The sequence below is a fragment of the Lontra canadensis genome, unplaced genomic scaffold (genome assembly GCF_010015895.1).
Source record: "Lontra canadensis isolate GAN:19392208 unplaced genomic scaffold, GSC_riverotter_1.0 scaffold1, whole genome shotgun sequence".
Classification (NCBI taxonomy): Eukaryota; Metazoa; Chordata; class Mammalia; order Carnivora; family Mustelidae; genus Lontra; species Lontra canadensis.
The window spans coordinates 37,547,923-37,679,817 of record NW_022630995.1 but is presented as its reverse complement, the minus strand read 5'-3'; the positions used below and the strand labels follow the sequence as shown (position 1 = coordinate 37,679,817).

The following is a 131,895-nucleotide window of genomic DNA, read 5'->3' as shown; positions in this document are numbered from 1 at the left end:
TCCCCCTCTGTCTCTGCCGGCCTCTCTGTCTAATTGTGATCTCTCTCTGTCAAATAAATAAATAAAATCTTAAAAAAAGAGAGAGAGAGATCCATATATCCTGTTTCTCTGTCTAAAAAGGTAGTGTTCTCAGTTTCTTTAAAACGCATTTTTAAGAAAAGATATCTGCCATTTGATCATTCTCTATGTGTGAAATATGAAATACCATCTCAGTTATGCCAAACAGCAGGTGCACCGACCTTCAAAGATCTAACTCTCAAGTTTGCATTTCCTTCACTCCACATGGCTTCGGTAGCATCCTGTATAATGGTTTTGTATTTTTTCCTGTGGAAACTCTCATACCCACATTACTTCAACTTCAATCTGCTTTAGCAATCAGAATCCCTGGTGTCTGCTCAGTACATTTTACAAGCATATTAAGGAGACCGTGGCAGTCATGCTTGATTGAACTTTTCTTCTTTCACTTGTAAAGGAACTACTACTCATGCATTCAATCAGCCATGAATGCTTGGCTTTTTTTATTGTAGTTACTAGGACACTAAAAAAGGAGGTTTTTGTTTTTGTTTTTCATTCGTCTCCAGAAAATACAAGAAAATAAAACAGCACTGGAATCAGTCACTTGTCTTGATGCCCCAAGTAGGGACAATTTTTACTGAAGTTATAATTTTTTAAAAAGACACCAATTTAATTCATTAAGCTATCTTCCTAAAGAGCGGAGTACATTTTCAAGTAAAAAGTAAAACATTACCATCAGATGGGTAAACACTTTATTGAACCAGTTGAATTCAATAGACAATAATTAAATGTAAGGAACTTTAGTCTCTCTTTCATTGTCCCTTCCAAACTATGCTTTTTGGATTTACTCTACTCTTGACCATGAATGAGATATAGGACAGGTCCCTTAGATTTTCTGATCTGTGTCAATGAAAAGAAGAGTCTAATTTATCTATTTATTTATTTTTAAAAAGATTTTATTTATTTATTTGACAGACAGAGATCACAAGTAGGCAGAGAGGCAGGCAGGGGTGTGTGGGGGGGAAGTAGGCTCCCTGCTGAGCTTGGAGTCCTATGTGGGGCTTGATCCCAGGACCCTGAGATCATGACCTTAGCTGAAGGCAGAGGCTTAACCCACTGAGCCACCTAGGGGCCCCAAGAAGAGTCTAATTTATTTGATAAAAATGTCCAGTCTGATCTAGCATAACAGACTAACTCTAATATAGTTCATTCAATATATAACATACTGTCCTCAGTCACCACCCACTTTCCCACAGCCTGGTTCTGGTCCAGAATGCTTCCTTGGGGTGGTGGTGTGGGGGCGTGGTTAGATGACCAGCCTTATTTCTCTCAGTTGCTCACCTCTTCCCTCATTTGCTAGCTGCCAGATCAGACCCCTCAATGATCAGGTCAATCAGAAAAAGAGATTGAGAGGAGAGGTTGTCTCTGAAGTGATGGGTGCGGCTGTCGTTTTTCTGGCTTTTCTTCTCCTGGTTTCCCCAACTCTATCCTCACTCTACCACCACCCCCTCATAACCGCTGCTTAGGTTTCTCTCAAAAAACTTGCGTGCCTAATTCACACCCCTCATACAGTCCACAGTCTTCAGCAAGTTTTAAAATACACAGCTGACATTTACTACAGATGTATGGACTGCTGTCTTCCTTTTTTCAAAGCTGAGCCTCAAACTGCTGCTCCTACTACATTGAACATGGCTAAGAGTAATAGATAAGAGCCAGAGGACAAGTATATCACTTGATAGAGACAAGCTGTGAAAAGAACATGTTACTCCCTCGACAAGGCTGGGGTCTCACTGATGTAGGAGTGCTGGCATGTGTGCATGTGTGGGTGGTCATAGCTATTAAATACTACCCTTATTTATTGATGCTGGGGTCATCTTTATTAACTACCCACGCACAGGCCCAGTACATAAACCATCTCTCGTAATCCTCATACCAGCTCCATTAATTAGATTCTATTATTAGCCTCATTTTATAGATGAGGTTACTTAGAGGTTTAAGAGCTTAACTAACTTGCCCAAGGTCACATACCTTATAAATGGTAGAGCTGGAGCTCAAGCTTAGTACCACTGTCAGATGCATAGGTCTTGCTCAGTGCAATTACTACATCAAGCCACCTCCCCTTGGACCAGACTGTTATTAATTTAAGTAGGCGCTGGAGCTGGGGTATTTAAATGGATTCTTGCATCCATAGTCAAAGGTTTGTCCAGATAACAGACTTTAACTGCAACTTTCATCTCTGTGTTATTGATAGAAATCTTTCACTGAGTGAGGTGTTTCCTGGGTACAGGCCTACACATGACTGTAATCTTCCAGTTAAACAACACAAAACAATAACAAGACCCAAGTCTTCAAAGTCATCCACCCACCCCCTCACACATCTTCTTGAAAATTGCATCAGTAATACAGTCAACAATGTTCTGATTCCCATTTCTTCTAATAGTTCATGAAACTTAGAGTTTACCTAGTTATGATTTCTAGGACTCTAGTTATGCATTTAAAATTCTAGTTCACAAGTTCCTTGTGGCATCTTTGAATATTGAAAATAATCATATTACTCACAGTAGCTTGTGAGAAAAAACAAAAAAACAAAAAACATTATCAGGTAGGTCTTCCACAAGATCTTCCACAAGAACATTAACATCATGCTGAGTTCAGAGCAAGTAGATTTGCTTTATAGGCAAAGCAGCATATCAAAACCTTGAAAAATTAATGTCCTCGGCAATCAGACCCATAAGGTGCAGTGGCAAGGTTCAAAGGAAAAGAGAAAGCCAGAATCAGACCTGAGGAATGGTCATTATTTGACTTCATAGTCTAAAGGGGTTAAAGGAGCAAAGATAGATCCAAGAAAGCATTTGACTAATGACTTAACCTGATGGGATGGTTATGCCCACAGAGAACCCATGTAGTTCTCCAAATGATCATGTTTAAGCCAGTCATAAAATTAGCAATTCCAAACTAAGGTTTTGCATTAGGTCTACGTAATGCTTTATGAAAACTACAGCTACTTGATCAAGTTTGAAAATGCTTTCCTCAATACTCTTTCCTAAAGATTTATGACACATATTATCTTATTTAAGTCTTTACAGGAGTCCATAAAACAAAACAAAACAAAAAAAAAAACCAAAACCAAAAACCAAAAAAACAATGAGAAGCCTGTTTGATCTTGCTTCAGTTAATATTTCCTAGGTCTATTGGATCAGGAAACCATCTGTTTGTGTAACGCATTTAGTTTGCTGAACCACACTTTTAGAAAAGCTGATAGAGTTTAATTAGGGAACCACACATCCTATATGTAATGCTCAAAGATTATTGACTATTGTTTCTTATAGCAAAGCTACTGAGGATTTTTTGGTGAGCATGAGTTAAAGGAAATGATCTTTAAAATGCTTCTAAGCTGCAGCTTTTCTAGATGTCTATTCAAGGTCCAAAGACTTCAACCTGGAAACAAGGGTGACAAACCGGAATGAAAATTACAGATCCTCTAGTTTATAAGCCTCAATTGAAGGTGTGTCCACCACCTCTTCGTGGAAATGAAATAAGGTGTCCCTGGATGAAGTTGAGGTTTCTACTTAAAAATCAATTCTAGGGGCACCTGGGTGGCTCAGTGGGTTAAGCCACTGCCTTTGGTTCAGGTCATGATCTCAGAGTCCTGGGATCGAGCCCCACATTGGGCTCTCTGCTCAGCAGGGAGCCTGCTTCCCCCTCTCACTCTGCCTGCCTCTCTGCCTATTTGTGATCTCTCTCTGTCAAATAAATAAATAAAATCTTAAAAAATTAAAAAAAAATCAATTCTAAAATCCAACTCAACTCGCAGCCAAAAATGAAGATCACAAAGTTTATACTATAGAACAATATTTAACTTAGAAAATTTGTGAATGAATGATAACAAATCCTGCTATAAGCCCTAAGGAGCTCAATAAAGTACACTTGTGACATGTAACTAATTAACTAGTTTAATTTGTGAAATAACTTCCAAATAAACTCTTGAAACAGTTATTTGCCAAAAATAATCAGTATAACTAAATGGGTTGACATACTGGTCTAACAATAAGATGATAATATTTTTGAAGGCTTAATTTGTGTCAGTTATACAAGTGAGCACTTTGATGGATTAAGTATGTTTATCCTCATAGCAACCCACATTTCACTGAAGGGAAGGAAACCTGAGGATAAGAAACGTTAAGTAATTTGGTCACATTCATATTGGTAATACTTAGTTGAGTCAGAATTTCCCACTCTATTCTATATCCCATTATAGGACTTCTGTGTATTGGTATTTTATGCTACTTCTTGGGATGTGGGAACAAAGGTCAGAATAATAGTTCCCTAAATAATACAGAAGCTTATTCCTCTCTGAGTTCACATAAGCTCTTTATCAACGTGTGGAATTTATCTCATGGCCAGAGATAGGCGCTCTAGCTCTTGCCATCACATCCACACCCCAGCTGGTGAGAAGGGGAGAAGAAAATGCACAGTTTACTGTTTTATAGGACAGATCTAGAAATCGCTCACTATTTTTATCCTCAGCCTATGGCCTAAAATTTAAGGGAGGCTGAGAAATGAAATCCTTATGTTGGGCATCCATGTGCTCAGTTAAAATTCCAGGGTTCTCTTACTAAGTGAATGAGGAGAGAATGACTGTTTGGGGAAAACTAACAGTTTTTGTCACAGAGTCACTAGCTGTAAGGTATTGAATTATAGATCCCTACCAAAAATTGTTTTTTAGCTTTAGAATGGATTATGTTAAGCAATCTTTCTGCTAGAAATTGAATAGGAGAGCCACTTGGCTGGAATGGCATGAAGTCTGAGTCAACAAACCATTCTTTCTTCAGAAGGATGGGAGAGGGCGGATCTTTTTCTCATGATGGAAGTTACATCCAACATCTTCAAAAATATTACAAAATTGTTAGAAATTATTGTTGGATCAATCTAGAGATCAAAATACTTGCTATGTCTTTATGGTGCTATCAAGATATAAGTAGTGCTAAAGCATGAAGTTTCAACATTAGGCTTATGCAGACGAATCTGTGAATAGTATATGTCTATAAGGGTCAAGGAATTTTCATTTAAAGTATTAATAGTTTCATTTCTTTCAACTGGATTAAATGGATCATAAATTAAAAAACTAAATATGACTATCTGTGAGATTACCTTGGATAAGGTACGAGAGAAAAATCTACATTAGAGCAATCCATTCTAAAATCTGTGAGGATAGACTACATCAAAAAAATCTCATGGAAATTTCTACAAAGAAACATTTCTCCTGGGGGCCCTGGGTGGCTCAGTCAGATCAAATGTGTGCTTTTGGCTCACGTCATGATCTCAGGTCCTGGGATGGAGAGCCCCATGTGGGACTCCCTGCTCAGTGGGAAGTCTGCTTTTCCCTCTCCCTCTGCCCTTACCCCCAACTTGTGCACACTCTCTCTCTAATAAATAAATAAAATCTTAAAAAAAAAAAGAACCATTTTCCTTTGAAAAAAATATTTAAAAATCTTTGGAACCAAACAGAGATTATTGCAACTATCACAAGTAAATTGCTCAATGTTTAAAGACTAAAATTTTCCCAAATTTTGCTTATTTTGACTAACAGACACTAATGTATAGTGAATTTAACCACTTTGAAGGAAATACGGCCTTTTTTTTTTTTTTTTTTTTTTTTTTTTTTAGCAGACTCCACTCTCAATGTGGAGCCCAGCGAGGGGCCCAAACTCATGACCCTGAGATTAAGGCCTGAGCTGAGATTAAGAGTCAGATGTTTAACTGACTGAGCCACCCAGGTGCCCCTAAATAAGTCAGTTTTTTAAAATCCAGCCTTTATATATCTCCCACCTATATAGGGTTCTGCCTACTTTTAATTTTCTGTATTTTCATTTACTTTTCTATATTATCAAATATTTTTCCAGGTACTCACTTTTATTGAGAAGAGCACTGCAAATATCTACATGCCATTTTTGTTAGAAATCCGCAGCTCTCAAATCCCTTTCACATGCAATTTTCATATACTCCTTGGAACTAATGCATATGAATGCAAAGTACAATGTCTTATTAGAGATATCTGAAGCTCAATACATTTCTTAATTTTCTCTTGTTTACCTAGTGAAATCCAGGGGTTCTGATGTATGATCCTTTTAACTGATGGAAGTTTTTCTTGTACTCTGGGACCTCCAAAGTATTAAATGTCACTCCCCATCTTTTCTAAGTTCTTTGGACCTATAACTACTATTCCAAGGAACATAGGCTTTGTGTTTCCTAAGAGACCATGTACACACAACAATATTCTTCAACAAATAAAGGGCACACTTATTCTTTATTCAAGATTATAAACCTTGGGAGAAATTTTTATATTAAATCCTAAGAACCAGAGACCACATAATTTTTTTTTTTTTTTTTTTTTTTTTACATTTATAGTGGTGGCCTCAGCTTGAAAACTAGGTATTTTATCTTGGTAATTGGATAAGTTTGGGTTCACCTAGAGGCTCTATGCCAGTAGTTTTGAAAATCTTTTTGTAACAGAAGATTCCCTTGTTCAAATGAAATCTTCAGAGGAAATGAAAATGAAACTAATAAAATTGACGATAATCTAGTTGAAGTAGGGAAGACATGGGAGTGGAACATATTCCCCTCTTGTGAGTGTGGGTAATTCTAAGTAGTTCACTCTGTCAGTGACACGGATTGCCCTTCAGCTCAGCCCCATGACTCAGAACTCTGCCAGAGGGTAGCACTGGTAATAAAATAGAACTGTAAGTGAAAGCTGTGCCCTTCAAGTCTGAAAGATACTGAAAACCCAACAGAAAAGTCATAAGTAAAAGCTATAAAAGAAAGCAGTCCTGGGGAGTGGAAGTTATATTATGCTGGAAATTTTTGGAGCAAGGAGTGAGCAGTCCGTATAGCTGCAGAATTAGTAGAATGGATCACCATTTAGACCATCAAGGAAGACCTCACCTTTGATGCGTATCAGCAGGATCAGAGTTTCATAGCTTTCAGCAGGCTCTGGCAATAGACATCACAAAAAAACTGAAAGGTTGAGGAAAATCGCAGGTACCTCATTAGTAGCTGACATGACGTTCCTTGAGGATATCTAAGGAAAACCTTAAAAACAGTCCTAAATATTGGAGGAGAAGAAGGAGGCAGGGAAGATCTAAACCCCTCTTATTTGCTAGAAGCCATGTAATAATGAATTTATCAGACAGGTTCCAGACAGGAAAATAGAATTCACATTCAATGCTTTATCAAGAAAGACTGAACATAAAGAATGGTGACACAGGTGTTGGAGGCCTGCAAGAGGGAAGCCCAAGGGTAAACTCAGAGCTAATGAGAGTGAGCATGTACTGCCCCAAGAGCCAGCTATGGGAACAAAAGGCAAAAGAAGGAGGTTTCCAGAGTAGCAGTTTAGAGGAGGGGCTCACACCTCTGATCAGGGGGTGCTACCGGGCTGGTGCTGGTTTCTTTAAGGCAATTGAGCCTTGTTCTAGAATAAACAGTGATTTTGGAGTAGATTGCCACTACCAGGTGCTGCTGAGAAAAAAAAAAAAAAAAGAAAAGAAAGAGGAGGGAGGCACTTCCTGCCCTTTGTTTTCCCCTTCCCTCTGAACTCCTTGTAGTGACTCCTATTGGCAGAATGTAATAGGACATCAGCTATCAAAGAGGTACCACGCATAGGTTTGCAGAAAGAAAAATACATTTGGGGCATTTTGACTCTGTATCATTGAAAATTAAAGTTGAAAAGCATAAAAGAAAGAAGTATATTATAAAATTACTCTCAGAAAAAAAAACAGCTTGATATAAACTATGACAAAGCCTTTGTTTTTTTAAGATATTTTTCAACACTCAATTGATATATTAACACAATAAATATGTATTTATTTGTTTTTATTAAATATTTTATTTATTTATTTGTCAACAGAGATCACAAGTAGGCAGAGAGGCAGGCAGAGATAGAGGAGGAAGCAGGTTCTTTGCTGAGCAGAGAGCCCGATACGGGGCTCGATCCCAGGACCCTGAGATCATGACCTGAGCCGAAGGCAGAGGCCTTAACTCACTGAGCCACCCAGGTGCCCCTAAATAATTATTAAGTAATTAAATTAACTCCATTGAGTTTCTTGAAGATATATTTTATAGGCAATTATAGACACATGAAACATTTTTAGTATTAGAGGCTTGACTGAGAATGCCTGCTCTTAAAATTTTCTTGACTAAAATGTTATCCTCTGCTTTTTTAGGACACCCAAATCTGGAGTCTCGACCAGGTACATTTATAGGCTTTCATACCTATTTAGTTTCAGGGGGCAAAAATTTGGCCTCTTGCCTCACACATTGTGGGGTAGCTGGCTGAACTCTTATATGGGAAACAACCAGTGAAGGACTTTAACTTCAATAATTTATAGTCACATTTTCTTCTTGTGTATTTGGTATTTGAAACTAACAAATTATGCTCACTTGAATCCAAAACAAAGGGTATTGGACTCTGAAGACTGCGTACATCTTAATCCCTAGGGTAGGCCTAAATTGCCCATTCATTCAACGGATGTTTGCACTGTTACTCTATCAGTCAGGGTTCATGCAGGGGAGGAGAATCACTTCGTGTTCTGGGAAAAAGGATTTATGATAGGAATTAGACTTTACAATTGTGGGAGGAGCTGGAGGAGTGAAAGTCTAGAAGACAGAGTTTAGAAGATCAGAGTGTTTAGCGAACAGCCAATCTGAGAAGCCAAAAGCAGTCAGTTGCTAAATTAGAACCATAAAAAGGGATCCCATGGGAAGCTTTATGGAAGGTTGTTCTTTCTGAGGAAGCCAACTCTACGGTCCACAGTCAAGTGTTTGGAGGTATACATGAGGTCCCCGTTGATCATCAGGGCCAGTAGGCTGCAAAAGATGTATTGTGCGAACGGAGGAGAACTAGAACCTTCATGGAACCCACTGATCACAGCTTTGTCTCTCAATCACCCCGTCTTGCAGCAAAACAACTTGCTGAGAATAATGTTTGCTGCACCACTTCCAACTTTCAAATATCTTGCAAGTTCTTCTTTTGGCTAACTATAAGTAGGGGGACCATATAGATGAGGGTATTCTGGGAAACATGGTTCTCCATTTAAAGATGACATGATAGTCCACCATAGCCTGTCTATGCAAGAGACTTATTAAGTAATCTTCTGTAAAATGGGAGTAATAACAGGGTGTTTGTGAGGATGAAATGATATAATGCATGTGAAGGTTTTCGCAGCATCTGTCACATGATGAACACTCAAAAAGTGATTATTCTTATATATTAAATAAACAAAAATGGAAAGTAGTATAAATAATTCTGTTCGGGGTCAAGTAAGGCTATTACACGCATATTGCTATGGTGGGTCTGACGATGTGTCTCTTGGATCTCCGACTGCTCAGAGTACAAGTAATGCCGCCCTTTGGCTGCCAAGTGCTGGCCACGCCTTCCCCTGGCCTCCAGTCAATGACTGGGTGTGGCCAAGATCCTAAGGCAGGTCTGTTCCTGGGAGACTCAGGACTCCCTCTGGCAACAGAGCCTTTGGCTCAAGACCTCCCAGATTGTCACTGCTGTACTGAAATTTCCTTAAAATTTCAAGGCCTGCCTAGAATCAACCCTTCTTTTCTTCTTTCCTTCCTTCTTTTTTTCCTTCCTTCCCCCTCTCTCTCCTTCACCCAAGTTCAGGGCAAGGCCTCTCCCAGCTCCTTACCCTTGTCTCTCACTGGCAGTTCCCCTAATAAATTTCTAGCATGGTTAATCTGATACTGGAATTTGCTTCTTGGAGGACGTGGACTAACATGCATGCAAAAGAAAAATGTCAGTACCCTAAGAAAGTAAGGCCTGACACCAAAAAAGGAAAAAAGGGGGAAATTCATAAACTGATGATTAATTTAGAAAAACTGACCTTCATAATTTGATTACTCCACAACAAAAACTGTGTGTAGAGTTTATGTGGTTTACGTAACCTGCCCTCCCTCTCAGGAGCCAGGCTGTGACTACACAGTCCTATAGTTAGAAGGAGAAAATCCTGTTTTCCTGAGACCACACTGATGAAAACCCAGGGAAACCCCTCCCATTTCATGTCTCCTTATGGGGCCTTCGGCTGGAGTGAAGGCATCATGAGAAGAATATCTTGGGAAGAGTATCACTTTTCGCACCCAGTCCCAGGGAATTCAAGTAGGTGGAGCTATAGTTCATTCTGCTGTTTACAATACAATATTGAGTGAGCTGGCATCGATTCTAGCCTAAAGCATAGTTGTTATATTTGAACAAGACTGTAAGAAATGTTAAAAGATAAACTGAAGCACGTTAAAAATATTTTAAGGATTTATTTGAGCAAAAATATATTCAAATCATGGAGCATCTAACCCATGGTGGCCGGGAGCACTCCCCGATCAGGAGCCAGGGAAAAAAACTTATATGAAATACAGAAGCAAAAAAAGGGAATTATTTGATTGACTAGAGCTTAAAGCGTACTTGGCTTTTGGGATTGGTTTTCCTTACTCTTTTGATTGCATAATCTTGAGACATTTATAAACTTAGATTTTGGTTTATTTACATAGGCCCCCACAGAATTAGGGCCACATCAGTCTAATGGGTTCCTTGTTCAATTAATTTAAGAAGGTAAGCAAATCTTCATTTCTTTAATTGCTTCAAACTCTATTCTTGTTTCAATGGAGGTTATTATAATACACATATCTAAATTAATATTCTTTTGCCCTAAAGCAAAATTATTTTCCAGTAGTACCATGTAATGTTCAAATGGCTCCACTGGACTCCATATAAGAATTTGAAGAAATGTTGATGCTTTTTAAAAAGCTTCTTGTGGAGACCTTGTTCATTATTTTAGTGTCCTTTACGTATACATCTATATGCTGAAATGATCCAGAATGCAGTGCGAGAAAAGTTTTCCACCTCTTTTCATCTAAAAAGAAGACCAAAAAGGCTTCATCCTGTCATTGCCTGGATGAAAGGCAATGGAAGTTTCAATACTTATGATTTCACTCATGTGTAGAATTTAAGAAACAAAACAAATTAACAGAGGGAAAAAAAGAGAGAGAGAGAGAAACCAAGAAACAACCCTTAACTATAGAGAACAAATTGCTGGTTACTAGAGGAGACGGGGGTGGGGATGGGGGTGGGGGGATGGGTGAAATAGATGATGCGGATTCCGGAGGCCACTTGTGATGAGCACTGGGTGATGCATAGCGTTGTTGAATCACTACATTGTATCCCTGAAACTAACATAACACTGTATGCTAACTATACTGGAATTAAAAGAAAAGAAAAAAAAAAAAAAAAGGAATGAACTTACCTCCTTCCTGGTCATTTTTTTCCCCCCTTTTCCTTGTATGATTTCTGCTCTTTCTGGTTTTATTTGTAATGATCATATTGCTGATGAGTTTATTTTACGAATGCTAAAATATTTAGATTTGTTTTAGAAGGAAGAGGAATAAGAAAGCTATATAATTTTAAATAAACTATATACATAATTATAATGTAGGTTATCATATATATATGTGTATATATATACATATATATGTGTGTGTATATATATATATGATTATGTATCTATAAATGTTTCCTCAAATCATGATTACAAATTACTGGCCAAATTTTAGAAATAAATAATACTTAAAGGAGTTATGAGTAATTTAACAGTTCTAATTTAAGGAAGCGCATGGAGTTTACAATTCATGATTTTTTATTGAAAAGAACACATCTTTCCTGTCCAGGACTGAGCCAGGTACCAGAACTGGGAAATGAACTGGCAGGTAGCAGATGAGCTCCATAGTAACACCTCATACATGTGGCTCTTTCCTCAGTATCCATATCATAAAGTAAGAAGGTGGGACGAGGGCAAACTCAGATTTCCAGCTCTAGAATTGTATGATTCCTTTTAAGTTTAAGCTTATTGGATTTCAACATTCCAATACCTAATTACAAGAGAACATATACAGGAATGACAGAAAGAGGCGGCATTAGCAATACGGAGCGTCCAAAGTTGTACCTATTTACAAGACACACAGGAAATGGACGCTAGTGAAGCATGTCCTTTCAAGTTAGATTTGAATGTTATATTACATAATGAGCCTTTTGAAGTTCCAAGAACTCAAAATTCCATTCAGTGATCCGACATCATAAAAACGGACCTTTAACCAGTCAGAAGACCAAATTCATTATGGGGAAAACAATGATACTAAATATATCTGCAATTTCTTAGTCATTATAATGTTTTGTGAAGCTATAACCAGCTTAAAAACACATTTTTTTTGGTATAGTATCACGGCATAATATCATCAAAACAGATACTATGCTTGGCAACAAGGGAGAATAGTCTTCATAATTATTTTGAAATGGAGTGATCTGTTTCAAACATAACTGTTAACAATTACTTTATTCTAGCACTCAAGATAAATGAAACAATCAGTGCTGAAAGAATTTGGTATTAATTTTGTTGTGAAATATCAGATAACCTTTACACGCTGCAACAGGTTGCGAACTTTTTACCCATAGCACTAAGATAAACTCCCCAAAAAATACATAATGAAGGCAGAATACACCGCATTAGAAATAGTTTATCTAAGTCTATCTGAAGTAGTTAGCTAGTGAGCCTCTCTTGGCAGGCTGAACTACACAAACAGGATGTGTGTTTCACTTTACTATCAGCTCCATGAGGAAAGGGACTTGTGTACCCAGTGCCTAAAAGTATTTGACACATAGTAGACGCTTAGTAAACATTTGTAACAAGCGAACATATTTGTAGGTTATCTTGCTAAATTTAGGATTTATAACTGAAAGTTATTGGGACTCACCAAAAGAGATGGATTTTATTTCTCTACAACACCTGGAACACATTTTAGAATGTGTGTGTGAGTATACGCATATACTTCAAAGCCAGTCGTGTTTCTGGTATAGTATACAGCTGTTTGAAGGTGGTTGCTGTTGTTTTCTTGTAAATATTTAAAAAAGGAACTCCCTAGGTGTGGGAAATCCCTTGAGTCTGAGCTGACAAAGTGCTTTATTATAAAGCTCCATTTTATCTTGGTATTGAGGCTCTCCAAAGGATATACCATTCAAAATTCTAAGGAATCTGTATTTTATCTGGCAGATGCAATCAGCCATAGGACAAAAACAGCATTTTTCTGAAAGCATATGAGAGGGTCAAAAGTTTTGAATCTCAAGGGGATGAAAGTAATTATCTCATATTACATATTTCCATTGGTTTACCATTTTTATATCCTAGAAAATCATTTGAGAGTAAACATAGGAAAAAATGTCATGTTGACAATTAACACAGAGGAGGAGTAGAAATCCCAGGATCCCCTAGAGAAATAGCAGGTGTGAGAAAAACTGTTTCTTCCAGTGCCTTCCACACTGTGTCAGGAAAAAAGAAAAAAAAAAAAAAAAAAGCCAACCCTGACCCCCTCCAAAACCAAAAACCCACCATGCTTACATTTTCATTCAAACCCACACCCACAGAGTTATCTTTGGGCCTGCCAAATTCATTTATCTACCAGGCTAAGAGATTCCAGGATTCTAGCAGAAAAAAATTCATTATTAAACAAAAGTTGGTATATAACCCAGAGGATTTTTTTTTTCTTTTAGGTTTAAGATGTCAGCTGTGTCACAGTTCCTGTCCCCACGGAAACAGGATGTGCTTGGTCTACCTACATGATGAGTGGAATGATGTCGTGGTTGCTCTGCTGCATCCCTGGAGATGGCTTCATCCCCAGGTTCTCCTGACTGCTGTGCTCTTGGTTCATCTGTCGTTCCACTGCCCATTCTGCAAGTCAGGGACTTTGCCACAGGTTTGTAATTGCATTGAGGGTATCTACATTGATGTATATTGAGCCTCACTTGCTTGCCTGTGCTGTTAGGCCATTTCTTCCCTTTCCTTTCCTTGTCTAGTCTATGGCATTAATTCTTCTAAAACCCTGAATAACACATGGCTAGTTTGCTCTTTTGGTGTAAATTTTTGGTTTCCTCCGATTCTTATTAAATGCAGTGTTTGACTACTTCTGCTAGATTTTTAAGATCCACAAGGACAAGAACTATTTCTTCTAAGTCACATACAGGATCAGAAGAATACTCAGCACACAGTAAATATTCCCTGGCAGGCAAATATCTCACTTCAGGGCTCCCGTTCTCTGTAATATGTAGATGGGCAGGTCACTTGTCCTCATTTTTATTCGGCAGAGATTTGGTGATAAACACCTAGCTTTTCTCAAGTGGATTACGGATGATGATCTCATCTCACTGTCTGTGCTAGTCATGGCTCACGGGTGATGAGAAGTTGCCCCCAAATAGGCTGCAGTATCTATTATTGGCCCAAATCTCACAGCTAAACTGCAGAGAATCTATCACTGCTTTCACACTGTAACAGTTAACATTCTATGGAAGCTAGGCTGTATGCACATAGCCAACTTGCTCAAGAATTCACTTGCCTTATTATATTCTGCTTCTTTGTTTATTTTGTATCATACAAAAGCTCATTGCCACAGCTGCTGGATTAAGTAATGGCTCAAAATATCAGTCTACAAGGTCATGCAAACACACTGCTATTTCGTCCTTTGAACAAGGATAAGGTTTTCAACTGCTGCAAAAATCTTCAAAACACAGTTCTATACTCACATGAATAGCCCTCCCATGGATCACTTCTTCCTCTTGAAAATCATACTGAAAGTATTTTCTCACGCATGTGTGTGTGTGTGTTTTAATTCCTAACACATTCGCTGCTCTCTATACTAAGGTGCTCTACTTTCTGGGTTCTTAAGAATATTGAGATTCTGTTGGCAGGTATTAAGCTTAATGCTTGTTGCTGAAGGGAGAATAAATGAAGTAAAATAAAATATTTGAGAGTCTGGTACTTTTTTAAAATGTAGAATTTCTTACTGAGAATATTCTGAATGTGTTAAAAATGTATATTTAAAATCTTATAGCTTATCCCACAAGGTAAGCTGAAGGTTCCTTATACTACCAGTAGTTGAATTAGTAACTATCAATTCCTTCAAAAATGTTCCTTTTTACTTTTCTAAGCTATCATTAAAATTATGAAGATTTCATTAATGAAATTGTGGTTTTCAAAAGTACCCAAACAGAGGAGTCAGCCCTTTCCATGCATGAATGCATCCACTCTCTTATACATTTGGAATAAGAAAAGTCCTCTAGTATTGAACACACTGGCATATTTCTCCTGTGAACATTAGTCTCACGTAGGATATAAATGAGGCACAGAGGGGTTAAGTCTTTGAGAGCATAAGGAAGTTTCCCATATAGAGGCGTTGACTTACTGTCCTGTCCTGTATAATCAAATGAATTCATATGGCACCTATACTAAAATGCAGTTAAATAATTAATCCCGAAGCACCTAGCTTATTCTTTTCCAGGAATGATCTTAGACTTTAGAAAAATACAAACTCGTTTTAAATCAAGGAGGAATTACAACCACGTATTTGCAACAAAGGGAGTATGAAGGGAGGGTAGGGAAGACCAAGTGGACTAGACTATTTAAACTAGAATTTTCTTACTCCCACCCCTACCTGGACAAAGATTGCTTATAGCAATCACTTTCTATTGCTTTTAAAACAAAACTAATATTCTGAAGCAATCACAGTGTATTAGAAAAGCGTAGACCTGATTTTCAGACCTGATTTTCAAATAGTGCTCTTAGTTCCTTTGTAGGCAGCAGCCAAGAGTTAAAAACGACCCTCCTCTTGTGTTAGATAATACCACAGAGAGTACTTCTAACTTCAGCTTTAGCTTCTGTCTACTGGCTAGACCTACTTAAATTTCTGTAACCTGTTTAATGAGCTCCAAAAATAAATGTATATTATAGAGAAAACTGAAGCACACTCACTCTTTACAGAGAAATGACACGGAGGGCGTTTATGCAGTATGTGACCTAAATAACCCAAAACAGATTTAATTCACTATGGGAACCTGGGATTACAGTGGAGCTGTTATCTGGGTCTATTAGGAACCGTAAAAGCATCTTTAAAAGGTAGCACCATCTTGGATCGTCTGTGTCCTAACAAATATGAATCCTTCATGAGAACAGAAATTAATTTACTCTTGTTTTGGTTTTCAAAAATCAAATAAAGTTCCCCTACGATTGTATAGCTTAATTCTGAATGAAGAAATGAAACTTTAAAAACCATGCATTGCTAAATAACATTGTTCAAAAGGACAGAAAACAAAAATGTTCCTGATGATATCACTTCATGGTGTAGACCTAACACACAGACTGAGAGGTACTATTGCAAATTCATTCTTTAAAAAAAATAATTAATGCTAGTGAGGAAACTTACACACCTGCCAAGACTCTAGTGCAAATGGGTTTATCCAAGGGATTCTTGGCAGTTGATTCAAGGCAGCAAGAGAAGAAGAACAGGGAAGATACGCTGAAAGGGAGAGGCAAGAGGGAAATAGTTCCAGAAAGGAGATGCCAGTGATAATTTTGTAATATAAAAGCTTGACTGGGGCCAGTTATGGCCGTCTTCCTCCATTCATTGCCACTTGCTGAGATCCTAGGGTGGCCTGGAACCTGGAAATCAGAGCAATGAGAGGGGAAGTGACAGAAAAAGAAAAGATTGATAACATTTTCTGATATTGGACATGGTTCATATCTGTAGTGGATGTACATAATAGAAGACAGCAGTTGAATGCAGAAAATCAATGTGTCAAGATAACAGTTGTCTAAGGGGGGAGAAAGTTGTGGTTCTGAAGAACTTAATACTTTCTATTTATAATGAATTTTATTTCTAAACTATACAAAGTTGTTTGTATTTTTTATATTTTGTATAGTGTATTTCTAGGTATACAAACATACCTAGATTGAGGATTGAAGGGGTATAATATTGTTCTCCTGGTGAAGATGATGCTGTGGTGTTCTGAGGTGGTCTTAGCCTATCCATATTTAACTGGAAGAGCTCTATTATTTCTAAAAAGCAGCAAATAATGCATCCCTCAGCATCCTATCCTCACTTCAAAATCGAGTTTCCATGATATTAAGGGTGTGGTTCCCACTGAAGAATTTGTTTCTTGCAATTTTATTTTTGCTCTGTGATAAATAAGATGGTGATTCCACTTCCCAAGAGATGAGTCCTTATATGATATGTTTAAGAATAAGGTCTCTAAGAGATGACTTAGAGTACAGGTGAAGGGTCAGTTTGTGGAATTGACATCTAGGATAGCACAGTCATATTCTATCGGTAGATTATGTTATGACTGTCCAGAGGAAAGGAAGGAACCTGGAGGTGAACTTGGAGGACTATATAATTTATATTAGACCCTTCTTTTTTCTTCTTTCTAGATTCTCTTTCTTTCAGGTACTTCTTTCTCTTTGCTAGAACTACCCTCAAAACTCTAATTACACCCTTGAAGAAGTCAAGCCATGAGGAAGGTATAGAAACACGTTCTAAATACTGGGGCACCATGGGTACCTGGGTGACTCAGTGGGTTAAGCGTCTGCCTTGGGCTCAGGTCATGATCTCAGGGTTCTAGGATCAGGCTCCCTGCTCAGCGGGGAGTCCGTTTTTCCCTCTGCCTGCCACTCTCCCTGCTCATTCTCTCTCAAATAAATAAACAAAATCTTAAACAAAAATACTGGGAAAACATAAAGTACACAGTAGCAACGCATCTGGCATATCCTCATTTGAAAATGTGTCTCAGAAAACTTTGGCAGAGAGGAAAACTATCTCGTTTTTATTTCACATAAAAACTTACTTCATTGGTTTCATGTCAGCAGCCCATGACTGTACAAAGAGTCAGAATCCTTACAAACACATCAATGACTCAACAGAGAAGTGTTGCAAAGCTGTAATCTGAACCCTGGTATTAATTTCAGAGGCCATTAATACTGTTAAAAGAGGAGGTTTTGCTAACCAAATAATGAAATACCCTTAATTACTTCTCAATTCAACTATAGTCCCTGACAGTTTTACAGACCATTTTCTTTACATACTGACTATAGAACTTGCCAGTGGAGGACTTGCAGTATTAAATTCCCAGGTATGACAAGGCATCTCGAATTCTAATGACTGCAACTGAACGGTAAAAATTGACTATTTACATATAAAGGAATGTAGTTACCTCTGTAAATATGTCTGCTGTAGTTTTGTAAATCTGATGCCTTAGTTTAAATCAACCCTTACTTCTACTTCTCATCACATATAAAAATGGCAAAATGAAAGATAAGTTTCAAACCTATAATTAAATTGTTCTATCGTCATTTTTAAAAAGGATTTTATTTATTTATTTGACAGAGAGAGATCACAAGTAGACAGAGAGGCAGGAAGAGAGAGAGGAGGAAGCAGGCTCCCTGATGAACAGAGAGCACGATGTGGGGCTTGATCCCAGGACCCTGAGTTCAGGACCTGAGCTGAAGGCAGAGGCATAACCCACTGAGCCACCCAGGTGCCCCTCCATCACCATTATTATTGGCATTTTTTTCAGCGAGTTTATCCTTTTCTTTAATTCATATAAAAATCATTAACAGGGAATTAGTTGTCTATTTGAACTTTATTTGGAGCCTGATTTTTAAAACTTGTCTGATAAATAAGGTGTTTATGACTTTTCAAGGAACTTGAACCCTGGCCAAGTATTTGATAATATTAAGGAATTTTTAAAAATTAATTTATAAGGAACATAGTCTAATGACTTTTTTAAAAGGATGCATGGATTATTTATTACATCTCACCATTGTCTTAATCATCAAACATTTGTTGACCTTCTGCTATATCAAGAGCTCTGTGCTCCAGATGAAGTATTTGATATGAGGCCATTACCAGGTAGTAATTATTCCACCTCTGTTTGAGGATCCTGCCAAGTGCAACTGACTACTTTTAATTTAAGTTCGTTCTTGAACACCTGCCACTGAATTCCAAGCATTTCCAAATGAAAAAATACTCTTTATAAAGTCAGTAAGAATATATATCCATTGTTCTGAAGTAACCCACTTGATGTGGCTATGTTTTGCAACTGTAATATGAATGCAATATTTGGTGTTAGTTCTTTTTTAATATATGAATTTCGTTTGTATCAAAGTACTTCATGTATACAGTTCTTTAAGAATCAATAGCATGACAACTTTAAAGAAAATCAATAGCACTTGCTCCTTTCCCCCTCCCAGCTGAAGTACCGAAGTATCTGTCAATGCCCTATAGTCAAATGCCACCGAGAACACACCTGTCGTTGAATAGGTAGAGCTTATTACTCATTTCAGTAAAGGAGAACTCACACTGGGGAGCCATGGGATGTTTTAGTTAAACAGACTTATTATAGGGTTGGGCTTTGGTTGTGTGGTTTAGAGGTCGTTTCTTACTGTGGGTAAGAAGTTGTTTAGAAACGGGGACAAGTCTATAATAAATCTTATCTATAGGGAGGGAAGACTAGAGAAATACTAAAACTACCATTGGTAAGAAGTAGTCTTGAGCTGAAATGGGGAGATGTTTGGCATTTTGTGGCTAGGACAATGCTCATATCTAGTTTGTGTTTAGACATGATTATAGATAGAGTGGTTTTCATTTTGCCTTGATCTATTATAGTCACAGAATGTCCTTGTAGGATATGGATGTTCTATGAAATTTTTGTGTTCAGCAGGAGAATACCAGGGCCCAGTTGTGAGTGTCAGGCCAGTCCCTAACAACACCTGAACCCAGCAGGGAGTGACTAATCATTAGAGGTCTAGAGTTGCTTTCCTCTTTCCCACAATTTTCACCAGGGGCAAACACATTCTTTTTTTTTTTTTTTTTTTTTTTAGCAGTTTCTTCTGCTAAAAATTTCTTTAATATTAGTTTCCTTTTATTCTTAAATATTTGATTTATTTTTAAATATTTGACTTCCTGCTATAGAAATAAGCCTTTTGCTCTCATATCCATCTGATTATACTCATTCTTCCACATATATGTCTTCTGTACCCTCCTGGTAATGTACTAATATCACTGGTATTACTTAAGAGTAATTAGAGTTATTTTTGTTATTATGGCAGTACAAATAGTATCCATAGCAGGGATATACAGTGTACTATGATTATGTTTCCTTTCCTTTAGAATTTCATTTTTTAAAAGATTTTATTTATTTATTTGACAAAGAGAGAGAGATCATAAGTAGGCAGAGAGGCAGACAGAGAGAGCAGGGGGAAGCAGGCTCCCTGCTGAGCAGAGAGCCCAATGCAGGGCTCGATCCCATGACCCTGAGATCATGACCTGAGCCAAAGGCAGAGGCTTAACCCACTGAGCCACCCAGGCACCACTAGAATTTCATTTTATTAATTGCTTCATTTTATTTCATTTGCTCAGTTATATATAATTCTTCCCCCAAATTCTCCAATAGGATTGCAAAACTTCTCTTTGGTTGAAACTCAGACAGTTCTTTAGTTCCATTTACCCCTTGCAGACAGCCTTCTTGGATCCTCAGATGACGGCCGCACCCCGGACTGGGAGCTGTTGAGGGCCTTGACCCTGGACTTCATTTTGCATTTAATTCATTTGTCCCTCTCTTCACTGGCTTTTCTAGCTCCTGATTCCCAGGACTTTTTTTCTTCTATTAACTGTTGCTTTTTATGAGTACATCCCCTAGTACTTCCCAAGAAAATGTACATAGGAGGCAAATTTTTTGATATGTGTATACCTGAAAAATCCCTCCCCACCCAGCACCTGTTTTGTTTTGTTTTTTTTTTAAGCTTTTATTTATTTTACAGAGAGAGAGGGAGAACACAAGCAGGCAAAGGGCAGTCACAAGGAGAGGGAGAAGGAGACTCCCTGCTGGGCAGGGAGCCCCATGTTGGGGGGACCCTGGGGTCATGACCTGAGCTAAAGGCAGATAGATGCTTAACCAACTGAGCCACCAAGGTGCACCCAACCGCCCACACTTGAAAAAATATCTTCTCATTTTTTCCAGTTGTACTGAAATATAATTGATAGGAGGCTTCATTACGTAGGCATAATTGATGAAATCATTGGCCATTAGTAATTGATTCAGCCTCCACCCTCTCTTGCCTCCTTAGAGGGGAGACTTTGACAACCAGCCCTTTGACAACAGCAGGGACTGTCCAAAAGCCACTTCATTAACATAACAAAGGACACTACCTTGATTGCTGTCACTGCTAAGGAAATTCCAAGGGTTTTAGTAGCTCTGTTCCAGAAACAGGATCTAAAACCAAATTTGTATTTCTTAGGATAAATCACAATGTCACGTTACTGCAATATGATTATTACCATAGCGTTAGCCAATCCTTCTACCACATCATAGCAAATTTTCTTTTTTGTATCCCAGTATACTTGCATGACAGTTTGGGGGAAACAGAATTCTAAGTAAGAAAGAGGTTTCCCTCCGAATATTAAAGTCACAAGTTTGTTATTTTCTAGGTCTTAGTGTTGCTGTTGAGAAGTATGCCTTTTACTATAAAAGTGACCATTTTCCCTCTCCAGAGGCTATTAGGATCTTTGTTCTTGGAGTTTTGAATATTCCTTATGACATGACCAGTTATGATTTTCTTTTTGCATGTATTGTTCTGGGACCTTTCTATCCAGAATATGAAATTCTTCAGTTCTGGGAAACTTTCTTATATTACTTCTTTGATATTTTATTTCCTTCAATTTTCTCTTTCTAGGGTTCATATTAGTTGAACCATCAGGATTGAACCACCAATTTTTCTTAACCTCCTTTTTTTCCCTATTGTCTCTCTGACTTTTGTTTAACCTTCTGGAAGACTTCCTCAACTATTTATTTCTACCCATATACCAGTCTGAAAAATTTCTGTTGTCCTATTTGCATTTGTATGAGTTCTTTCTCATTGTCCAAATGTTCCTGTTTTTAGAAAGTCTCTTGCTTTGTTTGTTTTGTAGATGCATTATTTTCTCATATCCCAGGCTCCAAGGATGTTAATTATAACTTTGATATTTTCTCCTTTTCCCTGTGTTCACTGTATTTTTTCATGTTATTTATTCATGTTTGCTTAAGTGTCTAACATTATATTAGAGACTTTTTCCAATGCCTGACTCCCTAGTTCTGTTATTACATTCTTTTTTTTTTTTAAGATTTTTATTTATTTATTTGACAGACAGAGATTGCAAGTAGTCAGAGAGGCAGGCAGAGAGAGAGGAAGGGAAGCAGGCTTCCTGCTGAGCAGAGAGCCAGATGTGGGGTTCGATCCCAGGACCCTGAGATCATGACCTGAGCCAAAGGCAGAGACTTTAACCCACTGAGCCTCCCAGGCACCCCATGTTATTACATTCTTAAAATGAGGCATTAGAAGCATCTTTAGAAAACTTTATATACACAAAATAGGCCTTATGATGGGCCACCTGGATGCTTCATTGTTGATGACCTGGGGGCAGGGCAAACTTCTGGGGGTAGGGAGTAAGAGGACGGGCACTAACAGCTCCACTATTGATAGATTTTGCTCTTTGGGTGTTCAGTTATTCCAGAGAGGAAATCTCTAATCTGCCTGAGAGGTCATGCTTGCCGTCCTCGGTTCTTAGAACTGAGCAGAACAATAGAGTGGGACCTCGCTATGAACATTCACATTTTACTTAACCTTTGTCATCATCATAGCACCTCCTTCCATTTCTCGTCTCAGTCCAGGCCTCCTACCTCCCTGCTGCAGCTTCTTCATAAAGAAAATCTCTAGCTTCTGATATATAGGAGAGAGCGTTGTCTGGCTACTTGGGGCTGAGGAAGGGATTTGGGAATCTACCTCCTCCCAAAACTGAGTTTCAATTATACCTTGCTTGCTTATACTCCCCACTTTACTCTCAGAGTCAGTGATGCTGAAAGTCTCTAATTCCTGGGACCTTCTGAGATCCCATGGCGAGAACTGGCCTATTTTCTACCCTAGAGGTTCTCTCTTTGCTCAGTTAAGTCATTTAGCTTATCTATCTGATTTTGATCTTCCAAAAGATCAACAAATACAGATTTGTTGACATCTTTTGTCTATCATTGTAGCACCTGTTTTCTTTGTCCTTGAAGGTTTATGTATTATTTATCCTCTCCAGTGGCATTTTGGGAGAAAGCAGAGACAGAATATATATCTAACCTATATTGTTTAACTAGAAGTCTTAGCTTCGATTTTTACCACTTATTCTTTAAAAACTTTTAAAAATTGATAAGCACACTGAGAATTCTGTAACAAATTCCTGGGTGTAGCAAACACAAAATGTTTACTTTTCCTACTCCTTCCACACATCATGCAACTGTATGAGCTTGTCTGAAGCAGATAAAAAAATAAACAGAAATTCAACAAGAGTTTTCCAATGGGGCAAATGTAGTCTATGCTTATTGCACCAAAATTTCTGATATAGGCAACTGCAGGCACTGAAAGAAAGTAACAAAATCAGATAACAGGAGTTATAATATTAACTCATGGTACCTCAAGCATATGTAACTATTTTGCTTCCATCCGACTTATGAACCACTACTCACGGTAAGTTCCGTGGAAAGTGGCATACTCTATCATATCGCGGTTCAAACATTGTTTGGCTGGCATCAACAGATTCCTCATCTCTTGCAGAGTTCTCTTTAGTAAATCAGTGTAGTAAATCAGTGACGAACCTACTCAACTTGAATTTCATCTCTACTCACTGTGATGCTTTTAACGTTAGAACAGTTGCTTTTCAACCACATAATGTTTTGTATGCGTTCACGACTGTGTACGAGTTTTTTTCATGTCAGTGAAAGCAAAGAGTTCTCAGTAAAGAAAGTAAAATAAAGTCTTAGTAGTGATAATAACTAGTAGCCACAATGAAGATGTTAATCAAATGTCAAATCCATCAAGATGAATTTTCACAGTTAACGTCTGTAGGTGTCACAAATCTTGATGGCAAACGTCAGTTCGTTCCATGGTTAGTGACATCAGTTCATTGAAAACGAGAGGCAGGAACATGCAGATGCTTGTTTTAACAAGTAAAGGTAGCATGGCCCGTGGTAGGCCTGACTTTGCAAATATTATATGTCCTTGGGAAGCCAGACAGAGAGCAAGTTTGGACTTGAGGATAGCAAATGTCAATGAGGCTAAGGAGGATTGTTTTGGTGTTTTTAAATTCGTCTGCCCTGAGAAAGAATCTTCCCACATATCTAGAAGGGAAAAAAAAATGAGTATTGTTCCAGTGTTCATCATTTGACTATTAGTTCTATCCAACACTCAAAACATGAATGGTGTAAATCTCCCCTGATCTCTTCTACTTCCATGGATTCACCCATTGGCTGGCTGTTTGCTGATGACATTCAAATATGCAAAGATTTTTCTGACTTTTTTTCTTAATTTCTAGTACATTTCGAAGAACTGTCCTAAGCTATCTCAAACTCCACAAATCCCAAATTAATCCAATTTTCTACCCATCCAGTCTAATTTTTTCCCCTAAATTTCTTAATTCAATGAATTTTTTTTTACCACCTAGCCAGTCATCCAAACTGAAAATTTTAATCACATTCTACCACCAAGCACAGTTCTTGCACCGATGGCCAGTAAATATTTCTCAAATAAATGAATGAATAGATTCTCAATGCCTTTGCTTCTTGTCCCTCTAACTAATGATTTAGTAAGTTCCAGTCACTTGACTGCAAACCCCTTCTTGAGGCATCCCCTTCTCTTGGCTGCACTGTTGCTACTCCAACATGGGCCCTCAAGCCTCCTCCCTCTTGGGTCTCTACCATCTTGACCATCTGTAGTGCAGCTTTGGTCATATTTCAGCTTGGTTTTAAAATATTTAATGTCTCCCTATTGCCTACCAAACAAAATTCCAACTTTCTCTTCCTGATTCTCCTCAATTATCAGAGTCTTGTCACTTCCTCTGACTCCCTATTGAATCCTCCTCTAAAGCCGTGCTTTCCCATTTTTGATCACACTGGGTCATTTCATGCCTTTACACCTTTGATCGTGTGATAATTTCCTATGCTGGAATGTGCCTTTTCTCTATTGTCTAGCCTACTCAAATCCAGATCGTCCTTTAGCTCCTAATCCAGACACTTCCCAGGCCTCTAATTGGAATTATTTTGATACTCCTCAAAGCTTCCACGATCTTTTTATTTCTGCTTTTGCGCTACCTCACAGCACAGGCTGAGCTGCATTTTCATAGTATGTTATGTGTCTGCCTCTCTCCCAAGTCCTAAAAGACCCCATTCCCAGTCCACAGCTTATGGGCAGTAAATGCAGTAAATGCTCTCTTATCAGGAGAGAACAGTAAATGCTATAGAAATTTTTCAGAAATGACACTGATTTAAAGCCATTATATATACTAGTACCAAGAACCAAATACTTATTTCAGGAGTTAAAGGGAAAGGAAAGAAAACAAAAGTAAAGAAAATTGAACAAGAAAATGTTTAGTGTTGAGAAGAAGGTGTAAAATATTAAAGCAATGTGACCCATGATGTGGTATGAACTCGTATCTCCAAAAAAATCACCTTTTTGGTGAACAGGGGTTCACTGCGCCCCTACTTCTGCACAGACTTGGTACCTAGCTGCATACTTCTCCTTTACTTTCCTTGAAGGCTCTTCAAACCACAGGCAGCTGGGACAGTATTTAGGCCTGTGATATCATTCCTTATTTATTCACTGGGTTTTGCCTCCCTGTCTTATCTTCCAGGCATCAGGAGTGCAGCTCTAAGAATTCCCCTGTTAGATGAGATGATGCAATGGCTGTGGAAAGCAGCAGTCTGGCTCTGCTCTGGCAAGCTTTCACTTCACCTAGTACTTCTGAGAGAACATGAGTCTGTATGGAAGGTACTGCCCTGTCCCTTGGGTGCTGTGTTCTCTCTTATCAGGAGAGGGAAGTGGGACTGGATGGGAGGAAGCAGGCTGTCCTGGGTTCTCCCCACGGCACCTCCCCAAGGTTCTCCTGTATCAGGTCCTGTGTTGCAATGGCCTCATGCGTAATTGCCAACTGAAAGGCCAGTGGTAATGAGAACTTGTTGCATTTGATTTTTAATTATACAGGGTGCAGAGTCCTTGCTAGTTCAGAGAGAGTCACTCTTGGGGTTTGCTTTATTTTAGTGAAGGGGCATTTTATCTAATTAGAGAGAAAGTATCACAGAGTTAAGAGTCCAAGTACCTATCTCAATCATACTGCAGATTTGCCCTATAGGAAGGTACTAAATAGATCTTCCCCAACCGATACCAGTAGACTTGCCCCAGCAGAGAAATCTTTTCTTAACTCTTTATTATAAAAAAAATTATAAATATATGCTAATTAGAGAGACTTGTAAAGACCTTGCTTATAACCATGTCCAGCTTCAACAAGTAAGTAGCAACCCATCTTAATTCATCTGCACACCACTCCCGCTCTCCCAGATTGTTTGGAGGCAATTCAAATGTCATATGACTTCATTCTTAAGTATTTCGAAATATCACATAGGAATCTTGTTGGCAATATTGTTAAACAGTTTACCTTTGATTAATAAAGTTCTCATCCTGCCACAGAATCTTTATTTTGTTGCCTCCAAACTTGAAAGGCTTACAGGGCTTCCCATACATATATTGAATGTGTAATACTTACATGGCAAGTGGAATGGTGTGAGCTAGTTCTATCCCTGTGATTAATCTATTCTGTACACAGTGGCTCCCAGGGTGCGGGAACACCCCTCCTTGGTCACCTAGTAACTTTTCACTGGTCAACAAGAAGCTGAATAAACTATTATATTGCAAGAAAGTGCTTGGCTGGCTCACTTGGATCATCTCCTAGATCTGAAGCACTATCGCCAAGTTTGAATTTGCTAAACGTTTAGGCTTTGCTGGCAGAAAAGAAGCATTCCACTCCTAGAGCATACATGGATTCAGAGGACATGGGCTCAGGCAAACTAGGAAAAATGCTGAAGCAGATTTGGAGACAAAACCTGATGCTACAGCAGGCCCTCCTGAGTGAGAACCCTGGTGAAGGGTCTGGTGGGGCCACTTGGATAGCCACAGTGGTCTTTCTGGGTCAAGAGCTCAGTGTGGCCCTTCACCAACTCTTGGAGCACACTGCAGGCACTCTGCTCTCTACCTGCCAGCAGCTATATGTACTACTCGACAAGGAGAATCAATGTATCCGGAGACAAGGCAAGTATTTCTTTGATTTATTCTTTCTCTAAGAAATGTTGGTAGGGTAGTAACTTTGAGAAGTACAAAGGAGCATGCAAAGAAGGCTAAGATAGAGCCTTGTCCACAAAGGACCAACAATATATTAGGGGAAATAAGGTATTACACAATAATGCAAGGGACATTAAGGCCAGTCCCATTAAAGACATACAAAGGAAGCGCATTAAGACTTCACAAGCAGGCAAGATTCCATTTTCAGAGTGGGAAATAGGGAACCTTGCTAGACCAGATGTTGTATTTAAACTGAAGCTTAAGGAATGAATTGGATTTATGCAGCTGGAAATTAGGAATCTCGAAAGAGCATTCCAGGCATGGTTATTATTAACAGGATCCAAGATTAAAGATAGGAAAATATCCCTAGTTTGAGATAGAACAAGCAGTTTTTCTAGACTGGAATATGATATTCTATGTGTAGAATTACTTGAGTTTGAAACCATTATTGCAAAAACACTAGAAAGACTGGGCTGAGCTGAGCTATAGAATTGGATCTCCCTCCCACACATACAAAGAGGGGAGCAGATTCTTGGGAATAGTCCCCATTGGGTGCTATGGATGCTGAGAAGTATGGCAGGAAGAACATTGTGTCTGATAAATATGATCTCAGACAACCACAGTTACTCTAGATGAAAAGATGGGTGTTATCATGAAATCCAATTCTAAATAATACAGTGTCAAGGCAAGTGGGTAGGTCTCATCAATCAGGAATCCAGGGGATAATGTTAAGAAATTATCTAGGGGGCAATTGGTAGGCATCAGGGAAATTTGCCCAAAGGCAGCATGACCCAGACAACAGCATCTGGAGCTTGTAGCCAGGACTCCAGTCTCTGGAGAGAATTGAACAAGGTCCCAGGCAACATATTGAGACAAATACTTATTCATGGAAAATGACAAGGACACTGCTTCCAGAAGAGGAAATTAAAATAAAGACAGTCTTAGGTACAAGACAAAAAAAAAAAAAAAAAAAAAGGGAAAAAAAAAAAAAAAAAAGCACAAGTTGTCAGATTGGAGCCCAAAGATAAACCCAGACTCGTAAAAAGATGATTTAATGATGATTCTTAAAAGACTGACCTATGGGGCTATAAATTACATATTCCTTAGTTCAGAATTGAATTCTAAAGATTGGAGAGTTGCTAAGCCTGCAAGAAGTGATCAGATGACTTCAGCTGTGTAACCTCAGAGGAAGAATGGACAAAGAAGGCAGGGATGGAGTGAGAGACTATATCAGATCACATCATGGGGAGGGTCTACATCAGCATGAAGAGGTTTGACTTGGTTTAGCAGCCTTTGAGTAGCCAGTGCATGTTCTAATCAGAGAATCAGAACCTGTACAATTGGAGCTATTTTTTGGAAGGCCAATTTGAAAATCGTAAATGATCACAGGCTCAGCAGGAGGAATAGTGTAAACAGAACTTAATTCTTATAGCAGCCAACAAAGCACCTTATAAAATGTAACATCTATGCCAGTAGAAATAGTGTAGCTGTGGTATGCCGGCTACCTAAGTCTCATCCAAAGTGTTTTGCTAAATTTTATGCAAATAATTATAAATGGGTCATTGATAAATGATGTAGTACATTCAAAGGAGAAGAACAATTCTCAAAATCATACTAAATCATCAAGGAATTATTGAGAAAGATGTTAATTTCAATTGAAGAGTTTTATGGATGTGATGGGGTCATGGTGTCTGCCTTAAACATTCAAAGCATTTTTATGAGCAGGAGGGATTAGACTTACTCTTTGCCACTACAGTAAGAAGCAGTTTGTCCCCAATTCCTAAGTATGTTAAAAGAGTGACAGTTGTACAAATGACTTGTCTTTCAAGAGGGAGGTAGGCTTAAATGCCTGGTAAGGGTCTTGATAGGTGTCTAAGGTTATCCTGCCATACCTCATTAGATGTCAGTGGAGAAATAAAATTTGATTCAGTTTTGTATTTTGTTCTCTTTATGTATCTGTGTGTGTGCAGAAATCTCTACTTTCATAGACTGTCTCATGAAAATAAACGAATATTTGGGGAGCACTGCTACACTTCTAAAGAAAGAAGAAAAGGAGATGTGTAATTTATGCGGCATGCATGATGAATGTACCCCACTGCAGACAAAGTCCGCCATTCACGATATCAAAGCAGCAGACATTGCTGCAAGAGGGCAACAAAATGTCATAGAAACAGCTACTGTTTCTCCCACAAATGGAGAGCAGAGTCCTTATACAAACCAGGTCCAGTTAAAAAAAAATAAAGCACATATGAGTTCAGAATTAGTGGGGAAAAAAAACAATACCTCATTGAATGGAGATGTAACAGAGCAAGGGGAGTCACAGAACAAAATGTTCCCTGATAATGATGAAAATGAAGACGATGAACAAACAGTACACATGACTGTTGAGAACATAAATGGCAACAGGGAAGAGACGCATGACCTAATCCAGACAACAGAAAGAGATATTCAAGGGACCTCAGAGAGCCAAAGAGAAGAGATTACCACATCCTCAATAACACGTGATATCTCCAGCAAGTATCAGAATAATCTTCTTTCCAATGATTCAGAGACTCTAAAGCAAAAGAATAACATAATGGAAAAGGAGTAAGTAAATGTAAAGCAGAGGTACTTGTATATCCCTGGTGATAAGCATGTTTCTGTAGTTATTATACATAATATTTATATATGACGATTTTATGTTTCCATTTCAGATCTCCAAAATACATTGTAAGTCAATAATTCTGTTTAAATTATCCCCAGTAAAGTTATGTGACTGCTATTACCAATATTATTTAAAATTTTAGGAAGCAAACATTAAATGTTTCTTTAAAGGAAGAGGATTCCACTATAGAAGAGAGTCATTTAAATGAACAATTGTCCACAACATGAACGCTCTTCTAAATCACTACCCTTTCAATTATAATAAGAAAAAACTAGGAAGCTGTGGAGAGTTCAAATACTAGGAAAACATTTTCTAGCCTCGGATTTATTTTAGCTATATCCTCAAATAAATTCTCACGTTTATTTTATTTCTAAATTATCATAAATTCTTAACCTCTGTCTGTAGATTCTAGGGGGCATGAGTAAGCTTTAGGCAGTTTTTAAAACTGAGTGTATGGTTTCATATTTATTTTATTTCCTTAGAGATGATAGAGAGCCTTTACCAGATTCTCAAAGAGCCCCTGACTTAAAAAAAAAAAAAAAAGTTGAAATTGACAGATATACTTTATGAATTATCTCCCTTAAACAAGGGGATAATCATCCCTATTTGTCCAAATAAAATAAAATATTCACAACCATAGTTTTCCTGCAAAGATCACAGTCTTAGAAGACAATGGGGAGTAATGAAAAGAATCATTGCTTTGGGAATCAGATGGAGTTAAATTTTATCTCCTGGTTTGTTTTCTTTCTTTCTTTTTTTTTTTTTTTTACATGCTAGTTTTATGATCCTGCTCAACTTGCTTCATTTCTCAGTCCTATTTTCTTCTTTTCAGAAATAACATATACTTCCTGGGTATATTTGGTAGGGTCAAATGAGAAAGTCACATAAAGAGCCTAGCACCACACTCCTTTGCAGATGTTCACAGTGAGTGAATTGTGAATGTGTAATTGATTTCACTCTCAACAACCCTCAATTTCTCTACCTCCCACGTGCTTCCAACCTTCTCTTAACCCCTCTCTGCCATGACATATGACATATGATGCTCTTTTCAGGTGTACAGTACAATTTCCAGGACAACACCACAACCGAGTCTTCAATCTCAAGCAACTCATTTTGCTATTTTGACCTTATTTATCTCATCAATAAAACGAAGAGGTTGAGTTAGGTCAGCTGTGAGGTTCCTACAGGGCTGAGAATCTAATGAATTTTATAGATGTCATGGAAGTACATTCAGAGCTTGACAGACCCCATAGCTTTAAAGAATTACTGCCCCTACAAAACAGGTACTTAAATTAGTTAACATGTAGTTGCCCATATCACTTGAGAAAAAATTAACACTTCATATTCTCACATTCAGAAATGACTCAAAGCATCAGCTAATGAGTCACTGCTGAACCACTCCCTCTAACACCTCCCTTAGGTGTTCCCTCCTTGGTGATTTCCTCTTTGTAGCACCCAAACGGATTGTGCTTGGCTTGCGTATTTATAAAGATGACTAGTCCCTTCAATCCTTCAGGCTAGGAAGCCATCAGGCCACTTAAAATATGTGTATTATAAACAAAACCTGCTGGGAATCTGTTGTGATTCCTCCCTGGATAGCTTTCTGTAAGAAACCTATCTCGTCTAGTGTCCTTGTCCTAGTGTGTACAGACTTAAAGGAAAACAAGAGTAACATAAACCAATCTGATTACTTTAGCTGCGGGACTAGATCTCTTCAATTAAGGCTAGAGGAAACAGAAGTATTTACGGTTCTCTTTCCTCACCTCATCTGTCAGTCTTTTAGTGCAGATAGTTTCCAAGGCACGGAAGAAAATTATTTTTAAAATTATACAAGGCTGGGTCACTGTATTCTCTATTAAACAATTCAGATTTTTTTTCTCATTTTTTTGAAGTACCATCATTAGAGAATATACAAACAAACCAATGTACTGGGTAATTTTTCTTCCAACTTTACAGGTTCAGAATTATAAATACAAATAAATAAACTTCTCTGCAATTTCAACATTTTTAAAAAAAATATCTATGTTAGAGGGCGTTATAAAATTCAGTTCACTAAGAATTAAAAAATAGTTAAAACCTGATTATCCAACAAGTGGGTATTAGCACTCTATTTTGTATTGATCTTCTCATTGACATTGCCAATATTTTAGCCATTTCACTGACAAGAAATGAAAAGTAGAGAGAAGAGGAGAAACTCAAGCTGGTAATTTTAATATAGAGATGTAATTTATTGAGCATGAAATTTATGCTAACCCCCTATTATAAGAAGTTTAAATATTTTATCTCATTCCTTCTTCAGACTATTGTGAATTAGGTATTAGTTTCAGTTTGTAATGAATAAAGAAGCCAGTGGTTTGGAATGATTTGAGGATATTTTGTCAGAGTTTGGGCTTTTGTGCTAAATATAGATGAATTCAATTATTGATTCTATAGATCTACCATCAGTGTAATTTTCAACAAGTGAAATTTTCTAAGCCTCAGTTTCCCTATCTGTAAAAGGTGATGACAGTAGTACCTGTCTGACTCCCTAGTGAGGGTTAAATGAAACAATGTGGGGGCACCTGGCTGGCTCGCTCAGTAGAACATGCAAACCATGATCTGGGGGTTGCAAGTTTGAGCACCATGTCATGTAGAGAGATTACTGAAAAGTAACAAAATTAAAAAAAAAAAAAGAAACAATGCATAACCTAAAATCTGGTCCATAGAGAGAGCTAAAATATTGGCTATTTTCATAATAATTATTGATGTGTAAAGTCAAACAAATAATGACTGATCTCAAATTTCAATCAAATGTTTAAGACTCTAAAACCTTTGGCAAACGTGATGGTTATAAAAAGCAAGAGTACAAAAAATGGTCAAAATAAATTTTTGGATCAATTCTTTGAGGATTGTAAATATTTTGCTTCTAATTTTAATGGTTAATCATATATTCACAGTACTTTTGTACCTTTCTTGGGTTTTCTAAAAAACATAATAAGCGTCATTCGATATAATGCATTTGGATAGTTCCAATACCAGATATGTATTCACCACCTTTCCTCAAAATTTAGTTAATAATTCAGATATTAGTACTTGGTTTTTCAAGAAGCATTAACAATCTTCAGATTCATATTGTAAAATGAACAAAATGGAGAAATCAACCACCTAAATAATAATAGTAATGTCAATAGTAACAATAGTAATAGTAGCTCATATATATAATACCTACTATGTTTCAAGCATGGCTTTTTAATTACTTAACATATACTAGTTTATTTAATTCTCACAGCCTTCTTATGAGACAGGTATTACTTTATTATAATTTTGCAGTCGAATAAACTAAGACACAGAGAGGCTGAGTGTCTTGCTAAAGGTTGCACAGTCAGTAAGTGGAAAAGTTGGGATTCACAGGAAGACAATGGCTCTAGAGCTTCAACTTATTTATATATTTGTTTTATATTTTATTTCAATTTTTTAAAAATTTTTAATTTAAATAATAGTTAACATATAGGGTAATATTGGTTTCAGGACTAGAATTTAGTGACTCATCAGTTACTTAAAACACTCCGTGCTCATCACAAGTGCCCTTCTTAACACCCATCTCCCATTTAAGCCCACCCTCTGCTCACCTCTCTCCATTAATCTGTTTGTTCTCTACAATTATGAGTCTCTTATGGTTTGTTTCCTTCTTTTTTTGCATTTAGCCATATAATACATAAGTAATTGGAAAAATTGTTTATTTTTTTCCTGCAGGTATTTTGATTTGCTGAGTGATACCAGCCCCCAAGTGTCTTGTTACATTATGGCACCATCGTATATTCTACAACATCTAGAATGCCGGATAGTTAACAGCATGAGTTCTTTAATAGTGAGCGATAGTGAAGAGTTGGTCAGTAATGTCATCGCTGTTGAATGTTCAGATATGGAAAAAAAAATTCCATTTCCAATATGCATTGCAATTCCATTTACTGCACGTTACAGGGGAAATTACAGAGACATCATGGTGAAAATGTCTGACATAAACCTTCAATCAAGTTACCTAACCCCAAATTCACTGGAAGGAATGAGAGGAAGTTATAAGGTTGGTAAATCCTTGGCTACATCTACATTTGCTGTTTGACTCCTTTACTAAATATTACTCAGACTACCAGATTGTGAGTATCTATAATTATCCCATTAGTAAAAAATGGAAGGGTTAATTAGATTAATACCAGTGAGTCCACAAACTTTTTGCTATCTTTTTATCTTTATGGTCAAAAAGCAGAAATTGTTGGTCAAACTTAAGAATAAAGAACTTGGGTCTCGGACCCAGCAACTGTTGTATTTTCACCTGGGAAACAAAATCAAAATCATGGCTTAATTAGCTTCATGCCTTAGACTACCAATAGACTAACATTTAAATGTGATGGACTGTCTGTCTAAATTTAAGAATGTTGGAATCCCCAGATAATACTAGCTTTATTTTTTATCATTCATGAGTTGGAAAAATATGTTAAAAAAAAAAGATGAACAATTATGTGTGTGTGTGCCTTGAAATAGTTTTTAAGTCTATAAATTGTGTTTTGTTCATACACAGAAGACAGTATATGTGGTAGTTAGGATGTGGGTTGTGGAGGAAGATAAGCTGGGTTTGAAATCTGGTTCCTGTACTTCCGTGCTATGTTAGTGTGGGTAAATTATGTAACCTTTCCATGACTTAATTTCTTTATCTGAAAAATGAATACAATATTAGTTCCACCTGATAGGGTCATAGGGATTAAATGAATAAATGCACTTAGAGAGATAAAAGGAAGCCTATAAACATGTGTTAGTAGTTAATAAATTACCATTTTTCACGGTAAACTTATTGTAGTAACTCTGAGTTTCTCTATGGTCACAAATTCATATGTTTTGAAGACAGGCTATATAAGTTATTAAACTCAGCATAGAGTTGATGGGAACTAAGGTTAAAGATTCTTCTGTGGACCACTGAATTTATTTTTAAACAGAATATTTGACTTTTTAGCTTTATGAAAGTTGTTATTATTTGAAGACAATGGCAAGGAATAAATATTTAAAATTCCACTAAATAAGAAATGTTTTATAATATATCTCTTCTTCTTCTGATTTTTGTCTTTTCTGAGTTACAAACAAGGTTATACAATAGAATATGAAAGTGAACCCTATTCTAATTATTTATTCCAATTCATGTCACTAGCATATTTTATATTTAGTCCAGGAAGACTGTATGTCTAATAGTCTGGTCTGCATTGCCCTTGACTGTGGCTTTTTAATCTTAAGCAGTCTGTGTGACTGTCATTATAAAAGCAAAAATGGTTGACAGTGCCTGGGACTTTCACAAAATGGACAGCAAAATATTTTGTAAATGGATCATAAGAGCAAGAAGGAAAACAAAATAAGAGGACCATTGTCTACTGGAAAATATAAAAGCATATACTTTTTATAGTTTTCTAATGGCAGTTATCCCTATTTTTAGCTCAAAAATTTTTAAACTCTGGATTCCTTCCAAAATTTTGTGTGGTTCATAGGACATTTAAGAATTCTAATTCTGGAGTCAGATAAACAAACCATCATCAAAATTCTGTTCCTAACACTCCCCTGCTTAAAAACACTTCCGGTTCCCAGCATCTGCCAAGTAGGCTCTGAATGCACAACCCACTCTCAGTTCCGGGAAGACTTTTTTTCTTACCTCTCACCATTTTCCCTTCAGCCAATCAACTACATTCATCACGCCCTGAATTTTCCCAACGACGGAATCATAAAGTGATATTGTGAAATGTCTTCCTTAGTTTTCAAATGACAGATTATTCTCCATTGCTCCATTGTGACTATCCCTGAAACATGTGTGTGTGTGTGTGTGTGTGTGTGTGTGTGTGTGTGTGTGTGTGTGTCTGTCTGTCTGCATGATTATCCACTCAGGCTGGGGCGGAGCCGGGCTGGTGTTTGGGGAGACATGAATAGACCAAATGACTTTTAAATCTTCCTCTTCATTTTAAGCTTTGGTGAGTATATGAGTAGATAATTTTGTTTTCCTTTATGTACTCAGTTCCTTTTCTGTGTGATAAAAAAGCTTGAATACGTGCCTGCATATATGCATTACAAATTTAAATGTCACTATATAAAAATGAAACACAATACCTATTTTCAGTCATTTGTTCCACTGCATGGAGAGAAACAGAGAAAATGAATTTACTAAGAGACTGAATTGTTAGAAGGAAGAATTTGCTGACAGAACAGGTGCTCTAGCTTTTGCATAAACTACCCAAATGATGACGTTTGGGATTCCCTAAAAGTGTTGAATTTTCTAGATAAAGACCAATATTTAAAGTTTATTCTGGTAAAGGAAGAGAGGATTCCAAAAATAGTTAATATTTGTGAAAACACTGCTTGTGATTGTCCATTCACTATACATTTCGGGGGGGATTTAATTTGAATTTTAAAAATGTATTTAATTCTCTCTTTTCTGTCATGTAGTTCAAATTTGAGAAACTAATATCTACCTCTGCTTCATCTCATGAGATGACCATCCTTTGGAGTTAGTGGAATTTTTCCCAACTGTGGGAGATTACAGGATAGCAGATAGAGTACGTACAGCAGATACTCCTAGAACTGTGCTGTGTTAATGTACTTTCATGTCCTCAATCCATACAGGGGACCTGTGCTGAAGTGAAAGTGTACAAGTTGGGTATCTTTTCTGTTGTGTCTTGTTTAAAGAAAGAGTCCTTCACAGTAACAAAGAAAGGCCTTACTCTTAAGCCAAGCATGGATTCCCGAGTGTCGTTAAATTATCCTCCAGGGGTTTTCAGCTCACCAGTGCTGGTACAATTAAAGGTAAATATTAAAAACTGGTCAGTTTCGGGGTGCCTGGGTGGTTCAGTGGGTTAAGCCTCTGCCTTCGTCTCAGGACATGATCTCAGGGTTCTGGAATTGAGCCCCGAATCGGTCTCTCTGCTCAGCGGGGAGCCTGCTTCCTCCTCTCTCTCTCTACCTGCCTCTCTGCCTACTTGTGATCTCTGTCTGCCAAATAAATAAATAAAATCTTAAAAAAAAAAAAAACCAAAAAACTGGTCAGTTTCTTTTCATAGATTTTGTGGGTCAGTAAACATGATCCAAAAAGGCTAAAGAAGATACAGCTTTTTATTATACCAGTAAATGAATTCTTCTCTTACACTTCTAATGACCTAAAATACAGTGTTATTAGTGATAAAGTGATAATTTAGAGCATAGCAAATCTCATTCTAAAATAAATCCCTGCTGTATTTAAAACTTTCTTAGCTACTTTCGTGAGTGTTTGTGTGTCTCCTTAATGTTATTTATTGACAAAAACATATGTTGAGTATCTATGATAAAACTGATGCCAGACATTGGGACATTCATGAGTCAAGATTTGCATCTGAGAGGATGACAAACAGGAGGCTAATCAATGAAAATATTTATAATTATGAATATTTCATTATACTTAATTATAAAACAGCCCTTTTTTGAAATGAGGATTTAAAATATACAAACACTATTTGCAAGGTATACACAAGATGTAATGGAACGTGGTTGCACATTTTAGAAGATACACTTTCTCCATATTTCTTGTTCTTACAGCCTGACTCTTCCCCCTTGTTTGCCTGTTTCTCCCAGTTATTGTAAGTGGTTAGCAAGAAAGAAGAAGTAGGGAAAAAAAACATATTATGAACAATTTATTTGTAGGTATTTTCCATAAACTTGAAATTTTAGAATCATGCTAGCTATTTTTATTAGCCATTCTTATGTGAGAGGAAACAAATAAATATAGTCTTGTTTTTCTAGTTTCTGAAGATCACTTGATCTAACAACAGTTCTAATTAGAAATTATGTAAAATGTCTATTTTGTTTTCTAGGTCATTTTGTTGCCTACAATTAAGAGTGTTTCTCAGTTATTTATAACATAGGACAGGGAACCTAGATTTCAGAAAGACTTTGTAAAAAGGGGACCAAATGCTGTGTTTTTTATAAATTAATGCAGTGTTGATTCTATCAACAATGCACAAGGAAGTATATAAAACTAGGTTCTATCAAATTTTCAGAAAATTGGTTTAGTAATGTGTTGATACTTTGCATCTTTTGCTATTAAAATATATGAATATATGTATTATTTCCTTGTATAGGTTCAGCCAGTTGACCCATCCTTGGTGGCATATCTAAAAACACAGCAAGATACTTCTTACCCAGTAGTATCCACAAGCCCTCTGATCCATGTTAAGCACCCATCAATACATCCTTTCCAGAAGCCAGTCACTGTATTCCTACCTTGTGCTCCACACCCTGATAAAAAGACCCTTGGGTCTGAGATAGATCATAAAAGAACAGCTAGTGCCACGACCAATAGGATCATACCTTTATATCTCAACCGGTGAGTTAAATCTTACTATCTCTGACTTGATGGTAAACAAAAAAATGTAAATAATTGAAAAATGTAATTTTATGTCACATATTTAAATATCAGTATTAAAATATTATGAAACATTTTGAGGTGCCTGGATGGCTCAGTGGGTTAAGCCTCTGCCTCCGGCTTGGGTGGTGATCTCCGGGTCCTGGGATGGAGCCGCGCATCTGACTCTCTGCTCAACAGGGAACCTGCTTCCCCCCACCTCAGCTGCCTGCCTCTCTGCCTACTTGTGATCTCTCTCAGTCAAATAAATAAATACATAAAAATCTTGAAAAGAATAGGAAACATTTTAATATTAGAAATAAAATACTGTGGATTCATAAAAGGTAATAATTTTAGCTGTAACATGCCCAAATGTGTGCTATGTGATAAGGCTGATACAGAGGAAGTAAAATTAAATCTTGCTTTCAAAGAAATTATGATACGGTCTGTTATAAAGATGTGGTATATTGATTTTAATTTCTATATTTAAGAGTGTTCTGTAAATGTCAGAAAAGAATTAACCTGAACCTTTCCAAACCAAATTAAATTTGAGTCTGTTTTTCCCATATAGGTAGATTCTTTCCTAATTTTTATAATTAAAATCCCCACTGATAAGAAAAATACACATATTGAGTTACTAGCCAGAAATGAAATTCAAAAGGACAGGATAACAACAAATAGAGTACACACAGAATAATCCTGATCTTAATTCTTATCCTTTCATTTAATACTTATTTTCTTTTCCTAATGAAAAATGTAGAAGGGAATTTCCTATTCTTCAGTTCTGAAGGAAAAGGGTTTTGTTTTCCTCTGAAAAACTGGAAGAGGGAGAAACAACTTCAGACACTTAATTGAAATGCTAACTACTATTCATTAAGAAGCTTCTGTGTGCCAGGATTCCTGTGTATATCTTCTTATCCAATCTACCCACCATCTTATTTTCATTTTATTAGAGAGAAGATTGAAACTCAGTATGAGTAAGAACTTGTACAAGTATCTGTATCTACCAAGTGGTGTAATCTTGGATGCACCCTCATATCTCTAGATCTACTCATGACTCTGAGTAGCTATCATTTATTTAGTTTGAGGCTGCAAGGCTGGAAATTAAGAAGAGGATTATTTGTCCTTTCCCACCATGTTTACAATTTAGGGTACTAGCAATAGTAAAACATCAGGTTATGGCTGGGAGAAGAAATTAAACTTTCCCTGAGGGTAGATCAGTGAGAGAGGGCATAAAAATATATATGTGATCCAGTGATATGTACTTTTGCTACTTGAGAAATATATATATATGTAATATGGTTAATATATCTATATATAAATATAATTATTATATAATTATAATATAATAAATATAATAGTTAATAAATTTATGTAAATATAATATCATAATAAATATAATAGATAATAAATATAATTATTATATTTATATTCTATATATATGCATATACATATATACACACAGTTGTAGTTTAGTTAATCCACATTCCTGTGTATCATGGTAAAGTAAGATTTAAAACCAGAAATATCCTGGAGCTTCCAATTTAAAATGTACAGGCTAATAGATTAAGACATTCTCTTTTAGACATTCCCTGAAATACATATATATATATTCATAAAGACAAGAACTTAATTCTTAAAATGGATTTTACTAGTAACCTGTTGCTAGAATCTGGTATTTCTACTGTATATAGAGGATGGATGGCAAAGAATTGATAAAAAATAATTTGTGACTGATACGTACTTTCCATCATAAAACAAAACCGCTCCATTTGTAAGAAAGATGATAGAAAAATAATTTGTGTGTCCTTGGTTGTCTATTCCCATAGTTTGAGAAATATAAATTTATCTCTGTAATACACAGACAGTCATCTTTTGGAACTGATTACATCAGTGTTCCTTTGCTCTTCTTTTGCTATACTTCCACATCCCTCAAAAATGACAGAGTAGAATGCAGAGAGAAATTAGAGACAGCATTTTTCATTGTCCAAACTGAAATTCCCATAAGTATAGGAATAAGAATAGAGACAATAAGAGCCCTTGTAGAAATCATGCAGAGGGTGGCACATTTTCATACACTTAATTGATTCAAAACACTTAAAATCCAGTTATCCCAGGTAGGAAAAGATGACACATGGTAATCCAGATAAATGATAGTCAGTAAAAATGATTAGACACTTAAAATTGATTTCTAAATTATGCACATGGATCTGCTCTCCAGATCTAAATCTCTTAAAGAGATTCAAGTGGTTGCCAAACTGGAAGTGTGTGGATGAATATTTATTCAAGATTAAGGAAAAAAGCCCTACATGGTTTCTTAAGGGGGAGAAAAAAAACTTAATACCAATCAAAAAGATTCCAAAAACAGAACAAAACCACAAAAATCAAATTATAAAAATAGGGAAGGAGAACATCGTCCTGACATTTCACAGTAACTTGAATAATGAGAATCCCAGTTCCCTGGAGAGTATTATGGGAATCTATTTTGGAAACTTAGTAGTATCCAGTAAGCAAAATTTCTGAGAGGCAGAAAGCCATCAGGATACACCAGAGCAAGATGAGGACACAGGATGAGATACAAAGATAACAAGCAGAGATGAAAAGGGACCCAGGTATGATAAGGAATCATTTGAAGTGATGTCACCTAATAATTATGGGTACCATCAAAGGAACAACCAAAACAACCATAAAAGAAGCAATAATCAAAGGCACAGTTGAATTTAATTTCTTGATGTTGATTAAAGCCTTGAGTTAGAAAGTGCTGATTGATTACTAGACACAATTATGAAAAAGAAAAAAAGTAATAATGCTTATATAGGCATGACTTGGGAAATGGAAATGTATATTTAAAGGAAACAATTCTATAACACCCCATTCAGCAGAAACAGATTAAGTAAAAAAGAATAACATTAGTCTTGCCTCAGTCTCATTTATAAAAGCAAAAAGAAGAAAGGAAAAGTTGATATGGCAAAGGATAACCCAAAAAACCCAAACAAACAAGAAAACAGCATGGGGTTATTAAAGGAAAAAGATGATTAAATAAAATAAGCAGTTACATTAAATAGATATAAATGGGTTAAACATAATCTATACTGTTGTTCATCTTATACAAATCTCTAATACTTTTAACACCATCTATGCTGTATTTGAGGTGATTTCCTTAGATTTGTCATGTATTTTACCATTTTTTAAAATATTTTACTATTTTTTAAATCACTTGTTTCAACCATTCATCTCACTCATTGTAATATTCATTTTTTTTAAAGATTTTATTTATTTATTTGACAGAGATCACAAGTAGGCAGAGAGGCAGGCAGAGAGAGAGAGGAAGGGAAGCAGGCTCCCTGCTGAGCAGAGAGCCCAATGCGGGGCTCGATCCCAGGACCCTGAGACCATGACCTTAGCCGAAGGCAGAGGCTTTAATCCACTGAGCCACCCAGGCGCCCCTGTAATACTCATTTTTAAAAGGTTATTGCTATATTTTAAAAATCATTTTTTCCACGATGCTTTGTTTTTCATTAAGCTTTCCATTTCTTTCTTTATCCCCTTAATCATTGTAAACGCACTCATTTTATGGTTTCATTCAGATTATTCTATCACCTACCTATTAACATGTTTACTATTATCTATTAGCATGGTATAATCCAGAACATTATCTATAATGCTGGTTATCTCCTTAGAAATTCATTTCCAAGTATTGATTATGATTTTTCGTGAGAACAACTTTTCTTCTCCCCTTCCCTCCTGCCCAGAGCTGCTTTGCGTGTTTGTTGATTTCTTGAGCCCATGTTCTAAGAGAGTTTGGTTGTTTTTGTTGTTTCTCATTTCATGGCTACTGCTGCCCTTTTGGGATTCCAGTTTTATGACTGAGTTAGTTCCAGCTAATAGCTAGGGGCTGCATATAATGTGCCTGATAATATGTTCAGCTCCAGCCCCACACACCTGGTGTGAATGCATGGTTGGTGGGGCAGCGTGTGTGTATGGAGGAGACTGATGACAGTGGAAGTATCCGTAGAATCAATTGCTCATGTTCCCTAGGGAGAGAAGAGAATTCTAGCTTTTTGAGATTCTTTAAAAAGAGATTTTATTTATTTATTTGAGGGAGAGAGAGTGAGCATGAGTTGGGGGGTTGGGGAGTGGCAGAAGGAAATGCAGAAGCAGACTCACTGCTGAGCAGGGAGCCCTCTGGGGCTCTATCCCAGGACTTGGAGATCATAACTTGAGACAAAGGCAGCCGCTTAACCTACTGAGCCACCCAGTGCCCCTAGTTTTTTGAGATTTTGTTAATTTCCAGACGTAAGGGATTTCCTTTCTGGCTTTTGAGTTCCCCTACCTTGCTCTCTGTGTGTCTGTGTGTTTAAGAAAGAGAGATTTTTTGTCCAGCATTTCTGTGTAGCAGGAAGATGACCATTTGTCATCAATTCAATTGGCCAAAGTGCAGATTTCTCTTTTTTCTCTATTTCTTTGCTATAGTATATGCACTTTCTGCTAGAAAATCCTTTTTCTTTCCATTTTTACATGAAGAACTCTGGTTTATTCTGTAAGTGGTAGTTCAACTCTTTCCTTATCGGTCAAGACATTCTAAAATCTCCAAGAAGGACTGATTTTTTTCTCTCTTTGTGTCAGTCCCATTCTTTCTGCACATCCTGTATCATACCATTGTATTATTCAATTATCTTTTCCATTTAGCATCACTCAGCACAAGTACAACATATTAGGTGCTCAATAAATGTTGTGTGAGTTAAATAAATTAATGAATAAATTTGTGGAAATGTAAATAGTATTAGTAATCCTTCTTTATTTTAAACAATGTTAAATTAGTATTTTATAATAGGCTCTATTATATTAGCACTAGATATGGTAGATGCATTTTCTCTATCCAGTGGAGCATAAAACAATAAAATGGGGGTCAGCTTGGGTGGCTCAGTCATTAAGTGTCTGTCTTTGGCTAAGGTCATGATCTCAGGGTCCTGGGATTGAGCCTTGCATCGGACTCCCTGCTCAGCAGAGAAGCCTGCTTCTCCTTCTCCCACTCCCCCTGCTTGTATTCTGTCTCACTGTCTCTCTGCCAAATAAATAAATAAAATCTTAAACAACAACAACAACAACAACAATAAAATGGAACCCTATACCAGCTGTTTGTTTAACGTTCTTTCATCAAAGGGTGAAAATAGGTGGACATTTTCTGTGGAAATAGGAACACAATGAAGCTCTCCATACCTCATAAAATTAAAAAGATAAAAACTAGTTGAGGCCACAACATAATCTAAATAAAAAGAATTAAATGTTTTTATTACACCACATTCCTTTATGTCTGAATGATTTCTGGGAAAAAGTCATCTAATTATGAACCAGAAAAGATATCTTGACAGTAATGAAAGGTGACATTAACTTATTAAATAAAAGTTTATTCCATATTATATTAAAAACATTTTAGAGAGTCAAATATGAAAACATTTTTCTTCATGAAAAATGCTATTTCTGCATAATGTTGTTGATCTTGTTCAAATGTAACATATACAAGAGTCTTATACGAGAATATTTGTGAAATAGATATGTCATATTACATGAGAATAAAATAGACCAGTCAGTAAAACTACCATGTAACTTAAGAAATCAAAAAGAGATGATTCCCCAGAATAGCTGACACAGGAGAAGAACAGAGTTGGAAGAGGAGCACTACCTGATTTTGAGACTTACCTTATAGCTGTAGTGATCAACACAGTGTGGTACCGGGGAAAGAATAGGCGAATAGATCAACAGAACCCAATAGAGAGTCCAGAAATAGATCCACATATTTATATAGTTAACTCATATTTGACAAAGGAAAAAGGCAATGCAATGGAGAAGACAGTCTTCTGAAGAAACTGTGCTAGAATAAGTAGATGTCCACATGCAAAACACAATGAATCTAGACACAGACCTTACACTATTCACGAAAATTAACCCATCATGGATTATAGACGTAATAATAATTATAGACATAAATGTAAAATGCAAAACTATAAAACTCCTAGAAGATAACATAAGTGAAAACTTAGATGACCTTGGGTATGGCGATGACTTTTAGATACAACGTTAAAGGCATGATTCCTGATATAAATAAATTCATATGCTGGACTTCATGAAATTAAAAATTTCTGCTCTGGGAAAGAATATCAAGAAAATAAAATGAGTCACAGATTGGGAAAAAATATTTTCAAAAGACATGTGTGATAAAGGCTGTTTTCCAAAATATACAAAGAACCTTAAAACAACAATAAGAAACCAAAAACCTAATTAAAAAAGGGTCCAAAGACCTTAAGAAATACCTCAGCAAAGAAAATATATAGTTGGCAAATAAGAATCTGAAAAGATGCTTTATGTATGTCATCACTGAGATGCAAATTAAAGCAAAAATGATACATCAATACTCATCTTAATGGATGGCCAAAATCCAGAATACTGACAACCTTAAATACTGGTGAAGATGTGGAGCAGTAATCCTTATTCATTGCTGGTGGGAATTCAAAATAGTACAGCTGGAAAACTGTTGGTTTCTTACAAAACTAAACATACTCTTCTCCTAAGCACTTCTGGTTATTTATCCAGAAGAGTTGAAAACATGTCAACACAAACACCTGCATAATTTATTCATAATTTATTTATACATAATTGTCAAACCTGGAAGCCACCAAGATGTCCTTCAGTGAGTGAATGGATAGATAACATCCACAATAGAAAAAAACATCCACAAAAAGAAATGAGCTATGAAGCCAAAAAAGACATAGAGGAATGTTAAATGTATATTACTAAGTGAAAGAAGTCGGTCTGAAACGTCTACATGAAACATACTGTATGGCGTTTTGGAAAAGGCAAAACCGTGGAGACAGTAAAAAGATCAGCATTTGTCAGAGGTTGGAGTGAAAGAGGGACAAATAGGCAGAGTACAGAAGATTCTTAGGGAGGTGAAAATACTCAGCATGATAATATGATGATGGGTACATGTCATTCTACATTTGTTTGAACCTATAGAATATACAACACAAAGAGTGAACCCTGAGGTAGACTATGGACTTTGGATGACTATGCTGTGTAAGTGTAAGTGCATGAATTATAACAAAGGTGCCACTTTGATGGGGGATATTGATAGTATATTAGGTATGCATATGTGGGGGTAGGAGATAAATAGGGAATCTCCGTACTTTCCTCTCAATTTTGCTGTAAGCCTAAAACTGCTATAGAAAAAAGGGATTACAAAAAAAGAAGAAGAAACTATCCTTGAAAAGTTCCCAGCAGTGTCTATTTCTACTTGTGGGCCATTGGAACAGATCTTTTTTTTTTTTTTTTTTTTTTATCTTGGGAAAAATCTTCTGAGTATCTTTTAATTTTGTGGCATTAAGGCATTTATCTCAGAGCAATGTATTGGGAGCACTGTTAGACCTGAAAAGGGCAGTCTGGAGTGCACATCTGATGCTTTGTCCACCCAGACACTTTATTTTTTGGGCAATTGTATTACAAATTCTGGAAATTGTTCTTTCCATCTATGTGAACATAATGGGATTTTTTTTTTTAAAGATTTTATTTATTTATTTGACAGAGAGAGATCACAAGTAGATAGTGAGGCAGGCAGAGAGAGAGAGAGAGAGAGAGAGAAGCAGGCTCCCTGCTGAGCAGAGAGCCTGATGCGGGACTCTATCCCAGGACCCCGAGATCATGACCTGAGCCGAAGGCAGAGGCTTAACCCACTGAGCCACCCAGGCGCCCCATAATGGTATTTTTCATGTTTTTCTATGTCCCTGTGAATTATAATTGAACAATTGAACATAAATAGGCCAATTATAATTCCCTTAATGCCTGAAATTTTGATACAGAAAAGTCCTTAAGAAATAGCAAGGTCAATTATTCTTGAATAAACAAATTGATCTAATAAAGGTTGATTATGTTTTAAGGATCTCTTAATACATCAGAATGTCTCATGGAGAGTGAGCAGGTGCTATTCACTATTAGGCAATACTAGATATGAAAGTTTGCTAATAGCATATATACAAGGAAGGGTTTATTTGCACAGTTGTCAGGAACAGCTGGGATAAGCAAGGATGCTGTCAAATCGTTTAATTTCAAGATGAGGTATATGCATTATCACATTAAAGTCTGAATTTAAAGTGATGGATGTGTTAATTATATTTACTATAATAATCATTTTACAACGTATACATGTATTAAATCATCACATTGTACACCTTCTACAATATGTCAGTTACATCTCAATAAAGCTGGAAAAAATGAAATCTAATTTTGATCTTTATATCATTAAGGATGTTTTTATTTTTATTTTAAGTGTCAGAAAAGGAAACTCAAAATTTTAAGGAGAAAGAAATTCTCTGGTTCATGTAAATAAAGTCTGGGAATATGTTTATCTTTACACTTCCTCTTAAACCAGAAAGTACCTAGTCTCCCTCTGCTCTTTCTGCCTTTCTCTGTGCCAATTCCATTCTCTGACATTCTCCTGTTCTTCATGCTGGCGATAGCTACATCTTGATAATTCCATGCCCAGTGGAAATGGGGAAGCTTCCCCATGGATATGCATAAAGGCCCTGAGAATTATTCTTACTCTAAATCAATTACAAACCCATCCCTGAACAGATCACTGGGACCAGAAGGATGATGCACTATACAGGGCAGGCTAGGTTAGGTTATGGCATATTAACAAAAACCTGAATTCCCAAGGGCCGGTTATAATCTTTATATCTCACACATGCTGTGTTGTCATCAAAGGCAGCCTGCTCCTTGGTTATCCTTACTCTACGACTCTGGCTGAAAGGCAGCCACTTTCTGGCTGCTGTTAAGTAGCAGAAGAAAAAGCTTTGGATAGATTCACATGAGCAATTAAATGCTTGGTCTCCGAGTGACATTCACCGTTCATTAACCACAATCAGTCATATAGCCCCACTCAATCACAGGGGACAGGAAGTACAGTTCACTCTGGAAAATGGTATGGAGGGTCCTCAAAAAGTTGAAAATACAATTACACTATGACCCAGCAATTGCACTACTGGATATTTATCTGAAAGATACAAATGTAGTGATCCAAAGGGGCATCTGCACCCCAGTGTTTATAGTAACAGTGTCCACAATAGCCAAACCATGGAAAGAGCCCAGATGTCCTTTTACAGATGAATGGATAAAGAAGATGTGATATATATATATATGTATATATACATATATATATACATGTATGTATACATACATATACATATATATACATGTATATATATATAGAGAGAGAGACACACACACACACACACACACATATATACAATGGAATATTATGCAGCCCTCAAAAATGAAATCTTGCCATTTGCAACAACATGGATGGAACTACAGTGTATTATGCTAAGCGAAATAAGTCAATCAGAGAAAGACAATTATCATATGAGCTCACTGATATCTGGAATTGGATAAATAAGGCAGAGGATTATAGGGGAAGAGTGGAAAAAAATGAAACAGGATGAAACCAGAGATGCAGACAAACCATAAGAGACTCTTAATCATACGAAACAAACTGAGGGTACCTGGAGGGCTGTGGGGTGGAGTGTTGGGGTAACTGGGAGATGGACATCGGAGAGAGTATTTGTTATAATGGGCACTGGGTATTACATAAGACTGACGAATCACAGCCTAGCATCCCTGAAATGAATAAACAATGATATGTTAATTAATTGAATTTAAATTTAAAAATAATTTTAAAAAAGGAAGGGCAGTCCTATCATATGATCAGAATGGAGGAAAACTGGATTTTTTGCCAAACTGTATTAATGAATGCCAAATGCACTATTTAGCTCAGGTTTTACATCCACCTTGACCTGGGAGTAACACCATTTCCACTACAGCAAAGAATCTATAGGTCGGTAGAAAAAAAAGTAAGAATTGTCATAAGAAAAAGAAATCAATAATACATTTCTTTAAGCCAGTTTCTAGTAAATGGTCAAAGTTTTGGATTCACTTTGAGTGTATCTTCCTGTGTTAATAAATTATTAACTTCGAAGGATTACAAAATTCACTGTATTTGTAGTTTTAAACAAAACCCAAAAACTAAATGCTATTTCTTCACTATCTTCCTTATTTTAAACTAGTTGATTCCCTGAAGGTATCAGAAGAGTCTAAAATTTTCAGAGTGGACATTTTAAATAGGATTTAGTTCCTAATTTATGTCATAAGACAGCTCAACTTGTAACACTAAGGTAGATTTAAAGCCATAACTAATTCTTTTTTTTTTTTAAGGTTTTATTTATTTATTTGAGCGAGAGTGAGTGAGAGAGAGCATGAGAGCAGAGTAGGGACAGAGGGAGAAGCAGACTCCCCTCTGAGCAGGGAACCTCATGCAGGGCTCGATCCTGGGACTCTGGGATCATGACCTGAGCCGAAGTCAGATGCTTAACCGGCTGAGTCACCAGACACCCCCCACCGTAACTAATTTTATTCACAAATAAAGATGTGGGATTCACACTTGGGGCTTCATTCTTAGTAGCTAGCTAAAATGGTTCTGAAACCCTCATGAGTAGCAGCATCATCAGACCATTTTCCCCACTCCAAGATGGTCCGTATCAAGGACTTCTTCCTCAGTGAGTAATATAAACCCATTTAAGTGAATTCAGGAAAAGAAAAGTTTATTGTAAGACTATCCATTCCATCTCTAGGACTACATGAATTCTTTCATTGTGATTTTTCTTCTTTTCTCTTTTAGCATCTCCTCTATTTTTCCTTTCTTACTAATCTCTGTGCTTATTATTTTCATAATCCAGGGCAGTGCAGCTAAAAGACAACATGACAAGTTATAATCTCTGAGCCTCTTAGACAAATTCCGAAGAAAAAGGATAAAATTTTTTTCAGTGCTGAAAATTGGTCTACTGTGAGTCAGTCCAGCTCTGGCTGATGGAAGGAAGCACATGATACATACAACTGCTCCTTTTAGGGGATCTGAGTGGAGCAGGTTAAAAAGGAAGGAGCACTGTACAAGAAAGCTAATTTCTATGTCTGCTGTAGGAAGTAGGATGGGAATTTTTTTTTTTTAACTATGAGAATATTAATGGCATTAATGCTTAGTATAATTATAAGTGCTTTACAAATACTGATTTCATTCCATGATGTAGATACTGATGTTATTCTCATACTATGAATAAGGAAATGGTGATACAGAGAGAACAAATGTCTTGCCCATGGTTAGATAATTAATAAGATGAAGATTCACCCCGGATTTGAAAGTAAAAAGACTTGCTCCCAAGTCTGTGATCTTACCTATCAGGCATCTCTACTAATCTTGGCTCTCCTAAGGCATCTGTACTTACCAGCAAGTTTATTCATGTTTTGGGATTTTCCCTTAACTCTTTTGTCAGTAATAAAATGCTTCTCGTTCTCCAACGCTTATCACAAATATTAACCTTTCCACTTTGCAAGCTTCCCCGAGCCTTTCTTTCTGCTCTAAGCCATCCTGCACATTCCCTTAATTACCACACTGATCACCTTGTCCTGTGTTTGGATAATACTGTAATCCTGTGAGCTTCTGCAAAGCAAGGGCTGTATATTTCTTATCTTTGTATTCCTGGTGCCTGGCATAATTACCGGCCCATAGAATACCACAGTGTATTGTTACTGAATTATTCACTTAATGAAAGAATGAATGCCTTAAATAAGATTTATGCCACGCAAATTTTACCAGTCTTTCTTCTGCTACCATTATATAGGACAAAAAGCGCTTCCCTAAGAAAACCTGGGAACAATACCTGTGAACCTTTGAAACTACTGGGATTCAGAAGCCGAGATGGTGATTGGTTTAGTCTGGATGATGTGGTGGTGAGAAACATGCAGAGTGGCTTGGTAGCATTTGAATTGTGTGAACATTTAGAGAGGTAATACAATGGTAATCACTGAAAGTTGATGATACTATATCCTGATGATTTACAATTGATATTTATAGAAATGGAACTATAGGATTAATTTTTTTATTCTTCAAATAAGAGTATCAATAGTTCTTCAGAGTGTGCTTCAAACGTTGGCTGGGATTGATATGAATACGCTGTCTATAATTTCATTCATGAGAGTTTCATAAGTGCTTTTGGAAAGCCCTCATAACTTAGACGTATTGTTTAAGGTTTCTTTTAACTCCCAAATAGTTTTAAAATAGCACCTTTATTTATGAAATTCCATAAAGACAGTAATTTGCTGTTCCTACTATGCTCGTCTCATAACTGTGTATATGTAAACTGAATTCGTTATTTCTGTGTCCTCATTTTGCTTTCTCATTTCCATGTTTTCTAGACAGTTCATTAGGAAAAGGGTTTTAGACAGTTTTAAAGCTCATGAGGAGCAGACACTTGTAAAGAGAAGGCAATCCTATGGCTAAAGATAGCTTTTATTTTTAAATGGAATATCTCACATCTACAATTGTCTTGGGTCAGAAACGGAGTCCAAGATGAGAATTTATTGATTTATTGAGGGAGAACCCTTAGGTGAATCTTGTAAGGCAATGAAAGAAATAAGTAGGGCAAAGGAATAAGATCGGAAAACCTCTGATTTCAGTAGAAGTTTTACCTCAACCTGATACCTCAGGGAAGCTCTGGAGCATGAGGACCGAGAAAGATGGCTTTATACCCCTGCATCGGTCAGTCCTTGTCTGTGGGTGCAGGGATGTTCTGGCTGAGGGGTCTCCTGTAGGGTAATTCTCTGGAGAAAAGTCGGGGGGAATGTGTGAAAGGGCAGTAATCCAGCTCAGAAAAAGACGTATTTATTAGTCTGCCAGGCTGCCCTAATACAGTCCCACAAACTAGGTGGCTTTGACAACAGGAATGTATTGGCTCATCATTCTAGAGGCTAGAAGTCCAAGATCAAGTTGTTAGCAAGTTTCCTTCCTTCTGAGGACTGTGAGGAAGGATCTGTTCCAGGCCTCTTTCCTTGGTTTGTAGATGGCCATTGTCATGTTCACATGGCTTTCCCTGTGTATGCATATTTCTATGTCCAGATTTCCCCTTTTTATGATACCAGTCATATTGGGTTAGGATATATCTACTGACCTCACGTTAACTTGATTACCTCTGTCAAGACCCTACCTCCAAATAAAGTCACATTCTAAGGTACTGGGGGGTTAGGCCTCCAACATATGAATTTAGGTAGAGAGGATAAAATTCAACACACAACAGGATCCATTCATAACCATCCTTAACACAGAGAGAGATAAAATGTTTAATCCCCACTTAATTATGACCTGTATTCTTTGTCCCATTGGTAGTAAATGGATGATCTTGATTATCTTTCTCTTCTATAGTTTGAAGTAATACTCTTTGGTAATGCCAGTTAAATAATTTAGAATATGCTGCCATATTTAGAGCTGATCTGAGACTGGGCATTTGCTTCATCTATGAATATCTGTTTAGAACTTGGTTTGGTTTGAACAGTTCCCGGGCTGCCAAAAGTTGCATTAACGTCATTCACGAATCTAACTTTTGGGTTTTCAGCATGCTTGATTTCGAAGAATGTTGAATGGGATTGGCTCTTCCCTTGGGTGTTATTTGTTATGGGTATATCTTTGACGTAGCAGGTGGCCCTTACATCATGCATCTTTGCTCCCATGCAGGTTTGTTGTGCTTCATCTTTCTTCCAATGTGGAAAACAGCCATTTGGTTTCTTTTGTGAAAGCTCTGGAGGAAGCCATGCTCAGCACCACTGCCTGTGCTGTACTGTGCCACCAGAAAGACAACCCCAGGAGAATAGTTATCCTTGTGGTGCCCTCTAAAGATTTAAGCCAGGTGCTTTGGGGCTTGCGCTTGGAAGCGTTCAGTGGTCCCCCAGAGCCATCGCGTCCCTTCCAAGTAAAAGAAGGAGACCAGCTTCTTTTAAGATTTACTGGAAACATCTTTGCTTCAAGTAAGTATAAAGACACCTTGTTGTACTCTCTATGGGCTAACAGCTGCAAACTTCAGAAAGAATTTGTTAAACTTGTAGGACTAAGGATACTTCCAGAAAACTGAGAGGAGGCTTTTAAAAAGTGAGAAGAGGAAAACACTTATTTGCTTCTTCCTTTCCGGTCTCTTCTCTTATGAGGGGATGAATGATCCTTATAGACAGATTCTAAATTACATTCTTCTAGGAATAGTGTTCTTCAGGATTACTGAGTCCAAGCTAGAATCATCTCTCTCACACAACAGGGCAGTTACCTCCTAAATACTCCTCTGCTTCCACTATTAGTCACGTGAAATCTAATCCCACACAGGAACAATAGTAACCGTTTAGCACTATAAATCATACTTTATTGCCCCATCATTAAAACCTTACAGTTACCTCTTAATTTACTTAAAATAATAACTAAACTCTTTCTGATGTACTACGAAGAATCTAATCTCAGATCAGTGGCTTCCCAAGAGATGTGTGCATAGAACTATATTCCAGTATAATTATCTTATTTATACTTCCACTTACTTCATTTTATATATTTAAAAGACTACTCTGAGAAGCAATCAATAGGTTTCACCAAGTTCCAAAAGGGTCCATGGCACAAAAGTGGTTAAGAACCTCTCTGATCTGGATGACACCCTGCTTACCTCTCACCCTCATATTTATCTGGTGCTTTTTGCTTCCATTATAAATCTTACCACAACTTGAAATGATTTTATTTATTCACTTATTTTTCATTCATATACTTGTGTTTTTCACTGGAATGTAAATTTCATGAGGCTGATGACTATGTCTTCCCATGTACTCCTGAGCCTGGTACATTGAGAGTCTGGTACATCAAGAGCTTTCAATAGTTATGCAGTGAATGAGTGAATATATGAGAATACTAAAAAAAAAAAAAAAAAAAAAAAAAAAAAAACAGCACAAATGAATATGAGAGGTTGCAGGATAATGAGGGAGAAGTGAGGGAATAGATAAGAAAAAGAGGTAAAAACATAGACCAGTGGAACAGAGTAGAGAGCCCAGATATGAACCCTCAACTCTATGGTCAAATAATCTTCAACAAAGCAGGAAAAAATATACATTGGAAAAAGGACAGTCTTTTCAATAAATGGTGCTGGGAAAATTAGACAGCTATATGTAGAAGAATGAGACTCAACCATACACAACCATACTCTTACACCATACACAAAGATAAACTTGAAATGGATAAAAGACCTCAATGTGGTGCAGGAATCTATCAAAATCCTAGAGGAAAGTATAGGCAATAAGCTCTTTGACATCAGCCACAGCAACTTCTTTCAAGACATGTCTCCAAAGGCAACGGAAACAAAAGTGAAAATGAACTTTTGGGACTTCATCAAGATCAAAAGCTTCTGCACAGCAAAGGAAACAGTCAACAAAACAAAGAAGCAACCCACGGAAGGGGAGAAGATATTTGCAAAGGACACTATAGAACGAGGGCTGATATCCAAGATCTATAAAGAACTCCTCAAGCTCAACACACAAAAAACAGATAATCATGTCAAAAAATGGGCAGAAGACATGAACAGACACTTCTCCAAAGAAGACATACAAATGGCTAACAGGCACATGAAAAAATGTTCTTCATCGTTAGCCATCAGGGAGATTCATATCAAAACCACATTGAGATACCACCTTACACCAGTTAGAATGGCCAAAATTAACAAGACAGTAAAAAACAAGTGTTGGAGGGGATGTGGAGAAAGGGGAACCCTCTTACACTGTTGGTGGGAATGCAAGTTGGTGCAGCCACATTGGAAAACAGTGTGCAGATTCCTTAAGAAATTAAAAATAGAGCTACCCTGTGACCCTGCAATTGCACTACTGGGTATTTACCCCAAAGATACAGATGTAGTGAAAAGTAGGGGCACCTATACCCCAATGTTCAGTAGCAATGGCCACAGTTTCCAAACTGTGGGAAAGAACCAAGATTTCCTTCAATGGATGAATGGATAAAGAAGATATGGTCCATATATACAATGGAGTATTATGCCTCCATCAGAAAGGATGAATACCCAACTTTTATATCAACATAGATGGGACTGGAAGAGATTATGCTGAGTGAAATAAGTCAAGCAGAAAGAGTCAAGTATCATATGGTTTCACTTACTTGTGGAGCATAAGGAATAACATGGAGGACATAGGGAGATGGAGAGGAGAAGTGAGATGGGGAAAATCGGAGGGGGAGACAAACCATGAGAGACTGTGGACTCTGAGAAACAAACTGAGGGTTTTTGAGGGGAGGGGGATGGAGGATGGGTGAGCCTGGTGGTGAGTATTAAGGAGGGCATGGATTGCATGGGGAGCACTGGGTGTGGTGCATAAACAATGAATGCTAGAACACTGAAAAGAAATAAAATAAAATAAAATAAAATAAAATAAAATAATAAAATAAAATAGAATAAAAATAAATAAAATAAAATAAAATAAAAAGGGAAAAAAAAGAAGATGAAGAGAATGAGAAAAGGAAGAAAAAGGAGAACACAAAGAGAAAACAGCTATATGAGAGAAGAGATAAAAAGTTTTTTGGAGAAGTTGCCATCCCAGCAATTTCTTTTTACTAATTCAACCACTTCCCATCTGTAACTTCTCTCCTTGATGCGGAATAGAATCTAATAGGTCCGTTTGCAAAAGTGAGGGGTAAGGGAGAAGTCAGCCATGGGTTTTATGGGGATTTTGGGCCCAGGAATCTTGTGATAGACTCGAAGTAATATTTTCTGTTCACTTATAAATTGATACAGATCTCATTGATTTTTAATGATGCTTATTTTCTCTCTAATTCTGGAAATGAAGCCAAGCTCCATTGGCTCTTTGTTGTCACAAAAATGATGCAGCTTGAAGCCAAGGCTGCCCTTTCTCTGGCATCTCAGAAATAAGACCCAAAGTGTCCCAGCGCAAACTGTCTTTTCCACTTCCGCATTCGCTGTCCCAGCCATCTGAGTCAGCTGGCAGGAGCTAGTGAGTGAGTGACAGGGTATCAGAAAAAGGGAAAGGGAAGGGTGAGGAGGAGGAGGAAGGAACATAGAAGAGATACTTTTCTACTTGGCTTCCAAAACAGAAACCACAGTGTCTACCCTGAGACAATCTCTCTAAGAAGAGATAGTCAAAAACTGGAAGTGTCCCGCCCAAAGTAATGATGCCAGTGATTTTCCTGTAATACTTGGAAGAGCAGCTGTGTTTATCTAGTGCCCTAAACAGGAGTGAGTTACTATGCTTCTCATAAGCCGTGGTATTGAGTGTATCACTGTCTGTAATGGGGAGGGAGAACATAAGCTAAAATAAGAGTGCCTGGGGAAAGCCAGTGCCTAAGCAATTCCTCCATGTAAGGAATGGAGAAGAACTCATCTTCACTCGAGGGAAATGACTAGGGCAGGATGCCGGATTGTTTCTCTTTTGCCTTTCCTAGAGACCTCTGCTCAGATCTGTGGCCTCACTGGGTTCCTCTCCCTGTAAGAGGAGCAAGATTCCCAGGAAAGCTCTGATACCTCATCCTATCATTAGAGCCTGTGATCGTTTCTGTGAATCGCAAAGACATACAATCAGCTAATGTCTGCTTAGAGGGTTCTCCTCTCCACCCATCCACTCCACCCACTTCCAGTTACTTCCTCCTCCACTTTCATACCTCACCTTGATGGTCATGTTTAGAAGAGTGTTCCCACCTTTCCTGATATGTCAGTTCTTATCTTACTTTCTTTTTTTTTTTTAAGATTTTATTTATTTATTTGACAGAAAGAGATCACAAGTAGGCAGAGAGGCAGGCAGAGAGAGAGAGGAGGAACCAGGCTCCCCACCAAGCAGAGAGCCTGATGCAGAACTCGATCCCAGGACCCTGAGCTCATGACCTGAGCCTAAGGCAGAGGCTTAACCCACTGAGCCACCCAGGCACCCCAGTTCTTATCTTATTTTTTCAGATCTTTATGTACTTCTCTCTTGTGTACCTGGCCATAGATACAATCTTCATTTATTCATTTAGTTGTTGGATCAATGTCCTTTTCTCTGACTACAGTCCCTTGAGAGCTGGTCCTGTCCTGTTGGCGGGCACCATTCCATACCCAGTACCTAGTACAATGCCTGGCAGTTAGAAGGAGTATTTGTTGGAAGAATGGAAGATAAAAACTTAGGAAAGAATTTAACATTATAGAATTATGTAATTTAAAGTATTTAAAAGTTTAATTTTAAAAAATATTTAATTTTGGAAATTAAATATTTAAACTTTTAAATATTTTTAAAATTAAATATTTTTATTTAATTTTAATTTAAAAGTTTAGGTGACTGTCCTTTGAGAAATGTCAAAAATTTTATATTTATTTACATAGAATAAAGATGATTCCTTTTAATGAGATCATGGGCCATGTACTTTATTTCTCCTTCTAAGAGAAAATAAGATAAGTGCTCCCCTGGGTTTTTTTTATATTGGTCTTTGTCATCCTTCTGAATATATGTTTTCATTCTCCAGGTTACAGCTGTTAATTAAGCACTTAGACCTCCTATCACATGTCATCTAAACCCTCAATGCTCACAAAATCCAGAAAGTGCCAGGAAATGGGCAGACAAAATTTGATATAATTACACTTTAGCATGACCCATCACATCTAGTAATTCCTAAAGAGGTCTGTGTGTGTCAAAGTTGCCCTGAATGCTCTTTGGCCTGGGGAGGTGTCCTTCCCAGAAACATGTGTAGGATGTTAGAATGAGCACCTTTTTATTCACTCAACAAAAATTTCCTGCCCTTGTATATATTTTATTCTACTGGAAAGAGACAAAGAAGCAAATAAGTAAGTGAAATGTACAGTATGATGGGGGAGAGGTGCCTTATAGATGAATAAAGCAAGGAAAAGATATCAACAGTCTTAGAGGGAGTGCCAGAGTTGCAATTTTAAATCTACTAATGATGGAGGACCTTTTTGGGAAAGTGGCATTTAAGCAGAGACTTAAAGAAGGCAAGAAAGGAGCCATAATCCTATCTCAGGGGAGTTTGTCCCAGGCTGAGGGATTCTGAGTGCTACTGAACAGAGGCAGATGTGTGCCTGATCTGTTTGGGGAACAGCAAGGAGGCTGAAATGGGTGGATAAGAGGAAGTGAGAGGATAGTTCAGGATGGGAGGTGAGTACTAAGCATTCCTTGAAGGCCATAGCAAGGAGTTGGCCTTTTATTCCAAGTAAAATGGGGAGCCATCTTGTTAACAGAGGAGTCACATGATCTGAGTTGGATTATAGAATAGATTCCCAGCACAGTTGTAATCTCAGAGGCAAAAGAAGAATTGGGGAGATGGTAAATGAGCCATTGTAATAAACCAAGCAAGGGATGATGGTGGCATATGAGTAGAGGTGGTGGAGATGTGTTAGAACACAGAAAACCCCTGAGCCAGTGGTTCTTACAAAATTCTTCTGGTTCTTCATTTTGCTAGCCTTTAACTTACTCATCTGACTTCTCTAAGCAAAAGCATCAATTTCTACACTTGTACTTTCTATGTAATCTTTGAAAAATATCCCAATTCCCCTCACTGAGAAGAAAATATATTGCTATAAGATATATCTAGTAACGTAAAATATAAGTAAATTCCTTATTTCTTCATATGAAAAATATTTATTGAACAGCTACTATTCCAATGTCTTCTAGGAACTATATTACATAATATGTTGAGGAGAAAGCGGTTTTCAAAAGGTCAACTGATGGTTGATTTCATAATTTTGGAATGCAATAAGTGAATTTTGCTTTTACTTCTCTAAATATGACAATGTGGGAGAAAAAATAGAATAGTGAATTTTCTTTGTGTTGCTTGTCCTTTTTTAAAAAATTTCAAACATTTTTTCCCAAGGGGCATTCAAAATGCAGTGCCATATCTTGGCAGCAATGAAATTCCAACTAAAAAAAAAAAAACTATGCTTTCTATTTATAACATTAAGATCATGCTATTTACTCCTAGTAAATACTTAACAGTTTAATCTTTATTTCATATATAAACATGGCAGAGATTTATGTTACAGATCCTTATTTTAAAAAATTAACTGGCAATGAAAGGCAGACAAATTTAGGATGTAAATTGAACCAATGTAGCTATGCTACACCCTCAATCTTTTATATCCTGCAACTAAATTATTCCTTACGAGTAATTTAATACCTGGCAGGAAGTATCTTTCAAAGGATAGAAGGAGAGATTTATTAAGTTGTATTCTGTTGGGACAAAAGTAGCAGCTCTAGTAGCATGGAGTAGAGCTTTGTCAAGTGTTATACTTCAGTGATCTATAAATTCTAATTTACTTAATTTACGAGGTGACATTTTTAGTGACTCCAATTTTTTTTTTTCTTTTTTTACTGGAATGAAACTCTTTAAGAAGGCAAGCCCTGGCTTGTTATTCCTTTTCTAGGATGTCCTAGGAGTCATTCTATTCGAGTAGCCAAGTTCCCCCTAAAATATAAACTTTTGTGAAGAGACATTCTCCAACACCTTTCATAATCTGGAGTTCTTCAAATTCTGGATTTAACTGTGCTTTAGAGATTCACCAAAATGGCCTCTGGTAGTCCAACGGGGAGAAAAATATTGGTGTCATCTACATCTCTCACTGAACTCTTCTTTTATTAGGAAGGTTTTCCATGAGAGAGAGCGCTGAGTAGTCAACATTTAGTCTTCTAGGAATAGGAGGAAATTTCAACTTCTATATAAAGGCTTCATGTTGATATTAAAAAAAAAAAATTAAGTGCTGATCACTTTATCCATATTATTTCTTTTCATTCCCAGGGCAATCCTAGGAGGTAAGTTTTATTTCTCTTGCTTTAAAGATAAGGAAGTTAAGCCTCCAAGAAGTTCAGAGATGTGAAATGACTGGATGAGTATTGCAGTGTGGATAAATAGTTGGGCTGGACTTGTATTTAGCTCTCTAAGTTTGAAACATACTATCTTACTGTTACAATCTAGCTTACATTTACATTTTGAGAAGGGTAATGTAGACATGCCTTAAGGAAAATGGCAGTCTCTGTCTTGCTTTTGCAGTGACAACATAAAATTGTCCTGGTAAAACCTCCATGAGAGAAAAGTTATCTCCACCAAAGCTCTAGTATTTGCAATGAACAGTTGAAAAGATAGACTCTTATTTGGTGGAATTAATTAGGTTTCAATATAAATGTCAGTAACATAAGTCTAGTAACTCCTCCATTTTTTAAAATTTTGCTAAAATATCTCTATTTCTGTGATGGTAGAAATGTTTTGCATCTGCACTGCCAAATAAGGTAGCTACTAAACATAGGTTGCTATTGAATATTTGAAATGGGGCTGGAGTGATCAAGGAATTGATTTTCCATTTTATTTAATTTTAATTATTTTCACCTTTAATTTTAAAGCCACATGCTGCTGGTGGATACCATACATCTAGAATGCCTATAGTGAGGTCACGTTAGTGTTCCATATGCTATGAACATTTAGGGGAGAGAAAAAAGACAATTATTGAAAGGTAAAAATAATTTTCTAAATACAGAAAGAACTGAATATTTCCAATAGTTTTTTTGTTAGAGCAAAATGGAAGGGAAAAAGAAAATCAAAGATTTTTAGATCTAGAAACAGCCAGAGATGACCTGACCCAATTATAGATAAGAAACCCTTTTAGTCATCTGCAGTCTCAGACTATTGCTGCTTAAATTTTGGCAAAAAGTGATGATACCATAATAACTTCAATTATATAAAAAGTAAAATAATTATTTAGATTTAAAAAGTAAATAAGACAAAGTATTATATTTTAATAATAACAAATGCATTTTACTTCTTTTTAGGCAATGGGAAGGATTATGAAAAAGATTACAAGCTTATATTTCATTTACAAAGAAAACCCAGGCTGGAACTCCAGATCAAAGAGGTGGATGAATTTGGAAACTATAGCTGCCCTCATTATAAGGGCACCATTGTAATTTATAAAATACCTAAAGAAAAGATAGTCCACAACTTGGATCAATCTCTTATACTTGATGAAAAACATCATCATTTGCCAATTTGCAAATTACCATTGAAATTGCCAAAGGTAAGATATTTTACTTCCCTAATTACCTTATTTTGTTAATTCTTCTTAATTCTCTACCATAATCTATACTTCATGCATATGGATACTTAAGGTTAAAAAGAAAAGCAGGTCTAAAGTTGATAAAGAAGGAGTGTGTAGTTACAATTTTTTTAAAAGATTTTATTTATTTATTTGACAGAGAGAGATCACAAGTAGGCAGAGAGGCAGGCAGAGAGAGAGAGGGGGAAGCAGGCTTCCCACTGAGCATAGAGCCTGACATGGGGCTCGATCTCAGGACCCTGAGATCATGACCTGAGCTGAAGACAAAGGCTTAACCCACTGAGCCACCCAGGTGCCCAGGTAGCTACAATTTTAAAGTGGTGGAACACCTATTGGGATTTTCACTTTCTACCAGGAACAATTCAAGTTGATCTGATCTTGATGATGATTACGGAAATAATGGCATTCATTTTCTGTAACTGCATTGGAATAACTGGAAAGTTATTTATGAAAACACTGAATATATTTCAGAACACAACATATTTAGGAAAAGTCATGTGGTGAGCAGGAAAACAACTTCAAAACATTTTCATCAATATTTATCAAATCCTGCACACTTAAGGATGAGTTACTCTTACCTAAAATTCTTATTCTTATCAGGAAAGTAGGATTGAGTTGTTTCTCCAAATAGGTCAAACAAATGGTTTTATTGCTGTGCATACTATTTTCTTCAGTGATCCAGGACTTAGTATTTCTGAAGTATTTTCTTAATGAGAAATATAACTGAAAATTCATTTTATCACTCTAATGAGCAAACTTATTCTCTAAAGATGCTAAAATTATTTTTCCATGTTTTTGGTTTTTTGTGTTATGAATAACAGAAATATGTTTCCCCTACTGTTAGATTTCTATACTGATTTTAAGTTAATTAGTAAAGTAATTAATAAATTGACAAATTTTTTTTGAACTTCTGAAATAGGGTATGTGCTATGCTGGGCATTGTGAAAAATACAGAGATAGAGAGGATAATACATGCCCTAAAACAGTGTTGTCCCAAATGATAGCCACTATCCATATGTGTCTGTGGGATACTTGAAATATGGCTAGTCCAAATTGAGAGGTGCTGTAAGTGTAAAACACATACTAGATTTCAAAGATACAGTACAAAAAACACAAAGTAAGTCATTAATCATTTGTTTATATTGATTTTATAATAAATTATGTTATTTTGGTTATGGGTTAAATAAAATATATCATCAAAATATAATATAAATAATATAATAAAATACATTATCACTTAGCCCCAATAAAATTAATTTCACCTGTTTAAAAAAAATTTTTCTGTGGCTAACTTGAACGTTTCAAATTACTTATTTGTCTCAAACTATATTTCTATGGGGCAGTGTGGTTCTAAATGATTTGAAATCTAGAACAGTATGGAAAACATGTACAGTGGATCCTTGAACAACTCAGGGATTAGGGGTACCAAGCCCTGCATAGTAAAAAATCTGAGTATAACTTTGGACTCCCCCAAAACTTAACGCTTAATAGCTATATGTGACTGGAAGTCTTACTGGTAACATAAACTGTCTTTTGACCCATACTGTATGCTACATGTTGAATATATTGTATTCTTATAATAAATGAGAAAAGAATATTATTAAGAAAATCATAAGGAAAATACATTTACTGTAAATGTGCTGTACTTATTTTAAAAAATCAGTGTATAGGTTGACCCATGCATTTCAAACCTGTGTTCTTCAAAGGTCAACTATATACAAAATCACCTTCTAAGACAATAAATGATTAGACTAGTGGGATAAACTGTACTCATAGTTGTTCAGAGGAGGAAAAAAGCTTTTCTAGAAGCTGATGCTGGTAGAAATTTCATGGTGGGTATAGCATTTTATCTGAGTTTGTAAGTTGGTAGAAATTTGGCCAATGGAAATGAAGAAAAAAATATGTTACGGTGAAATAGAATTAGTTAGACTGGAGGTGGTAGGCATAACTTAACAAGGATTTGTTATTCATAGAGTAACCACTATAATAACTTCTAATGTCTCTCAAGTGCTTTACATATCCCATATTATTAAATCTGCACATGAGACATCACTGTTCTCATTTTACAGGAAACTGAGGCATAGAAATTTTCATCAACTTGCTCCTGGTCCCATAGCTAAGTAAGTGTCTGATTAGGACTCAAACCTAGAAAATCAGCTTCCCACATGAGCAACCGCTCTCTGCTCTTGTCTCTTTAGCAGATAAAATCAGGATTTGGATAAACTTAAGGGCATAAGATGTATATTTAGGACTTCCATGTTCACCCCTGAAGCTGTTGAATAATTTCATGAGTATTATGCTTTAGCATAAAGGTGATAGGAAAATTATATAACAAATGATATGACCTGGATTCTGGTCAAACTGAAAGCAGCCATTACAGCCAAGGTGCTGCGTTCTAGAGATATTAATTCCTTACTTCCTGGTTTGGAGGAGATTCTGAGGCTCCTGGAAGGCATAGGTAGGGTAGCAGAATCTATTAAACCACCTATACTTAAAAAATTATGTTTAAAAACAGTATAGCTGTGTAAGTGTATACCCACTATCAGTTTTCCCTCTGTGCATTTTCATCTCCATCTCAGGGCCTTTGCACTTGCTACTCACTATGCTTGAGGCTCGGATATAGCTGGTTCTTCATCCTTTGGGTTTCAGCTCACATATCACCCCCGACCATTATTCCCCTCATCTCCTTATCTACAGTCACTTCTTAACACTTGAGTCTTTTAAAATTTACTTCATAACTCTTACAATTAATTGAAACTATTAGATTTATTTATTTGTTCACATATTTTCCTTTTGACTTTGCCCCTTGAGAAAGCAAGCTCCATGAGTGAAAGACGTTGTTTCCTTATTCTGGTTGCACTGTCAGTGATTAGAACAGTGCCAGGCACAAAGTAGGTACTTTAAATATTTGCAACTGGATGAATGAGGGAGAGGTCTGTAGCGTTCCTTAGATTCTAAAAATTTAAGAACTATGGACTTCATGGAATACTCAAATTCTCTTGAACCAGTGGTTTACAGTCTCATTTACGAACACTTAGCTAGGGGGGTTGATGTTCATCTATGTGAAGCTTTGAGAGCAGAGGAAGGCAACATTGGGGACATTCTCCAGGTGGCTCAGTTTAGCATATAACTTCGTCAGCTTACTCTGTTGTTCTGCTGCTATAGTGACACTGGTGGGTTGACAGGTCAGGGGGTTGCTGGAATTCTCTGGCAGGAAGGAGTGAGGGCCTCACTGTGATGATGGCAAATGATGGAAAGGAGCCTCTAATGGAAGAAAGGACAGACTTGAGGTCCAGAATGCGACACAAATTCAACTTTCAGTTTTTAGTGTTTTCTCTGTGGCCTATCTGACTTTATGAATCAGTGAGCCAAAGTAGCCAAGCTAGATGGCCTAGGGCTTTATGTGGATTTTGCTCAGTGAAAGTCTATGTGAGTGACTGTCCAGGTCTTTTGCATAAGCCTTTCCTCTGACTTGATTCTAGCAAACCATTCAGCACCTGCATGCCTGAACACGTCCTACCAGTCACCCCTTATAGCTCTGGGGAGGTGTGACTTCTCCCAGGAAGCCTTCTTTGACTTCCCCTTTTGGTGTGCTTGGTGTGTGTTCCCCAACACCCTACACTTTCCCTATCACTGCAGTTATTGGATTTTATCATAATCACTTATTTCCCACGAGACAAATATTTCTCAATCTTTTTGTTTGTTTTTGCCCTCCAAATGAGTTTTTTTGAGACATTTTTCCCTCTAATCAACCCTCCCCCCATTAAATTTTAATATCACAGATATACAGTAGGGCAATTTATAAATTGAAAGTGTGAAGTCTTTTCAACTTGCCCTAGAGTGAATTTTCTCTCCGGGAGGGTGATGTTACCCTGGTCGGAAATACATGTGATTATAACCCAGGCACAGATATTATCCTGTTCAATTTGCGTTTCCAGTGCCAGGCATATAGTACATGCTCAATAATTATTTATGGACAATCAGATGAATGAGACAATTTCTTCAAACCTTAAGATTTGTTCAGTCCTGACACTGATAATCTTGAAACTATATTGGCATGTTTAAACATAGTATATTTTATGTGTCTGCTGACCTTCATGTATCAATCCACTGTTCATAGCTACTGTCCTTTCTTTTTCTTCTAGATAGGTTTGTATAGGACTTCCCAGATTTAGTCTCTCGGCTGTTTTTCATGCCTATTTACTAGAAGTTTTTTGGGTTGAGGAAAAAATGCTGTGGCTACAGAAAATTTTCCCCCTTTTCAACCTAATATACCTAAGTGGGAATTGAAACCATGACCCTTAGTTTGTAAGAACAGATTCCTTCTATAAAGTTCAGAATTTAAAAAAAAAAAAATTGACCTCAGCTTGACAGTATTAGAAGATGCTATTTTTCAGGAAATGAAAGTAAACCTATTATATGGAGGTTAGCATTAATGGACACTACAGTACGCACACATTTGTACATGTAGTGTAAATTAGGTGAAGGCATTTGTCAGATGTGCTTTTCACACAGAAGACACGCAGCAAATATTTATACATACATATATAGATGGAAACATGTACATTCACATACACATAATTCTAATGTTGGACCTTATGTACTGTCTGGTTTTCAAAGATGTGAAAACATATCATGCATTACCTCATGTTTGTGAGGAATAATGTGTCTCATTCCTCAGCTTCCATATTCTATTCATTCATGTATAAATCTATTCAACAAACACTTTTTGTATCCCATGGACCAGACATACAGTGGTGTTCTCTTATGTATCATCTCATTTTCCTTTTACCTCTCCACAGACTATTGTCAACTCAGAGAGCAGAATGAGCCTCTAAACCATCAAACAGATCATTTCCTCCCTCAGCTCCAAACCCTGCAATGGCTCCTAGTTTCACTCACAGTAAAAGAATGTGTACGAACTTGGCCCTCCTTGACTCTAGGACCTTCTCTCTTATACTCTTTCCTTGTTCAACGCTCGCCACAATGACCCTCTTACGGTCTTTGAATTTGCCACACCTGCTTCTGGTCCTTATGTTAGTGGTTCCCCTTGCCTGGAATGTTCTTCCATCCCCCAGATACCAGCAAGGCCAACACCCTTACCTCCTTCAATTCTTTGATGAAATTTCCCCTTCTCTCTGAGGCCTACTCTGATTCTAGTTCTTACTTTAGTCTACTCCTTCCCACACAACCTGACACTCCTGATCCTCCTTCAACAACTCTGCTTTTTTTTCTTTCCTTTCCTCTAAAGCATTTATTTCTTTGTTTATTATGTTTATCAGAAAAGCACTACTACTTCACAATGGGAACAAGAGCTTCTTGAAGGCAAGGACCTTTATGTGTTTTTCATTGCTGAATTCCAAGGCCCTGGAAGAGCGCCTGCCTTCGGTTAGGTGCTCAAATACTGTTTGTTACAGGAATGAATTCATAAGTAGAGCTTGTATTTTAAATACCCCAAGTGTGAAGAGCAAAGTGAGAAGAGTCAAGAAGGAAAATAACTTAGCTTTGGAGGGTTGACAGAATTTGCAGTGTGTGCTTACGGATGTGATAGCCGGCACAGGCTTCACTGTGACTGACAGGAATCTCTTCTACCCATGTGGCCAAGAGAGCCCTGTGGTGAGGGAAACAGTAAGTACCCAGGGAGCCATGGGCATGAATTTTAATCAAGGACTCTCTGGTTGATGCTCCTGGGAGGGGCAGAGAGAGGGGAAATGGTTTGAACGATAAAGAGGGTCCTCACGATAATTCACATTTCAATATGATTTTCTGAAAATGGTCACATAATTAATATTGGTGAAAACATATGATGGAAAAGTACCATGATTTGTCTTTAAGTCTTTCCTAAGTTGTGTGTCAAACTTCCTTCTTTTACAAAATATTCTAGTGAATTCAGTTCACACCATTTCTATTTGTACTCTCAAGTTTCAAAAAACTCTCAAAGATTTTTTTTAGGTGGAAGGAAGTGGTGTGTGCGTATGTGTGCTTCTGAAGTCGCGTCACATAGGTGACTGCCATTTGATTATTTGCGCTATGTTGAGCTGTGACTGCCTTTTAGTCTTCCTGTCTGCTTAGAAATTTTGCTCTGAAGGAGAGAAGGGTTCTGGGTCTGGTGGCTCTTTCTGTGGGATTCTGTCAGGGGGCCCCACTTTCCCAGCTGTACCTAACCTACATATTTACGTAAGCCATCTGGTGACCCACGTTTTGCTTAGCCTGAACTTCCTCTTTTTTTTTTTTTTAACTTTTTTTAAACGACATGTGATTTCTAGTAAATAATGATACTGCTTCAACACTTACTTTCCCCACATTAAATAACTTGCTTTGTCAAAGGGAGGAAGCAGGCAGAGGCTGCTACACGATTTACTCCACAATCACCACCTTCTCACCACTTTGGACTTCCAGGGCCATCTCCCTGCCCTGTCAAGAAGGACTATATTTCATACAATTTTTTTTTTATCTAAGAATATGAAATATTATAAAGAACAATCTCAACTCTGTAAATGAGAAGACCCAGAACTATAGAAAAATTTTACATTCACGGGCTCTTCAGTTCTACTTAGGTTTTTCAGTTGTAATAATCTACAAAGTTATTTTGAAGTTTAAGAATGACATGGAACTTCATATCCCATTGCTAGCTATGATGAAGCAGATTTTACCAGGTGTATACTTTCCAAATAAAGCTGGATAAGAGAAATCAGGGTTTTGTTGGCTTGTGTGTGTCTGTGTGTGTTAAATGCGGGGGTAGGTGGAGGGGAGCCATTATGAACCTCATGGTAATTATGGAATTTTTGGTAACTTAGTTTCGTGCCTTTCCTCATAGAGTTAACTGTAATAACATGCATGTTGGTTTGTGCTCCCTCCTTATCAATTATAGAAGAAAGTCACTAAAATCTTGGTAAGTAGAGATATCATGTCATTTTTTTTTTTTTTTTTAACCTGTGAAAATTTTACAAAGCCTTCTCCCTCTTTCCAGTGTTGCAGTTCTGGCTCTCTTTGGCACTTCCTTGACCTGCCTTCCATTCCTGCAATCTTACCTTCCTCTAAGTCATCAGAATGACCTTCAAAGACAGCCTTGACCATGTCACTGAAAAATCTACTTTTTATTGTATATGAGATGTTTAAGGAGGAAAACGATCAAAACTGCTTTAGTCAGAAACAGAACCTTTTTTTAGAAGGGGGTTGCCCCACCAATTTAATCAGAAGAGAACCTTTCCCTTCTCTGGCTGTTCTCCTTCTTCTTTATCTATCCCTTCTTTTTCCTTTTCCTACCCCCTCTTTCCTCCTTCTCCCCCACTCTTCCCCATCTCTTCCCCCTTCTCCTTCTCTGTTCCTTCTCACCTCTTCTCCTCACGCCCCCTCCTTCACTGTTTGTTCATACAAAGGAAGATTTTCTCTGCTCAGCGGGCAGAATAACTAAACCAGAAATTGTGCTGCATATTGTCTTGTGGATTTCAAGAATTCTTCTACAAAGGAAACACATAAAATCTTCCCTCACTGAGAAAATTTTAACAAAAAAGTAATTGACATGTTTACATGTATTCTCATAATATTTAGTAAGTAAAAAATGATGTTCATTAATTTGGACAATTTCTAGTTCATGAACTCCAACTCTAATTTTTTTTTCTGTAGAAATGTCAGCCAACATGTTAATTAACATATACTAATTAAATATTAATTAATTAATATATTAAATACATATTAAACTATATAAAAGATATTATGTAGGGTCTAAAAGTTAATAGTAGTAGTGGTCAAAGCCCTCGCTTTCGGAAATTACAATCTAGTTCAGGAAATAAAGCATAAATACTTTAAGAGTTATAAAACAATGCAAAAGATAAATAATAATTGAATACAACAATCTAGTAATATCACAGGACAGGAACTGTTGATTAACTGCAAATGAATGGACAAGATGGTAAGTGCTAGGACATTTCAGAGAGGGGAGGGAATCCTGTGGCTGAGGTGACCTGGGACACTTCACATGTAGAGAATGTCTGCATTCTGGATAGGAACCGGGAAAGAGGCAGTGGATTCCACACAAGACAGATGGCATGAGCTGAAACTTAGAAGTGGCAAAGCATAAAATATGTTTCAAGAAAGGACAATGTGTAGATCTGTGTGGCTTGTGTGGAATATTTGGAAAAATCACATTGGAAATAAATTGGGGGGAAATTATGGTGAGCTCTGAATGCCTTATTATATCAACCAAATGTCTCTGTGAAATTGAGAGAGATTTAGGATTTGGGACCAACTGGACTTGGCGATAGAGTGAACTTGTGGGGAGGGTGGGCTGGGAGGTAGTAGGACACTGAGAGAGAGAATGGCTGTTGGGGAGGGGTGCTTCTGAGTGTGACTCCCAGGACACTGGTTTGAGCGATGGTGCTATGATACAACATAGTGTTTCATTGACTTTAGTTTGGAATTGTGTTCCAACTGGCATTTCATCTCTACTCACCCCAGTATGGTCCTAAACAATAGATGTTTGTGAGTTTCTCCTTGAAGGCTTATCACCAGTCCCCTTTACTACTCTACACCACCCAACTGACAGAGTGGTTTCCTTAAAAACAAATATATGATTTTATCAGTCTTCTAAAACTTATCAAATGGCACTCCCTATCTGTCGATCAAGGTCCAACCCACTCACCTGGTACGTAAGGCCCTTCACAAAGCGGGGGCCACTTACCCTTCAACCCCTTCCTATTACATTTACGTGATTGGTGTCTTTTGCTCCAGGGCCACGGATGGTCCCATTTCTTTTACACATTATGGTCTTAACTACCTCAGAGGCTCTTCCCACAGCTGCCCTTGGGGCAGAACTGACTCTACACTTAGCTCTGTTATCATCTCTTTGGAAGAAGCCTTTAAATTTCCCAGGCACAATTAGACACTGCCCTGGATCTGTAACCATAGCAATTTGAATAGATATGAAAGGATGGTCTCTTATCATTTTTATTTGTATAATCCTAACAATAATGATCATTACTCATATTTATCAAGTTATTCACTATGAGTAACTGGATAAAGCATTTATGCATATTAACTCATTTACTGAAAGGGTAAGCCATTGAAGAAACCAAGGGATAGAGCGGTTTGTTCAAGGGAAAATAGCCGGAGAATGGCAAAGCTACTGTTGGAATCCAGTTTGTCTGATTCCAATGGTGGCACCCCTCACCGTGATACCGAACGTCTCCTCTGATAACTGAATTCCTCAGGGCTGGAGGCATAGTTCGTACCATTTCATAATCCCATCTCATGGGTATGCATTCAGTAATGTCGTGCTGAACTGTTTAATGAATAAATGAATTGCATGCTGGGGAAAGTGATAAAGCAATTGAAGAAAGAGTTTTACTAGCCCACAAAAGCTTTGTGTGTTTGTTTTCCCAGCTAATAGTTAATACATTTAGCAGAAGCCTGTCATGCCTTCAAAGGAATGACTAATGTGGGGATTTTGCAGTTGTGGCCATACCTGGAAGGGAGATGTTTGCGGCTATCCAGGCCTTTCCCAGTAACATTCATATCACTCTTTCTGTTGGAAACACTACTCCTATGTATAAACCAAAAAAAAATGAAACAAAGCAAAAAGATCAGGAAACTTGAAAAAAATTCTACAGAAGAATATTGGAGTTAGATATTAGAAGAATCTAATTCTGGAATCTAGAAGTTAGAATACACTAGAAAAAAACAAGGCTCCGAGTCAAACAGGCACTTGGACAGGTCTTCACGATGGACAAAAACATAGTGGGATTATAATTTAAACAATAAAGAACAATAAAGAAGAGGTATTTTATATAAATTTTAATGGTGTTATGTACCTTTGATTTGTTGAGCTGCTTTTAAAATCAATAGTGTCTCCCACAGAGCTGCATTTATGGATCCAAGGCATCTGCTTTTGCCAGAATTGCTTGGAAGAGGGAGCAAAATGTCAAGTATATCAGCGATAGTTAACACTTAGCCTGTGTTTGCTGTGTGCCAGGCATGTTGGAGGTTCTCTGTATATTTTGTATATCTCTATATATTTATATATTCTCTGTATATCACTACAACTGTGGTATATGTACTGCTTTGCCCTTTGGTAGATTAAACAAAAAAAAGAAGAACACAGAGACATTCATTTCAAAATTATGTTTATCCATTCCAGACTGATTTGACAACTTTTCTTTATTGGCTCCATGTATGTCCTATCTATAGTTCCTGAGTTCTCCAGAACTTCGCTCATGTTTTATCTGCAGCCATCCCCGAAAGCCCCTTCCTTCCATCTGTCCCAGCTCCTCAGATCAGCTGGGGTTTCTTGAATTAGTCTATCTGGTTACCAAGGTCCTGAAGCTGTTTCCCTTCAGGACTGACTTCTTAAGTCTGAGAGATGTTTATTCCTGTCCTCTCGACAAAGCCACCATCAAGTTAAAGCCCTAAATAAAAAGAGCCATTTTCTAAGAAGCATTTGAAAGAATTATATTGAAATAAGAAAAACATAAGCTTGACTGCAGGAAAATGAACCCAAGCTTAAGACTGAGAAAGACCTGAGCTTAAACAAAGATAAGAATTGAGATTTCTTCCGGGATAGACAGCAGTCTGATTTCATTTTAAAAAAAAAGTTAATTTCATTTCCCAAAAAAAGTTAATTTCTAGATTTATCTTCAAGCTAGACTCTCAGTCAGCTCCTCTTGCTCTAAACCTTCCCCACACCCCCTTACATGAATCTTAGCTCTCTGTGGGTTTATGCCAGTCTTCAGATTTCTCTGTGCAGAAGCACTTCCTTTTATTGTGTGGGCCAAGCATTTCTGCCTAAGTCTTCAGGAAGTTCTACACTGACTGTGCAATTACAAGAATATCCACGATGAAAACAACAAAAGGATATATATTGACTGATGTTGGAGTCTTTTAATTTATTTTAAAAGTTTATGGGGTGGGGAGGAGATTTTCAGCGGCACACAAAAACAGAGAAAATACATAATGAATTTACATGGACCCATGACCTTGTGCCATTAAAAAAAAAAAAAAGATTTTATGGATTTATTTGAGAGAGAGAGCCCTTATGCATGAGCAAAGGGGAGGGGCAGAGGGAAAGAAAAAAGCAGGCTCCCCACTAAGCAGGGCTTCATCCCAGCACCCTGGGGTCATGACCTGAGCTGAAGGCAGATACTTAACCAACTGAGCCATCCAGATGCCTCTGCTATTATTGTTTCATCTGAAACCACTGGGGTTTTTTTGTTTGTTTGTTTGAATCTCTTAAAGCAAATCACCTAAAGCTATAGTATCCTTTTACTTGTAAAAAAAATTCTGTGTGTTTTCTAAGAGGGTAAGGATTTAAAAAAAAAAAACAAAAACATAGTACCATTGCTACACCAATGATATTAGCAATTATTACTTAAAAAAAAAGATTTTGTTTATTTGAGAGAGAGAGAAAGAGATCAGAAGTAGGCAGAGAGGCAGGCAGAGGGGGGGCGGGAAGCAAGCCTCCTCCTCCCCGCCAACGAGCCGAGAGCCCTACACAGGTTTGGATCCCAGGACCCTGAGATCATGACTTGAGCTGAAGGCAGAGGCTTAACCCACTGAGCTACCCCACCTTAGCAATTATTACTTAATATCATCTACTACCCAGTCTATGTTTTATATTTACCTACTAACTCAATTTTCACTTTCTGTAGTTAATATGTTCAAAAACAAGGTTTAAAAAATGCCTACACGTATTTATGTGTGTCTCTGCCACAGCTGGTTGAATTTTCAGGGTAGGTCATGTCCTTTATGGACTTTATTTCCATCTACCCTCAACATACTTTGGAGGTAACTCTGTCTCAGAGTTAGAGAGGGTAGATGACTTGCCTGGACTTGTACCACCTCCTGGGGCCAAACAGAGGCTGCGCTAGGACCCAGACTTCAAAGTCATTCCTGTTTCATGCTGTTCCCTGTCCCCGTGTTCCTTGAGCAAGCCAGATCCTTGCTGACTTGACATCTGCCACTTTTATTACCATGTCATATTACCTCTCATGTTCTTTACCCCTTCAGGGTGTTTGGCAATTCCAGACCTTTCAGAGAGCCAGACTGGTTGGACTTTGTGTTGAAACCGAGCTTTTAAATAGAGATGCCATAACCTCCACTGGTGACTTCTTTTGTTATTTGGCATTTTTCTGCTTCTGAGGCAGAACCAGAGATTCTCTATCATCTGGACGTTAAATGCATAGTCACTTCTGAACAGCTCGATAAGGTCCTCTGTTTAACTCATGAGGTGACAAGAGTTCATCACACCTCATTTCAGAGCAGAGATAATCGCTCTCCCTTTCATATGAGGAAGGCTCCAGCTTTCTCTGCCTTAGGTTGTAAGTTCACATTCCTTGCTTTTTGTTCATGATTTATAATTCAGATTTCCTCAAAGTATTTGCTATAGTTTTGAAAGAACAAAAATACTTTCCATATATGTTTATAGTAAAAGATATGATTCCCAGCACATAAAAGGCAATGTTCCATAATACTGTTTTTTTCCAAATTGCAAGAGTTTTTCCCCCCCCCTTCTTCTTTTTTAAGGATGGTAACACACCAGCTTTAAATAAAATGGATTCACATGTGAGGGAGTTATTTGCTCTCTAATCCTTTCCCTGACCCTCTGATTAGATCTCAGGTTAGTCTTAGCAAATTTTTACATCTCTGTAACACAAAAGCTCCCCTGTTAACAAGCAGAGAACAATTCTTTGGCTCAGAAATCTTGGCTGGCAACAGAATTAAATAATGTTGTTTTAATTGTATTTATTTTATAGATATAAATATATATTTATGTATAAATAAATATAAATATAATATATATATTTATTATTTTTAAGGTTTCCAGGTCATTATATAACTGAAATCGTTTTTCTACTTATGACTAAAATATCAGTTTCTTTTAAAAATGTACTTGTGTAGGTTAAAAATATTTTCAAAAGAAAAATGTTAAGTAATGACAACTATTATTTTGAGCATTTATTACACACAATGTCTTGCTCTAAGTTACATGATAGAACTCAGTGTTTCTGGGGCACCTGGATGACTCAATGGATAGAGTATATGCCTCTTGATTTTGGGATTGTGATTTCAAGCCCAATGTTGGGTGTCCAGCTTACTTAAAATAAATAAATAAAAATTTTTATAAAAAAGAACTCAATATTCACTTCAATAGCACTATGAAGCAGGTACTAGTATCATGGCCATTTTGTAAATGAGGAAAACGAGATACAAAGCGAATACTTTAAGATCCCAAGTTTAGTAAGTAGTATGATTAGAAGCTGAGCTAAGCTCTTTCCCTTCACCTAATCCTGGCTCCCAGTCAAGACCAGTAAAGTTGATTTTATGTGAAAGGTGAACGTAACACATTTCCCATGTTGGATGAACATCTTACCTTATACTTTCAACCTTGACTTTACATGCAAGTTTTAAGTTACAGGTTAAAAATAAAGGATCTGTATTCTTATAAGTGATAGTTTAAATATTTTTGGTCAAACTATTTTACCTCTCTAAGCCTCAGTTTTCTCATTTGTACAGTAGACATAACAACAACTAACTCCCAAAGTTGTAGATAGAGTAGACTATACTGAGGTTATAGAATGGTTAAATGGTTAGAGTAATTATCTAAGGTAAATAACAAGAAATAGTAGCTGATATCATTATCCCGAGGCAATAGGATTTACTGTTTCAGTGAGGGCTTTAGAGAGACCTAGGTTTCAAGACCATGTTACTTTGGAAAAGTTACATCTGTGAAACGGGGATGACAGTTATTCAAACTATTGTCATGAGTTTGGAATGAAAGAATAATAGTTCTGTATCTGCCTGTCATTTGTCCTCCTTGGTATTCTCTGAGCTTCTTGGATCTGTGGTTTTATCTCTGACATTCATTTGTGGAAATTCTCACTATTATTTCATGTAATTCTTCTGTCCCTTTATATATTTCTTCTTCTTCAGAAATTTCTATTACATGTATGGTTTTTGTAGTTGTTTCACAGTTGTTGGATGTTCTGTTTGTCTCTTTTTTTCTCTTTCATTTTTAACTTTGTAATTTCTATTGAGAGGTCCTCGAGCTCAGGAATTCCTTCCTCAGCCATGCCCATTTACTGATACACCTACCAAAGATATTCTTCATCTCTGTTACAGTGTTTTGGATTTCTAACATCTTTTTTTGGTTCTTCCTCAGAATTTCCACCTCTCTGCTTACATTGCCCATCTGCTCTTATGTAATGTCCTTAACATATTAATGCCCTTAGCATATTAATCCCAGTTTTTAAAAATTTTTGGTCTGCTGGTTCTAACATCTTTGCCATATCTGAGTCTGGTTCTGATGCTTGCTCTGTTTCCTGAAATTGTCTTTTTGCTTTTTAGTATGTCTTGTCATTTTTTTCATGATAACTGAACACAATGTACTGGGTAAAAGGAACTACTACAAATAGGCCTTGAGTAACACAGTGTAAGGTTTGGGTGAAGGGAGGTGTTCTATAGTCTCAGTATTCAGTGATCTTGTTCTTCTGGGCTATGAACTTCACATGCATCCTTCAGTATCCCTCGTAACCTCCCCAGCCTGGGGAATGGGATGTCTAGAGGTGGCTGGAGTTGGGTATTTCCCTTCCCCCATGTAGAAAGTCAGAGAGAACTGGAGTTGGGCCTCTCCCTCCCCTCCCCAGTCAGTTAGACTCTAATAAAACCCCAGCAGATTAGGTTCTGGTTATATAGTTTCTACCAAGCTCAGACTTTGTTAAGAAGAACAGAACTCTCTGGTGTATTTAAAAATGGTCCTTTTTCCCTTCTCCCTGTTGGGAGCAGGGGGAGTTTTTCTTAGCTCTCACTGTGACAACCTGCTTGACGTTCATGGAAGTAAGATTCACAAAAGTGTGTGAGTCCCTCTTGACTGGGTCCCCCCAAAGTTGTTCACTCTTAGATCTGTCCCCATTGGGTCTCCAGCAATTTGTCAATTCTAGTTCAGTTTTCCTTACCAGGTACTGGGTCCAGAGGCAGTTTCTGCTCATGGGTTTCTGCTCTGGTAAGTTGTGATTCTCTGTATTCACCTGTCAGTCTTCAGTTTCAGGGACAGAGGTCCTCCCTGTGACCTCACTTATCTGACAGATCTAAAAAGAGTTGTTGATTTTTCAGTTTGTTCAGCGTTTTTACTTACTAGGACAGAGCGGCGACTTCCAGCTTCTTACATGCTTGACTGGAAACTGGAAGTCTAGCCCAGTCCTTCACACCAGTATGCCCTCGCTCTACATCAATACTAGATCAAGTTTGATTTGGTGTTAATGTTACACCCATAACAGCCACATGAAGTTTTATGCTAACATTAACCATTTGTACCAGATTACTTCTTTGATCAATATTCTAACTTATTTACAATGAAAAGTCATTAAGAATTCCATAGACACGGTACATTAGAAAGATAGAGAATATACAATTTCCTACTATGATGTAATAAATGAACTGAAGTTAAGCAAATGGCAGTAATTACTTAGTTGCAGACGCCTCTCTGCAAGATGAAGGACAGAGTAAGACTAAACAGTGAAAGCCAGTATTTAGTTAGGGTATCTTAAAGGCTTCTAGTAAAATCTATGCTAAAGATACACATAAACATTCTAATTATATATATTTCTTGGTCCATTGTTATTCATACACTTTCACTTGGATATCTTCTGGCTACAAAATAAATAACCCATTTACTAGAAAAGTCTTCAGGTATGTGGAGGTAGGGAGGGTGTGGGAGTTAGGACTGGATGGAGGAGTTGTCACCACAAGATATCATAATAATGAACCAGTCAAAGTCTCTTTATACAGAAGTGCCATAGGGTAAATAGGAAATAATAACATCAGTACGGCATTTTTGTTTGTTATATTTCACTGATGTTGATCTGCAGTCTAGGTGGCACCTGTGTTAAACGGTGCTTCAAGGGTCAGAAAGTTTTCATGTTTCTTGACATAAAAACTGGTTCTCTAGTAGAGATCCAAAAACTAGCAGACAGGTAGAAATTAAAGAGAACACCTCTACTTATTATTTCTATATCTGCCCATAGCAATAGTATTATTGTGGGTGCTTTTAGAACTAGTATCTGTTGCAATTTAAAATAGGATATTCCTTTTATTTTTTTTTAAGATTTTATTAATTTATTTGAGAGAGAGAAAGAGAGAGCAGGGGGAGGAGCAGAGGGAGAGGGACAAGCAAATTCTGTGCTGAGCACAGAGTCTGATGTGGGGCTCAATCTCATGACCCTGAGATCATAACATGAGCCGAAACCAAGAATCAGACACTCAGTGGGCTGAGCCACCCAGTTGCCCCCAAATAGGATATTCCTATGGGATTCAAAAATATCATCATATTATGTCACTGTTTCCACTTACTACTTCAAAATATGTGTGAAATAATGGGAAGGATTTATAATTGTTTGAGTCCCCCCTTTTTTTACTTCTATATTAAGTTTTGTGGATTATTGTGGTGGTCTCTGCAGGAATGTCTCCCAATCATCTTTGCTGAACTCCCTCATTTGATGCAAGTTAGTCCCAGGCTGGAAGGGGGGTGCACGTGCACAATGATGACTTATGTTTATCAAAACAAATCAGCCCTAAAGGCAACTGTCCAAGCAGTTGTTTGCACTGCCTTGTTTCTCATTCTTGTTTTCCTGCACATGTTTCTAGAGTGAGGTTAACTTAATTAATACTGGCACCACCCCAAGCATCCTGAAATCTCAGTATAATGAGGGTGAATCCTGGTCGAGATGGAAACATTACCTTTCTTTCTAAGCTCTGTCAGAGACTAGATAGTCAGCAGTGCCTGAGCCCAGTTTGGCTGTGAGGCCACCAGGAAAGGGAAGGTCTGTATTTTTGTGTCAAGGTAACACTCAGATCACGCCCTGCTTTACTGTGCTTACAGGATTCGCTTTAGTAACAAATGGATCTTTGGATAGTCATCTATGCGTTAGAATTTGGGAGATTTATAAAGCCTTTCTGTGTGCAATGTGAGACTCTAGTTCTGTAAGATAGCTTGGCCAAAGCAAGTGACTTTGGTTGAGTACCCACGGTGTGCAAGGAACTCAATTAAGTTATTTCATTTTATTTCAACAGAAGTGCATTATTTTATTTCACTTAAAGCTCACTACACACCTAAGAAGTACATATGATAATGATAGCAAATTTAAAGCACAAACTGAGGCACAAAATGACTCTCAGGAACCAACAGTTGACAGAGTGGGGTTTAAGCACAGACTTCCCCCAGGGCCTGCATGCTCAGGCAGCCTTGTACTAGGGAAAAAATACCAGCTTTCGAGTTAATCACAGCAAGTTCCAACCCTCCATTCATTCTCTCTGAGGTCCCAGCCATGAGACCGCAACCCCTCTTGAACCTTGCTATCCCCACTGGTCAGAAAGGAAAACAGTAAGAGCTCCTTCATTTTCCTCACCGTATTTTCGGCAAAGATAGATGAGATAACCAAGAAGAAAAAGAATTTGTAAGTAACTATGAAGCAGGATCAATTCTGAGAGTTCCAGACTTTCCTGACAAAAGGGTGCTGAGGGTCTACCAGCCTAGAAGATTATTTATATGAAAGTTGAGGTACGTTCTGGGTAAGAAATTAACCTGTGTTTACAGGGTCTGAAATAACTGAGTAAATGCGATACGACCAGACAGAATTCTATTTGCAGGGGTCAGGGTGGATTTGCCTAAAACCACACATACATATTTATATACATATATTTATATGTATATGTATATGTATATATACACATACATATTTATATACAGCTCCTTGAACAATGTTGGGACTAGGGGTGTTGGCCTTGCACAGCTGAGAATCCACATGTAACTTTTGACTCCCTCAGATCTTAACTGCTAATCACTTATTATTGATTGGATGCCTTACTGCTAATATAAATAGTTGATTAACATATATTTTGTATGTTATATGGATTAATACTATATTCTTACAATGAAGGGAGCTAGAGAAAGGCAAATGTTATTAAGAAAATCATTAGGAAAAGAAAATACATTTAGTGTGCTGTGTTGTATTTATCAAAAAAAAATCCGTGTGTAAGTGGATCCATGCAGTTCAAACTTGAATCATTCAAGGGTCAACTGTATATTAAGCAAATAAATATATTTTATTAAATATGTATAAATATATATTAGATATTCTATGTTAAATACACAACATATTAATATGTATTTGAAGCATCAGAAGCTATCAAAATAGAGTGCCATAGTTATTAGTGAAATCTATTTCTCAGTTCAGCCCCTCAGATACATGATTGTCTCCTAAAGAGAAAGTTTTTATTTTAAAAATGGAAGACCTCTTTCACTAAACTCTGTGACACATCAAGGCACAAACAACATTACTGTCATGTAACACGATGTGTAGGGAGCCACTTTCTTCTTTCTGTCACATTTTACTACAGGCCCACCTACCAGGAGGGTTTAGGGCGGCCACTAGTGGAGAATGGCTTCCTGTTGGAAAAACCTAGGAACAACCTTGAGCTCCGTGTGGAGCCAGTCAGGACGTGTCAGGAACTACGGCAGAGCCGCAGAACAAACCCACAGCTGACCATTGGCGCGGGACAACTGTGCTTATATGACACCACCGGAAGAAAAGTGCAATATGGGTAGAAGCCATCATGGCACACTACATGACACTGCACATGGAAGCACCGGGAAGGGAAACTGTTGTGCCCACAAAAGGAGCAGGGGTGGCTGCGTTCCCTCGCTGAACACTGAGGGGTACCTAGCAGAACAGTGTGGCTGCCCAGAGGAAAGCCTGTGAGACTGCTTGGAGCACTTGGAGAGGACTGTGCCAGAAGCTAGAGTTTCTGGAGGAGGAGGTAGGCACCAGAGCTAAGTCATCTCTGTGACCCCTGGGAAGTAATTTATGGATTAGCTGTGATTATGAGTACTGTCGCACTACAGTGTTAGGTATGTAAGAAGCAAGTCAAATTTCACTTTGGTCCTGATATTAGAAATCTTTGTCATGTTTTGAACAAAGATAGTTCTTTCATTTTTCTGTGCACTTGGTAGGATCCATTTGGGATACAGGTTGATAACCGGTGTAGGTCCTAAATAATGTTTTTCTAGCCACCATACTTCAATATCAGAGTCACCTAGTTGGCTTGGTGTGAATATGGCCTTGTCTGAGGCCAAGTGAATCAAGCTGTGAGCTTTTGTTTTTTTGTTTTGTTTTTGTTTTTGTTTTTAATGAAGCTGTGAGCTTAGTTTTTTTTTTTTTTTTAATTTCATTTCAGATTAATTTGCATGAACCCTAAGGTTTGAAAACTACTGCTTTACTTTCTCAGTGAGGAGAAAATAAAACCCCTTTGCTGAGAGAGTGGTAGTTAGGAACAAGGTATGGGTCTTGCAAAGAGTAGTAAAGTTTTGAACTATCCACTGAAGGGAAAGGGAGAAGAATCTTCAGGGATACACAAAAACATTGCAGAGCAACCCGGTCCCCGCAGAAACTGCAGACCTCAAATTTATGATGATAAAAATCCTTATGTTTGTTCACAGAGGGTCCTCATGGCTATGGGATATTTATTGAGGTATAGTGTGGCAACTGTTTGATAAATATAAGTACTGATATAAAAGAAGATAGAGAAAAGAATATAATAGTTTTTATGAGCAGTGAGTCCATAAAGAGGTATTAAAAATGATTAAAGAAGACAATTGAGGTGATGTAAACTTCATTCAATACATCATGAAGTAGACAGTGTCAGAGAACCACAAAAATGGGGTGGAAGGAGGGGCACCTGGGTGACTCCTTGTGTTAAGCGTCTGCCTTCTGCTCAGGTCATGATCTCAGGGTCCTGGGATCGAGCCCCACATCGGGCTCTCTGCTCAGCAGGGAGCCTGCTTCCCCCTCTCTCTCTCTGCCTGCCTCTCTGCCTACTTGTGATCTGACTCTCTGTGTCAAATAAATAAAAGCTTAAAAAAATGGGGTGGAAGGACAGAAGTTTTTATAGGACGACTAAAGAACAAGGAAGAGACAAATGGAAAACATCCGATTGGCTGTGGTCGCGTAGTCGCTCTTGTTTGAAGTGAGAGGCCCAAAGTTGGCTTGGCCTTTGGGGACTGGCTGGATGAATATACTGGATTTCCGCTCAGCAGAGCATTTACAGGGACACAAAAATTAATGAAGTTTTGGTTTTCTGACCTTGCACCCTGGGCAGAAGCAGCTCCATCATGGCTTAAAGATTTATTTAAAAAGAGGCACTAGGATGCCTGGTTGGCTCAGTTAGTTGAATGTCTGCGTTTGGCTCTGATCATGATTCCAGGGTCCTGGGATTGAGCCACGCATTGGGTTCCCTGCTCAGCAGGAAACTTGCATCTCCTTCTGTCTGCTGCTCCCCCTTTTTGTGTTCCCTCTCTCTCCCTGTCTCTCCCTATCAAACAAACAATCTTAAAAATTGTGTATAAAAAAATAAAAAATAAACAAAGGCAATAAATAAGAAGACAAATAAATAAAGTCTAGCACAGTCATGTCTTGAAAAGGGCCTCAACATGCAGAGCTCTGGTTGACAGCTGGGTCTCCGTTTTGCTGCTGCTTCTCTGCTCACATCGATACTATAGTTCTGGGGTAGCAGGAAAAAGGCAGCCCTTGGTCATCATCAAACCATCAGGCCAGACCAAACTATCAGACCTGCTTGAGTCTAAGGAAGATTTCAAGCAATTCCTGCTTCCAATCATCAGCAAGATTCAGGAGGACACTCCAATTTGCTCTCACGTGCAAACAAGAGCTTATATGCAGAATAGGACGCCACTGTGGAAAATGGACAGTCTGCTCATCCAAATAAAAACCACGTGAAGGCCTCAAGGAAAGCACCCTGGATCATTTTTAGAATCCAAAAGACAGAGTGCAGGAGTGACCAAATAATGTAAAGAAGGCCAAAGAGAAGGCCAGAGAGATTCTAAAGATGGCAGTGAGGCATTGATTAACCTAGTCTAGGAGATAGAGAAAAGCAAATAAGTCATCTTTGAGGATCAGAAGTTTCCAGCCTTTGGTTTCTGGTCAAGTGATGGAGATTGACGGACACCACAGAGACGCTGGAACTAGAGAGCCTTTTGTGTTTTCTTTCTCTTTCTCTCCTTTTTCTCTTCTCTGTCTACATGTTATCCTCACTTATACTACGGTTCTATAATGGTTGGTCTGTGGTTGATGACTTCAGGATGAATTTGGATTGTTAAATATTTGTTTGGGGAAGTAACTTCTTTTGGTCTTTTTTGAAAATGCTCTCCCACAAGAGGATGAAGGCCTCAACTGTAAACTCTTGCAGGAGTTGCACTGGTTTCTAGACTTTGGTTATTTCTAAATGTCGAGGTGCTTTGCCCTTTTTTGTGTTACCGGCTAGCTCCCCCAGAACTTTGGGTCTGGATGTAACTCGTAAGACTCAGACTTGGGTTTCTCCAGCTCTGGAGGTGCTGAAGGAGCTACATGACTGCTAGAGGACAGCCCCACGCAGCAAGTGCTAACGAAGCTGAACGAGGGACAGACAACAGCTGGCGATGTGAATGGGGCTGATAGGGATCGGACGGATGAATCGGAAGGAGCAGAGAATGGTATCGCCTATATTTTGAGACTTTAATTTCTGGGTGAGGCCAAAGGAGGAGAGATATGTTTTGTCCAAAATTTGTATTTCATGTGACACATTAACTGATATAACTGTTTGGTCCATTTGCTTGGACAACCTAACTCATCTTTATTTGACACGGAACCTAGAAGAGAAGACAAGATCTTCATATTCTATACAGGTTGATGGAATCCCCTGATGCATTTCAGGGATTCTGGACATAGGATGAAAGAGATATTTACAAAGGCTGTTGAGGGTTGGGGAAGAAAAGTGAGGACTGTCTACTTTGGACCCTACACTGAACAGGGAATAGGTATCTTCAAGGTTCTGTGAGTAGTCCAAGCTTAAGTTCATTTACATAGCAGAACTGATGAGTATTTGGGGTCAAAACCTTACTAGGAAGGGAAAAAAGGTTGCCATATTAACAAAGCTATTCATTTGCTTGAAAAAGGAAAAGGATACATTAGAGTGCTGAAAGCCAAACTGGGGAAAGAAAATAGGCATTTATGAATGGCATTAGCAATGACACAAGACAACATTATGTTGAAAGATAAATTGAGTGATAGTACCTAATTCCTAAATATGAAAGCAGGGACTAGAGCAGTTGATAAAAGAAGTGAAATATGACAGCTGCCTTAAAAATATGGTAGGATTTGTAGGAGGAGATCATTCATGTCAAGAGAAGATATCATCATATAAACAGTTTATACTACCCTATGTATACAATGCCATTTCTAGCACTGTAAAGAATTAATATAGGAACAAGATGGTTTTTGGCTCTCAAAGACATTCCAATCTAATAAATAGAGCCAACACTGATCATGGCAAGTTCTTAGAGCGGTAAAAAGCATAATGAAGGGAAACTTTTGAAGGTGCCTTGGGAAATAACATTGAGTAAAATAATAAATATGGTCAAGTCCTGTTTTTTGGGGGTTGCACAAAAAAGATCAAGATGGCACATATATGAGCTCAACTAAAAAATGGTTTCCTTGGTTTTAAGAATTCAATAACAGGGTTGTATTTAAGCAACATGGAAAGAATAATAATTGAAGGAGTCTTAACAACAATGGCCTATAAAACTCAAGACACAATACCATTTCAGGTGTGAATGGCTTTCTTTGTTTCCATTTTTTTTAAACCAGTTTTAAGTTAATGAGACCTGTGCTGCATGTAGCAGTATAAATAAGACACAGCTGTATATATCTGAACTACTTATCATTTTATACTGATGCCTTTGCGAGGCTAATGGTGAAGGGAAAGCTGCTACTTACACCCCACTACATTCTTTTACAGGGTAGATGTGTTTTATAGAGAGGTTGGGAGCCAGGTTTAGATTTTTCCAACAATCTCCCTGAGTAATGACATTTTGAACATGGCATTTAAGAAATTGTATTCAGCAAAATAAAATACACACTATTAATATAAAAGCAGGCAACCTTAGAATAGAGAACATTCCTTTACCAAATAGTAGAAGCTGAGAAGAGGCAACAGAATGATACCTTTGGATTAGAACAGGGAAGAGAGGGAAGATAGAAGTAGGACACAACTAGAGTCAGGGCCACCAAGGAGGCATCCAGGAAGCCAAACATCCCACTGGGAATCTGGGAATCTGTGGGAGGAACATAGGACAAGCAGAAGCTTCCCTGTTCTTCCTGGAGCTGACCTTGAGAACTAGTGGGATTTGAAAGGTGATATGCAAGGCAAAAATAGTGCAGACAAAAATCATGCGCCAAAAAAAAAAAAAAAAAAAAAAAAAAAAAAGAAGAAGAAGAAGAAGAAAAAGGAGGGAAAGGGAGCACTCAACATCCCTGAGGAAGAGGCCAAGTGGGAGACCAGCATAGTGCCTTCAAGTCTAAAAGTCTAAGAGGTAGAGATTTCCATGCCGCTCCAACCCACTACTTCTATAGGGTTGGGGTCAGAAGAAGAACTGGGCTTGAATTTTCATGTAGGTAAAAAAGAGCGTATCCTTAAACACTAGAACCATACTCTATGAGACATTTCTGAAGAAAGAAGGACTGAGGGGGGAAATTATTTATACAAAAAAGAAACACAATGTCTTTTGTTTCAGGCTCAATCCAGGCCATGTGCCCTTTGATGGGACAGACAGACTCTCCTTCACTTGCTTAGGTTTAAGCACATAGTTGCTTTTTTAAAACTTACATGTATTTACTTTGCAATTCCACAATATTAATATACTTGAACATTTGTTGTTCTTATTTTAGTTCCTAGTTTCCCCTCATTAAAACCTCTTAATGGAAAATTTATAAACATGTTTATGTGATGTCTATGACAGGAATACCTACAGAATATGACATTCAGATTTAGCCACTTAGACTGAAATCTCCCTATGAACCACCAGTGTGCTACATGTTAGGGTAACACACTCAGATTATCCTTGTATCATTGTTATGAAGCAAGCATTGTAAAAAGAGTTTTTATTTTGAAAAGTATTGAAGCTTATGTGAGGACTGTCTTTGATCAGGCACTTGGCAATTCGATAGTTTAGAGAGAAAAATATTCAAATGTAAGAAAAATTTCACCTCTTATCTTAAATGGTAGAGGCATTTGCGCTTGAGAAATTCTTATAGGAGTGAGGCATTTATAGCTAATGACTTTTTCACAAGAAAAATTGGTGTCATTAAATATTATATGAATACATTGTCATTAAAAATTAACTTTGAAGGACGCCTGGGTGGCTCAGTCCTTAAGCATCTATCTTTAGCTCAGGTCATGATCCCTAGGTCCTGGGATCGAGTCCTACATCGGTTCCCTGCTCAGAGGGGTACCTGCTTCTCCCTCTGCCTGCCGCTCCCCTTGCTTGTGTTGCCTCTCTCGCTGTCTCTCTCTCTGTCAAATAAATAAATAAAATCTTTAAAAAAAAAATTAACTTTGAGGAGCACCAGGGTGTCTCAATGGGTTAAGTGTCTGCCTTCAGCTCAGGTCATGATCTTAGGGTTCTGGATTGAGTTCCATGTCAGGCTCCCTGCTCAGTGGGGAGTCTCCCTCTCCCTCTCCCCCTGCCTCCCCATTGTGAGCTTTCTCTCTCTCTCTCTTCTCAAATAAATAAATAAAATGTTTTAAAAAATTAACTTTGATTACCAGTCTTAATTTTCTGAAATTCTGTATGGATCCTAATATATTAGTTCATATGTTTTTATGTGTGTATTATTTGGACCATCAGGATAATATTAATGAGAAATACTAGCTCCTTAACAACTTTATTGTTCATACCAGTACCTTAAGTAGGATCACTGAAATATTCTTTACAGTGCATGCATGCAAAATTGTTTCCACTGTAAATTACTACTGTAGCATTTTCTGTCACAAGTGCATGTGCATATGTATAAATTTATGTCAGGTTTCATAGGCAACCTTTAAAAACCTACCTGAAATTTGGAAAATTATCTGTAGAAGGTATTTTTTCCTTCAGGATTCTCTGTATTTTCCAAAAATTTCCAAAAATTAAAAGGTATTTAAACTTACTCTATGGAAAAAAAAAAAGTTTTTTATTGAAATAATTATGGATTCCTAGGAAGTTGGAAAATAGAGTACAGAGAGGTCTGAGGTACCCTTTACCACATTCTCCTTAGCAGTTACATTTTACATAACTACACCACAACATCAAAACCAAAAAGCTGACATGGATACAATGTGTGTATATAGTTCTAGGCCATTTTATCATATGTGTAGATTGTGTAACCCTTGCATTCAATATACAGAACTATTTTATCACCACAAAGATCTCCCTTGTGCTACTTGCTTAAATTGCTATTTCTCTCTCTCTCTCTCTCTTTTTTGTGAGGTTTAAACACATAGTTGATTTTTTATCATTTTTATCATTTTATAATGATTTATTTATGTGATGCTTTATGATCATCTCCCAGCATCCATAACTCCTGGCAATTTCTAATCTATTCTCCATCTCTATGATTCTGTAATTCCAAGAATGTGATATAGATGGAATCATAGAATACGTTACCTTTTAAGGCTGGAGTTTTTCACTCAACCATTGGGGAGAGGCCCATGCAAATTGTTGCTTGTATCAGTGATCGGTCCCTTTTATTACTGAAGAGCACCCTGTAGTGTGGATGTCCCATAGTTTGTTTAACCATTCACTACTGCGGGAATTTTGAATTGTTTCCAGTTTGGGGTTGTTACAAACAAAGCTGTTACAAACATTTGTGTACAGGTTTTGATATTTTTTCTTTCAATAAATCACATTTCAGAGCTGAGACCAGAGAGACAAATAAATTGTAATAAATAAAGTAATGATTATATATTTGAATACTCTTGACAAATATTGGTTTTAAAATAATATCTGCACAAAACCATGATTATTTTTGGCATGATGTATGCACATTGACTCACTCATTCATTCTTGAAAATTATTGTTAGAGAACTCAGGACTCGTGCTGAGTGCTGGGGCAAGTTGCCTTCCCCATCAGGGCTTTTATAAAATAGTGCCTTTGCTGCATACAGGTAGCTTGCTCTATGTTCGTTGGTTTTCACAGTTTCAAATTTTAGCTGGAAAATATTTATTCTAAGTTAACGTGACTGCTATGTTAGTATTTAAATGTGTAGTCTTAAGTTTAAATTCGCTGAAAGATTTGGGTTAATATATTTTGCCTTATCTTAGGAAAGCAATTGCCAAGCATGCATGCACAAATATACAATCTACTTTTGCAAGGTGTGCAATTCAGTACCTCTTTCAAATAGGGGTGAGGTTCAGATGGATTTTTACTTATAGCCTGTTCACAAATTAATGAATCCTTCTGCTTATTCTGTGTCCTTTTTCTCCCACAGCATAAAAAATTGATCAACCGTCCACAGAGTACCAAAACAATTTCTACTGATCCTGTAGGTAAGAAATATTTGCTCAGTCCTCCTTACAGGGGCACTATTTTTCCTCTTATATTTTATACTATGTGAATTGTGTAAAAAAAGGGTGGAGAAAGTGACTTTGCAATTAACGAATAATTACATTCATCAGCCTAATAAATGAGTTTTCCTTTGGAAATCATACACATATAAACAAAAATATTCTCAAATATGGGTGTAATTAAAATTGTTAAAATCTCTAAGAAATATGAACCCTGTTAAGATAATAATAATTGCTTGGTCTGGTAAATAAACAACTACAGTTTGTTCTGAAATGTTGACAATTAATTCATGGATCAAAGTGTGGTCACTTTAACTCTACATTCGAGGCCAGTAGATTTTTAAATAGAGGTATGTTGGTATGAAATCACAAAAAAAGAAACATTTAATAGTTGATTGTGGGTATGCATAATTCAATTATATAACAATGATGTGGACTTCAAGGTAGAATTTAACATTTTTTAAAAGATTTTATTTATTTATTTGATGGAGAGAGATCACAAGTAGAAAGAGAGGCAGAGAGAGAGGGAGGAAGCAGGCTCCCTGCCAAGCAGAGAGCCCAATGCAGGGCTCAATTCCAGGACCCTGGGATCATGACCTGAGCCAAAGGCAGAGGCTTTAACCCACTGAGCCACCCAGGTGCCCCAGAATTTGACATTTTTATTCTATTTTAGCTTTTGAAACAATCATTTAATAATGCTAATGGTCACTAAATAATTATTGGCCTTCAAATAATTTATTATTGGATCTTGGTCTTCAAAAGATACCAGTGAGTCTGTTTTGACTACAGTGTCAGGCCACCACTGATGGCATAGCGTTTCATTCAGGGGTTACCTGTATGGATTGTATGTGCAGGCTTTACCCAATTACATTAAATGTGAGGATGAGCATAAACCTTAGTGTTATACCCCATTTCAGAGACAATAAAAACCATTTTCAAATAAAGAGCAGGTGATGTAGAAAAACTAAATTAAACCTACCAAAGCCCAAACTGAGAAAACCCCGCAAAGGAAATCTGAAACAACAACAACAACAACAACAACAAAACAGTAGTGGGACACCTGGATGGCTCAGTTGGTTCAGTGTTGGCTTCAACTCAGGTCATGATTTTGGGGTCCTGGGATGGAGCTGGCATCAGCTCCCTTCTTGGTGCGAGGGCTGGCGGGGAGGACATGGGTATGTGTGTGGGGGGGGTCTGCTTCTCCCTCTCCCTTCGCCCCTCCCCTTGTTTCTGCTCATTCTGTTTTTCTCTCAAATAAATAAATAAAATCTTGAGCAGCAGCAACAACAACAACAAAAACCAAAAAGGAAAACAAAACCCAGCAGTAGTACATGAAAACCTGGCAAGTTTTGTAGGGTTGCTACCTCTTGAAGAATTTGATGTCTAAAGAAAAGCACTCTTTGCCATTGCCAACAACCAGCGGAGAGCGCAAGAGTGCAATGATCTTTCCTGTGTGTAGAGGAAGTCCTAGGTTGTGACAATGTGAGGTCTCTCACAACCAAGCCACTGCAGGAAGGACGGTGGTAGGTGAGGTCAGAGCAGGACAAAACTGTGAGAGGTTTTAAATGCCAAGTGAGGACATTCAGACGGTAGGAGGAGCCGCTATGAAACTTATTAACAAGGGATGGGTACAATCAGATGAGACTTTGAAAACTGTTAATTGTACGGAGGACTGAAGTGGGTCGCAACTGGTAGCAGGGATAGGAGTTAAAGTCCTGGTTCGCGATACTCCAGAAAAGAGAGGCGGACATGACTGAGATTGTCAGTAAGGCTGGCAAGGAGGGGAAGTATCTGAGGTAGGTTTAGAGTTAGGACATGGGTGTGGGGGTAAGAAATAATCATTGAGAAATTTGAATAATGTAACGTGTTTCAGCTCACTCAGCAGAGTGGTCACATTCACTAAGAAGTGCGCAGGGTGAAGGAAGAATCTAGTTAGAAAAAGGGAAAAGTTGATTTTTGACTTTAGAAACCTGTAGCTTGGATTGGCTGTGATATATACTGGTTCAGAAAATTAGGAGATAGATATTGCAAATGCCCTCCAAGACTTAGGGAGACAAAGCCAAAGATAAAAGTATAGCCGAGCTGGGATATTTTTCTTTTCTTTTCTTTTCTTTTCTTTTCTTTTCTTCTTTTCTTTTCTTTCTTTCTTCTTTTTTTTTTAGATTTTATTTATGTGAGAGAGGGCAAGCACAAGTGGGGGTGGGGGGAAGGGTAGAAGGAAAGGGAGAAGCAGACTCCCCACTAGCAGGGAGTCCAACACAGGACTTGATCCCAGGACCCTGAGATCATGACCTGAACAAATTCATTGGGGGGAGAGGACAGAGAAAAAAGAGGCCTGAGAGAGGAAGTAGTAATTCATCAGAATCAGGAGGATGAGTCAACAAAGGGGAAAGAGAGGGAGGAGGAGAACCAGGACAGGCGGTAGAACCCAGGGGAAGGAGTGAAATGCTTTCTGGAAATCAGAGAAGCTACAGACTGAGAGTCGTTAGCTCTGAGTCATAATCAGGAGGGTACTAGGGAGATCAGAAAGAGGATTCCACAGAGTTATAACAGATAGCATATAACCCGTAAAGCAAGGACTTGTGGAGTGAGCTGAAATGATGAACTTGTGGCACTGAGTTTACATTAGGTATAAAAATATTTTATGGTTAAAGGGAAGATGGAGAAAGCCTGGTAGCTTGAAACAGTAGCAGAAGCAAGGAAAGGGGAGGCTTGAAGCATGGTAAGGAGGAGACTGAAGGAACAGGTGTGAAGGGAAATTACTTGGTGAAGAACACTGTAGGGAATGGAATCTGGCAAAGGTGGAGGAGTGAGATTTTATAAGATGGTGATTTCTAAATGAAAATGAGCTTTAAGAGAACTCATGTCAAATGACTTTGGGTGAATTAGGAGAAACAGACATTGGCTGAGTGAAACAGAAGGTGAGTGGGATTCGGGCTTAAGGATGCTGGGAAAGTTTTGGTCATTCCTGGGAAAATTTTAAATTGCATTTAGGAAAAAACAATTTTTTAATGGGTGGGTTCACTGCTATAAAGGCTTGACTGGTATACAGAACACAGGGTTAGTTGATGACATTTGGCATAGTTTCATAACCCTGGAGATCTCAGTATTTGAATGCAGGGTGAGTAAAGCAGGATTGACAATTGATAAATTAATAACAATGAAAACTAAAACGGACAACAGATTCCAAGATGGCTGCAAGGCGGTCGATGATGTACATAGCTGACCATGGGGAACAGCATGAGCTTCTGATAGTAAGAGGTATGCAAGACTCAGAAGAGATGAGTGATGGGCATCCAAGGACTCGCTGTGTCAGTGACAGGGGCAAGAACCGTATTAAGTGACAGGGGCAGAGCTGTGGAAGTTTAGGAAGTCGTGGTCAGCAGTAATATTGAGAAACTGATCCCTTGGAGGGAGATGAAACATGAGTACTGGCTGTGAAAGTCAGTTTCTTATGTGGAATCACAGCATAGGTCACTGCGGTCGACAAGATTAAGGAACCATGTGATCAGGTGTGTGACTGGGTATCAAGGGTTACTGATGCTGCCGTCAGCCAATGGCAGGAGATAGATAATGTGGATGGGGAGAGGAAGGCCTCCTCATACAGCATGAGCCTATAGTGCACGATGGAAGCAGAATGCTGATTTGAAGAACGAAGAGCAAGGATGTGTGGGCTCCATTTCTTGAATAGCTTTCCTAGAAAAGTGGCATGATTCACAAATTTATGTGTAATTTCTGTGAGTGGGTAGGTAGAAGGAATCGTGGAATCAAAGATGGCAGATGCAGAATTCTTGCCCCACATCAGACTAGGCAAGAGTTAGCTGGAAAGTGGTGCAGGCTGGGGCAGAGAGGCAGGGGGATGGGAGGCTCAGGGGCTTGACTGAGAGTGATGGCTCAGAGTTACACAATGAAAAAGAAACATTAACAACCAAACAGAAAAATGGCATCCTAAGTTTAGGTAGTAGACACGAGTCACAGGATAAGGGAAGATGTATACTGAAATACAGGATGTATTCAGAGGAGATGTTTGTGGCTGTAAATGGTCTAGAGGCCAGGGGAAATATCTTGGTCTAAAGGACTTTCCACAGAACTGCTCTTTGGGTTGAATCTTGGTGAGTTTGTGTGTGCATATATTTGGGGCTGGTGATGACAGCATTATGTAGTTGCTATTACAATTTATGCATCAGATTAGTACTAATTAAGAAAAAAATTTTTGAACCCAGGAGTCTCCTTTAACATAGTGCTACTCAAAGTATGGTTGGGGACCCCAGTGTTAGCATCATCTCAGAGTTTGTTTAAAATGCCCAATTTTACCTCTACCCTAGTTTTACTTAATTGGACTATCTGGGGCAGAGTGTAAAATTCATTTTCACGAACCCTCCTGGATCTCAAGGGAGTTAAAAATCTGAGAAACATTTCTAGTCCTTGTTAATCAGTCGTTCCCTCAGGGCGAAGACCCCAGAAATGCCAGGGATCCAAAGGTTTTCACTTGTCCACTGGGGGAGGTTCCAGATCTTTCCACTGTTCAAAGGCCAAAGCAGAGAGCCCTCAGATGTCCCGGGAGCAGGTGTGGAGGGTGAGATCAGCACTGCCCCCCGGGAAAGAGTCCTGATGCCGCGTGTTCTGCGTGTGCCGGCAGGTGCCCTGTGGGATAACCTGCTGCACTGGCTGGCCGGGGAGCTCTCGGAAGAAAACGCCACGCGTCTCTCCTCGTCCCTCCCCGTTCGCCGCAGCACCGTTGAGCTCCTCAGACTGAAGAGCCCTGGTGATCTCACAGAACAGATCCACGAGCTTCTTTGCTTCTGGAAAAAGTCACTCCCCAAATCCACCGATAAAGTTCGCCTTCTGGCTCGTCACCTCCGCCAGATCGGCAGGAGGGATCTCGCCGAAGAGCTCAAATTCAAGTGGGAACGGAAGGTGTTCACGGAGCCCCAGCAGTGGTTTGACACGGCGGAGTGACACCAGCTCGTTCTTTCTTTCGCCCTAGAGAAGGGCCATCGCTGGTTTGAAGGAGGTTTCTGTCAACTTCTTACTAGCGAGATTCCAAGTCAAGTTGCTTGAGCTGAGACTCTGATGGATGTGCTAGTTGAGACAGTGGAAAAGCACTAATCAGATCATAAAAAGCATTCTCAGGTTTGAGGGCTCCTTCGTGGCTCAGAGATGTACCTTCTGCAAGACTTACTGTCTTGAGTTCAGCCAGGATTAATAGCATTTGTAATAGAATTTGCTGTTTTTTCCATTTTAATGCAGAGGTAGTTTTCTAAGTGGGAAGGAAAGAGATGATATACAAAATCCCTTTTTTTTATTGTTATCTACATAAAAGCAAACCGGTTATGCAGGACTCCAAGCAAGTAATTCAGGTTCTGCATATACTGTGGAACCTGCAGTTAACAATACCAAATAAATGGAGTTGCAGAGACCTGATGCTGATGATAGTAAGTCAGAAAGGAAACAAATAAGCTTGAAATAAATTAAAAATAGAGTAACATCAGCCATTTGCTGCCACAACATGTTCTTTTATTAAAAAAAAAAAAAGGATCTCGGGGTAGGGAAAAACCTCATATTTTATTATTAGTGAAATGAGGTAGTGCAGAGAAAGTGAAGTACCAGTGAAGGGATTTAGGGCGTTTTAACGTAGGAAAACAACTTACTCTTAAATCAGTTTTCATAGAAACCTTATTGTATAAGCCCTATATGTTCATCGTTAAAAAATACTCTAAAAAACACACAACTGAAAGAAAAAAAAATAATTTCCTAAAGCCCCTCCATCATTGATAATCCCTGTTAACATCTAGTGTGTAAGCTTTGAGACTTCAGCTTTAGCTAAAACAATGTGATAGGAATGGGTTATTATAGTCGTATTACCATTTCATTAAGGCGAGACCATCACGGCCTTGGCTTGTCAGCATCAGTGGTATTAATTTTGATTACGGAATACCAGAAAATTTAATGAAATCACATGAAAAATTAAACACTCATGTGGCTCTGAATTTCAAAGACAAGATTTCCTTCTACAAATTAACCAAGGTCTTAGATATCTATTTGGCTACATATTGAAAAAAAAAGGATTCCAATTTTCAAATATATTCCTATTAAGACACATTTTGGTCATCAAGATATGTATTACTTTTACATGTTTCTAGAAAGGTACAATATTTTTCATATGCTCTTGGAATGAAGAAAACAGACTGAAATGTTCATTGTTTTTCTGAATACAAAGTAGCAGAGAAGTAGAGTTGTTTATCGCCTGGAATGAGCCAGACACTTTTCCTTTAGCCCTTTACAAGCATGGATTGATTGAATCCTCCCCACTGCACTATGAGGTAGTACATTGTTCCAACTTACAGGAGAGGAAAGGAGATTCCAAAGATTGCCTTGCCTAAGGTCATAAGTGAGTGACATAGCCAGGATCCTTGTTCCAACACTCAAGATTACTATTACGAACATGTTGGAGAATTTTCTTCCAGTTTTTCTTTTTTTCCTAGAAGGAAATATTTCTATTGCTATGTGTATAGATGTATAAATATACACTCACCTATGTGCTCATACACACAAACATACTATCTATAAATCACCTTACACATACCACCACCCTCATGCACCTCCTTGCTCAAGCACGTCTTCTCTCACCGTCCATGTCTTCGTCTCCCCCACACCCAGGCGCTACCACTCAAATGTACACATACCCTCCCACACACCTCTCACAAACACCCTTGAATACATCTAACTGTCCCTTACACGTACACAGTCTTATGTCCATCTGTGCATCCTCACGTGCATGTGTACTTTGTCACAAACACACGTCTTAGCACACAGCCCAGTCTTAACTCTCACACACACTTACAATCACCCCTCCATATATGTTCACTCACATACATACTCCACAGACATGCACACACATGAATAAAATACACATATTACCTGTACACTTTCACAAATACCCGTTCTTGTCACACAGGAATCCACTCACATACATCACATATATACCCTCACAGGTACTCATCCCTTCTCTCTCTCTCTCTCTCTCTCTCTCTCACACACACACACACACACACACACAGTCTCTGACAAATCTTTCCAGAATTTAAAAAAAACAGGCATATATTACTGCAACAGTAAAATAATATAAGGGTATATAGACAAAAAAAAAAGGGGGGTATCTCTTGGGCACTAACTCACCCAGGTTATCAAAGGAATCGGTCTGATAGGGATCCTGTACCTCATGGGGTTAGTGGGCCACACTCACCCCTGCTCTCTGTCAGCTGACCTGTATGGACCATATCAGCGGTTCCTCTGGCTTCTTGTTGGGTTTGGGTAATGGAAGCCCCAGCAGGAAGTCGGGCGAAGAGAGGAGAGTGAGTTAGATTATTCCTGTCTTGCTCCCTTCAAATTCACTGGGACCAGGTTGGATCCTTCACCCAAAGGCCACCTCTCCTTTCTGGGCAACTATCTCCTGGATTTGGGGATCTGCTCCTCCTCTTCTCTCTTCAGGACTAGGGGAAGCAACAGCTTTATTGCCATACTATCGATAGCTTGTGGCTCTCCCACTCCTGCCCTTCCTTTAAGATAAAGCTTCCTTTAATTTTTCTGAGTATTATCATGATTTATATTAAGATTTTGATACTTCTCATGGCCACATATATATGTATATATATATATATATATATATACATATATATGTGACTTTTTTCAGAATGGCGATTATATATTATGCATACAGCTTTAAATACTACTGTCCATTAAATTATGAACATTTTCTAATATATTAAAATGTTTTTATAGCTGCTGAATATCCTATTCCATAGTCATGCCATTTTAGTATTAGTGATTTTTGAAAATTTAAAAACATAGAATGATGCAGTATATATTCTTTTATGTCTGGCTTCCTTATATTCAGCTTTATGCTGTTAAAATCCATCCATATTGTTCATGTGGCAATACTTTGTTACTTCTCTTTAGTAGTTCCTTAATGCACACTAGTCCATTGTATAAATATACTGTACATTGCGCATCTGTTCCATTTACAGATGAACATTTTAGTAGATTCCAATTTTGAGCTATCATGAACAGAATTTTGTGAACATTCTGTGCATGGCTTTTAGTGAACATATATATTTATTTCTTCCAGGTATAAACCCAAGAGTTCAATGATTGTTTACCATAATTAATTTAAACGTTCGCCTCAGGTAACTTCTTTCTTTTCATACAAATAATACTGCAGTGGCCATTTTTCTACACAAGTATGTGGATTGTTATTTTTTTGAATGTGGATTACTTGCTGAAAGCATTTTAAAGGCTCTTGATCTACAATGCCAATTGCTATTTTATATTCGAATCATCAAGTTATGAAGATTCTTAGGAAAACAGGATTTTTAAGAATTCACAAAAAGGAATTAACTTGAGACACATAACATGAAATTCTACATGCAAGATAAACCTGGATTGTCTTCAGTTGCTCTATTGAGAAAAAATATATATATATGGCTTAATTTTTTTACAGTTATTTCTCTACTAATTGCTAGAATATATTCCATTGGCATTGCCATTTTTAAAAGGATCAGAAGGAGAAATAATACATCAGACAAGTGGACAGATTCTAGCTTGTCAGAGAGCTTACAGTGTCAAAATAAAGCCAAATCCCGGTGCAAGAATTGCTAAATTCACTTATTCAATAGATATATGTTGAACACAAACTCTGGCTGTAGCAATCTGTTCAACACTATAAGCACAGAAATGAGTAAGAGACAGTTCCCTGGGGATATGTTTTCTGTGTAAAGAAAGAGTCAGTGAATGAGATCAACACCTAGTTTATCTGCTGTAATGAACCAGACTCTTCATGCTTAGCCCTTTACAAGCACTGACTTATTTAATAGTCCCACTACCCTGTGGGGTAGGCACATAACCCCCAGTTTCTGAGAGGAAACTGGAGTTCTGAGATTGAATGCCTTGCCTGAGGTCATAAGTGAGTGACAGAGCCAGGATTCAAATGTCTACTGTTGGCTTGGCTCCCAACATAGCATGATGCCACCATGCTAAGGAGAAGAAAGAAAGGCAATGGACATATCTGTTTCTCCATTATCCTACTTCATATTTTGCCAAACAACATTTCTAATTCACATCAGTGATATAAATAGTCTTGAATTTTAAGGATGGGAATGGGGAAAAGAGCAGGAGGTGAGAGGAAAGTGTGACGTTGACATCATTGATATTTGTCCCAACTCAGTTAGTTAAATGTTCTCTTCGACTTATTTAAGAGACTGACAGCTTAGGAAAATATTGCAAAGTTACCAAACACAAGACTGGCGATACATAAATACTGGGTTATTTGTGGCAGCTATGAGTAGCCACCAATGATTAGAGCTACTTTGCCACAATTTGGCTAATCAGGCACATCAACAACCCTTCTAAGTAGTGGCTGCGAAACAGGATATTTATTTAGCAATTAATAATAATTTAATAAAAATAATTTTATACCACAGAGGGTTATGAATGTTTCTACCATTCAGACCAATCTACAGATCTGAATAACATCAATTTCACTAATGAAAACCCATTATAACCATCATTTTGCTAATTATTAAGCACTAAATATTCCAAATAAAGGCTTCTAACATTTATTATTCTAATTAACAAAACTTAGTGTGTTAAACCATAGTTATCTTAATCAAATACATACTATATCTATAACATAAATTCATAATTACAATTGATTATTCCTAAAAAATGTAGCTTAGTTGTACACACACAATATTACATTGTATATTCTGAAGTATTTGAGTAAGATAGAAGCCTTGTGGCAGACAAGTTAGATAGACTTTGAAGGCACCATTATCCAATTTTCAAAATATCTAAATTTTGTGGGGAAAGTTCTATTTTCCTACCCAGTGTTTGTTGTGGGGTGTGCTGTTATTGACATTTTGAATGGAATATATTTTTTTAAGTAATATGAACCAGGTGATGCACTGAAGACCATTTAGCACCCCTGACCTCTGCCCACCAAATGCACACAGCACCCCCTCACCCCAGTAAATATGAGAAGCAAAATTCCTTCCACACAGTTCCAGTCAGTGGGTGGGTGTTGGGAGAGTATGGAAATGCTATCACTAGCATTAAGAATAGGGTGCCTTAGACCTTAAGGGAGAGTGTTGAGAACTACTGTTTCAATCCACTTTTGGCTTGGAGCAGGGCATAAAAGAAAGGGGGCAGAATAGGCCCAAGGAAATTTAGAACATTATAGGCAAAAGAGGGCCCAACTTCAAATTCCCCAACTGGTATCAGTGTTTATGAGAAAGGTCAACAGCTGTCTTATGACATGTCTGGAAATATTCTCAGTGAGAAATTTCCTCTGAGTTATAATCCAGAGTTGTGCTATAGAATGAGAAGTTTGTCGAAGGTTCAAATTCAGGCCCCTGAACGGTAGAACAGTGATAGTCTGGAAGAAAAGGGAAATGTTGAGTGAGGTCAAAGTCGTGGTTGACATGCAGGCGTGCGTTTCCCCTTTCACTGAGCAAGCATGACTTCTGGGACTCAATGTCATGAGAATGCCTCTGTGAGACGTCTAGACATTTTGACAGACATTTTGACATTCTCAACTTGCCCCTTGTCCCAGGCCTTTGCTGCTGATGTGACCAATTTCCTTCACTCTGCATTTATGACCTAACGTGCTAAATAATTTACATTTCAGTTACGGTTACTATTTACTTTTGGTAAACTCCCACCTTTGTTCACGCTCTCCAAGGGTCAGAGAGCTTGTCCATTGTTTGTTGATGTAATATTAATACTTTGAACTCTGTCTGGCACTCCATGCATGTTTCTCTGTTTAGTTATCCTTACTTTCCTGATGACAACCTGCAACTTAGAGTTACAGTGATACCCTGTCAGTGGTAGAGGCTGGATTAGAGGCCAAATAATCTGTTTTCAAAGTCTTTTTTCCTCTACTATCACTTTCTGTCCCTGGTTCTACCCCCAGACTCCACCCCCATAGTCCTCTGTGTTCCATAACTTTGGGTAATATTTTTCCAGTTCCCTGAATAACCCAAGACTGGGTTCATTGCTCATGGCTATTCCGAAGCCTAGTTACAGCTCTTCTACACTCTGTTGTAACTGCCTATTTACCTGTGTTTTTCTCCAGCCAGTTTGCAAGTATCTGGAGGACAGGGACTGAGTTTTGTTCATGGTTGAATTTCTCATACCCTCCCAGGTCCCAGCACGTAGTAGGCACTCCTTAAGTCTTGTTGAATTAATACATGGGTGACATTTCTGCTGACAGGCTATGACCCTCTACCCTCTTCTGTTTTCCTTCTGAAAGCAACCCTGTGGGGCAGAAGTCATGTCTAAAAAGATAAAAGTGAGCTTGGACTGGGAACATCTGACCTGCCATTTATCAGTTTAGACTAGCAGACAGAGATGAAGCCCGCTCCAAAATTAACAGGATTCAATATTTCTCCCAAGAACATACGGTTGCTGTAATATGTCCCTTTTTTGAGTAACTTTTGCTTTTTTATTCACTGAAAAACATGTTTTTTCAAAATCACAGACTGTTACAAACTTTGCTTCTGAAATCACATCAGTAAGAAAGAAATATTCCTCTCTTGCCTGGAGGCTTCTAAGGCCCTTAGACACAGAATCGCAGTCTTCACTGATGATCCAGGTGCAGGGTTTCAGAGAGAGGGTTTCTGGTTACGACATTACACGTCGATCTCAATGTTATTGTTTTCAAGGGACCAGGACCCTGCGTCTGTTTGCAGTGTGGACCCAGTGTTAGTCCCTTTACACAAACTCTGCTTTGCTGTGAGCCCATGCAAATACTCAACTCCGCCCTATGTCTATGTCTTAAAATAACTCTATCTTTGCCTTTGTTTACTGAGACACCACTGTTCCTTTGGCAAGCAATCTCCTGCACTGCAATGAGTCAGTTACCCCTGACTTTGTTGAACTTTAGTTGAGTCTCTGGTAGTCTTTGGTTGATCAGGCTCTGACATCTCTGCTTCCGTGCGCTGGCCCAGTAGTTTTCAGATAGGCTGCCCATTAGAATCAGTAGGGGATATCTGGCCCTATCCTGAGAAATTCTGATTAAGTAGTCTGGGGTGGGTCCAGGGAATCAGAATTTCAAAGCTGTCCAGTTGATTCTGCAGCCAGGGCTAAGAATCATTTTTCTAGCCAAATGGCCGCAGGTAAACTCCGAAGGGGTGTTAAAACCCGGTTTCACAGAACCACGGGTCAGCCCCCTAAATCCGTGCCACTGGCTACAGAACTGAGGAATCTGTACTCTGAGTGAATCCCTCAACGATGTTTATGCACATGGAAGTTTGAGGACATTGTCGGTGATTTACTTCCTGTCTTAAGCACTGTCAGTTTTATTTTTATTTTTCATGGTCAGCACAGAACATAGAGTAGCATCGGAGGGAAAGAGAAGGGAACAGGGAAGGCTCTGTTCTATGCTGAATATACAAGACATTTTCTTTCAGTTTATGGGCGTATTTTAAGACAATTTATCTCTTCACAAGAAGCAGGGTGGAGTCGGGAGCTGAGACAGGGAATTGGAATTGTCGGGAAGGAGGAGCCCTTGACCCAGGCCTCATAGTAACAGAGGAACATGAAATACAGTTTTAAAAAAGGCTTTCTTAGTGAAAAAAGCTGTGCTGCAATCACAAAGATGGACAGACTTTCCTGGAAGTGGATTCTTGTATCCCTTTAAATCTGGTGCCATTAATAGACTGCACACTAAACTTACAGTGAATTAATATTTTTTAATCTCTTCTCTCATTTTAAAGAGCAAAACTCTATTCTATTGTATTTTTTGTGTGTGCTAAAGAACTTAAAAGGCACTGCATTAGATTACATTATTTTTAGACTTCGTTTTGGTCATTTTTACAGACACCGAGGGCCTCAAAAATTCAGAGAGGCCCAAGGCTTGGTCCACCTAAATGGCCCTGTCTGTGTCTTGCAAATTGAAACCAGTCTTTAGAAATAGTCAGTGCAAATACCTACAGCCTGCCACTAGAGGGCATCTGTGTCCCAGATAAAATTAAGGACTCATTTAAGACTGCAAGAGAAAATCCCTTCATGTTGTCAAAGAAGTGTTTTCTATGGTTTTAAAAAATACAGTTGTCTTAGGTTCGAGGGCATAATTAAACCTATGGTCAATATATCGTTAGTTAATAGTACATAATTTGGGGGCTAACTTCTGGTCTAATAGTCAGAAGTACCCAATTCCCTTCTGATATGAAAAAATGAAGTACATAGAAATTTCTGTATTTATCCAAGTCTTTATGTTATATTGTACCTTCTGTTTCTTCAACTAATGCAATAGAAATAACAGTGCAGTCTATTATGGGTCATTGGAACTGATGTATATAATTTTGCTGAAATTATCTGAGGATAGAAATTGAAAGTATAAATGATTGATAGTACCATGGGATAAATGTACTTTTGATTCACTTAACTTTCTGATAAATGCTATTGTTGGATGTGATTTCTGAAGAATTGCCTTCTAATTTTTGAAGGTTTTGAATGGAGTGTTCCTATGGTTTGTCAGTAAATAAAAATGACTAAAATACACTAAAAATGAATCTCCAAATTAAGATTTGTATTTAAAAATAATCAGGTGAAAAAAATAAAAAATAATAAAAAATAATCAGGTGATAGTTTTCAGAATATTAGTTTTAGTTATGATTTTATTAAAATAATATATCTCCTGAGATAAATTCTAAAATACACTGAATAGTCCTCCTTCCACAAAACATCACAAACATGCAAACCAACAGTGTTGTGACAGCAACAGAAGAACCCCTGAATATAAAGCAAAAATGAGCAGCACAACTGGAAATAGTCAAATATATAAAAATGAGCACTGAAATGTGATTGAGTACACTAAAATTTTCGCTCCTCCTTTTTGTGGGAGAATGCTACATTCCCATCCCATCGATGTAACCCTTGATATGTTTTAGAGTGCCCAAGGAAAAGAGTGCCATGTTTGAGCAGATGCATTAAAAGCCATTGAATGGTTCTATCATGTGTCTTCTCTCTCTCTGCCTTGAGATCAGCAATGATCTAATGAAAGCTTTTCCACCAGCCTGGATTCCGATACATGAAAGAGATCCAGAGCCTACTTGTGATGCATAGCATGAAAAAGATATATGGGACATATATTTTTTGTTGGTGTGGCTCCCTATTATCTGATTGATGTAATTAATTTACCAAAGATAAGGAAAAAACAGTATGATTGGCTATCAGTTCTATGAGACTTTAAGAAAAGGAGTTGAGCCATAAATTCTGTAAACAAAGCAAAAAGAAGAAAAAGGGATGAGAAGGTCAGCAAAACTTCAAAGTGTGGTATTAACAGCAGATTGCCACAGCAAATGGGGAAATTAGAAGTCATTACAGAAATGAGAAGCCCAGATATTATGCCATTGTAGAAAGATTAATAATAGATACTGATTTATTGAGTGCCAATTAGGTGCCAAAATTTTTTTTTAAGATTTTATTTATTTATGAGAGAGAGAGAAAATATGTAAGCAGGAGGGGCAGAGGGAGATGGAGAGAGAGAGAGAGAGAGAGAGAACCCCAAGCAGACTCTCCACTGAGTGTGGAGTCCGATCATGACCTGAGCCAAAATCAAGTGTCAGATGCTTGAGTGACTGAGCCATTCAGGCACCCACAAAGAACTTTTCATGTATAATTTATTTTCATTTTTATAAGTATTCTTCAATTAAATGCCATTATTTTTCTTTCCCAGATGATGAAATAGGATTTTGAAGGTTAGGCATTTATTTATAAATTTCCTTGTTAATTTGTTCATTTTTTCACTCAATCATAATTCAATGAACAAGTATTTATTAAGCACCTATTCTGTAAGAGTTCAAGAAGTTAGGTATTTAAACCCCTTCCTATCTGACTTCAAAGTCTGTGTTCTCACCATTTCATAAAACTGTGATAGGCAGAATTCTAAGATGACCCCCAAGATTTCCCACTCTACTGTCATGAACATTCTATGAACATAATGAGTATGATAGATTTAACTCCCAGGAAGAGGCTATGCTACATGATATAGTTGACTTTAAAATAAGATTATTCAAGTGGGCCTGACCTAATCTCATGAGCTGGTCTTGGAGGGAGAAGTTAGAAAGAACTGAAGCATGAAAGAAATTTGAGATGACAAAACTTCTCATTCCCTGAAATAGAGGGGACCACATGGCAAGGATCTAAGTGTTGTCTCTAGAGAAGAAAGAAGTCTGTGATGACAGCCAGAAAGACATTAGGGACATTAGTCCTATAACCACAAGGAAGTGAATTCTGCCAACAGCCTGTTGGAGTTTGGAAGAATATCCCTAATCAACTTCCAGATGAGAATACAGCCAGTCAACACCTTGAATTCAGCCTTCTGAAACCAAGGTCACACAAAAGACTAGCTAATGACGGACTCCTGACCCATAGAAACTGTAAGCATATAAATAAGTATTTTTCAAGTCGCTAAGTTTGTGATAATTTGTTACACAGCAATAGAAAAGCAGTACACTCTTTAGGTTGATAACTTTGAGCCATTAATAAAAGCAGATTTTTAAAAAAGATTTTATTTATTTATTTGACAAAGAGAGACAGAGAGAGACAGCGCTTGAGTGGGGTGGCAGGGAGAGGGGTGGAGAGAGAGGGAGAAACAGACTCCCCACTGAACAGGGAGCCTGATGCATGGAGTCAAGATCAGGACTCTGGGTTCATGACCAGAACTGAAGACAGATGAGCACCCAGGTTCCCTTAAAACGTAAATTTATGTTCAGAATTCCTGCTCGAGAAGGTAGGCATGTGTGATCGTAGAGTTTAGAAATACGCTCAGTCAATCGAGAGTAAGGCAAGAAGAGAAAAAAAAGAAGAAATGGAAAAATGATAAGAAATGGTTATAATACAGGATTACTAGGGGCGCCTGGGTGGCTCAGTGGGTTAAAGGCTCTGCATTTGGCTCAGGTCATGACCCCAGGGTCCTGGGATCGAGCACCGCATTGGGCTCTGCTTGACAGGGAGTCTGTTTCCCCCTCTCTCTGCCTACCTCTCTGCCTACTTGTGATCTCTCTCTATTAAATAAATAAAATCTTTAAAAAAAAATACAGGATTACTAAACTCCCTTCCAAATCCCGAACTTATGATTATATTTCCTGTGATTTCATGACCTCTCTAATCCTTTCTTTTCAAAGTTATTTTATGGGTTTTTATTAACTTTGCCAGATACACTAATTGAGTTATTTGTTGACTCTGGGTGAATGTTTTTGGCAGTGGTGGCCCACCCGAAATATAATGACTTTGAACATGAGATATTTTCAGGGTAATGAGTCATTTAATTTAGACTTCTCCATTTTTAAAAAATTTGTTATGACCGCCTAAGTCGTAACAGTGACTGGATGAGACCAGCGGTTGGGTGAGAACTCTCCATTTTTTCCTTCATGTAAGACTCAAAAGTCTGTTCAAAAGCTTTTCTCATGAGAATAATAAGAACAAATATAAGGGCACTTTCACTGTTATAGTCTTTTATTTCAAAGCACGTGTTTCCTATACTAACCTTGACCTCTCCTCACTATGATTTCCCTCTGTTCTTATTTATGTAGCGTAGGTTAAATATTCTTTGACCATTTGAGATATTTTTGAAAAGTCCCCATAATTTTTGTCCAAGATCTTTTTTTAGTTTAATCTTAGTATTCTTCTGTAGCAAAACCTTCATGAATAGTTTTAATTTTCCCTATTCATAATATGTATCTATAAGAAAATATAATTTAAATAAAATACATGGAAAATAAATGACCTTTAAGAGGATTCTTTCCCTATTTCAAGATCTATGTTAAATGTTACTTGGTATTATTAGAGGGGTTTGAACAATATGCCATACAAAAAGGCTTAAACAACATGATCTTAAAAGTTTACTAAGTTCATAAGGAACAAAAGCTGCAAATGGGTCATCCAACCTGAAGCTTTGTGAAATGAAATCTTGCCATGAGAAATTATTCTAAGCTTCCTAAGTAATGGATCTTCCACTGTCTTCCTTAAAGATTGCTCCCCATTATTCATTAGTATTCACTGCTATGCTGCCCTCCACCCAGGCTCACTTTCTTTATAACTTGTCCCATTGAATTGTATGTCTCTGTTCAGGAAAACAATCTCCTTCTTTCTTCTTCTTATATATTTGGGAATGTAATTATCTTTGGATTCAGTAACATTGTTTCAATTCAATGTCTCAAGTTGTCTTTCTAGAAGAGAATTGCTCATGTCTTGTCTGGGGTTTGCACTCTTTAGACTAGCATATAAAGAACATCAATTGCCAGTCCTCAATTAGTGGATAGAATACTGCAAGCAGCTCTAAAGAAGTCGTTTACCTATTAGAGTTCTTGATAAAATCTTTCTGCTGGAGGAGGTCCTTGAGTGGATGTGTCACATCCACTCAATAGACCTGTGATCTGGACCCAACAACTGGAAGTTCCTCACCCTTCCCCCTGTTTCAAGAACTTACGCTCTGCTTACCTTCCCTGCACTAGAAGCTGCTCTAGGACACTTGAGATGGAAATAGGTGATTGAGACCCTCTGGATGGTCTACATGGCCAAGCCCAGTTAAGGGCTCTCTGTAAACTTTCCCAAATTATTGGGCACATGCAGAGATCTACTCACCTTGCACCACCCAAGACTAGTGTGTTATTAAGTTCCCTTGCTTTTTCAACCTGCCACCTACCACTCTGGCATGGCCACCTTTGTCTGTCTCTCGCTGCCCTCTGTGTGGAGGGGGATTCAGATTTCACTTGGGAAGCTCCAGAGATTACAAACTAACATTTGCTGAGGCACAACTCTGTCCTTTGGAGAAGAGCCTGGATTAGAGTATATAAAAATGGCATAGTACAGGCTATGAAGCTACTGCCCTAATCCATATCAGAACATCAGCATCAGACAATGGGTAAGATATCCTGAATTCCTCCTTCAGGCTTTGAAACTCATTCAGTATTGACTTTTGGCAAGTTCCTTATTATCTCTGTCATAATGATTTTTGCTTTATGGATGAAAATCCTGAATGTATTTGGGATATATGTTGCTTGAGGGTTGATATTTTCCTCCCATCCCTACGTATATCCATAACAGATAGTTGATTGTAACACCATTCATTCATTCATTCATTCAAATTCAACCAAAATCCTCATGCTTAAACTCAAAAGTTTTTAACATACTTATTAACACAGAGATATTATCATTTCACACGAAATTAGAGACCACTGTTGGAACAGATGGAGATGATCTCCAAGTTGTCTTCTATTTTATTAGCATCCTATGAGTCCTTCATGCATCTTTCCGTGCAAGGAATTTTTTTTTAAAAGATTTTATTTATTTATTTGACAGACAGAGATCACAAGTAGGCAGAAAGGCAGGCAGAGAGAGGAGGAAGCAGGCTCCATGCTGAGCAGAGAACCTGATATGAGGCTCAATCCCAGGACCCTGGTATCATGACCTGGCTGAAGGCAGAGGCTTTAACCCACTGAGCCACCCAGGCACCCCTCCGTGCAAGGAATTTTGCATGACCTTAAAAAAAGGTTCCATTTTGCTCCAGGTCTTGACTATGTATCTGGCTTGTCTCCACTTTCCTTAATGCAGGTCATACTTTGCTCCTGAGTCGATAGCCTTCTAAGACATCAGTGTGTATCAGTATCTGTCAAAACACAGATGACTGGACCCCACCCCCAGTACTGATTCAGCAGGTCTGAGATGGGACCCAAGAATTTTCATTTCTAACAAGTTTCCAGGTGATTGTGATGTTTCTGGTCTTAGGATAACATTTTGAGAACCATTGCTCTCTAGAAGAATATTCCTTAACCTAGAGCTCACAGATCTCAATGGCATCTATAGAAAGAATTCAGAGAGTTTACAAAAGATGAATTAAAAGACTGCATTTGCATTTTTATTAACCTACTCTGAATGAAGGCAGCAAACCACAAAAATAGTAGTAGTACTGACTTTGTCCTAATACAAATCAGAGATATTTTCATATCACCTTACCACTGTTCAGATCTCTTGAAATACAGTTTATGCATAACACTACTTTGACATAATATTGGCTATTTTCCTCTCATTAGGTTTTGTTACTTTATGAGTTATTAAAAGATTATTATATTTCAATATAAAATATATTGATGCCTGTATTTGATTATACTTTCTCCTTTGTAATTTTATGTATTTTATTTTAAACATAGAAAACTTCACTTTGAATGGAATTTATAGACTTCCTCTACCTGCCTGAAGGGTTCTTGGCAGGAGACATGAACTCCCTCCTAAAGAATGGGATAATAAAGACTTTAAGAAGACTAACATATTCTACCCATAAGAACCATTCTGGTTATATAAGCATAATCTAAGAATTTGGTAGCAACAGGACTGGAGGTGCTGGGAGAAGTCTAGCTCTAACCATCTTTGCCCCTGAGCAGGAAAATATTAAGCTACATCACTGGAAAAATGACACTATGCATTAAATTTTACCTTTCCTATACCATTTTTCTATTATAGATGGCTGTACAGTGAAATGCCACTGATATATCTTTTTGTTTAACTATCACTGAGAGCAATGGTCTCAAAATGGGTAGTGTTTGTGGGATCCCTGAAACTCTCCCAGGGGATCTGAGAAGATGAAGTAAACACTCACTGTAACGTAACTAATATTTTGTTTTCCTTTTTCATTCTCTTTCTCTTATTAGTATGCAGTGGAATCCTCCAGAGGGTACGTGATGTGTGATGATTGAATATAAAGGCAGATATGAGAGTCCAGCTGTATTTTTTAAAATCAAACCCAATATTAAAAAGATTTGTTATAATTTAAACAATGCCAAAGTTCTCTATTTTTGGGAAAATAGAGTTATTTTTAATGAAAATGTTGTTTAGGTTAACATACAATGGATTTATAATTGCAGTTTTAAGTGAATTAGTCAATACATACATCAAAAATGTGTTTTTATTTATAATATGATAAATATAGCTAGCTAAAACCAACATTGAAAGAAGCACTTTGAAATCTTTCATTTTTAAGAGTGAAAAAGGGTGTTGAACCAAAACAATTTTCCTTAGGGAATTTATAGTCCAAAGAGTATAATTATGGGGCGCCTAGGTGGCTCAGTTGGTGAAGCATCTGCCTTTGGCTCAGGTCATGATTGCAGGGTTCTGGGATTGATTGAGCCCTGAGTAGGACCTCTCTGCTCAGCAGGAAGCCTGCTTCTCCCTCTCCCTGTGTTGCTGCCCCTGCTTGTGTGAGCACTCAATCACTCAAATAAATAAATAAAATCTTCAAAAAAATACTTTGAAAAAAAAAAAAAAAGAACATGATTATGAATATACCAAAAAGCCTATTAGTGACTATGCTGTCTGTGCCTTTGGAATTTCCTAAGAATATCTCCATTGACAGGAACTAATATGAAGAACAAAGAAAAAATATCAAACAGTGAACATGAATGATTTAAAGTTTTAAAAAAGGTTCGGTATCTTTGGTGGATAACAAGGTTCCATGGAAGCAGGGTGAAACATTTAGATTGAGCTGGTGACCACACCTATGGCAAATGCCAGCCTACCAGGCAGGGTCTCGCTTTCCTGTCCTGCAAGTCTCTTTACCTGCTTGCTGTTATTACTGCAAGATGAAATAAGACAAAATACAAATATTTCAGATGGGTAATACATTGGACAAAATTCTCACTAACATATGAATCATTGCCAACAGAAAGTCACGCACTGGCGGGGCCAGGCAGGGAGTACAGAAGTGCAAACCCCCATGGTGTTAGGTGATACCGGAGTTTGAGATAGATTGGATTTTATTCAAATGAGGTTCAAGCCAAAAGTGCCATGGATGCAGTCTTCCCACAGGGCAACGTGTCTTTACAGTCCTTACCTGAAAGGAAGTTTTGATAGAATTGAGTGGAAGGTGACCTAAATGGGAGACTGAAGGACATGCCAGCCAATGGGAAAGAGCATCTACTTCAAAATAATGTTTTCTGTAACCACCGACAAATCTAAAATCATGACTAAGAGTGAAAATAATGTCTGTCCTTTTCTACACATAGCTGGACATCTTCTCTAGGGAGTTGAAATACTTTTTATCCTCATTCTCTTTATCCTCATTTGCAGTTCCTCCTGGAAGCAGAGGTATTTAAACTGTGTGACAATAAGCTAGTACCTGGGAAAAGGAGCACAGTACTTAAAAAGTACATTAATATGGATTAATTAATATGATTGGTTCATTAGGCTCCCATAAATCATTATTGAATGGAGGATCACATTAATCCAATGACTAGACTTATTGGCCAGGTGTGAACACTATAGCAGTCCCATCCTCAAAGAAGCAACTAGATAATTATTTCCGGTTGTTAACTAACCTGTGGTTCACCTGTGGGCAGTTGGTTACCAGAACACCTAGAGATTCTCTCTTTTGTTCATTTATATCTCCCAAGTGCTAAAAGCAGTACATGATTGATCATTGGTGCTCAATAAGTATTTATTGGTAGATCAATTAAGTCAGTTTAGATTGCAAGTAAGACAAAATTTAATTCAAATGAGATTAGATCATAGAGTGAACCTATTCTCATGTGATTAGTTCTCACACTGGAGAGATTTAGACCATCCTCTCCTATAAAAAGGGGCCTTAGAATTCTTATACTAATTCTCAGTGATTCTCTCAAACCTACTTTTATTAATGAGTTGTCTTTGTCCATAGGCTGTCTTTACCCATGATTGTAGCATACTGGCTTCTTCCACATATATCTAAAGGGAAGGAATCTCACTCAAAAGCAATGATCAAGAACCTTCACCTCACAGAACTTGGACCACCCTGTTCATATTCTCATGACCAGGAGAGTGCCAGGTGCTGGACGCTCATGGGAACAAGGAACAAAGCAATCAACATATCCATCCATGCTAATGCTAATGCTAATGTTAAGCATCATTTCTTTTTCTTTACAGTACTGGTAACATCAAGCCCCAGGCTTGGCTGTGAGTTTCACCTTTCTTCTGTACGCTAGCATTAATAATTTCCCTCCACACTGTTATGTTATCTTACCAGAAGAAAGGAATAGGTTAAACAATATGTTTTCCACTTGTTAAATGTTGGCTGTGAAACTCAGCTGATCATCAGAATCATTGTTGAGTTTCTAAAAATTCAGATTCCTAAGCCCAAAGCTGGTGATTATGATTTAGTTGGTTCCTCAGGTAATTCTGACAATCAGTTAGGTTTCAGAATCAATGCTAAAAAGCACTTCGTAAAGGTATGGTAAAATATGTGAAACCACAGAGCTTGTTTGTATTGTGTTTGGCAGTCATCCTTAAAATACCAGGTACCTGCCTATCTCTGCTTTCCCTGAAATTGCTAGCATATTAAGAGCAAAAACTGTTTCATATACGTGTATATGCCTCATTGTATCCTAATACTTGATATTTTGTGAATAGTGTGCACAAGACAAATTTGAGTGGGTTTGACACAACACCACAAAGGAGAGGGTAGGGGTTTAAGACACAGCATATCTGGAAGGCTCAAGTCTGGCTTTGGGAAACTGAGGGTCCCGGCCTTGCATTTCACCTAGAAACCACCAATAGATCAATCAGCAGTACTCTTTTAAATAATTAAGGAATGTTTAGGATGACAGGCGAGTGGCATGGGCAGATAAAAACCTGCGTTTTACTTGGATAAATGAAAAGATTTTTAATATATAATATTTGACACTCACATAAATTCTATGTCAACATTTATTAGGTAAAATCACTTTATTTACTTGAAGAAGAAGAGAGTCTATGTAGATTTAAAATTAGATATTGCTTCTGGAGAGAACCAGTGAGATGGCAAGCTGAAGAATAAATATGCTAGCAAATACTGTCTGCTGTGATAAACTATATTAAATCTTGTGTTTTCCTATTTTAATAAAACTTCAACAAGTAATTTTTACTTATGCTTTAAATCAAGACAAATAGAAATCTTGAAAGATTAATATTAACACTTACATTAGTGCAGTATTTATTTGGATATTCTCTTTAGTTTAAAAAATAAATAATAAAAAGAACACATAAATACCTATATTTTATGAAAATATTTGGATAATTTGATATTTCATGTGAATTATAAACTCATCTTCCTCTTAGAAATCTGAGGTATAATTCTATGGATAATATTCACTGCAAACTTAATTTTTAAATAATTTTTCAATATGTAGAGTTACTATTGTCTACATTTTGCCAGTAATCTAATCAATTGTTGAAATTAATGGACTCCTCAGCCAGTAAAGCACAGGCACCTTCATAGTCTGCATAATACTTTCACTTCCTAAAGTAACAATTAGCATTCAGTGCAATTTATCAAGTACCTAACTTGCTTCCAGGAGATTGCTTATAGGGAAAATTTGTCTTTCTGAGTTCTGACTTCAGCCCTATTCAATAAACAGCATATGTGCAATTATAAGCAAGTAAAAATATGTTTCCATACCAAAAATATGAAATATAACAGAAGTTGGAGCTGGGAAGAATTTTAGAGATCAATCTGATATGATACTTTTATTTTGCATATGAGAAGACTATACTTCAAAGTATTTAGATAACTTTCCATAACCTGTGTACCTAATTATTGAAAAAGAATGGGTATAATGCAGGTTTCTTGATATCCAGTTTATTTCTCTTTCAGTATATCAGCATTTTTCAACGTCTGATTCTTTTTAATAAAAGGTTTTATTTATTTACTTGAGAGAGGGATAGAGGGCAAGCAAGAGAGAAAGAGAGAGAGAAAACCTGAGTGAGGGAGAGGGGCAGAGGGAGAGAGAGAAGCAGACTATCCACTGAGCAGGAAGCCCAAAGCAAAGCTCAATTCAAAGGCCCTGGGATCATGATCAGAGCCAAGAGCAGACACTTAATTGGCTGAGCCACCCAGGTGCCCCACAAAGTCTTATTCTTATAATGCTGGTGGCAAAGTAGATGAGCCCAGGTGGATATGGATGAAAATTAGAAAATTATTATGCATTCACTTTCAAACATATTGGGGACTTGTGATTTCTGCTTAGGATATAAAAATCTGGGAAAGGCATTGCTTATAACCCAGCAATAAAAAGAAGCATAGTAATCTACAAAATCATAAATTTTCTTGAATCTATCAGAGAGATGAGGTTGCAAGTCAATCAACTAACCTGAAGTTAAAGGAACAACGAGTAGAAGACATAGCCCTGACCCTAAGTGAAATATCATGGGTGGAAGATGGGGTTTCCATGCAAGTTGGCAGGAAGAATTTAGCTGTAAATAAAATAAGTTTCAATTAAAAGTTGCTAAAGATGGAGTGTAGACAAGTGTGAGAGTATAGAACCCCTAGAAACTAAAGATACAAGGGGAATTTGCACCCACTCAGAGTTTCTTCTTCATAGCTCTCCATTGGGTGCTCACAGGAAAGGTTAGAAGATGAGAGGCAAGTGAGAAAAGAAAGCAAGCATGCCTCATGGTCTAGTTCTGGATAAGGGGAGGAGTCACTACTACAGGAAAGGTAGAGAGCCCACCTAGATGCTACTATCTCTGGAAAAAAAGAAAATCCCTATGTTATTGAGGGAAGGGTAGTAAATCCCATCACATGGGCCAAGATTCTTCATGGCTTAGAAAACAGAAAAGAAAAACACGCTACATCTTCGCAGGGACAGGAAATCTCTTAAGCCTAGATCATAAGAAATGTCTTCCCTGTGAGGGAGGGAAAGGATCACTGAGATGCAGTGATACATAGTCTGCCTAAGACTGAAGCTGAATCAAGTGGAGAGCAGGCTCAGCTCCCCTCACCCATCGGACTAGCAAGCACTTAATAACAAGCACTAGCAATCTTTTGCTGGGGAAGGGGCAAAGCGTGGCGAGAGAGCCTCTGAAATGTAGTTACAGGGAAGGCCTACAGCTGAAGATAGAAGAGGAACATTGCGAAAACCCCTCTAGCAAGCCAGCCCACACCATAAGCAGTGGCAGGAGAGGAAACTGAAGCCAGCAATGTCCTAAAAGTGCAGCACTGCAATAATAAAATCGTTTCCCTGCCTCTATTCACTAAAAGACTAGCAGAAGAACAGGTTTGCCCACTTCAAATATAAATTCTATTTACTTCAGTATCTACTGTCCTCTAACAATGACAAATTTCAGCAAAAATTACAAGACACACAAAAACTAAGCAACAAGCAATGTAGTTTTAATTGACAAAGCAATAAATAAAATCAGATTTATATATAAACTAGATATTGGAACTATCAGACAGCAATTTTCCCTTTTTCTGGGGGGGGGTGGGCAGCTAGAAAGAGAGAGAGAGAGAATCTTAACCAGGCTCCATGCCCAGTATGGGGGTTGATCTCAAGAACCTGAGATCATGCCCTGAACTGATGTCAAGAGTCAGATGCTTAGGGTGCCTGGGTGGCTCAGTGGGTTAAGCCTCTGCCTTTGGCTCAGGTCATGATCCCAGGGTCCTGGGATCAAGCCCTGCATCAGGCTCTCTGCTCAGTGGGGAGCCTGCTTCTCCCCCTCTGCCTCTCTGCCTACTTGTGATCTCTGTTTGTCCAATAAGTAAATAAAATCTTAAAAAAAAAAGTCAGATGCTTAACTAACAGAGCCACCCAGGAATCCCCTATCAAAAGCAATTTTAAATCATCATGATTAATATATTAAAGGGTGTAGTGGAGAGGTCAGTCAATAAGGATGAATGAATGGACAATTTCAGCAGAGAGATGCAAAGTAAAGGGAAAAGTCAAATGGCAATGCTAGGAGTAAAATTACAGTAGTAGGGACAAGAATGTCTTCCAAGGGCTCATCAGTAGACCTGATACTGATTAGGGAAAAAAATCAGTAAACCTGAAAATAAGCCAACAGAAATTGCCCAAATTGAAACACCAAAATAGAGTTAAAAAATGAATTAGAAAAACATAAACAGCCAACCAAATGTGTGATCCAAATTCTACTAGTTAGATAAGGTTGCAGAGAAAAATAAATGTTAATATCAACAGAGACATCATATTGATAGTATATGATAATATAATGTGACAAGAATGGGCAAGTTACCTCTGTGGTTTTCCTCACAAAAACCTATAGCCCCAGTCTAAGCATGAGAAAAACATCAGAAAAATTCCAATTGAGAGACAGTATACCAAATGCCTGATTCTTACTTTCCCAAATGTCAAGGTTCTCAAAAACAAAGAAAGTCTGAGAAACTACAGTAGCCAAAAGGAGCAGCCTAGGGGGATATGATAACTAAACATACTGTGGCATTATGGATGGGATACTGTAACATAAAGAGAACATTAAGTAAAAACTATTTGCAAATAAACTAAAGCCTTCAGTTAATAGTAATATATGAGTAATATAATTAGTTTCATACTATATACATATACATATATATGTATATATATATATATACAGGTACAGTTACATACTAATAAATGGTGTAAGTGATAGGGGACATTGGGTATGAGGTATATGGGAACTCTGTACATCTTCACAATTTTCTTATAAAACTAAAACTATTCAAATATAAAATACTTTAATCATTTTAAACCTCAAATAATTATGTAGGTAGTATGCATAAATGATAAAAACATGAAGGCAGTATGGGAATAAATGAGGTTTGGGAAACACTTCATTAAGACTGTTAACTGTCTATATTATGCCATGCTATTTGCCAATTTACTTGAAAAAAAATTCTTAATTTCTCTGTCCTGGGTCTATATTTTTATGGAGTTTCTTAATGGTGCTTTGTGTGCCATAACTCAACAGCAGAACTTTCTCTATGATTGGAAGTTTCAATTAGGACAGAGCATATGTCTCTCTTCAATTCCCTTGGGATCTTGTATGACAATGTTCAAAATGGATATGAAGCATTTATTCACAAAATCAATTCCTATGAAGATGAATGTGTTTTTCTTTAATTTTATACTACTAATGTCTCTCAAGAGTTAAGAAGCCCATATTACACCTATATTTTTCTTTAGAGTGACTTTAAGATTTGGATCATTAATAATACCAAAATTGTCATAGGGATTTTTTTCTATGATTACTTGCATTATTTTAAATTGAGATCAAACAGATTATTATCAGGGCACCTGGGTGGCTCAGTGGGTTAAAGCCTCTGCCTTCAGCTCGGGTTATGATCCCAGGGTCATGGGATCGAGCCCCGCATTGGGCTCTCTGCTCAGTGGGGAGCCTGCTTCCTCCTCTCTCTCTCTGCCTGCCTCTCTGCCTGCTTGTGATCTGTCAAATAAATAAATAAATATCTTAAACGAAAAACAAAAAACAAAAAAAACATATGATTATCATGATCTGTGCCAGCTCTTACTAAATCCCCTTAGAACTGGGAGAGCAAACAGGTATCATTTTGCAAGCCAATTCCAATCCCATTGTGATGGCTATCCAGGAATCTGTCCTGAGGATTCTGAGGCCATATCAGCTGCTTAAGGGTGAAGGACAAAGAATGATAATGCCATGATGTCTCAGGTGTCATATGCCTGGAAAACCCAATTTGAAGACTATTTGACACTAACAAAAGTTATCATTCTCACAAGAGGGCTCTGAAAGCCTGAAGAACTTATATATTAAAATATGTAGATTTCTATGGGCAAATTCAGACTTTTGGGTAGGTGGCAGATGGTACGGCTGCCCTTTTTGGTGGTTTTCTTTTTTTAAGATTCTATTTATTTCTTGGGGCGCCTGGATGGCTCAGTGGGTTAAGCTTCTGCCTTCTGCTCAGGTCATGATCTCAGGGTCCTGGGATTGAGGATCCCCCTTTCTGCTCAGTAGGGGGCCTGCTTCCCCCCCTCCCCCACTCTGTCTGCCTCTCTGCCTACTTGTGATTTCTGTCTGTCAAATAAATACATAAAATCTTAAAAAAAAGATTCTATTTATTTCTTTATTTGAGAGCGAGAGTATGAGAGAGCACAAGCAAGGGTAGCTGCAGAGGAAGAGGGAGAAGTAGGCTTCCCGCTGAACAGGGAGTCCCATGTGGACTCAATATCAGAACCCTGGGATAATGACCTGAGCTGAAGGTAGAAGCTTTACAAACTGAGCTACCCAGTCACCCCTCTTTCTGGTGGTTTTCATATATTTTCATCACAATCTTTTTTTTTAAATTTTTTATTTAAATTCAATTTAGTTAACATATAGTATATTACTACTTTCAGAGGTAGAATTTAGTGATTCATCATTTGCATGTAACACCCAGTGCTCATTATATTAAGTGTCCTCCTTAATGCCTATCACCCTATTACCCCAGCTCCCCACCCATATCTCCTTCATTAACCCTCAATTTGTTTCCTAGGGTTAATTCTCTTATGGTTTGCCTCTCTCTATGTTTTTAATCTTATTTTATGTTTCCTTACCTTTCTCTCTGTTCATTGGTTTTGTTTCTTAAATTCTATAAATGAGTGAAGTCATACAACATTTGTCTTTCTTTGACTGAATTATTTCATTTAGACTAATACTCTCTAGTTCCAGCAAGTTCTATCTTGGAAATGGCAAGATTTTGTTTTTTTTCTGATGGTTGAGTAATATTCCTTTGCACATATATACCATGTCTTCTTTATCCATTCATCTGTCAATGGATATCTGGGCTCTCTTCATATTTTGGCTATTGTGGACATTGCTGCTATAAACATTGGGGTGTATGTGCCCCTTTGAATCATTATTTTTGGATCCATTGATAAATATCTAGTAGTGCAATTGCTGGTCTATTTTTAACATTTTGAGGAAACTCCATACTGTTTTCCAGAGTAGCTGCACAGTTTGCATTCCCACTAACAGTTTGAGAAGGTTCCCCTCTCACCACATCTTTGCAAACATCTATTGTTTCCTGAGTTCTTAAGTTTACCCATTCTGACAAGTGTGGTATCTCATTGTGGTTTTGACTTGTATTTCCCTGATGATGAGTGATGTTGAGCATCTTTTCATGTGTCTGTTAGCCATTTGTGTGGCTCCTTTGGAGAAATGTTTATTCATGTCTTCCCATTTCGTAACTGGATTTTTTGTTTTTTCAGGTTTTGAGTTTGATAACTTCTTTATAGATTTTGGATACTAGCCCTTTATCTGATATATAATTTATGAATATCCTTTTCCATTCCATAGGTTGCCTTTTAGTTTTGTTGATTTTTTTTCTTTGCTGTGAAAAAGCTTTTAATCCTGTGAAGTCTCATTAGTTCATTTTTGCTTTTATTTTCCTTGCCTTTGGAGACATGTCTAGCAAGGTGTTGCTGCGGCTGAGGTCAAAGTGGTTGCTGCCTGTGTTCTCCTCTAGGATTTTGATGGATTACCATCTCATAATTTACATCTTTCATCTAATTTGAGTTTATTTTTGTGTATGGCATAAGAAAGTGGTCCAGTTTCATTCTTCTGCATGTGGTTCTCCAATTGTCCCAACATCATTTGTTGAAGAGACTTTTTCACCACTAGATATTCTTTCCTGCTTTGTTGAAGATTGTTTGACCACAGTTCACCAAAATCTTTTTTTTTTTAATTTTTTAAATTTTTATTAACATATAATGTATTATTAGCCCCAGGGGTATAGGTCTGTGAATCATCAGGCTTACACACTTCACACACTCACCATAGCACATACCCTCCCCAATGTCCATAACCCAACCACCCGCTTCACACACCCCCTCCCCCCAGCAACCCTCAGTTTGTTATGTGAGATTAAGAGTCTCTTATGGTTTGTCTCCCTCCTGATCCCATCTTGTTTCATTTTTTTCCTTCTCGACCCCCCAAACCCCCCATGTTGCCTCTCCAATTCCTCATATCAGGGAGATCATATGATGATTGTCTTTCTCAGATAGACTTATTTCGCTCAACATAATACCCTCTAGTTCCATCCACATCACTGCAAAAGACAAAATTTCATTTCTTTTGATGGCTGCATTGTATTCCATCATATGTGTGTGTGTGTGTGTGTGTGTGTGTGTGTGTGTGTGTATACACACCACATCTTCTTTATCCATTCCTCTGTTGATGGACCTCTAGGTTCTTTCTATAGTTTGGATATTGTGGACATTGCAGTTATAAACATTTGGGTGCGTGTGCCCCTTTGGATCACTACATTTGTATCTTTAGGGTAAATACCCAGTAGTGCAATTGGGTCGTAGGGTAGCTCTATTTTCAACTTTTTGAGGAAACTCCATGCTGTTTTCCAGAGTGGTTGCACCAGCTTGCATTCCCACCAACAATGCAGGAGGTTTCCCCTTTCTCTGCATCCTCGCCAGCATCTGTCATTTCCTGACTTGTTAATTTTAGCCATTCTGACTGGTGTGAGGTGGTATCTCATTGTGGTTTTGATTTGTATTTCCCTGATGCCAAGTGATATGGAGCACTTTTTCATGTGTCTGTTGGCCATCTGGATGTCTTCTTTGCAGAAATGTCTGTTCATGTCCTCTGCCCATTGGATCCTTTGTTCTTTGGGTGTTGAGTTTGATAAGTTCTTTATAGATTTTGGATACAAGCCCTTTATCTGATATGTTGTTTGCAAATATCTTCTCCCAATAGAAAGCCCAGAAATAGACCCTCAACTTTATGGTCAACTAATCTTCGACAAAGCAGGAAAGAATGTCCAATGAAATAAAGACAGTCTCCTCAACAAATGGTTATGGGAAAAGTGGTCAGCCATATGCAGAAAAATGAAACTGGACTATTTCCTTATACTACACACAAAAATAGACTCCAAATGGATGAAGGACCTCAAGGTGTGAAAGGAATCCATCAAAATCCTTGAGGCGAACACAGGCAGCAACTTCTTTGACCTCGGCTGCAGCAACTTCTTCCTAGAAACATCACCAAAGGCAGGGGAAGCAAGGGCAAAAATGAACTACTGGGACTTCATCAAGATCAAAACTTTTGCAGAGCAAAGGAAACAGTCACCAAAATCTTTTATGAAACACACAAAAAACTCAATTTCTAGATAAAAAAATATTGTGAGAAAATATATATTACCATTATTATCATTGCTGATGGAAAAAAATAGATAAACGTAGAGAGTAAAAATTTCCATAAGTATCCATAGGATACTTTTTATTGGAAAAGAGAGACAAAATGTCAATCTTTCAAATTTAAAAAACATTTTCTGGTTAGCCAGGCAATGATCCCAGGCCTAATTGCTGGGAAAGCTCTGAGTCACCTCTGACTTACCATATATGCCAATTTAAGTATGGTTCACCCTAACGGAGGCCAAAGGCAGTCAATTACGTTCCCATCTCACCTCATCTGCCACCTTGCTTATTCTTGGCTACAAAGATGCTGCTGTAATCACCAGCCAGGTACAACTTCTCCAAAATATTTTTAGAATTTCCATTTATAGGAAGTATTTGTGGAAGACTAATGAGTGAGTATCAGCTAGATTATAAGCTCTTGGAGAATTGGAGAGATGTTTTGTTTATCTCTACTTCTCTAAGACCTACTGCAAATAAATGAAATTTATCCTTACACTCTCCATATGGAGGTTACTTGGCTCTGGTATTTGCAGGTCCCTCTCAGCTGTCCATCTCACTCTCTCGAGCCACCCATCCGTCACACCAATCAACAAACATTTATTGAGCATCTACTATTTTCAGGCACAAATAGATGAATACATCAGTTTTTATTCTCAAGAAAATCATATTCTAGTATAGGAGAATTAAAATATCTCTAGTTTTCTTCAGATAGAGAAAGAGTGCAATTAGTGTCTGCCCAGGGATTGGGGAAAAATGTTCTTGAGTAGTATAAAATCTAAATGTCAATGATTTTATTTTATTTATTTTATTTTTTTAAAGATTTTATTTATTTATTTGACAGACAGAGATCACAAGTAGGCAGAGAGGCAGGCAGAGAGAGAGGGGGAAGCAGGCTCCCCGCTGAGCAGAGAGCCCGATGCGGGGCTCCATCCCAGGACCCCGAGATCATGACCTGAGCTGAAGGCAGAGGCTTTAACCCACTGAGCCAACCAAGCGCCCCAAATGTCAATGATTTTAAAAGAGACATCATTTATGGACAGGATCTTCCTAGAAATTGGGAGTCAAAGTACAGAAAACTTATGACTAACTATGAAGGGCACTACAATTGAATTATGATTTTTATCCCAGAGGAAGCACCTGGATCAACACTGAAGCCAAGTAGGTGGGAACAGGAGTGTGCCTTGCCCTGAGCTCTGGCAGAAGCATGAGACTGATGGATGTGGTCCTTGCTTGGAGAAAGATACTCTACTCTACCATTTTTTTTTTCTTTCTTAGAAGACATATCTGCTCCTTTCATTAATCTAACAATTGAACACCAGAGACAGGCTTGAAAACACATCCATCTCTCCCTGGAATTTGCCAATGTACTTTCCTTGGCAGTTGAAAAGTCAGCAAGTGCCCCTGTGATGACATTGGCATCATGAACAACAGTGATGGAGACAGAGCAAATCTCGTCCTACACAGGTGGCAAGTGTCAGTGGGCAATACTTCCCCATTCATCAGTTTGCAGCCTGGGACTTCCATAGTGCTCTGATTACCAGGCCAAATGAGAATGTATTCATGTATGTGTGTGTGTGTGTGTGTGTGTGTGTGTGTGTGTGTGTATGGATGGATGACAGAGTCCACAGATACATTAAAATTTGGGGGTATCTTTTTTCTTAGACAAAATATCAGAAGAAAATAGAAGTAATAGCCATGCCTTTTGAACAGCTATGCATTTTTTTCAATGGAGACCATTTTGTTCATTCAGTCAGTCATTCATGATATTTTTTATTAATCATTGAATACCAACAACACAGATTCAGATATAGTCCTAGATGCTGTGACTTCAACAATTTAAAAAAAAAAGGTTCTTTTCTCAAGAAGCTTTCATTCATTAATTCTTTCATTCAACATGTATTATTTGAATGTCTACTCTAAGGCATATGCTATGCGAGGTCCTAGGGATAGAACAGTAAACAAAACCAGATATGACCAGACTTCTGTCCTCATTATTTTGGAGTTTTCTTTTAATACTTTACTGAGAATACCAATAAAATCTATCAAGTTATCCACCTGTGGTTTCTGGGTATGGGAACAGGCTAGTTGCTCCCAGCAAAGTAACTTACTCTTTTAGAACTAAAGAATCAGGGAGAGAAAGACAGTCTCTTCAGTAAATGTTGGGAAAACTGCACAGTTACATACAATAAAATGAAACCGGACCACTTTCTTACACTGCACACAAATATTAAATTGAAAATGAATTAAGGACCTGAATGTGAGACCTGAAACCATAAAAAAATCTCAGAAGATAGAACAAGCAGTAATTTCTCTGATTATTGGCTGTAGCAACATTTTTCTAGATGTGTCTCCTAAGGCAATGGAAACAAAAGTAGAAATAAACTACTGGGACTACATCAAAATAAAAAGTTTTTGCATAGCAAAGGAAACATCAACAACAGGAAAAAAGGGCAACTGGCTGAATGATAGAAGTATTTGCAAATGCTATATCTGATAGGGGGTCAATATTAAAAAAATATTAAAAACTTATGCAACTCAACACCTAAAAATCACCAAAGAATCTGATTAAATAATGTGCAGAGAATCTGAAAAGACATTTCTCCAAAGAAGATATACAGATGGCCAACAGACGCATGAAAAGACGTTCCTCCGTATTACTCATCAATGGGGAAATGCAAATCAAAACCACAATGAGATATCACTTCACACCTGTCAGATGGCTAAAATAAAAAAGACAAGAACAAGTATTCGCAAAAATGTGGAGAAAAAAGAAACCCTCATATACTGTTAGAAAGTAAATTGGCAGAACCAGTATAGAAGAATATAGTGTTTCCTCAAAAAATTAACAATATATATGGCATGTATCTAGTTATTTCATTAATTTTGGTATTTGTCCAAATAAAACAAAAACACTAATTTGAAAAGATATATACATCTCTATGTTTATTGTAACATTATTTACAATAGCTGATATATGGAAGCAACCCAAGTGTCCCCCTATGGACAAACAGAAAAGGAAGATGCTATATACTCTCTCTTTCTCTCTCTCTCTCTCTCTCTCTCTCTCTCACACACACACACACACACACACACACACACACACACACAAGAATATTATGTGGCCATAAAAAAGGATGAGATCTTGACATTTGCAACAACATGGATAGACCTAAGGGGTATTATGCTAAGTGAAATAAAGACTGAGAAAGACAAATACCATATGATTTCACTAATACCTGAAATCTAAAAAAAAAACAAAACCCACAAATAAATAAACAAACAAATAACATCAGAATCAGACCTATAAATACACAGAACAAACTGATCGCTACCAGAAGGGAGTGAGAGGATGGAAAAAATGGGTGAAAGGGAGTGGGAGGCACAGTTATGGAATGCATGTCATAAGAAGAAAAGGCACAGTATAAGGAAGAGAGTTGATGGTATTGTAACAGGATAGTATGGTGACAGATGGTAGCTACACTTGTGGGGAGCAGAGCATAATGTAGAAACTTGTCTAATCACCATATTGTAAACTTGAAACTAAGGTAACATTGTGTATCAACTGTACTCAAATGATGAAAACAACAACAACAAAGAATCAGGGAGAGAAGGAAGAAGCCTCTTTTCTACATGGGAGAGGAATCACAGTTAATCTTTGCTTGTAAATGAAGGTTGTTGGGTAAACTGATTAATCTGATATATGTTTACCATACCACTATGTTATGCTGAAACATATGTTAGGTTCAATGCAGAATGAATTCTGAGAAGTATAAATATAGATCTAAAATTGATGAAAAAACTCAGAAAAACCATAAAAATATTTTAGATTCCCTTTATCTGTATATTGTTGTTAAGGCACTTTGTTTTTCACACTGAAATGACATGAAACAGTACAAAGAGCCCAAAAGGAAATATAATAATGACACAGCTAGGTTTTTTGATATGGAAACTTCCTATCAGCAGACTTTCTTGTTCTCTGACATCTGGCATTCCTAAAAACCTGGGCAGGAAGTCAGAATTTAGGGTTCATTTATCTTATGCTGTTAGTAGAGGAAATTTGAAATAATAATAATAATAATAATAATAATAGATTTTAAGTAGAGGCCACACCAAGAAAGCCCACACAATGAGAAAAATAAGAACTATGGCTGGTTTTTATGACATTTCTGATTTTTCTTTTTATTTCTGAATTTTTCATAAAAACTAGAAAGTGTGGCTGAGACAATGGAAAGGAAAACTATTATCCTAGGTTAGAAGTGGGAAATTCTTAATGAAAGGAGAGGTCATCCAATTGCTCCACAAACATGTCACGTATAGCATTGGCCTGTTGGACATGCTAATCATCTCCACTTGCAATAAACTCTCTTCCCTTCTGACTTCCAGCCAAATGAAATATATCCCAAATCTTCTCTCTTGTATGGCTTTTCCAACCACAGTGATCGCCTCTGAACTCATTATACTTATCTCTATCACCAGTTTCTCTGTTTAACCATATGCAGCCTTGTGATTTTTTTTTTTTTTTTAGATCATTATTTGTTATTATTGAAGTGTCCAGACTGGAGCCAAGATAGATTCACTTATGTTAAGCCCCAACACAGACCAGAAGAACTTAATTAAGTTTCTATGTTCTGTTCTTCCAAAAAAGGAAGGCCTACATCAGCCAATCAGGCTCAGCTGCTCAGCACAAGTTACCTGACTGCGCCCCCTTCACCACCCACTCCCCTGGACTTCCCTCTGCACCGTATGAGGGAAGTAACCTTGCTTTAACCAATCAGCAAATGCCCAGGATGGCTTCATGCTTCCTGCTCATGTTGGTCTATAACATTCTCTCATCTTGTACCATTCTTTGAAGCTTTTTAAAATTTTTTAGACTGGATGCTTCTCAATTCATGAATCGTTGATGAAGCTTACCAGATCTTTTCAAATTTTGTGATAACTGGACTTCCTTTGACATGACTTAGAAATTCCAGGAGGACATTTCTCATATTTTTCCCACCTCAGTCATAAACTTTTAGGGATCAGGGATGCCTTTTCCACATATTTCTATCTCCATCACATGGAATAAGCAGAGAATCAATGCCTGAAGCATGCCATGACCTTAGGTAACTCAGAGACCCCTCTCTGCATTTGGATCAAATGGACTTAGGCACCAACTGGAGGAGCATGAAAACGTGCATATCCCATCTGGGCATAATATATGCTTTGTCCTATTCTGGCTTCTTTGATGAATAATTTCTGCATCTTCATAATAAATATTTGTTGAACAATTAAATCAATGAATGAGTGAATTTTGTTCCATCTGGCAGTCTTGTGATGGCTCCAAAGATAGGGAATATTTGGGATATTTGAGAAAAATCCTTAAGGAAATTTTATTTGGTCAGAAGACTTGAAAAAAAAACTTAGGGTGATTTCCCTGACCTCTTGTCATATATGCAAAATGTTGTAACTTAGCCTTTGCTCAGGATAATGCTTTGTCAGAACGTTGTAGAACCTAGAAGAGATTGCTTTCCTGGCTCCTTGAGACCCTCCCTGCTGTTCCACCATGTCTAAACTGAAAGCAGTAGACTCCAAATGAGCTGGTTTGTTCTCTCTTCCAAGATTATACTGCATTTTATTTCAAATTTACTGTCTACTTTAGGGTCCTTTGTTCTTCTTAAATCTTGATATTGTAGTTCCTAGAAAATTCTAATAAAAGTCTATCCAAGAACTTGGCTAGTCCAAAGTAGAAGTAACTCAACATTGCTAAGTTGATTGCATCTTCTTTAAACATTCAGATGGCCCATGAGCCTCTTGATACATTTTAGAATAATTATTATGAACATAAATTACATGTGGCTTGGGAAGAAAACAAGTGCTTAGAGCCTTGATCTCTATCACATGGGACTGTAGTATTTTAGTTTCCTGAGATAAGGAATATTTATTCCCCTAATCTCAATGATGACATGAATAAATGATACAAATATAGAAATAATAGTTAACATATACCAAGTACTTGCATTTTCTAATTACATGGGTTATCTCCATTGCTGTAAATTCTTACAAATACCCAGTGAAATAATATTTTTTTCATGGTCATTATACAGATAAGTGTTGAGATATGTAAAAGTAACTTATTCAGTTAGATAGTTGGTAACTGCAGATTCAAACCCAGGCATCTGGAACTCACACTCTGATAGCAAAAACTAATTTCTCCTGGTTCATAAGCTGATTGTTAAATATTCAGGAATTTCATGTGCCAAATGATGTCATATTATGGCTTGAAATTGGCTACATTGTGGGTGTTGTAGACAGAATAATGGTCTCCCAAAGTTGTTCATATCCTAATCCCTGAAAATTGTAAATATATTACATGGCAAAAAGGACTTTGTAAATGTCATTAAGGTTAAGGATGCTGGGGTGATTATCCTAGTTTATCCAGGTGGGTCAGTCTACTCACAGGAATCCTTAAAAGTAAAGAATCTTTCCCACCTGTAGTAGGAGAAAGGGAAGTAAAAACAAAAGAAGGGTCAATGGGATGTAGTGTGGGAAGAAAATTGCTAGGGCAGGCAATAGAAAACTATGCGTTCAGTGGGCGTATTTACACTACAGAAGCCAGCAAATGGTATGAATTGGCTTTTATGTTTTGTTTCTGAAGGGACAGTTTTAAACACTAGCACATCACTGCTTGTAACCATTATATTCTGCTGTATCCTATTAAATACATGAATAAGAAACATGGAGAAGTAACTCATTCAAAAGACAGAACAGAGATTCAGTTGTCTTCATAAAAATGTTTGTTGTCCCGAAAACATAAGCATGTTTTTAATCTTTGCAAAATCAGGAAGCTTCATTTATTTCTTTATTGCTGTACAATTTATTTAGGTTAAATGTGTTTAAGTAGAACCATTCCTTACTACAGCACATTTCTTCAGAGTCCCCTATTTGTCTTGAATACAACTTTAGTGACTACCACTCTGTCCTCAAGAAACAGGATGGTATCCAAAGATATGCAGGCATTTAAAGAAAATAGAGAATCAGTCAATGATTATTCATCCATCCATCCATGAATCCATCTACTAACTTATGCATTCAAACAATAACCCAGTTATTACATGCTCAGCTGTAGATATTTAGTTATTAGTGGACAAAACAGTCAAAAAGCAACAATGAAGAAAAACCCCAAACTACCACCATCTCAGACAGCTTAAGTTCTAAGGGAGAAATACACAAAACTTAACCCAGGCACAGAATATTGATTTGAAGGGTAGGGACTTTATCACATAACCAGATGTTGTCATTTTGGGAAAGCCCAGGCCCAAATAAACCAGAATCATGTTCACCCTTGTAGACTCTTAATCCTTTATTGCCCTCCCTCATTCTTATGCCCCTGTTCCCTTACTCTTGCTTCTTTCCCTTAATATAAAGTGGGTATCCTTTAGAAAGAGATCATTAGGGGCGCCTGGGTGGCTAAGTCGGTTAAGCATCTGCCTTTGGCTCATGTTGTGATCTCAGTGTCCTGAGACTGAGCAGGGAGCCTGCTTCTCCCTTTCCCTCTCCCCTCATGCTCATGCTCTCTCTCTCAAATAAATAAAATCTTTAAAAAGAAAAAAAATAAAGAGATCATTAAAGGTCCAGGCAAATAAAGATAGAGTAAATAAAGAGCCTTTATTAAAGCCATTACTTAAAAAGGCATGATTAAGGCTATGAAATGCCAAAGGATGGTGGGGAGACTCAGAATTAACAATGACACATTCCTAAACCCTGAAGGAATAGGTTTTGGATAGGAGCTAAGGTCATGGAGAGACATGGCTCCTGCCAGAGGCACAACACCCAAGCAGTGAGGCAGTAAGGAAAAATACCATGACTATCTACCTCCTCCTGACACCAGTTCTCATGCTAGTGCCTCCCACTGGCCAGACCTTAAGAAGCCAGCCAGTAAGGGAACCTGAAGGATGCAGGATGCGGTGGTCAATCCTGAGGTTGCAGAGTTCAGAGACTGCATCTGAGGCAAATGGAGAGTTATCAGCACAGAAATAATTCAAATTATGTTGCAAATGCTGCATATGTATAAATTATTTACAATACTAATAGAAGGAAGATACAATCTTCTAATAGTAAAATTTAAAGTAATGTTAAATATTTTGGGTTAATGAAGGCTATCTTTTGACCCTCAGGTCACTATTGATCTCTAACAAGTTGTCAACCTTATTGCAGACATCCTGTGTTACTCAAGAAAATAATGAGATAATAAGAAGTGAGATTAGGATGTTCCAGTCAGACTGTCTTTTCTCTTCTATTTATAAATTATTTATTTATTAATGAAACCTCAGGGTTTAAAGAATGGATCTGTGGGACAGTTTGGGTGAAGGGGAGCCTCCTAGTCCTGTGGGCATTGTCCTTACATTGGTAGCCTTGGGAAGTTATCCAGTGATCTATTTGGAAAAAAGAAAAATGAGCTTTTGCATCATGTACACCCTTAACCAGCAGATGTCATGCAAAGTCTTGTGCATGTGTTTTTCTGCTTACTGTTGTCAGTAGAATAACAATAGTGTATGAAATTCAAGGAAAAATTTTCAAACGCTTATAACTCCAAAACTATCTCTTTTTTCTTTGAGAAGAAATAGCAAGTTTAATAAAAATTGTTTATATTTTAATATATTTGAGGGAAAGAAAAAGACCTAGATATTTAATGCATTTGGGAGAAAAGAAGCAATCAGGAAGAGAAGTGATCAGATATTCCCAGATTTGTATCTTAATCTTAAAATACAACTATTCTAAATATTCTCCATTGGTGTTCTAGCCCTCACAGTTTAGTAACTGTGCTATGTATGAAGGATAGGGCAAATTCAGAGTGCTTTCATTGGCATGGATTTTGTTCCTTTGTTCAATGTTCTGGGGCATTTTAAGAAAAACTAAAGCCTATAGATTTAGCACAGTGCTTTATACCGAAGAAATGCTATTAATCCCCACCGAATCTGCTTATTAAACACAGGAAGAGTAGCTTTTCCACAGTCACATAGAAAAGGACAGTCATCCTGGTATAAGGCTGCTTATATTTATGGGAATTTTTTTTTTCATTTCATACTACATTGATATGGGGACTTTTTCATATTGAATCCTACTTTGTTCATTCTGAACACATAAACACCCCTGCAGGTATATTTAACCCATTATTCCCTTTGCTATCAGCTGCATCACTTGTAACCTTTATATCTTTCCCTTAGTCTATCAAACTATTATTATCTTTCTCCTTCAGAACACTAGTAACTCGATAGACATCACTGGGTTAAGTACTAGGTTTTGTATTACCTTATTGGCTATCTCCTAATTATTTGGAAAAACTACAATGCATCACTATAATCTAATATACATGATTATGTCTTCATTCAAGCTAATGTGAAGCACAGAGTTTATACCCAGTGGGTGGATAAACCAATTACAGAAGAACAAATGCTCTAGGCTAAGGAGGCAGTGATTGTTGATGGCAAATTTTTAGGATATCATCCTTATTAAGTCTTAATGTTTTTTTTTACATCTAGCCAGAACTTCAGAGTTACAGGCCATTTATTAGCTAGAATTCTCCAGAGAAACAGAACTAATAGGTTGCACATACAGAGATTCACTATAGGAATTAGAAATTCACATTCATGGAGCCTGACATGTCCCAATACCGGCATTTGGCAGGCTGGAGATGCAGGAGAACCGATGGTATAGTTCTAGTCCAAGTACAGAGAACTGACAACTGGGGGAGACAATGGTGTCGTTGAAGTCCCAAACCCTTCAAGCTCAAGACTCAGGAAGAGCTGATGTTTCAGTTCCAGCTTAAAGGTAGGAAAAAGCCAATGTCCCCTCTCAAAGACAGGGAAGAAGAGTTTCCTTTTTTGTTTTTGAGGAGAGCTCAGCCTTTCTATTGTATTTGGGCCTGTACAGAGCAACTGGTTTAGTGGCCCATCCGTATCATTGAGGACAATCTGCTATACTCAGTCTATCAATTTCAATATTAAACTCATCCCAAACAATCCGCACAGAAACACCTAGAAATAACTGGGAATCCAACCGCCCCGTCAGGTTGACACATAAAATGAACCATCACAGAACATAAGAACTTTCAGTTCTCTTGCTCAGTTTCTTCATTACAAAATGAAAAGTTTGTTCTCCATCAGTGGTTTCCAAACTAGCTGAACTTCAGAAACAATTGGATACCTTAGAAATATAGATTTTTGGTGCTTATTTGTGATCCACTGAATCAGACATTCTGTAAATTGAATCCAGAAATGAAGTGATTCTGATTCTATATTCTGCATATTGATGTTTGTGACTTTGCAAACTATATTTCTCCATTGTCAGCTGCCTTCTTACCATTTCCTCCAATAGAGTTCACTAGAAGGAGACCAAAATGTGGCAGGAGGAGAGGAGGGATTTCTTTTTTTTCTGTTTGCTTTCTGTTCCTGTTGGCATCACTCTAGAAATGATCTTTTCACCCCGAAAGAAAGAGTTGATTCTAGTCTTCAATTTTTACTGGCACTTCTGGAATCAATCTCATTCTGACCCCTGAGAACCTCCATCTCAGTAATCCAGGTCCCAGTCCTCCAGGCATCTCATTGGATAGAACCTCTATGGCATCAGTGCAGATGGGCAATGGTCCTTCCTTTGAAATAGGAGACCCAATCTTGCAGAATCCTCTTCTGAGCTCCTAAGGTCCCCAAACCAGATGATCTGTGTACCGTCTTCAAATGTATAAGCCTCGACTTCATGGCCACTCCCTTGAGTTATTAGCCTGATAACTCTGAACCCTTCCATTTGTTTTTCCTGGCTGTAGAGGTATTAGACATCTCTTGCCTTTATATCTAGTGTTAACCTGTTTGTTGCCTTTGACTGTTCCTGTCCTTCAACACCTGCTTCACCAATTCCATGTCAAATGTTCTCTGGAAAGACTTAATGTCTTTCATCAAGACATTTAATTTAATATTCTTAATGTTTCCTGACTCACATCTGCAGCAAATTAGTGAAATATCCATGTGAACGTCTATGTGGATAACTGTTCAGTCAGTTCAAAGAGCAGGTACAAAGTCCTCAAGGCAGAAATATGACTAGAATTATTTTAAAAAAAATAGCAAGGAACCCATTTTGGTTGGATAAAAGTGAATGAGAAACAAGCATTTATAGATTTCAAAAAAGGCTAGATCATGCAAAGCATTCTAATTATAGAAAAGCAAGAAGCAAAAAACTTTGGCTTTTGAGTGCTGAGGGAAACCACAGAAACCACTAAAGCTACGTTTCTCCAAGGAGAGGACTGATATAATAAAATCTTGTATGAAAAGTACCACTGTGACTGCTATATTTGGAATATATTTAGGATGACACAAAACCAGAGATATCCACTAGGAGCCAATTATAAGCATGCAAACAAGAAAGAATAGTCATTATTTTTAGGGTAGTAGCAGTGGAAGGAAAATAACGAATGAGATTGTGAGTATATTTGCCAATAAATGAGATGAAGAGGGGTACCTGGGTGGCTCAGTGAGTTAAACCTCTGATTGTTGATTTTGGCTCAGGAGATGATCTCAGGGCTGTGAGTTCAAATTCTGTGACAGGCTTCATACTGGATGTAGAGGCTGCTTAAGATTCTCTCTCTCCCTCTGCCCCTTCCCCACCTTCCCAATCTCTCCCTCTCTCATTCTCTCTCTCTCTCACTCTCTCTTTCCCCCTCTGCCTATTGCCCCTCTCTAGCATATATGCCTGTTCTTAAAAAAAATTGGATGAAGAAAGAAAAGGCATCAAAGATGACTTCAAATTTTTGGCCCATGCAACTGAACTAATGAAGCTACCACTGATAGAAATGAAACTGCTGCTTTTTGGTGTGTATGTGGTGTGTGTTTGGGGCTGGGATGAACAGCAGGAGTTATGTTTCTAATATGTTAGGTTTAAGATGTCTATTAGACATTAGAGGTGTGAAGTAGACAGTTGTATCTGTGGGTCTGAGGTTCAGGGTTCGAGTTCCAAGATGGAGATATAAATGTGAGAGACCTCAGAATACAGATGATATTTAAAAGCCATGAGAATGGATCAAATAATCGAGGGGCTACAGATAAGCACAGAGAAGAGGCGCAGGAGATTCTAACATTTAGAGAATGAGACGCAACTATCAAAAATGACTGAAGATCCTGAAAAGTAGTAGGGATACCAGGAGAATGTGGTATCCTGGTAGGCAATGATAAAGATGTTTCCTGAAGGAGATGGCATAAACTGTGCCAAAGGATGCCTGTAGGTCGACTGAGATGAAGATTGAGAACAGAAGTTTTGGTGATGTCATTGATGACCATGGTAAAGAGCAGTTTCTGTAGAATGGTGCAGTTAAAAATCTATTCAGAGTGAGATTAAGAGAGAATGAGGGAAGGGGATTAAGAGGTATAAATTTCCAGTTATAAAATGAATAAATCACAGGGATGAACATTACAACATAAAGGATACAGTCAGTAATATCGTAATAAAGTTGTATGGTGACTATACTTAACATGGTGAGCACTGAGTAATGTATAAAATTGTTGGATCACAGTGTTGCGCACCTGAAACTAATATAACATTGTCTGTGAACTAGGATTCAATTAAAAAGAGAAAAAGAGAATATGGAAGTAGATAAACTACAATCAGAGAGTATACACAATTTTTTCAAGTAATTTTCTTTTTTTTCTAATTTTAATTCCAGTATAGTTAACGTGCAGTGTTGTATTAGTTTCAGGTGTGCAATATGGTGATTCAACAATTCTATTCATTACTCAGAGCTCATCATAATAAGGGCACTCTTAATCCCCATCATCTCTTTCGCTCCCACCCACCTCCTCTGTGGTAACCATGTTTATTTTCTATAGGTAAGAGTCTGTCTTTGTTTGTTTCTTCTTTGTTTATTTGTTTTGTTTCTTAAATTCCACATAGGAATGGAATAATATGGTATTTGTCTTTTTCTGTCGCATTTATTTCACTTAGGATTATATCCTCTAGATCCATTCATGATGTTGCAAATGGCAAGATTTCATTCTTTATTATGGCTGAGTAATATTCCATCATACATATAACACCTTTTTATTGTTCATCTTTTGATGGACACTTGGGTGCTTTCCGTAATTTGGCTATTATAAATAATGCTGCTACTGGGGTGCTTGGGTGGCTCAGTGGGTTAAGCCTCTGCCTTTGGCTCAGTTCATGATCTCAGGGTCCTGGGATTGAACCCCCGCATCGGGCTCTCTGCTCAGCAGGGAGCCTGCTTCCCCGCTCTCTCTGCCTGCCTCTCTGCCTACTTGTGATCTCTCTCTGTCAAGTAAATAAATAAATATCTTTAAAAAATAAAAAATAAAAAATAAACAATGCTGCTATAAACATAGAGGTTCATGTATCTTCTTAAATTAGTGTTTTCATATTCTTTTTTTTTAAGATTTTATTTATTTTTTATTTGACAGACAGAGATCACAAGTAGGCAGAGAGGTAGGCAGAGAGAGAGGGGGAAGCAGGCTCCCTGCTGAGCAGAGAGCCCGATGTGGGGCTAGATCCCAGGATCCCAGGATCATGACCTGAGCCAAAGGCAGAGGCCTTAACCCACTGAGCCACCCAGGTGCCCCTGTTTTCATATTCTTTTAGTAAATACCTAATAGTGGATTTATTCAATCACATAGTATTTATATTTTCAACATTATGAGGAACCTCCCTACCTTTTTCCAGAGTGGCTGTACCAGTTTGCATTCCCACCAACAGTTCACAAGGATTCCTTTTTCTCCATGTCCCTACCAACACTTGTTTCTTGTGTTTTTGATTTTAGCCATTCTGACAGGTGTGAGGTGATTTTGATTTGCATTTCCCTTCTGATGAGTGATGTTAAGTATCTTCTCATGTGTCTGTTGGCCATCTTTACATCTTGGTTAGGAAATATCTGTTCATGTTTTCTGCCCATATTTTAATGGGATTATTATTATTTTTTGCTGTTGTGTTATATAAGTTTTTTATATATTTTAGATACTAACACTTTATTGGATATGTTATTTGCAAGTATGTTCTTCCATTCAGTCATTCCCTTCCTTATACTATAAACTAATGAGGGAAATAAGATGGTAAAGTGGGAAGAGGGATTGACAGTTTTTTTTTTTTTTTTAAGGTGGTAGGAAAAAAAAACACAGCATATTTGTGTGTTGTTGGGGAAAATCCACTAGAGAAGACAACTAGATGTCCTTGATCTAGGGCAAAGGTGGAGATGTGCTTTAGAAATATGGGAAATTCATCTACAGTATTTTTAAGTCACAAAACCTATTATTTCATTCCCCCCGCTGAAAACCTATCAATGATTTCTCTTTGTTTGTGAACATAATCCACAATCCTTACCCTTACATTTAAGGTTGGTTTCTGCCTTTCTTGGTTATATCATCTCCTACCATTCTTCCTGCCACACTAAACTCCAACCAGACTGGTTTCCTTTCCATACCCTGCACA

General features: G+C 37.7%; 1 protein-coding gene across 1 annotated transcript; it reads left to right on the top strand.

Moving 5' to 3' along the window:
- Positions 1-13,775: 13,775 nt before the first annotated feature.
- Positions 13,776-91,991, top strand: DTHD1 (death domain containing 1). Its single transcript, XM_032853574.1, has 12 exons — positions 13,776-13,809; positions 25,582-25,718; positions 26,720-27,032; positions 29,033-29,648; positions 33,439-33,766; positions 36,337-36,516; positions 37,824-38,068; positions 49,810-49,974; positions 51,696-51,985; positions 59,801-60,045; positions 86,428-86,485; positions 91,143-91,991. The coding sequence occupies exons 2-12, from the start codon at positions 25,623-25,625 to the stop codon at positions 91,460-91,462; spliced, it is 2,856 nt and encodes a 951-aa protein (XP_032709465.1). The 5' UTR covers positions 13,776-13,809; positions 25,582-25,622; the 3' UTR covers positions 91,463-91,991.
- The last annotated feature ends 39,904 nt before the right edge of the window (positions 91,992-131,895 follow it).

Bases quoted from the DNA above. Each gene is read 5' to 3' on its own strand.
- DTHD1 (XM_032853574.1), top strand. From the start codon at position 25,623: ATGATGCAATGGCTGTGGAAAGCAGCAGTCTGGCTCTGCTCTGGCAAG. The intron at 36,517-37,823 runs GTAAATATTAAA...TTCCTTGTATAG, and splicing joins CAGTGCTGGTACAATTAAAG to GTTCAGCCAGTTGACCCATC. The intron at 51,986-59,800 runs GTAAGTATAAAG...ACTTCTTTTTAG, and splicing joins TGGAAACATCTTTGCTTCAA to GCAATGGGAAGGATTATGAA.